Below are 144179 nucleotides of genomic sequence, written 5' to 3'. Positions count from 1 at the left end.
GGGTTAGGTTGATTGGCCATGCTAAATTGCCCCTATAGTGTCAAAGGGATTAGCAAGGTAAATATATGGGGTTATGGGGATAGGGCCTTGGTGGAACTGTTATTAGTGCAAACTCAGTGGCCGAATGGCCTCCTTCTGCACAGTAGTTATTCTATTCTATTCTCTCTCCTGATGCCAACACTTTGATTCAGTACTAAGTAGCAAAGGTCAGGTAGCTGATCCTGTAGCTACCACTCTCAAACTTGCAAGCTATAGAGTTATGTGTATTTATACCAGAGGGAACTGTTTGATATTACATAGGGGTACATCCTCTGTAGAGTGTCAAATGTATTTGAAAAATGCATCAGTGATCAGTCTAATGTTCTTCAGATTTTTTGACAACATGAGGATTACAAGATGAAGATTATTTCAAACAAAAGAGCCATTTCCAAACTTGTACAGATTCCTTTTATAATCCATGTGCTGAATCTTTTGAAGAGCACAAAGACATTAATGGCCAAATGACTATTTACTAATAATTACTATAAAGTTTTATATCAATTGCGGCTGGAATTTTACCATCCTGCCCATCACGGGAATCAGGGTGAGTAAGGAGTGAGCCATGGAAAGATCTGTTGACCTCAGGCAGGATTTTACAGTTTTAGGACTAACGACTAAAGTCCTTTCCATGTGTTTCGTTGGTTCTATTCAGGGACCACTCTTATCCCAGTGTCAAGAAGGCCATGCTGCTCCATGTCTAAGCTGAAACTCTAACTTAATATTTCAGTGCAATGTCAAAAGAATAAACAATAATCAGAGGTGTTGTGATTTGGACCAGGTGTTAATCCAAGACCCAATTTGCCTGTACAATCAACGTAAAATCTCCAATAAGGCAATATTTGAAAAAATATATATTAGTTTACATTTCTTTTTCAACCAACACTACCAAACCATTGAAACAAAATACTGCTGATGCCAGAAATCTGAAATAAAAATGGAAAATGCAAAAAGAACCAAACATTTGAACTGATCATTCACCTTATTTGTTGTCTGGATTCTTGCTGTACACATGCACGTTTACCCACATTGCATTAGTGCAATTCTGTGGGATACTCAGGAGATGTGATAGAAGTTTAAATGCAAGTTGTTTCTTTCTCCCTTACTATAATTTTTAAAAATTATCTTCTCATGTCTTCCATTCCACAGCTTTGTCTTTGCAAGTTGATTTTGCTGATTTATTTATTTGTTTTCTTTTAGACTTAAACGGATTTCTCATATTTCAACCAAAAACTGATTCTGAAAAACTGTTTCCTCCAAATATTTTTCCATAACAGCTCTTTTTTTTTATAGCTCTGCTCCGTCTAATACTTGAATGTTGGTCCCATGTCAGGGGAGGCTTTTCGAACATTTCCTTTTTATTCCTGGACCAGGCAGTGGAAAACCTTTTTATCAGCTAGACAATCTTTCTTTCACTTAACACTTGAACCTCTGCTAGCAAACTGTCTGGTCTCTCTCCATTTCATTACTGCTGTTCTGGTTATTATTCCTCTGGACTTTTACCTCTTGTTCCTATTAAATTGCAAGTAAATTACTTTTGTACTATGGTCCTTGGCTATTAATTTTTATTCCTTAATGCAAAATATATAAGCAATACTGTATTTTGTCATCACTAACTGTCCTTTGATTTCAGGATGGTGTCTACTCAGAGTCATAGGTTTCTGCTATGGGTCTTCATGTGACTGAACAGGATGATTCCTAACCCACAGATTCTTGGGCACATGAGGCAGGATTTCCTATGAAGTAGTGGGATTCAGAGAGTGGGATTTGCTTCCTTTCCTTCTCTGCCACCAGTCTGCCTCATCATTAAGATGTAATATAGCTTTATGGACAAGCCGTCATTATTTTGAATGGTCGGTAGCAAATTTCACCCAGTCATTAATGTTAAGGCTGGTGCACCTCAAGGAATAAGGTGAATGATCAAACAGCTCTATAGCCTGATGCATTGAGTTGCTTCTTGGCCTTTTGGCTAAGATCAAGTGTAGTACTGACATGCTGTACTTGGTTGAAGTCATTAGGTTACATTTCAGCTTCATTTGAAGCAATTTTTAAAATGGCATCTCAGCTTTCGGCTAAGATGCAAATGAGATCAAGCCTTGGAGGAGGAGCTATGTCTACTCCAATCAGCTTGGATCATGTAGATCAAGCCCAAGACAGGAGGGTAGAGCCCTGTCTTGTCAGCTTGGATCGGGAATGTCTCAACTTGTTGAGACTCTGAATTGGACTTGATTTGATTGAATTGGAATAAAAACAAGAAAAACAGACAGAAAGAATTCTCATTCATATTGGAACAGAAATAGTTTGCCCTGGACTGCTGATAGTGCTTAATGAAAACACCTAAAATTACATCCATTCTTCCTGTTTCAAATGCTGGATAACCTGTTCTGTATTTTCAGTTTTTAATTCAGGTTTCCAGCATTTGTGTTTTTTTCCCTTTGATCTCCAGCTATCGATGCTGCCTGTCTTATGCAGGATCTTATCACTTGAAGAACATCTGTAATGTTGGAAGGGCTTGACGCTTCAAGCACATCATCAGGCAAGAAAGAACAAAGACAGGAAAAAGTTGTGTTCATGTTTTAAATGAACTTGAAACATCTGAAATTCAAAGATAAAGGGCTGATGGTTTGTACTGTTGAGCATTTGACCTTTGAAGGACTAATCACAGCAATTTGTGTGCAAGATTGCATTTTTGTTCAGATACACAGAATAGTAACCAAACTGTAGTCATATTATTTTTCCAATCAAATTTTCTTATCTCCTGGACTACTGCAAACCAAGCCAAATACTGATTTTTTTTCTTTAGTTTTACAACTGCTTGCTTATTTAAAGCTTCCATTTAATAGCAAGCTTGCAAAATATTTCATTATTTTCTGTTTCCATCAGTGGACCTCAGTTAATGGTATTGAAAGAGACAAGGTAATGACTTTCCTCTTAATTTTTTAATCATCAGGATGTTTATGCAGATTTTGTTTCATGTTGCAAGACACATCAGGCCTGATTTTCATTTTATATTCATTCTAAGTATTGAATCTGGGCACAATTCAGAAACGACTTGGAAATCTGCTTCCAGGTGCCCCCATATGTACTCAGCCTGTAAAAAAAGTCACGAGTCCGATTCGCGCCATGGCAGGGCTTAGTATGGCCGAAACGATCGGAGCTCTGAACTGCGCATGCACAGTTAAAAAAAAATTTGAAAAAGCGCACCCATGTCAGATCGGAACCAAGCCACAGAAAGTGGATAAAGTGGCCCGGGAGTGATGGCCCCCACAGGCATCACTGTCTCCCTTATCTACCCATGCCCCCGCTACCCAGACCGAATGCAACCCCCTGCCCCCTTCTCCCCCATCGATCACCCGCAGAGTGGCAGTGGACCCCCCCCCGACCCCCTCCCCCCACCAGAGATACATCTTACCCACCTCCCTTCTCCCCCCTCCAAACCAGAGAATGATCTGGCCTCACTGCCCCCCTCCCCGAGAATAATCTGGCCTTACTCCCACCCCCCACCCCCTAGAATGATCTGGCCTCACTTCCCCACCCCAACTCCCCCCCCCCCCCCCCCCCCCACTACTACCACCAAGAGAATGATCTGGCCTCACTCCCCCCCTCCCCGAGAATGGTCTGGCCTTACTCCCGACCCCCACCCCTGAGAATGATCTGGCCTCCCTCTCCCACCCCCAGCCAGACAATGATCAGCCCCCCCCCCCAACAACCAGACAGCAATCAGGCTCCCCTCCTCCTCCGCCACACTGATCTGAGTCAGAGAGCTGTTGGAAGCTATAAACTCACCTCTTCAGTAGCTGGGGTGCCCGATTCAGACTTTAATTCAGCATGTCCATTTCGGCGTGATTCTGGATTAGTGAACGTGGTGGTAAAGGGGAAAATGCTGATAAAGTTGTGTGGGCAGTTCATTAATTCGATTGAAATGCATGCAAATACATTTAAATCACCGTTGTGCCCATTTCGGATGCAAATTGGATCGTAGCCATTCCCAGGTCTCGATAAAGTGGCCATCTGTGCGGACATGGGTGCAGATTGTGTTAATGGCCACACACCTGACTTTAAATCGGGCCCAAAGAGGCCGTAATTTGAATCTCACCGCCCTCCCCTCACTCCATGAGGCTGGTTGCTGAGCTCTATGGGCGCCATTTTGCAGGTGCCCCAATCTCCCAGTATACTATGTACAGAATGTACACAATATACTTGGGTCATCTCTCCCCCCAACCCTCCCCCTCCCCATCCAGGGACACTATCCTCTCCCCAGTCGCAGCACCCACCAATTGTGCCCCCCTCCCCCACAATTGTGCCCCAGGTGGTGGCCCCTGCCACCCTCACAATTGCTACCTCAGCCAATTGCGCCCAACCCCCCAATCGCCAACCCGGCCAGTCATCGCATCCTGTCCCCCCTACATCCCTCTGTCATGGCCCTGCACCCCACAGGACCTGACTGAAGGCTTCCCCCCCAAGGCCCCATCCTTCAAGCCCCAATCATCAGGCCATAATCACTTGGTCAGTGCCCATTTCGTACTGCAAGAGTGCCAGGTTGGCAGTGCCAGGGTGCCAGGCTGGTGGCTGTTGCTATTTCATATGGTCATAGTTATGATCTTAAAAGCAAGGAGCAAGAGAGCACCACTGTGGGTCAGACTCCCTGCATCTCCTGAGACCTGGAGGAAATGGTTCTCCATATCATAGCATCACATATGACTGAGGGGGTTGTACCTAGCATTCATGTTGATACATTCTTGTCTTATGCACCTTCTGAAATCCCACTTCATCCTCATCCTACTATCTGGTATGAAGTGCCAGCAACAGTTGGTGTAACCATGAACGTTTGTTTTCCAGTACACCCACACCACCCATCCATCTCCCTTTCATCGTTCTGACCATATCCTTCTGCATTTCTGTTTTGGTCACTCAAGATTTCTATCATTTTACTGATGATTGAGAGTAGACTAATGGGGTGATAATTGTCCAGATTGGATTTGTCCTGTCTTTTGTGGACAGGACACATTGGCAATTTTCCACATTCAATGCTGCACTGAAACAGCTTGGCTAGGGGCATGGCTAATTCAGCAGCACAAGTCTTCAGTGCTATTGCTGAAATATTGCCAAGATCCATAGTTTTCATGAAATTACGTGAAGTTAATCAAAATGACTGAAGACTAGTACCTGTGAGTTTAAGTCTTATTTTCTGCACTTTTATACATTTCTCCAAATCCACAAAGCTATGTGCTTTTTCTTGGTTATTGCTGTATCACATCATCCGGATGATTGAACTTCTTGTACATGGGTTTCATAACAAAAGAGAGAGAGGATACACAAGAGGAAACATCCCTAATATTCTGCCTCTAAATCCATACGGAAACACTATCATACAAAAACATGCCCATAGAGTAGCTGGTGATGTAAAAACAGGAGGACTGTTCCCAGTAAGAGTTCATACTAATTCTTTTGCTAATTTTTAATTACTTTTTCATCTTTCAATGGCTCCAATCTAATATTAACACTCTTCTCACTGAGGCATTTCTTGTAATGAAAGCTATACCTGAAAGATTCTCATAAATACTCAAGATTACGGGGATAGGGTCTAGGTAAGATGCTCTGTCAGAGAGTTGATGCAGACTTAATGAACAGCCTCCTTCTGCAATGGTGTCATTCTGTGAAGCATTAACTCTCCTTATTCTTAAGGAGTTGATAGTGTGGCAGCTATATTAATTGTAAATACGGGAAGTACACTGTTCCCAGGAACCTACCACTATCAGTCGTCAAAAAGATTTGTCTCAACTATAGAATGCTCCAACGACATACTATTTGTTGTCTCTTTTGATTCACGTCAAGCGTACACCACATTCTAGCCTCTGCAAAGGTGAATTTTCCATGCAGATTTTCCATTCTGTCGACACTGACTAGCCACTTCCTCTTTCAACTGTTGTTGCCACCAAAAACAAATTGAAATAATACTGCAATAATTGCATGCTCATTGAAGCTTAAAACATACATATAGGAGTACAATAGCAGAATGATAATGCTGTTGGAATAGTAATTCAAGATGAATTATCAGAAGGACATGAATCCAAATCCCATCATGGCAGCTGGGGGAATTTAGAACACATATTTCGTCAAATAAATCTGGAATAAAAAGCTAGTATCAGTAATCATAATGATCATAAGAAATGGGTAGATCATGAAGCTGTTGGATTGTCATAAAATTCCACTTGGTTCATAAATGTTCTTAAGGAAGAAACTTGCCTGGTCTGGCCTATATGTAAGTCCACACTCTCAGCAGTGCAGCTCTTAAGTCCCCTATGATATGACCTCCCAAGCCAATCAGGGCCTACACAGGGAGGGACAATAAAGTTACCTTTGCCAGAGCCATATACATCCTGTGAAATGAATGAAAAGAAAAATGCTATTTGTAACAATACAAAGTGGGTTCTTTCACAGTGGAAAAGGATCTTAATGGTTGTAGTGCAGACTTGCAGCGGACTGAAAAGCTTGAGCATGTAGATATTAAGAAAGAGGATGTGTTGGAGCATTTGAAAAGCATCAAGTTAGATAAGTCGCAGGGACCGGATGGGATATACCCCAAGCTACTGTGGGAGGCGAGGGAAGAGATTGCTGAACCTCTGGCGATGATCTTTGCATCATCAATGGAGACGGGAGAGGTTCCAGAGGATTGGAGGATTGGGGATGTGATTCTTTTATTCAAGAAAGGGAGAAGGGATAGCCCAGGAAATTATAGACCAGTGAGTCTAACCTCAGTGGTTGGTAAGTTGATGGAGAAGATCATAAGAGGCAGGATTTATGAACATTTGGAGAGGTATAGTATGATCAAGAATAGTCAGCATGGCTTTGTCAAAGGCAGATCATGCCTTACGAGCCTGATTGAATTTTTTGAGGATGTGTCTAAACACATTGATGAAGGAAGAGTAGTAGATGTAGTATATATGGACTTCAACAAGGTGTTTGATAAGGTGCCCCATGCAAGGCTTATTGAGAAAGTGAGGGGGCATGGGATCCAAGGGAACATTGCTTTGTGGGTTCAGAACTGGCTTGCCCGCAGAAGGCAAAGGTCGTTGTAGATGGGTTTTTTCCTGCATGGAGATCGGTCACCAGTGGAGTGTCCCAGGGATCTGTTCTGGGACCCTTGCTCTTTGTGATTTTTATAAACGACCTGGATGAGGGAGTAGAGGCATGGGTTGGTAAGTTTGCTGATAACACAAAGGTTGGAGGTGTTGTGGATAGTGTGGAGGGATGTCAGAAGTTGCAGCGAGACAGTGATAGGATGCAAGACTGGGCGGAGAGGTGGCAGATGGACTTCAACCCAGATAAGTGTGTGGTGATTCATTTTGGCAGGTCAAATAGGATGACAGAATATAATATTAAGGGTAAGACTCTTGGCAGTGTGAAAGATCAGAAGGATCTTGGGGTCTGGGTTCATAGGATGCTCAAAGCAGCTTCGCAGGTAGAGGCTGTGGTTAAGAAGGCGTATGGTGTACTGGAATTCATCAATCGAGGAGTTGAGTTTAGAAGTCGGGAGATAATGTTGCAGATATAAAAGACCCTGGTCAGACCCCACTTGGAGTACTGTGCTCAGTTCTGGTCACCTCATTACAGAAAGGATGTGGAAGCCACAGAAAGGATGCAGAGGAGAATTATAAGGATGTTGCCTGGATTGGGTGGCATGCCTTATGAGGATAGGTTGAGTGAGGTTGGTCTTTTCTCCTTGGAGAGATGAAGGTTGAGGGGTGACCTGGTAGAGGTATATGAGATGTTGAGAGGTATTGATTGAGTGGATTGTCAGAGGCTTTTTCCCAGGGCTGAAATGGTTGCCACAAGAGGACACAGTTTTAGGGTGCTGGGGAGTAGGTACAAAGGAGATATCAGGGGTACGTTTTTCACTCAGAGGGTGGTGGGTGCATGGAATCGGCTGCCGGCAGTGATGGTGGAGGTGGATTCGATAGGGTCTTTTAAGAGACTTCTGGATAATAACATGGAACTTAGTAAGATAGAGGGTTATAAGTAAGCCTAGTAGGTAGGGATATTTTCGGCGCAACTTGTGGGCTGAAGGGCCTGTTTGTGCTGTAGTTTTTCTATGTTTCTATGTTTCTACAAGTTCAATACTGAATTTAACAATGTTTGAATGATCAAACTGACGAAGTTGCCAAGTGAAATACATTCTCTTTCCTCCTTCTATTTTATGAAATATAATCAGCAGATTAAATATAGATAATCACACATTTCTTTCTAAATGTTGTGTAAATACAATTAAGAAGTTTTTACAGATTCAGGAAAAATGAGGAACAAAGTCCAATATTCTTGGCAGAGAATTATTACAGATTGATATAGGCAAACATGATCATTTTCATCTTGCACTCTGCATGGTGGATAGCTGTAAGATCAACTGTACCACAGGCACTGGTTTAGTAGTTTTTGAAAAAAAAGCTGGTAAATATTTTACTATCATTTGTATAAAAATAAAACTCAATAAAACCTCGTGGTGTTTACATTGTCTTCTGAAGATATATTAATCTCGCTCCATGGTTTTTCTATTATATCACAGAAACAATAACTAATGGCTATTAACTACTCACTGCAAAACTGTACAGTTGGGATCTCAGTTTTTTTAAAACTGGTTAATAAAAACATAAGCTACTTTCTCCCACGACCTTGGACTCCCCCCAACCCATGACACACATTGCTCCTCAGTTGGAGGTCAACCCTGCAACTTATTCCCAGGGCTGTGCACATGCTGTTCTTGAGCTGTCAACTTAGAAGTGAATTAAAAAAAATCTGGGTTTATCCACTGACTATCTTTCCATTCTTCCTTCTGGGAGAGCTCTTGACTGAGACGAGGATTTCAGTCTATGAAAATTGCACGAATCTGCTTCCATCCATTCCATGGTACAGCTTGTTATCATAGTGACTTGCTGAACCAACAGGTTCCATTGAAATACTTTAAACCTTTTCCCCGAATTCAGTGACACAGGCTCGGTGCAAGATTGAGTGGTGATGCCCCAGTACTTCATCTAATTAAATATTTTTCATCTGATTTCCTGGTCAATAGCTATCTGTAGGATTAGTTACTAAATGATAAAGGTTGAATTACTTTGGGGATTCTCCAAATTCTTTGCTGGAACATTGGCAGATGATCTATGAAAATCTTGGAGAAACAGTATAAGATGATCTACAGAGCAATTATGGAAATTCAATCACTAAAATGACTATAGATTTCTTGAGTGAAGGAATTGAGAGCCATATGTCTAAATTTGCTGACAGCACCAAGTTAGATGGGAAAATAAATGGGAGCAGAAAGTTGCAGTGGAGCATTGATAGATTGAGTGGAAAACTGAAGCAGATGTAGTTCAATGTGGGCAAGTGTCAGATCATCCGGTTTGGACTTAAGAAAGATAGATCAAAGAACTTTCTGAATGTTGGGAAACTAGGAACTGCAAAGGAACAGATATTTAAGAATGCAACTAGAGAAATCATTAAAACATTTGTGGCCTGGTACAAAACTAATCACAAAGGCTAATAGAATGTTATCCCTCACTTTAGGGAGGTTGGAATATAAAAGGGATGGAAGCTATTTTTTAGTTATACAAAGCTCTGGTTGTTGTTGGTATCCTTCCATCTACCAGAGATGATGAACACCCAGCAAACAATCCATTTAGATGGAGAGTTTTTTTGTGATGTATCTTTGTGGATGGCCTGTTCTTGAACAACAGAATCATAAAATACCTACAGTGCAGATGCAGGCCATTCAGCCCATCAGGTCTGCATCAACTCTGACAGTACATCTTACCCAGACCCTATCCCTGTAATCCCACATATTTACTCTGCTAATCACCCTAATATACATAACCTGGTGCACTATGGGGCAACTTAGCACAGCCAATCAACCTAACCCGCACATTATTGGACTGTGGGAGGAAACTGGAGCACTCAGAGGAAATCCACACAGATACAGGAAGAATGGGCCGACTCCACACGGTCACCCAAGGCTGGAATTGAGCTGTGAGGCAGCTGTGCTGTGCTAACCACTGTGCCACTAAGTCGCTGGAGGGGCAGAGACTGCAACAAGTAGGACTCATAAAGCTGCCACGTGACATTTGAGTGTTGCTTTTGACATTGCCAACTGTTGCTAAGCCACTGGCCATTGTAGTAGGACCCACCAAAACTGCCTCCATTTGAGTTGTGTCAATAGACTTGGAGCTCTGTCTTTGAAAGAGTGCTGCCTTTACGATTTTGCTTTGCCCATATGTGCCCATAATGTGCCACAGGCATTGACCATGAAAATTGTTGAGCTTCTTTTCCTGGTAGATGTAAGTCATTCATATTTCACAGTCACGCAGCAAGATGCTAAGAACACAGGCTTTGCAAACCATCAGCAGCTTAGTCCCAGGGGTAAGCTTGGTACCATTCCATGCTCATTTGCGGGTTGGCCAAAGAAGGTAGCTGCTTTCCTCATGTGTATACTGATAACCATTTCCAGTGGGGTGTTTTATTCTCTGATCAGGGGCTGAAATACAATATTTGTCCCCATGACTATGGATTTCTGAATGTTTATAGTCAGGGATAACAAATTACAGACATGGGAGAGAAGAAGCTTTGGTTAGACCCCATTTAAAGTGCTGCATTCAGTTCTGATCATCACTAGATCTTCATCTTTGAGGCAGATTGCAGCAGTTGGGAAATTGCCTGGTTGGCATACCCATCTCTGGAGAAAGTACTCATAAAAACAGGATTTCCATTGCAGGGATACAGATTCATGCTGCAGTGAGGCTAACCGACCCAGAAATTGTTTGGGAAAGCCAGAGGGCCTGCGAAGTACTTCATTGTTGTGTGACACTGTCCCAATCATAATAATAACATTGAGGCCCTCATGCCTTCAACATTCATACCCCTCCTCTCCCCATTTACTCTCATTGTTGCATCCATGCCACCTCATGCTTCAACCCCCATGGCTCCTCATGCACTCCCATGCCAAACCATGACTCCCTCCCACCCTCCTGTAGTGTTAAACAGCACTGTTAAAAATTAGAAATGTCAGGAATGGGATTGGGACTTATGGAATTGGGTTCCAGCTGTCATTTTCATCCCTCCATGGACACTCCCTGACTCCATGAAAATCCAACCCTTTCACAGTGGATGAGGATGACTGACTGAGCACCATGAGACCACAGATAAGCTGAAAACACACACTCTCACCCTATTATGCTCTAATGCTCATCTTTAATCATTACTCTTTTTTTACTCAGCAGGCTGTTTCTTTTCATATCTGTTTTTTTTTAAATTCCTGTTTAACATTGTGCCAAACTTATCTTTCTGAAATTTGCTCATCTAGCCCTTGGTTGAAAACAGTTTTGAAATGTGCTCCCCCATTCAAAGAGGTTGGACAAGCCTCAAGACAGTAACTATTTCCTCTGGCGAAGGTATCCTGAAGAATGAGAGACATAATCTTAAAATTAGAGCCTGGCTATTCAGGAATAATGCCAGGAAGCACATCTTCACACAAAGGCTGGTGGAAATCCTGCCACAGCAGATTGTGGAATTTGAATTCAATAAAAAAAATCACACAGTGCAAAAGAGGCCCTTCGGCCCATCAAGTCTGCACCAACACATTAGAAACACCTGAACTCTACCTAATCCCATCTGCCAACCCTCGGCCCATAGCCCTGAATGTTATGATGTGCCACGTGCTTATCCAGGATGTGAGGCAACCTGCCTTTACCACCATCCCAGGCAGTGCATTCCAGACCATTTTCTCACATCCCCCCTAAACCTCCTGCCCTGCACCTTGAACCTATGTTCCCAAGTGACTGACCCTTTAACTAAGGAAAACAGCTGCTCCTTATCCACTCTGTTCATGTCCCTCATAATTTTGTACACCTCAATCAGGTCACTTCTCAATCTTCTCTGTTCCAATGAAAACAACTGAAGCCTACACAACCACTCTTCATAATTTAAACATTCTGTCCCAGGCAGCATCCTGGTGAACCTTCTCTGCACCGAGGAGGCATTGGCCCATTGTTATTATCACTTGACTATTAATCTAGAAACTCAACTAACATTCTGGGGACTTAGATTCGAATCCTGCCACAGCAGATGGTGGAATTTGAATTCGATAAAAAGATCTGTAATTATGTATCTATGGATGATTGTGAAACCGTAGTCGATTGTCAGAAAAACCCATCTGGTTCACTAATGTCTTTTAGGGAAGGAAATCTGCCATCCTTACCTGGTCTGGTTACATGTGACTTCAGTGCCACAGCAATGTGGTTGACTCTCAACTGACCTAGGTAACTAAGGATGGGCAATAAATGCTGGCCCAGTCAATGACGCCCTCCCATGAATGAATTTAAAAAAAAACAAAGGCAGAAAGAATAAGACAAGATACAGAACAGTAATAGTCTAACTTAATGGCAGAAATGGCTTGAGAATCTGAATGGTCTAACCTTGTTCCTAAGTTTTTAATTCCATGTACTGTTTTAGGAAAAAGAGTAGGAGACAGCAATAAATTCCACAATAGTAATGAGAGAACGCCAAGAGAAAAGCTCAGCAATAGCGTGAGGGAAACATAGATGTGAAAGATTATTGTCCCATAAACAACTCAATTAACCGTAGACCACCATTCCCATTCCACTGCTTCATTCTGATTAGAAAATCTAGATCTTTTATTTGCATAAGTCATTATGATGGAAATCCCTTCTCTATATCGAGCAATCCTATCAATTCAAGCTGTGTCAATGCTTTGATGTATACATGTTACTCCGATCCCACATCAGCTTGACAGACCATGTGCCTGCCCCACAGTTTCACAGCAATTGAACGAAGAAACTGACTCAGTGAATAATTATTCAGTGACTTTTTTTTTGCTCGAGGAACAGTTAGAAAAAGTAGACAACTTTTCAGTTTTAACATTGTAAGAATTCAATGATGCATTTAATCATGCATTTGTGAACACAGAAATGTTTGCCAGAAAAGCAAGGTACTTGCCTTTTTAAACTACCACTTATCATAATTTAAAGACAAACCAAGATTAATAAAGAGACAGGGAAATAGTTAAAATGATTTAAAATTATAGCATTAAGACAAAGTATGGAAAAGAACAGTAAAAACATTTAAATACATATACATTCAATCCATTTTAGCTTCTTGGCAATATTAAAACAGCAATCCAAGCACTGATTTAAATTCACAACTATTATTATAAATAATCATCATTTACTAGCAAAAGCCTTGTTGGTAACTGAGCCATAATGTGCTGCTGTTTTTCTGCTTTATTTCAGCCACATACAGCAGACTGGAAATGCAACTGCCATTCACTGATAAAGGAAATGGGATGTTTAATCTATTTCCTTGGTTCTAAATCATAACCAAACACAAACATACTTTTCTCTAAATTTCTGTTCTCTTGAAGGCATGACTCACAATGAGAAATAGTTCCATGGGTGACAACAGTTGTGCGGTACCTCATTGAAGCAGCACTGTTTGTACATACACACTTGCACACGGAAACTGAGTACCATGTAACTGTTATTACAGTACGGAGGGAAATCATAGCTGATCGTGATTATATTCTCAACTGACTTCCACATGCATGCACTTTTCATCCAGGGCTACTGGATGATAATTATGACCAATTTCATCCCCCCTAACCCAGAGGCAGTGAGCACCCAAGGGAAGATTTCCCCTGTTCACTCTGAGTATGAAAGTCCTAAACTTATGTTTACAATTTTGCTGAAAATATCAAACAGAGGAAATAACCTCCTCCCAGCTGCTGTCCCAGTAAAACCAATGTGGTGTAGAATGGTAATTAAATCTAGAGTCTGTACAGCTAACTGTGACACCAAGTGGTATTTCAGCTTATGAGGCTGTTTGGTTAGTTGAAAATATTTGCACAATAGAGGGGGTTTTCTATGACCTTGACAACAATATCCTGCACATATCTGGAATTTTTTTTTATATGATTCATATTAGAAGTGATTAGATTATTTTTAAGTTGTAACATTACACACAACAGGACATTTTCAGTCGACATTTCAGTGACTGAAACACTTTTAAAGGTGTTAGGGAGTTGAACTCATTTGAAAGGCTTTAATATTAACCAGTCTAATTAGTAATTACAGTATGAAAATCTGCTGTATTTCCTTATCTGATATCACTGTATTAGGGTTATCTGTCATGAGTCTATTTCCCGTTACCCTTTCTCCTCCCAAGTTACTAAAATGTTCCATTCAAAATTGTCTTCTGGTTTGGAAACCACGTCAATGGTGCCTAATATCACAACAAACCAGTGGCAATTTCTACATACCAAGAGCTCACAGAGTGTTACTTCGTAAAGTATGTGCAAATTATCTCAAATTGGGAACTCAAAGAGGTGATCAATGTTTTCAGAATTTTAACAGTTTGCCCGCCACAGAATTATTCTTTCTTTTTCCCGAAGGAGACCAGGGGTGAGGTTTAGTGGGCCCGTCACCGCAAATGCAAATCCTGTAATGGTCACTAAATCTTGCAAGAGGGCCATAACGGGATTTGCGCTATGAGAATGAGATCTTCCCCATCCCCTCACTGGCAACATGATTAGGTTCGCCCCCAGAAAAGGGTGACTCAGAATTATTATTGGCTTTTGAAAACAAAAACAAGTCATGATAACCATGCTGGGGATGTGGTGGTGCGTGGAAGCAAAATGTTTGAGAACACCAAGGCAGGGCATTGCCCCCTGGCATCCTGCCAGTACCCCCAGCACTGCTGGGGACACTGAGGTGGGCACTGCTATGGTGTAACCCTCCTTTATGGGGGAGCTCCCGTTATGCGTGGGAGAGGGAGAGATATACACACCGATGAAGGAATGGGGGAAGAGTGCCATCTGATTTTTTTCTGGGGGGGAGGGATGTGGTTTCGCAGATCTTTAAAGATAGCACCCCAATCTCTGAGAAGCCAGACTTACTAGCTCTATCAGGCCTTATCCCACCAGACTGATGGCATAAACAATGCCCCTTTTTTATGACAATCAGATTTGGTCAGAAAACTTGGTTGTGTCTCTATAGAGAAACATGCTGGTTCTCAATCAGGGCCTGAAAATTTGCCATTTTTGGAAAATTCTTCCTCATGTCTTTGGTTTCTTGTATTTTCTCACTAAATAGTTATTTTGTTTCCTCCGTTTTTTCTGCAATCGCTCTCTGGTTTATTTCATTCTATCCTGTAAATACACTCTCCCTGGAGGGGATGCTAGAAAGCAGAGATAGTTAACTGCAAAGGACATTCCTCCAAATGTTACAGTATGGCAATGTTACTGGTGTGCAAAGTTTATACAAATCATAAGCAATCAATGCATTTCTACTCTAAGAATGACTCAAAATATGTATTATACCTTGGGTGCTCCTATAGACTCAATAAATGTAACCACATTAATACCTTTGATTGCTGCACAACAGAATGCACCAGACCACATAACAGATATCAACAGATGTACTGGAATTATGACTTTCCCAAACTGTTTGAATTTCCTTTTGAATTATTGAAAAAGGCCAATGGTTGGGTCCTGGAGGAGATCCATTTCTACACTTGTTACCTCTTGATTCAGTTTTGAATGGGAAAATGACCTTTCCTAAACTGAATCTGACAAGGCATCATGCTACAGGTCACTCCATGACAACATCCTGGACTCATCCTGCAGATTTGGCTTTCTCTTTTCAGAGGTAATGACTGGATATATCATGTAAAGGAGTTGCTGTCTCCTGGTGTGGGATAAAGAAAAGCATTTTCCCATAGGTAACTGTAATTAGGAGCGTGACACATGACTGGGCATTCCTCAAGCTTGTTTCGAGAGCCAGAGGATAAAAAGGTAGTAATTCTGCATTTTTAATTGTCCATCTATCAATTTCTGACCCAGTAATCCAACACACGTCATCTTCCTGAAGGAAGTTTTGTTTATTTCTGTTTTCCTTCCTCCGCTCCCAAGGCCACCACCACCTCCAATCGAAACTGCCCTATCTCACAGCTGAAAGTGTTCATTCAGTGGAGCCTATTGTTTGAGCATCTATGCTGTGATGATACTGTGTCTTTAAAAAATGTACTTAAGAAAGGTTCCTTTGCAGAATGTTTCTAGCAGACCCTGAAATTGACAGTACCGTGATATCTGTAACCAGAATTCTCCAATTGTTACTGAAGCAATTTAATTGATATCATGCTAATTCTAATCTGGACTAATGTAGTGATCTGGAGCATTATGGTTCTTTGTGATTGTTGAATGGAGCTTGACTTCGGGATGATTGATAGATCTGGTAATATACCTGGAGACCATTTTTTTCCACAGCACTGTCCAGTCTTTAGTTTCATTTTCTCAGTTGCTGCAAGAAACTTGTGGAAGAAGGCAGTGTCTCTCTTTCTCTTTCTGTCTAGAGGATTGCTGAAAGTTCCAGGACTGGGAGGCCTCAGAGAATTGATCCAACAATCAAAGGATCACAGGTGTTAAAAAGCTGAAAATCCGGCATCATGTGAGCATACTTGTTTTTATGCCAAGTCCAGAGAAGGGTGTATGTCTGAGAGATGATATTTGATTTGGAACAACATAAATAACTAGCTGTTAAGATTTATACTGTGTCGTGCTTACTTCTTGTAATTGGTAAAAGTTATGCTAATTCTTTTTATTATATTTTAACTGTGTTCTTAAATAAACTGAGGGTAGTTTGCTGGAGGTGAAGTGTAATATTGGAGCAAGGAAGATAGCAAAACATTTTCAGCATTGGTGGGGTAGGGCAGCAGGCTTATCTAAGGTACTTTAAATATTGCAAAGGAACATCAAGTCACAGAGAGAAGTTGGGTCTTCCAATATAACTTAGTCTAAAACAGTAATGTCTTCTTGATGTCAAGTGGAGTCCATGAATTTAAAGCTAAGGCTTTTTACAGTGTAGTCTCATGAAGAAATGTGGTGCAGATATCAGTGAAGTTCAGGAATTTGAAGGCAGAAATGTGAAAAAATCCACAGCCAAATATTTTCAAGATCTTAACCAAAGCTCACCAGATAGGTCACAAGGATATGCTTTCAGCCATCATACAGAGGAGCCTGCACACTTATGCATCTTCCAAAATGCACACCTAACCCATATGTGACTTTGTCTGGGTTTTTTGTCTTTTCACCCAGGTCAACTTTACAGTACATTTTGCGAGCTGCAATTAAGTGCATGAGGAGTATGGATGTAGAGGCGAGTTGGTTAGAAGACCTGCCTCAGTTTTTCAACAAAACGACTCAGCTCCCAGCTTCATTTAATCACCCTAAACCTCATCTCTCACCCCCTCAACCCTCATCCAGCATCCACTCTACTTCATATCCATACCCTGGGAAAGAGGGATGCAGACAGTTCTAGTCGCTGGTTTAAAGGAATGGTTAAAAAGTAGTTTGAACTCTCATCTTAAACAAAACTGCCTTTATTGATTTTGTAAGCTAGAACATCTGACCTTCCTGGTGAGCTCTGATTAAGATCTTGAATACCCACACCAAAAGCAAGACATTACCATTTCACTTGTGGAAAACAGCGTGCCACATGAAGGGCCAAGAAACATCATTAAATTTGAAGCAAGTTATCAGTGCTTTCTACAATTTTTTAAGGTTTGAAATGGAAGTGAAGAGCACCATCTGGTGGAAGGTGTTATAAACTATGCATGTTTTTGGCTGGTATTTTCATGAATACAACTTGGTGGAAATACAAATTAATAATAGTGAAACAACTTCAACCGACAGGGATATTAATACCTTCATACTGGACACAGCTCCCAAAGCTTACAAAAAACTTTACATGCTAGATACTGAGCTGGACTGTCCCAGCCCCACAAAGATGGCTGTGAAGACAAGTGCTGTGGACATTTTGGTGGAATTGCTTTGGGTCAGCTCCGTGACATGTTCTGTCTCTGTGCATTTTTTCCTGTGGCAGATTCTCAGTAGCAACAGTTTTCCATCTGGGAGTGGCAGGTAGACAAAAATACATAGTAGGGAAATCAGTCCCTATTGTGGTACTGGATTGAAACTTTCCTGATTGTGCAAGGGCCACTGCCATGTCAGGAGATGGTAGGAGGTGTGATCAGTATGTTCTCTGATGACATGAAAATTGATGGTGTATTAAAGAGTGAGAAAGAAAGTATTAGATTACAGGACAAAGAACAAAGAAAATTACAGCACAGGAACAGGCCCTTTGCCCCTCCAAGCCTGCACCGACCATGCTGCCACTGCAGGGACGTTAATAGGGTAGATAGGAAGGAACTTTTCTCCTGAAAAGAAGGTTCAATATCCAGGGAGCATTGCTTTAAATTAAGGGAATTTAAGGAGAACTAGCTGGCCCTTGTGGTGAAGGGATCAAGGGGTGTGGAGAGAAAGCGGGAATGAGATACTGAAAGATCAGCCATGATCATATTGAATGGTGATGCAGGCTCGAAGGGCCAAATGACCTATTCCTGCACCTATTTTCTATGTTTCTATGTTTAACATTGCTCACACTGTGAAGGGGGCAGTGAACGTACCCATAGGGCACACTGAATGAATTTCTCAACACTGGAACCTGGCCTCTAACTCAGATTGAATGGGCTCCTGGGACAAGCTTCTTAATTAGTTGTCTCCAGGAAAGTCACACCCAATGTACTAGGAATTGAGACTGACATCTGAATCGAAGCCACATTGCGATAATTCAGTTTTAATAAGATATGAAAAAGGGATTTCAATAGCACAGTCACACCAGCAAAACTGTACTGAAAAAGTTAACAGTTCTCTTCTAGTAATATGGACTCTCAGCACAAACCAATTGCATAAAGACAATCATAGAGATAGTGTTATAGAATAATAGAACATAGTACATAATACTGACATTTAACATCCAATTACCACCGAGAAATGAAGAAAATCATTCACAACACATTTTAGGGAAAACTAAAATTTCAGTATATTCATTATTACAGCAGAATAGGAGATTATTCGTGGGCTCTGTTTTATGATTGAATTTAACAAAACCAAAAGAAATTTATCTTGAGATACTGTTTATAGACAAGACTTCATATAAAGTAGCACTTTTGTGGTCTCAATAAATTGAGTTGCTGGATTATGACTTAGAGTTAATAGAACATCAAATTCCCTGTTAAGATTTAAAATATTCAGTTTACCACTGCCATGTAAGCCTTAAAATTACTATTTTCATAAGCATTATATCAGTTTTTTGCTTTTTAGAATGACAATGTATGCTATTTGATCTGCAGTTTTTTTTGTCAGATTATCAATATTGCAGGAATATAATGAAATGCTAGCATAATCATTTGGGCACCTCTTTAAAGTACAAAATAACCTCCTGAGGTTTTGAAGTAACACATATGGGCATAACAGAGTTTTTTTTTTACCCAATTTTCACTTAGAAGTGCAGTCCAAAAGACAATGAAATTTTATTCTACTAGTCATTTGTGGAATTGAGGAAATTAAGACCTTAAAGTATGGAAACATATGTGATTCTTCAAACAGAAAAAGAAATCGCTGAATGAATCAACACTGTGTCACCAACAATTTGGAAAGATGACCTTTTAAAAACAATTCACTAAGCTAAGTCAAGGATATTAATATGCAAGCATAAATAGTCACAAAAGAAAGCCACCTCTGTTAAACTTCTTACGGGCTATATTCAATAGCCCTTGAAATGGGCATATGAATTGAAATGTGTGGTTAACCTATGCTTGATGACAAAAAAAGCAGGTAACATGTCAACTTTGTGTTGCTGCTATTTTAAATGGTTTCAATGCCCAGCCAGTGAGAACAATGTTGTTGATTGACCAGATGCCTGAGCAGGGTTACACTACCTTGACTAGCTAGCAGCGGTTAAAGCTTACCTGGACCTCCTACATGAGAGGTATTTTGGAGCTGGAGCAGATGCTGGCAGTTGTGCAGGAAGTGAATTTGACCTTTGAAGCATTAAATAATGACAATTTGTGGGACAGAGTAGGTTCCAAGGCTTTCAGGTGCTGGAAGATTTGGTGAAGGAGGTGAAATGCAATAACAATATCTGGTACTTGCAGGCTCATCCAAACAACACTCAGAAGGCAGGGAGTCTTGTCTACCAAAGAGCATGGATGCAGTGCCACAAAAAGCCTAATAACCTCAAAAGAGTGGTCATGGGGAGAGAACAGGTTGTTAAATGCTAAGAACTATCAACAATGTTAGTTGCCTCAGACTAACAACAAATACCAACAATCTCTATCAAACAGTACCTGATAGTTATATGCTCCATCACATCCTCACACACTTAGTACTGTTTTATTCCTCTACCCACATCTCACAGTTTGCATACATTGGCAAGTGTTCAATTATGGCAGCCGCACCATTCAAAAAGATTGCATAACTCGCACTGACACATTTTCCTCTGTCTTGCAGGGTAAGATGGTGCACAGATGGCAGTAGGACCGAACTAACTGGAGGGGAACAGATGTTCCCAATGGAAAAGACACAGTTCACCAATAATGATACAGCCATTGCTGAAGCCATCACTAGCAGAGGAACTGAAAACATCAAAAATGATGGTATCCTTATACCCAATTCTCCCTCACACATCCAACATCCCATTCATTTCCCACTCTCTTCTGATTAACCAACAGCAATTAGTGTAACCATGCATCTCTTACTTTTCCCCTTCCCCATCCCATAACCAGACAACAACGTTGACAGTTCTTAGCATTTAACAACCTGTTCTCTCCCCATGACCATTCTTTTGAGGTTATTAGGCTTTTTGTGGCACTGCATCCATGCTCTTTGGTAGACAAGACTCCCTGCTTTCTGAGGTTGGGAATTGGTGTTGCAGTTATTGGGATCACGTTCGGATGACTCTTTATGGCTAGAAGGGAGCTGTCCAGGTTGCTTTCACTGTCCCTTTTCTAATTCCTCATGCTTCTGCCACTCATCTGCTTGTTGTATAGTTACCTGGCAATGGTTGTCACTTCTTGAAGATTAATTATGCAGCATACAGCTGACAATTACGAATCTTAACACATGCTCTGTCAAGTGCCTTCTCCAGAGCAGCCCAAGCAGCAGAACTATTTTCTTTTTTTATTCATTCCAGGAATGTGGGCTTCACTGGCTAGGCCAAAAGTTATTAGAACATAGAACATAGAACATTACAGCGCAGAACAGGCCCTTCGGCCCACGATGTTGCGCCGACCAGTTACAAAAACAATGACCCACTAGCCTATACCAATCCCTTTTCGTCCATAAACCTATCCAGAGATCTCTTAAACGCCCCCAAACTAGACGCATCTACAACTGCAGCAGGCAGGGCATTCCAATCCCTCACCACCCGCTGGGTAAAGAACCTACCCCTGACATCCGTCCTGTAGCTACCCCCCCTTAATTTAAAGTCATGCCCCCTCGTGCTAGCTTTCTCCATCCGAGGAAAAAGGCTATCACTATCCACCCTATCTAAACCCCTAATCATCTTATATGTTTCAATAAGATCCCCTCTTAGCCGCCTTCTTCCCAACGAAAACAACCCTAGATCCCTCAGTCTCTCCTCATAGGACCTCCCCACCATACCAGGCAACATCCTAGTAAACCTCCTCTGCACCCTCTCCAACGCCTCCACATCCTTCTTGTAATGCGGGGACCAGAACTGCACACAGTACTCCAAGTGCGGCCGCACTAGAGTAGTGTACAGTTGCAACATTACACTGCGACTCCTAAATTCAATCCCCCTACCAATAAACGCCAAGACACCGTACGCCTTCTTGACAACCTTATCTACTTGATTCCCAACTTTCAGGGATCTATGTACACACACACCTAGATCCCTCTGTTCATCCACACTATTCAAAGTCCTCCCGTTAGCCCTATACTCGACACATCTGTTGCTCCTACCAAAGTGAATTACCTCACACTTCTCCGCATTAAATTCCATCCGCCACCTCTCGGCCCAGCTCTGCAACCTATCTAAGTCTCCCTGCAGACTATGACACCCTTCCTCACAATCTACCACACCTCCAACTTTGGTGTCATCAGCAAATTTACTAATCCACCCAACTATACCCTCATCCAGATCATTAATAAAAATTACAAACAACAGTGGCCCCAAAACAGATCCCTGAGGCACACCACTCGTAACTGCACTCCATGATGAATATTTACCATCCACCACCACCCTCTGTCTCCTATCTGATAGCCAATTCCTGATCCAACTTCCTAGATTACCCACAATCCCATACATCTGCATTTTCTGCAGAAGCCTACCATGGTGAACCTTATCGAACGCCTTACTAAAATCCATGTATACCACGTCAACTGCCTTACCCCCATCCACCTCTTTGGTCACCTTCTCAAAAAACTCAATAAGGTTAGTAAGGCACGACCTACCTGCTACAAAACCATGCTGACTATTTCTAATCAATTCATTACACTCCAAATAACTATAAATCCTATCCCTAATAATTTTTTCTAAAACCTTGCCCACAACAGAAGTAAGACTCACCGGTCTATAATTCCCGGCAAAGTCTCTGTTCCCCTTCTTAAACAATGGGACAACATTCGCTATCCTCCAATCCTCCGGGACTACACCAGAGACCAATGACGACCTGAAGATCTGAGCCAGAGGCTCTGCAATCAATTGTCCATCCTTAATTACCCTTGAAAAGATGGACCAAATTGGACCTCATCTTCCGGCCTCTGTGTTGTCAAAGACTGGATGTCTGACCCAAGATACATGTGGGAAACCCACAGAAGTCCTGACCTACTTTACACTGCTGCAGTTGCCTGATATGTTTCAATTTCCAATGAGCAATTCCCCTTGTTCCTGGGACCCTTCACAAATGTCTCCAACTCTGAGCTAAATTTAAGACACAGAATTAAGGTGCGGGGAGGCAAGTACAGAAGTGATGTTAGGGGTAAGTTTTTCACTCAGAGGGTGGTGAGTGAATGGAATCGGCTGCCGTCAGTGGTGGTGGAGGCAAACTCGCTGGGGTCTTTTAAAAGACTTCTGGATGAGTATATGGGATTTAATGGGACTGGGGGTTATAGATAGGTCTATGGATTGGTAGGTATTGATGTGATCGGTGCAACTTGTGGGCCAAAGGGCCTGTTTGTGCTGTAGTGTTCTATGTTCTAAATTCAAAGACTTCAGATAATTCTGATTTACTTACCTTGACAGTTACCCAGGAAATGTTAGACAGAAAACAAAATCCTAGTCTAACGCCTGAATAACTACACGATTACTTGTACTGACCCCCAACTCCCGTATCAATTCCCCATATACCCCTGACATCCCGACTACACCACAACCCTCCAGTACCCTCCAATTACCTCCCCACACCCAGACTACTTGACCATCCCTCCTGAGCAACTGTACCCTAAACAGACTGGCTTATCATCACTGCCTAAACATCCTTCCCGACCATGATACCTGATAGTCACCCAAGTACGACCTAAATGCCCTGCCTACCCCCGTCAGCTGATCATCCCTCAACCATGCCACCCTCCTGATCACCTGACTACACCCATGACATCAATACCCCTCCCAACCCAACCATCCTGACTCATCTACTCATTCAATCGCTCACCATCTACCCACTCACCAACGTGCTTACTTTCTCACCTGCTATCCTAAATCACCTACCACCTCACCCACCTTACTCACCTACACACTTACCTCACATATCCTATTCACTTATGAATGAATATACAAGTATATAAATGTTCCACCACTCAATATGATCATGGCTGATCTGACTGGCCTCAACTCCACATTCCCTTCTACCATGAAACTTTTGTTAGTGAGGAATCTTATCTACCTTTGCCTTAAAAATATTTAATAACCATACCTTCACTGCTCTCTGGGGAAGAGTTCCAAACACCTGTGCCCCGCTGGGAGAAAATATTTCTCCTCACCTCCATCTTAATATGGAGATGCCAGTGTTGGACTGGGGTAGGCATGGTAAGAAGTCTCACAGCATCAGGTTAAAGGCCTTCATCAGGGGCAGTGCTACCAAATAAACCTGGTGGACTTTATCCTGGTGTTGTGAGACTTCTTATTCTGCCTCTCCATCTTAAATGACAGACACCTTACTATTAAACTGTGTCCTCCAGTTCTAGTGTCTCCCACAAGGGAAGATATCCTTTCAGCATCCCTGTCAAGTATTTTATATATTTATGTATTTCTTCTAAATTCTTATGGATATAGGCCCAGCCAGTCCGACTTTTCCTCATAAGATAACATCCATCCCAGGTATCAGTCTAGTGAACCTCGACCACCTACACACTCATTTACTCAGTCATCTGCCCACCCATTGAGTCATTCATCTATTTACTAATATTCACAATGAATATTTAATCTTAGGGCAGCTAGTGCCATAAAAAGGGACTTGTCTTGTCTTCTCCCTGACTCTACAATGCTCTGATGGAATTCTTGGAGGGATGCTGCACTCTGCATTTCTGGTAAAGCTGGGGCAAGAAAAGTGGAGCAGCATCTATGACGGTTAATTTCAAGCAGAGTGGCAATCCAATATGGCTACTCCTCAGATGATCCAGGCCATTGTTTCAACTGGCCAATGCTCTGATTAATCATATTTTTGTAGCTTTCATTATATGCACACCTGTGCATTTGTGTGAGAGTTGTACACTGGAGTCATTAGCCATGTCATCAACAGATAGGCCCTTGTTGTCAGTAATCACACTTTGCTTTGCTGTGGTGGTCCAAATGCAGCTGGTACAGCAGACTGCTGCAGAATGAAAGCACAATGCCTCTGCCAGGATACCAGGCACTGATCTAATGATTCTCTGCCTTTCGTCAAATATCAGTGGATGTTGAGAAAGTGGAATCCATTGGCTTTAGTATAGAACAGAGATGACACGTAGTGCCTGCAAAGTAACGTGCAACACGTTGGGAAAGCCTGCAATCCAAGGAAAGCAGCAGACATCCTCTGTGATAGAAAGCTAACTACAGCCCAGAAAGAACCAGATGCATCAACATTTATTGCCACAGTCACATTCACAACAGTGGCGATGCAATCTTTGCCCTGATCTGAATTTGCAGTTATGACTGCAGCAAATGGTATATTTCAGTGAGGACGACCTTCCTGAAGGGCAAACACTGCACATATTATTCCTTGTGAGTTTTAGGTAGGATAATTTGCTCCTTAAACGTCCTGGGCAAATATGGTCCCTTGAATAAAGTTAACCTCCCCATCCTCTTCCTCCCTCTTACAGCAGCTTGTCCTGTGCTGTTCATTCTCCAAGTCGTGCTGTAGTTCAAAGTAAATAGCTACCAATGCACCCAAGTCAGGCTTGAAGTCAACAAAATTTCCTTCAACGCCTGGCACACCACTCTCTGTGCACTTTGGCAACTTGAAAAAACTATGCAAAGCTCAAACACTTGAACAACAGCCACAGCAATGAATCTGTAAGCAATAGATGATCCCTTTAAACAGTGGCAGGGGAAGGTGGGAATGAGAGGCGCTTCCTGCTGCTGAACACATGTACAAGTTGATTGAATCATGATCTGCCTGTGCTGCATATTTCCAGTAGCCATTCACTGTACATACTTTCGTACTGTACATACTTTCTCACCATATGGCATTCAGTGTGCCTCACCCCAAAGTGTATGTGTTTACCATAGATGCCATGTCAGTCAACAACCAGCGTCTTAAGCATCCAAGCAACAGGCACCACTGATTCCCAATTTCACACCATTTACCCCTATTGATTCTTCATGAAAAATAGTGTGAAAAAGTTAACAACTACAGTGCTAAGATATCGTTACCAGAGAATAAATTATTTACGTAGCTGTGAGAAATTACATTTGAAAAGATATCATTTTGAAATTAATGAGTAGGTTATTATACGAAGCATTTATGAACATTTGTATACAGGAAGAATTCCAAATGGTGATCGATGAAGATAATGCAAATTTGAAGAACAAGGAAGGGCTTGTATTTATATAGCATTTTTTATAACTTGAGGGTGTTCCAAAGCACTTTCCAACCAATGATGTACTTCTGAACTACTGTTACTGTTGTAATATAGGAACTACAGCAGATAATTTGTACACAGCAGAAACAACAATGAATAAGTGATTATCTGATTTAGATTTGTCCATACGTTCAACGCATCTGGAGTTCATTCTTAGCATCTACCTTAAACATAGCTGACTCAGACCCAGGATTCTCTGGATCCACAATATATGTCAGTCTTCAGTCACTGGAATTTGAAGCCCAGTTAACAGACAGGACACCTACTTCTTGCATTACAAATTGCTGGAGGAAAGTAGTAGTCCCGTGTCCCACACTGTACGCACAGAGCTGGCATAGGAGAAAAAGATTGGCAAATATTTTTGGCCTTCAAAGGAAATTGAATAGTTGAAATTGAACCACTTCATTTGAATTGTATTTTGTGAAAATATTGATGTTTTAGTGCTCAGGATACAGCAAATTACAAAAGATGGAATAGATAATAGATAAGAGGGAACAAAAGTGTACATAATAGTATGATAATAGCAAAAATCTAAATCTAATGATGCGTTTTAAAGGGGGCAACTACTGTATCTATTCAAAGGCATCAAGTATTAGTGCCTGACGCACAAGTCTTCCCTGGTGGACTGTTGGTTCTTCGACTGGTTCTTCATCATCACTCTCAGCCTCTTGCTCTGCCATAGATTCTTCATTCTGTTCTTCTTCAATGGTGAGGCCTCTTTGGAGAGCAAAGTTGTGCAGGATACAACAGGCGATGATCATTCTTGAGACCTTGTGGGGACTGTACTGTAAGGCACCCCGTGAACGGTCTAGGCATCGAAAACGCTGCTTCAGAATCCCAATTGTACGTTCAACAGTAATCTGGGTTTTTGAATGTGCCTCATTGTATCTATGCTCTGCTTCTGTCCGCGGATGTCTCAAAGGCGTCATTAGCCATGGCTGGAGAGGGTACTCTTTGTCACCCAATAGCCAACCTTCCAAGCTTCCTTCCCCTTCAAATAATGCTGGAACTGAAGATTGCCTTAAAATAAAGGCACTTTGTGAGCTTCCTGGGAAGTGGGCATTGACCTGCATAATTCTGTGCTGGTGGTCGCAAACCAACTGTACATTGATGGAGTAAAAGCCCTTATGATTCATGTAGGCCATTGCGTCATGTACGGGTGCCCGAATGGCAACTCGCATGCAGCCAATGACTCCCTGTACTCTTGGGAAACCAGCAAACCTGTAGAAATGTGTTGCCCTTTGCTGTTGATGCTGTTGATCTATTGGAAAAGAAATGAAATTGTCAGCCCGGCAGAATAAGGCATCTGTCACCTCTGCGATGGATCTGTGTACAGCAAATTGGCTGACACTGCATATATTACCGGTGCTTGCCTGAAATGACCCTAAAGCATAGAAGTTCAGGGCTGTCGTAACTTTTACAGCTACTGGCAATGCTGTACTAATAGTAGATTGTGTTTGCAGGTCTCCATTCAATAGATGGCACAACTCTGTCACAGCTTCCCTGCTAAGCCTGAGCCTCTGAAGGCACTGGTCCTCAGTCATTCCCAGGTAGCTTTGTCTGGGACGATACACCCGATGTGTTGGGTACCGGCGGGATCTGACCGTCCGTCTTCTGTGCCATCTTACATCACGGGCTGCTCTCTCTTGCTCTTCCTGGTCCTCCTCAGCCAAGTGTAGTGCAAGTGATGCGCTGAATCCAATTCCCATGATCTCCAATACTATCAAAGTTTCCTTTCAACTCTCACTGATCAATTTTGACTAAACCAGAGTTGGCTGCAACAGTTAATGCTGAAGCAGCCATAAATTATCATTCCTAACACAGTGTATGCAAACTGAACACATTACAAAATGGTTCCCAGTTGAATTTAAGCAGTGATTATGCCAATATGAACAAGTTCAGTAAGATCAATGGAACAACTCAGTAATATAATGCAAATTAGGCACTTGCTGCCAGGAATAATCTTTTAACACATCTTTTAGCCAGGTAAAACAGGCACTCAACACCACTCCTGAAATTACTTGCTACTAACACATCAATAGTGCAGACATTAACAGGAGTGCCAACAGCAATCTCCATCCTATAATTTTACTCCAGTTTGAAAAGTTAGTGTATCCCTATATATGTGTGATCAAATTCCTGGACATGTAATTCTGATGCAATATATTTCTAAATGGAGAACTTTATAAAGCTTCACATTGTGTCCTGATTTTGCAAAGGTTTTGCAGACAGAAAATATACTATTTTAGTTTTTCCAGCCGTTTTTGTTGCATTTTTGTGGGTGTATACTATTCACAAGTGTATTAACATTTGAATCTGTGAAATACCACTTCACATGAGATCAAACAGGTATCTCGTATTGACATTAGTTTCTAACAAACTGCATAAATGCCGCACTCCACTGCCATTGAGTTCCATTCTGACATCGTAAGCCTTTTCTTTCTAATCAAGATAGATCTGTAAGATAAGAAATGAAGTTAACAGATTTTTGAATAGGTTTATTGTATCACAGGGCTATATTCCTGGACAGTTAGGCATCCAGATAATCAGGACATTCAATTAGTGCCAAATCCGTTTGATGATGTGAAGGATGATTTTAAATCCAACATTTCCAGGAGTTTTGTTTCCAACAGCAGGGCCTTTACCTCATAAGATTTCAGGAGTCCATGGCACATGTAGCTGATTTCATACAGGCTGTCGCTGATATGTTGTAAATTTCAGCAGACTGTTAGCCCTGCCAAGAGAAACAAAGAACGAGTGAAGAGGGCACTCAGTAGACTGCGTAGTTCCGCCATACTGTGTTAACTCAACATTATTATAATTAAGCAGTTCTTCCTTGAGATTTTCCATGCCTGGTTGATTCTCAGTAACTACAAAGCTGAGAAAATAAATATTTTTATTATGAGCTTCTATCTCACTGAGGAGGCTTCAGACCAATCCAAATCCAACAACCTGTCCTGAAAATTCTGTTCACATTTTGAATGTTGTGACAAAAAATACTCTAAGTAAAACAGCCCACATCATTCTAAAAGAAAAGTCATCCTATCTCCCAATGTTAACAGGTCCTTTAAAAAGCATATAGTTTGCATCTTTGCTAAAAATGAATATGTATTTCCTTGGGCTACGCCCTAACTATGTACCAACTTTCATTGAAATCTGCTCATTTGTTATTGCTATGCGCCAAATCTTCTGAGGAGTAGCAGTCAACATCGGACTGAAGTGACTTTTTTTACTTAGATAGAGATCTGCATTTCTGACCCAGACTTTTGAACCTAGCTGCCTCAGATATGTGGACTGTACCATTCTGGCATTCCTTCCTCATAATGCAGGATTATCAGTGGAAGCCAAGCCATGCCCACTTTTCAGATCATGATAGTTACACTGACCTTCAAGAGATTTATAACTCCCGCACTCAGGTTAAAACCCTTGCAACGGTCAAAATAGGGTCAGTTTGAACTCAACATGAAGCTCAAGTGATCCTGCTGAGTCCCTGATTTCCTCCTTATGTGGACCATATGCCACTCCCTTTCCCCTGGCAACAAACATTGCATGTCAAAAATGGGCGTGGATCCTCCATATCCAGGATCTTCCCAACATTTTTAAAGGTTCATGGAGTCTTATCAGCTACAGGAAATGCCAGCCCAGAGCATTAAAGAAAAAATCCTGCAACATCTCTACCCATTACTTCAGAACATGTTTTCAGCCTGTAACAGACTAAATATATATCACGTCCTAAATCCATATCTATATGTCTTTGTTCTTTGTTGAATAAAGAACTTGCCCATTTTTCTTTTGAAAACTGTAATGGACACTACATGCATAGTGCTGAGCAGCAATTCATCCATAAATTAAGACCACTTCGTAAAATTATGTTAAGTTTGCTTCTTTATTTTGGAATCATGGTACCTAATTATCTTTTGCTGATTCAGTAAAACATCTCTCGACGTTCATTGTTATTGTTACCTTTATGATTTCAGAATCTTAAATGCTGTTTAAGCTTTTATTTATGGTGAAAACAGATTAAACTTCCTTAACCTCTTTTCATACTTGAGTTATTTGGAACCCAACACATTCCTTTGTTGCTCTTCTATGAAACCTTTCGACTATTTTCAGGTTATTTATAATGATTAAAACTGGAGTCATTACTTACAGACCCCACATTACTGAATTTTTACTATTAGTTCTTTTGATTTCTACAGATTTACTTACATATACCAATATTGCTTGCCTTGAGGAAGACCGCCATACAATGTGATACCAGGAACCAGGGTGATATTTCAATCGGCCATAACATTTCAGAGATTCAGGATAATTGTCATCAACCTCAGTAGCATCAGGGGCAGTTCCATTTTAGCTCCATTATAAAGAATCCCAAATAAAAATGCCCAGAAAAACAGGGACTTAAAGAGTACATATCTTATTAGAATATTTTTGTTTTCTTTGAAGTGTAAAATTTCTTCTCTTTTCTAATGCTATCTCTGAAGACCTGCCACTTACATGTAAATTTCAGCTGCAATTGAAAGTTCAGTTGAGAGTTATTGCTGACAGCGCCTTGTCTACACTTCTACTGCAAGTAGATGACCTATTGTTCCACAGTAAGTGAGTGCTGCCTTCACATCAACCTACAATTAGTTCTGATACTGGCACCAATCCACTGCTTCCACAATCACGCTTGCCGATAAAAATGTTACTGATCAAAGAAAAGTGTTCCCTCCACTTTTCAGCCTAAGTACATCTGAGTATTGCAGCTCCCACTAATACGCCTACTGCTGTTATGTCTGGCTGACTCATCAACTTCACAAGAAACAAAATACTGTAGCTATTAGTTTGACTTTTGAAGCATTTGCTAAACATCTTGTTGAATCAGACAAAATAGAAAGCAAAAAAAAGGTAAATGCACAATTCATTCTAAGGCTACTTGAGTTTTTGAGGATAGAGTGACTATGGAAATGTATCTAGATAGACCCAAAGTAACTCTCGCAGTAAAACAGGTATATCACATACAAAGTGAATTCCCTGCGCCTTCTACTGGCTTAACTGTAGTCATCATCTTCAATATCAAGCTAAATCTGGGCATTAACAACTATCACTGCATAGACTGACAGACCAATTTGCAATGCTCTCAGTATACTCATACGTAGAATTACATAATGTACAGCACATAATCTGGCCATTCACCCCAACTATTCCATGCTGGCATATGTATTCCACTTATACTTCCTCTAATCCATCCCCATCCAATTCTGTCAGCATAATTCTCAGTTCCCTTCTCCCTCATATGCTTATCTATTTACCTTCACTTATCTATTGAATTTTGGGTTATATCTGATGCTCTAAAGTATACTGGAGCTAACTGGACAACATTGATCAATTGATCTGAGAGTTGCTAATGGGTCGAATTTTTTGGATGCTGGCCTTCTCACTTCTCTATCTACCTGAAGAGTTGGTGAGAAACATGTTTGCCAGTAACAGCAGCTCCACCTGCCATTTAATGTCCCACACTTTGGAGGAAGTCCACCTCAGAGAATTGGTCAACAGCTTTGGAGGCCCAGCAGTACCAGAGGCAGCAGTAGCCAGGCCAAAACTACAAGAAGGCCCCAGATTCTAAGTCCCAAGTCTCATGATGGGGGGACGACAGGGGGGGGGGCCCTGGAGGAGTGGTGGGGAAAAGGAGCTATGGGTCTAGATGGTGAGACCAGGGACATCTGCTGGAGACCTGGGTATAGAGAACCAACTGCTGTGGAAGGGAGGTCCTTAAGAATGAGGGGAGATCTCATTGAGATGTATAAGATGATGAATGGGATGGATAGGATAGAGGTGGAGAGACTCTTCCCGCTCAAAAAAGACAGTAGGACTAGGGGGCACAGCCTCAAGATAAAGGGGGGGCGGTTTAGAACAGAGTTGAGGAGGAACTTCTTCACTCAAAGGGTGGTGAATCTCTGGAATTCTCTGCCCGTTGAAGTGGTGGAGGCTGCCTCGCTAAATATTTTTAAGACGCGGGTTGATGGGCTTTTGATAAGAGAGGGGATTAAGGGTTATGGGGAGAGGGCGGGAAAGTGGAACTGAGCCACGACAGATCAGCCATGATCTTATTGAATGGCGGGGCAGGCTCGAAGGGCTAGATGGCCTACTCCTGCTCCTATTTCTTATGTTCTTATGTTAATGGAGGAGACCCATTTTCTCACCCAAGATCTGAGCATAATATCCTGCTGGGCTGCCCTCATATGCTGCCTCAAAATTGAGGCTGGGATGGTAAGTGGCCAGTTAAGGGCCTCAATTGGCCAAGGGTGGCAGACAGTCGTAGGTCTTGTGAAAGTCATGTTACCCCTTCCCCTCAGTGGCTAGCAAACCCACCAATGAGGGACCATACATTTCTGCCTTATATGTATATGCGGTGCTCAAGTGCCCATCTATCGTAAAAAGCAGTTTCATGCATTCACAGCTAACCATTTTAATCAGCCATTGTTATTATCATGTACACCAGGCTTAGAAACTACATCTTAATCTTCTAGACAATACTGTCTAAATTAGATCCACATTGAACCAGATCCAATATCACAAATGTGTAAATATCATTTACACAGTTCTGTATATTAACAAAGAACAAAGAACAAAACAGCCCGGGAAACAGGCCCTTTGGCCCAACGAGCCCACACCGCCATTTTAACACCACCAGTCCCCCCCCTCCACCCATGACCCTTATCTATTGTTTTATGGCCATCCACATTGACTTCTTTTAATTTACACTTGAGAATATGTTTTCCTGTATTTTATTTGTTGGCACTTAAATTTTCAGGGGTTTTATTTGTTTTACATTCTTCTAATATAAAGAGTGTAGGAAAGATTAGTGGAGTCCCCAGTAGGACTGGGCAGGGGAAGTAGAAGTTCCAGTCATTGGCATGGTCTGGGAAATACTGAGATATGACAGCAAACAGAGCTTTGAGCTGATGATCACCCCTAACCAGCCTTTCTCTCAAATAAAGGCAAAATACTGCAGATGCTGGAAATCTAAAACAGAAAATGCAAGATAAACTTATCAGGTCTGGCAGTATCTATAAAGAGAAACAGAGTTAAGGAGCAGGGGGAGGTGGCGATTCTCCCAAAAGTGCTGAATTGGTGGGAAAACTGTTCTAGATCGCGACTGTTCTGACAGTTCAGCTTCTCACCTGAATCTCCGCACTCTGTGCAATGAAGAGGGATGATGTGGCGATGTCGGCATTGGACTAGGATAAACACAGTAAGAAGCCTCACAACACCAGGTTAAAGTCCAACAGGTTTATTTGGTAGCAAAAGCCACTAACTTTCGGAGTGCTGCTCCTTCTTAATTACAAAATTATTTTGTAAATTGAGTTTGTGTCTTTACATGCCCTGTTTGTGAACAGAACTTCCACTTACCTGACGAAGGAGCAGCGCTCCAAAAGCTAGTGGCTTTTGCTACCAAATAAACCTGTTGGATTTTAACCTGGTGTTGTGAGACTTCTTACAATGAAGAGGGCTCAATCGTGAATATCAGTAAATGCTTGGGGTGGGGCCAAAGAGCCTGAAATCGGGGAGGGGGGGGCTGAACAGGAACCCGCGCAAATGCACATCACTGGGAAATCACAGAAAAGACTTCCCAGCATCCAGATCACTGCCATCCAAACCCCCACACACATCGTTGGCCTCATCGCTGTCCTCCACAATCCCCCCCATACACATCGCTGGCCTCATTGCTGGCGCCCACAAGCCCCCCACCAAAACATTGCTGGCCCCATCGCTGGCCCTCACAACCGCCCCCCGCCCCCCCCAACACATAACACTGGCCTCATTGCTGGCCCCTACAGCCACATCCCCCCCCCCCACCACAGAGACATCACTGGCCTCATTGCTGGCCCCCACAAGCCCCCCACAGAGGCATCGTTGGCCTCATTGCTGCCCCCACTCCCTACCCGCCCCCTCCACTCGTCTCTCCCCACATATAGACATGGCTGCCTGATCATCTAATGCCCATGGATCCGGATAATGCGGGAATGCAATTCCTCCATTCCTTGAACATACTGTCCGCACTGCTGCCCTGCAAAGAACTAATGTTGTGCTGATGTGCACAACCCCAGCTTGTGATCATTCCTTGTCTTGAATGGGAGCCTTGAGTATTGCACACTGCCTGGACACAGCAGCTTATCGATTAGAAGCCCTGAGTATTGCACCCCTCCATGGACACAGCAACTAATCAATTAGGAGCCCTTAGTATTGTGCCCCCCCCCCCCCCCCCGGACATACAGCCTATTGAATAGCAAATAGCACCCTGAGGGATGAATGACACTCAACTAAATACAGCCTTCAAAATCTTTCACAAATATTTGTTGTCAATGGGCCCTTGACTGGCCATACTCAATGCACTTGCACTCCCCTAATAAGCCAGAGCTGTAACATAAGCTGCAGGAATGGACACACAGCCAGTCATGCCACAAAGATGGCTGCTCACAAATTGGCTAACCGATTTATTTGATAATACTCACAAGCTTTCGAGGGGACTGCCTCTTCGTCAGGTGAATGGAGAGTTCTGGCCTCAGACAGAGCATATAAAGCACAGACAGTTTAGAGATTACTGATTAAAATGCAAATCCTTACACCTAACCTGCTGTTCAAGACCTGAAGTGGCTGACAATGTGAATGGAAGGAGCACTGATCACAGGTTACAGAGATGTGTATTGTCTCCAGACAGTACAGTAAGTGAGGTTTTGCAAACCCAGGCAAGTCACGGGGGTTACAGATAATGCGACATGAACCCAAGATCCCTGTTGAGACCGTCCTCATGTGTGCGGAACTTGGCTATCAGTCTCTGTTCAGCGACTCTGCGCTGTCGTGTGTCGTGAAGGCCGCCTTGGAGAATGCTTACCCGAAGGTCAGAGGCTGAATGCCCATGACCACTGAAGTGTTCGCCAACAGGAAGGGAACAGTCTTGCCTGGTGATTGTTGAGCGATGTTCATTCATCCGTTGTCGTAGCGTCTGCATGGTCTCCTCAATGTACCATGCTTCGGGACATCCTTTCTTGCAACGTATCAGGTAGACAATGTTGGCCAAGTTGCAAGAGTATTTACCATGTACCTGGTGGATGGTATTCTCACGTGTGATGATGGTATCCGTGTCGATGATCCGGCATGTCTTGCAGAGGTTGCTGTGGCAGGGTTGTGTGGAATTGTGGTCACTGTTCTCCTGAAGACTGGGTAGTTTGCTGCAAACAATGGTCTGTTTGAGGTTGTGTGGTTGTCTGAAGGCAAGAAGTGGGGGTGTGGGGATGGCCCTGGCGAGATGTTCGTCTTCGTCAATGATATGTTGAAGACTCCGGAGAAGATGTCGTAGCTTCTCCGCTCCGGGGAAGTACTGGACGACAAAGGGTACTCTGTCCACTGTGTCCCGTGTTTGCCTTCTGAGGAGATCGGTGCGGTTTTTCGCTGTGGCGCATCGGAACTGTCGATCTATGAGTCGAGCACCATATCCTGTTCTTATGAGGGCATCTTTCAGGGTCTGGAGGTGTCTGTCACGATCCTCCTCATCTGAGCAAATCCTGTGTATACGGAGGGCTTGTCCATAGGGAATGGCTTCTTTAACACGTCGCATGGGTTCATGTCGCATTATCTGTAACCCCCGTGACTTGCCTGGGTTTGCAAAACCTCACTTACTGTACTGTCTGGAGACAATACACATCTCTGTAACCTGTGATCAGTGCTCCTTCCACTCACATTATCAGCCACTTCAGGTCTTGAACAGCAGGTTAGGTGTAAGGATTCGCATTTTAATCAGTAATCTCTAAACTGTCTGTGCTTTATATGCTCTGTCTGAGGCCAGAGCTCTCCATTCACCTGACGAAGAGGCAGTCCCCTCGAAAGCTTGTGAGTATTATCAAATAAATCGGTTGGACTAAAACCTGGTGTTGTCAGATTTTTTACTGTGTTTACGCCAGTCCAACGCCGGCATTCCCACATCACAAATTGGCTCCCAGATTTTCGGAGGCAGACCAGGAGCACCTGCTAGATGCTGTGGAGGAGAGGTGTGATCATTTGTTCCCCGGCCAGGGCCCCAACCCAAGGGGTGCAGAAATGGTGAATGCCAGGAGCCTGACACCACACTTCTGTGAGCAGCAAAGATGAGTGAGCATCCCTCTTGGAACCTCACACATGTTTGGCATGGATCTCCAACACCTGAAGGCAATATAACAAGTGACCCTTCCCCCAGGAACAGAATCTAACCCCTTTCCCTTACCCCTCAATCAGCACCCTTCAGTGGTGACCGCTTTCTCCAAAACTGTCAGCACAATGTCCAAGATAGAGGCATGCACAGCGCACCACACATTGCAATATGTTAATGCTTGCTATCCACCTTATGTTCGCACAGGAAAAGAAAATCCATAATGCACAGGAGATGACACAGACTGGTGGTGCTGTGCCTGACCTGTGGCAGCTGACCAGCATGGAAGAGCATGCCACAGAGCTGGTAGGAGATGAAGGGCCATTCCGAATGGTCACCAACAGCCAGTTTGGAGTACAGCATACAAGTGAGCAGAGGTGCACCCTCAACCTTAGTCCGCCTCTAAGTAAGTGCGATGCTGCATGGAATGTTTTGCCTTCCTTCCCCTAATGTGTGTTATTTTTTCCAGCTCTGGACCCAGAGGAACCCAGCCCTTTGGGTGTTGCCGCCACTCCCGCTGCTCTGGAGCAAACTGCCCACAACTCCCAGGATGACTACTCAGAGGGAGGCACTGAGGAATCCTCCGAGGGCAGTACCACTGAAGCGTCACCGGCATGTACCACACAACACACTAATACAGAGACGATCACCATGGTGGGTGCTTTTAGTGTTGAGGCTTCTGAATCACGATCTGGTGAGCACATCACAGTCGTTGATGCAGATTGGGTGGAGGCGGGCGCATCCGAGGGCTCAGGCACACGGAGGTCTGCCGGAGGCTAGGATTCAGCTGTCCCAAAGCCATCTGCTGGACCTATGGGTTTGTTCGTCCCAAGGCTGGTGAAGATGCATGAAGAAATCCGGGGAGTTATGGAAGGGCTGTTAGCAACCGTGCTGCAACTGCAAGGCTGTTTAGGGGAGTCCAATAGAGTTCTGTTGGAGAAGGTGGTGCCGACACAGCGTGAGACCCAGACCAACATTGCAAAGGTGGCGACCGCAGTCGACAGTTTGGCAGAGGGGGTCTGTCCTCATGGAGCTTCTAGGCCATCCTGGAGGCCACGGGTGAGTATGTTTCCGGCATCCAGAAGGCACAGCGTTCGACGGCTATGGGTGTTGGGGGCTTGTGGAACATACTGCTGGCCATGGCTGGGACTCTTGCCGGCATTCTGGAGACGCAGCAGGCAGTGGCTGTGAGCCTCGAGAACTTAACCCAGGCTCAGAGGGCTACTGCCGAGGGGCTCCAGAGTCTGGCTTGCTCACAGAGTGCTGTAGCAGAGGGGCTCTGGAGCTTGGCTGAGTCTCAGAGGGCCAGGGCTGAGGGATCACACATCATGGGGCAGACATATTTATGCCTCCAGGACTGGCAGAGCCAGGTGATGCTGGAGCTTCTGGAGCTCAGTCCAGCTATCCAGGCAGCCCATGGTGTGTCCCCAGGGTTTCTGGGCACCCCAAGGGAGGAGGAAGGGCTTGAGCCTATGCCAGGCCACCCAGGAGATCCCGGACATCCAGAGACCTTCCAATTTCCCCCTTTCTCACACTGGGGCATCTCAGGGCCAGTGAGATAAACAGGTTGGCACCAAAACAGCGTCTACCACAAGTCGGCTGGGATCTCCAGGTCCCGGCCACCCAGGCAATGGGACGTGCATCACAGTTGGACACCTCCACTCTGATGTGATCTTGGGGTAGCATCTGGAAGAAGCAGTAGAGAGCACAGTTAGAAAGTTGTAGTTCACTAGACGGCACAGGTGAAGGTCAGCATTAGTCAGGGTTTGGTAATCATTTATGATTACCACAATAAACTGGTAATTGCACATCACGCCGTGACTAATGTGTCTCTGATTCTCTTCCCCATCAACCGCCCCCCCCACAACAGCTCAGTGTTCCTGACTTCCAAACATAGGGGTGCCTTGAAGACTCAGCCCATGTTTCAGAGTGCCTGCCCTACCTCCCCTAACATCCACCAGACCCTTGGTGTGTGCCCCCCTCCCCCAGCCTCTTTTGGCCAAAAAACATGTGTCTTCAACACTTGCAGCTATGTGGACCAGGGTGGCAGTGTGCATTCAGAGAACAGGTAGGAGTCAGACTTGAATTACACCAGGGGCAGGATCCCAGTGTGCACAACAGCAAGTTGTCATTATCCTCCAGCCTTCAACTAAGACTTGCAACCATTGCCTGCCCAGACACATAAATAGGGTCAGATGTTTCTGGGGGAAAGGGTGGTGGGATGACGGGAGCAGGGGAAGGGTGATGTTGTGGTTTGAGGCCTCCTCACTGCACAGCACCAGCTAGGGGAAGCGGGCTGCAATCAAGGTGTCCCTCGCTGCTCTTCCTTGCCGGACACCAGCCATTGCCGCCCGCTGTCTTTCCTCCAGCTCTTAATGTGGTCCCCCTCACTGCCACGGCTCCTCCTCCTGCTCCAGTTGGTCACCCTGCTGCTGGGCGATGTGGAAAGAACGCAGCAAATGGTAACGATGCATGAAGCACGCACAGAGTGATAGTGGAGGGTCGCCCAGAGAGTTACAAGCAGTGGAACTGCATCTTCAGCAGGCCGATGCACTGCTCTACGACGTACCAGGTGGCTGCATGGGCCTCGTTGTAGCGAGTCTTCACCTCGGTCTGGGGCCTCTGCACAGGCGTTATCAGCCGTGATCTTAGCGGGTAACCCTTGTCACCCAGTAGCTACCCTGGGAGTCTGGGCTGGACTTCAAAGAGCACAAGGCTGTCATATGCACTGCCTGAGCACAAAGCTGTCATGTGCACTCCCTGGGTGCATCGACCTTCATGATCTTGAGCCAATGGTCGCAGACGATTTGAACATTCAGGGAGCGGAACACCTTCCGGTTCACAAATCACTGCAGTGCTGCATGTGAGGCTCGCAAGGCGATGTGCGTGCCATCCACTGTGCCTGCACATTTGGGATCCCGGCATGGATGCGAATCAGAAAACCCAGGCCTCCTGCTGTGCACAGCTCGCATCAAAATTAATGAACTGCCCTGCCTGGGCATACAGGGCATTTGTGACCTGCTGCATACATCTGTGCATGGAGGCCTGGGCAATACCTGGTAGGTCGCCATTGGAGCCTGGAATGACTCGGAGGCATAGAAACTGAGGGCTGCGGTCACCTTCATGTCCACAGGGAGCAGGTGGCTGCCGCTTCCACAAAGGGCCAGGTGTGAAAGCACCTCACAAAGGTGTCATACTGTGGTCTTGGACAAGCACAGCCAGCGACGGCACATCTCCTCTGAGAGGTCCTTAAGGGAATTGTGGGGCCTGTACCTCCTTGGCATTGGCGTCCTCTGCCTTCTGTACACATTCTTGGGAGCCTGCTCACCCACCACTTGGCCCTCAGCAGCAGCTCCTTGCCCTTCTTCCTGAGGGACTGGTGGCAGCTGCTCTTGTAGTGCTCTCTCCATGCCCACCATCTTCTGAGGTGCGTCTCCTCCTCCTCCTTCGCCTCTGATATCACCAACATGGCCAGCTCCAGATCAAGCAAACCAAGAATCATCTGCACAGTGGGGTTTGGAAAGAGCATAGAATGACAGATTATTATGATTGACTGCATAGATCCAGCACCATCCCAATCCCTCACTTGGGCCAGCATCCCCACTTGTGGGAGTTGGCAACCCCACACAATCCATGGTGCAGGTGGGGGGGAGCGGCAGCTCTCGATGCTGCCTTTCACAGTCAGTTTCAGCGCTGCTTGGAGAGGGGGGGCTTTGGGGTGGTGGGGGAAGCAGAAGCCCTCGACACTGCCTCTCACAGACAGCTTCAGTACTGCTTGGAGGGGTGGTGGAGGGTAGCAGGACTCTCAGGCGGAACCTCAGCCAGGGGGCTATGAGGAAATGGAAACCCCCATTCCCCCAACAGATGTCATCTGTCAATAAGCCAAAACCTGAAGGCAGCAGGAGGCAGGCCACCAGCCATCTGCAGAGCCTACCTGCAACATCCCCTGCACTCCACCAATAGCACTTACTTCCTCACACTTGTTCAAGGCTGCCACACCAGGCTGCGATTTTTAAATACCTGTTCTAATTCACACCAAAATTACATCACATCAAAGAGCTGGGAGACACAGATGTAGGCGGAGATTGCCTTGTGGATTCTGATAATGGCATGTAAAGGTATGTAAACTCATGCTAAATAGCAGCCTGCCGATTTTCAGCGGGTTCCCTGCAATGCCATTTTTCTCCAGCTAGAAGATGCGCGCGGGTCATAAAAACTGTCGGGGAACTTGCGAAATGGCTGACAGCTTGACCCACCTGAAAAGTTGCAGGCCATAATGGGAGAATCGCAGCCAATGTTTTGAGTCCAAATTAGTCTTTTACTGAAGATCTGCTGAGTTTATCCAGCATTTTCTGATCTAATTTCAGTTTCTCTCTTCTCAAAAGGGATGCTTGCTTCACCTAGCATCACCTCCAGACAGCAGAGGATGTCAAGATTGACATTGCCATTAGCCAATCAGAACAACACGATTCTGAATACTTGAGTACTAAAAAGTTTCAGGCTCCAATTTCACCTTTGACCTCTCATCTCTTTGTGGAACAGGTTTGTCCGTTATCACTCCAGATCCCAGAAATTCTCCAGTCGTCAGACTAACTCACCCGTCCACGAGATTACCATGACATTTCCAGTGGAAGCTATACCAGAGAATGATCAGCAGTCTGAAAAGCCCGTACCTCCAATTACAGCAATGGTACAGCTGGTCAACACAGCAATCACCATGGACACATTGCAACTTCCAGCCAGAGTGCCATAGCCACAGGGGACTGGAGACTGGTAGCAGTCTCTCACTACCAACAACAAAACATAGAGGAAAGCATACCACTAAACCTTCTGCAACTTCCCCTTCACTTCGCATCCCACCCCCTTTAAACTTTGGCCTGTGGAAGTGGAGGGAGCATGGTCCCGCAGCACAGTTCTTGTCCATTACATACAATGGTGTCAGGCACCGGGAGCATTAGACTCCTACAATCCCAAACTTTGGGTGCAGTACTGATCAGCGTCGATGAAATGGCAGGAGTCAAACAGCACTGTGGTTTCCATAAAGACCAGCTCAGCATGGAGCTGGACAAACCAGTCTATCCCAGCAGAGTGGTGTTCAGCGCAATGAGTGGCGCAGCACTATGACAGGTAGGGAATGAATGTTGCACTCACCCTGAAGAATCTGATGAACTGATTCTGAGGCCTATGGTTTTGGTCTAAGGTTTGAAAATGTGTAAGATAAATTGTAGACTGTGGGGAATCGTGTTACATTTTAACTTTTTTTTAGCTTTTTTCTGTGAATGTTAACAACTAAATGTAACTATGTATCAGGCAGCTCAACTCCAATTCATCAAGGCACTACCAATGAACCACTGAACAGTTGTCACTCACGTTGCTTAGCTGAAACTGGCACTAGTTGTGTACAAAATACTGCAGAGACTGGGAACTTGTGCATTAACACATGTAGCTTCCAGCACATGCAAATATGCCACTGTGAGCCCAATGGTTGTCAGTACAAGACCTAGCACGCATGTTGTCCAATTGTAGAATCATAACTAATATTAGAGACTTCTGTGAACACAAGTTGGTTGGGTTACAGTCTGTACTTTGCCTGTAGCAAACAGTGGAAGGGAACTGCTGTTTGATACAATCCTCTAGTCTTTGGAACATATGGCCTACATACCTAGCACCACAACACTGAATTTATGTATTACATGTCTCATTTGCGTGACAGGTAGAATGTATTGTTGGCTTGATGACAGCATCCTGTTTGTAATGAATACCACTTGTGTTGCTATTGCAAAGCAGTAGTATGAAACAGCAAGTTTCACCAGTTACTCAAATTTGAAATACCTTGCCCCTCCAGGGTGATTGGAGATAGACTGGACACTTTTCAAATGATGAAGCAGGCTTAGGTCTGTTCATGGGTTTGCGTGTTATATAGCACAAAATTATCTGCTCAGTGTAATCATTATCTCACAGAATGTCTTTGATTTACCTTATTTCAGCATTAAGATGACATGGTGAGCAAATGGCTTGGGCCCTATGTACAAGGTTGCCAATAAGGCCAAATCAAGAATCTCAACACATGCACTGACCAGAGAAGTTGGCTTTGGTAGATGGTGGTAGAGAACCCACTGACAGATTTTTCAACTAAAAAGTTAAGGAAAGGGAGTTTATTTGACGGCTCAGTGATGAGTGCAGGATAGAGCCCATTAAGACATGCAAGCAAATTATTACATGCAGCTATGGATTTAAAGACAACTCGGAAGTATTGCAGACACTTTTCTTATGGAACCCAAAGTTGAGAGAACTGGGCCTAGAGGGGATCCTCTAGCAAAACCATTTATTTGATGTGGTTTGATGAATATAGATTTGTGCAATGGTAGTGGATCCAGACGATCAAGATAAAGTTTGGAAGTGCAAATGCCTATGGGCTTCCTTCAGTGGAATATTGAATAGATTAGCAATGTCAAGTGAGCATATGGACAAGCATTACTATTGATATGCAAATCCTGTATGGTCTCTGCAAATGTGAAGGAATCCTTCACTGCGTGCATGGGAAACCTGTTCATGACAGATTGTAACAATTCACCCAGCCATTTGGCAAATTTGTGTTGAGCAGAACCAGTCACAGGCAAGAGCATAAAGGGATATCACTTGTGCCTTTGAAAGCCCATATGTGGATGCAGCAAGCCGCAAGGATAAACTATCATGTCAATCATGCAGCAGCTCACTCTTACGCAAGTCTAACAAGCTTTTTTAGGCTTACTTTCAATCAAGGTCATGTTGAGCAGCAGATCCAATGGATACAAATTTGGACCCATCATCAAGGATGGCGCACATTTGGTTGATAGTCATGCTTGTTAAGGATGGTTGTTCCTGTCTCTTTGTCAGGTTTGCTACTGTGTACGTCTAGGTTGTCTTAAGACCTCGCAACCCTCCAACACATTTGGATTGCAAAATGAAAATCTGTTCGGAACCCTGCAAATGCATATTTATGATACTAATAATTGGAAATTTACAGAGAATTAATTTCCCAAACTATTAGAGGTCAATATTCAGATGTTTCTGTATTGCAAAGGGTTCCAATGCAGCAACCAAAGCAAGCTTTCACAATCCTTATGATAAAAGCAAAATACTTAGATGTTGGCATCTGAAACAAAAACAGAAAATGCTGGAAAATCTCAGCAGGTCTGACAGCATCAATGAAGAGAGGATAGAGACAACATTTCAAGCCTGGATTTCACCAGAGCTAAAGATAAAGAAAGTAGGACATGATTTAGTACTCACGTATTTAGTATTCAGAGGATGACCCTCTGCCACTTCTGCCAATTCCAGCAAGATGCCACCACCAAACCCCTCAGACCCCTATCAGTATTCCTCAGGGGCTGTTCCCTCAGGGACACCCTGGTCCACTCCTCCATCACACCCAACACTGCACCCACTGCCCACAGCATCTTCCCATGCAATTGTAAAAGGTGCAACACCTGCCCCTTTATCTCCTCCCTGCTCACAACCCCAGGAACCAAACACACTTTTCATTGAAGCAGTACTTCACATGCACCTCTTTTAATCGATCTATTGCATTTGCTGCTCCCAACGCAGTCCATTCTACATCAGAGCGACCAAAAGCAGACTGGGTAACTGCTTGTAGAACACCTTTGGTCCATCCACAGGCAGGATCTAGATCTTCCTGTCCTTGCCATGTCAACACACCATCCTGCTCTCAGGCCCACATGTCAATCCTTGGCTATTGCAATGTTCTAGTGAAACCCAACGCAAACTGGAGGAACAGTGTCTTATGTTCCGATTAGGCATTTTATAACCTTTCAAACCGAACGAGTTCAACAGCCGCAGAACGTGAACTCTCTTCTCCACGTCCACTCCATTTCCATTTGTTTCATTTTTTTATCTTACAAATCCATTACTTTATATTCTGGTATATATTTTAAATTTTAATTTCTTCCATCGCTCCATCTCGCTTTCCACCTTATCGCCCACCCCACCAACCATCTAAGGCCATCTGCCACATTCTTCAGGTTGTCCTTTAATAATCATAGAATCTCTCCAGTACAGAAGAACACTATTTGGCCCATCAAACCTGCACTGATGACAATCCCACCCAGGCCCAGTAACCCTTTGTATTTATCCTGTTTGTCCCACTAAGGGTCAACTTAGTATGGCCAATTAGCTAATCCACACATCTTTGGAGTGTGGGAGGAGATCAGAGCACCTGGAAGAAACCCACACAGACACAGGGAGAACATGCAAACTCCATACAGACTGTGACCTGAGGCTGGAATTGAACCCAGTTCCCTGGCACTGTGAGGCAGCTCCTTGGCACTGTGCACTTTTGTTCTGCCATTTACACATTTCAATTTTTTTAATGGACATTATTAGCACCCATCCTCGGCCTTTATAATCACCATTTACATTCGCTTTGTCCTTTTGTCTTTGGTATCTTGGCCATTTACACAACTCTCTGCTTCCCATCAACCCCACCCCTTATAGTATAAATCTTGTCCTATTTTCTTTGTCTTTAGCTCTGAAGAAGAGCCATCTTGATTGGCTACATTCTCTCTCCACAGATACTGTCAGACCTGCAGTGATTTTCCAGCATTTTTTGTTTTTCTTTCTCAACCCTTGCAAGATTACAGGCCACTTCTAGTATTTTATTCATCACTTCACTTATTCCTCAAACAGATGAGAGCAGCACTCTTGTTTAAGAAATCAGAAATCAGATTAGTATTAGTTGTTTTTCACCAGCATTTAAAGGAGCATATAACACAAAATACTTATAAAATAAACATCTTTCCTGGCACTTAAAATGCACATACAGTCTGCATACCCAAAGTGCATTGCCAGTTTGCACATGCTCAGTTTGGATGTGAAAACAAACCCTTGTTCACAATCAGATGCTTCAGATTTTTTACAGGAAATATTGCTGGTGCTATTTTCATCTGTATTTTTTTCAAGTAGCAGTTTACTGGTGAACTGATTGTTTAGCAGTCTTACCAGCATCACTAGAAGGATATTCTTCAGACCAGATACTATGTGGATTTATTCAATAAGCTCAGCTGTTCCCATCAGATGTAGCTCTCTAGCAGCAGCCTGTAGAAAACAACTTGTTTCAGTGATAGGTGTGGACCAGCACTGTTATTCTCCTCGATAACCTGTGGCCGTAAAGTGATTTATTCCCCAACATTTTTGTTTGACGACAGCTGTTATTTTATTTACTGCAATCCCCTGACTCTCTGCTTGAAGCACTGAGGATCACATTTTCTCGGTCCAATTCAAAATAATGAGATAGAAAATGGATTTTAGTTCTTCACCTGTTTTTGATCAGCACAAAGGTATGGTTATTTTTGATCTGAATTAAAATAATAATGATGTGCAATCTTATTCAGGTTTCTATTGAGATGTACAGAGTTCTAAACCATCAGTGCTCTTCAAATAAAAGTACATAGATTGGCAAGCTGGATCTTTAAAAAATATTACGCACATTGTTATTTCTCCATCTCTGATGAGTTGTTGAAATAGAAATACCAGATTTTCTACAATTTGTATTTGTTCAATATATTAAAATCTGGGCTTCAAATTCTAATAATAACCTGAATATCATACTTTATAGCAAGAGCCTGTTCTGGTGATTAAACAAGGACAAATATTTTAATTGCAATGGGGATACTGATTTCATTACCAACCTAATCTCATTACTGTATGAAAGTCTACATTTTAGACTCACAACTTTGTTGTGCATTTACCTACAAATATATCTACATTTAGTGAACTGACCCACTTTTAGAAAACCAGTCTGATAATTAGTAATCTGGGGCGTAGGATGGTGACATTGGAATTTACGCTATTTAGTCATTGCTGTTCTGCATTATCTCTTACAAATGGAAGATATATTTAAATATTTTTATCAATGTTAGTTTTGAGAAGATAGAAAAGGAAAAGTAAAGAATTAGCAATTGTGTGCTCATTGGTGGCGAATGTATTTGGACTGAAACCAAGATGGAAAAACTTAACAGGGTTTTTCAATTTTTTTCCAAGATTATAAATTCATATATTTTATAATTCTGCACATTTTACTATTTGGTGCTATTACACTTACAGAGATGTTAATACCCTTTAATACACAATGATATCCTCCTCAAGATAGGGGCTATGAGGAAAGGATTATTAATACTAGAAAAGGCACATTTTCTAATTCAGAGTTTCAATATTGGTATTGACCATTTCTAAGCCAGTTTTGTGCTACGAGTGACACATGTCATGTACAATACTTGAACTTACATACCAAAAGTAAGCAACCAGCATCAAATTCACTATATCAATCATCTCTCCAGCTTTTAGTCTTTTGGCTCCAAGTAATATCTGTAGCGTGGATTCATTCACACAGTTTCACATATTGGGCTGAATTCTCCAGGAGATCAGCTGCAGCCAGAAATCCCCATGGCTGATTAAATCAGGCGTTGGCCAAAAATCAGGATTCCAGCTCGACATGAAGACAATTGGGATTCACCTCACCCATCCTGCTGACCCCAATCAGGTTCCCAGAGTGGGTGGGAACCTGAATGTTATTCAAAAGCCCTGTTTTAAACCTCATTAGCAGGCTGGAAGTCCAATTCAATGCCCTCCTGTTATTCATCCACCTCGCCAATGGGAACTGCACTAGGTGGGTTTTGGTCTGGTGATAAACAGCACGAACCTGGCATGCTGGACCCCAAGAGAGAGCTATGTCTAGAGGTCATTTGCATCTCTGCCGCTGACATGCTGCAAAGGGAAGTTCCCCCAGGTGTCTTGTAGGGGTGGGTGGGCTTGGGCTGGGGGCAAGGAGTTGGTTTCCACACTGTACCTGGGATTCAAGTCCTGAGGCTGGACTTGTAGTCCTGGCAGACCTGAAGATTATTCTTGGCACTGTGATCTCAGGCAGCTCTGCGATTTTCATTCCTGCCTGTCCGCTGTAAAAATGTTGAAGTCGCTTGGTTACTTTAATCTCCATGCCCATTGGTCACCTGGCAAGCTTTTAAATCACAGCAGCACTCCACACTGCAGCAGGAATATCCCTTTTTCTCTGTCAGAAGCTGAAGGTGCGAGCAGACCCCTTTGAAGTCCTCTGACAGGGAGAAGATGTCAATTTCACTGGGATGGGTGGATTCCCTTCTCCATTGCATTTCACTCAGTCCCAATCTAATCACACAGCTTTTATTTAAAGTCTCCAACCCTTCCAAGAAAGCTCAAATACTTAGAAACCTCCTTTATTTCATGAAAATTGTTGATACCTTTCAATTTCGTAGTGCAGTGCTTTGGTGTAAGCTTTAATTGACAGCTTAATGGTTTTCTACTCAGTCTCCTGTCAGTTGTGTTTATTTACCTTTCCCTCCACAGTTGAATGCATCTGAAGAACCGCCCCCCCCCCCATTGTTCTTTACCACAATGTTTACAAAGATGTTAAGCCTGATTGACAGCTGTTGTTCCTTCAAAGGGAAAACGTGGTTCCCCTTCTTTGTAGACCGCTGTTAGCAGGGGGAGATACCATTTACGTTTTGCGGGGGAGGGACTTGTCCATGAATGCAGAGATCAGGTGGCCCTGCTGACATGAATCATGGAATGCATGAATCTGCATCCATCAGCAGGGAGAATCCTACCTGACAGATGCAGCCAGCACCAGTGGAAAACACTAGATCCCCCCATCAAATTGAGACTCAACGTTAGCATTGGTCACCCCCTTAGCTGGTAATGAGCCCTGTGCTGACACAGGCTGCCTATTTCTGAAATGGTCCATGTGTTTCTTGACTATTTTACCCTGCACTTGGACTTTACAAGACACAGGCCCTGTTTCCTCTGTTATAAACCGGGGTCTCATCAGAGGCCATTCCCAAAGTTCTTCACACGGACTGGGTCACCAGTTTTGAATGTTCTGTATGGCCTTGCAGAATCACAGGGGCAATTCTCCCAACCCGCTGCATTGCTAGAGCAGCGCAGCAGGTTGGGAGACTTTTGTGGGCTCTTCGCTGGGTCCTACAGCTTCTGCACATCTCTGGAGCCCGGATTCCCAGCATTGTCAGCTCTGCACTGATTCCTGGTGCAGAGCTGATTAAAATATTTAAATCGGCATTTTAATCTCGTTGGCGGGCCCAGGACTGAAGTCTCCAGGCCCACTGCTGTCACTCCTCCACACACACACACACACACCACCACACACACGTCAGCGCAGAGTCGCTGAGCAGAGACTGATAGGCAAGTTCCGCACATATAAGGACAGCCTCAACCGGGATCTGGAGTTCATGTCACACTACCTGTAACCCCCATGACTTGCCTGGGCTTGCAAAATCTCACTTAATGCTATCTGCACTCACATTGTCTGCATCTTTAAGACTTGAATAGCAAGTTAGCTGCAAAGACTCACATTCGAATCAGTATTCTGTAAACTGTGTATTTTTGTATGCCTTTCTCTGATCAGAACCTTCCACACACCTGATGAAGGAGCACCGTTTCCAAAAGCTTGTGAGATTACTGTCAAATAAACTGGTTGGACTTAAACCTGGTGTTGTGAGACTTCTTACTGTGTTTACCCCAGTCCAATGCCGGCATCTCTACATCGTCACCCCTCCCTGCCAGGAGTGGTCCACTATTGGGGAGCTAGCAGCCTGACCCCACTGGAGGGAAGGGGGACCATGGAGGCTCTCCAGGAGGTCAGAGGTAAAGGCGAGGCTGCTCCTGGGCATTGCCAGCCTGGCCAGCCCCTGGCACTGCCCAAGGGGCATCATGGCACTGCCACTGAGCAGTGCCAGAGGGGCGGGGCCTATGTGGAGGGAGATCAGAGGGGGTGGGGGGGTGTCTTGCTGCCACTCTGCACAGGGATCCATGCCAGAGGGAGAGAAGGGGCTGATCAGGGTTGGGAGATGTTAGTATTGCTGGGCAGTAGGGGGAGGTCAGGGAGATTGGGACTGCAGTGGGGATAGGGGGACATCAGGACTGGCTTGGAGACATCTGGGAAGCCAGTGATCAAGCGTTGGTGGGGTCGCATGGCCAGTGATGCAGTGTTGCTATGCTGGCCAGTAATCAGAAATGCTCCAATCTCGGCACTGACAGATCGATGCATGCACAGTGGCACACTCAGTGCTACGCTGCTGGCCTCTCCAGCGGGAATAGGTCCCGTCACCGGATTTTCATTGTGACTCTCGCTACGGCATTCTGCAATGCTCAGAGTGTGGGAAATTCATTTTGAAGACCCCACTGAACAAAAACAGGGGGTCTTACTCAAACTTTTACACAAATTCAGCACTTAGAATTTTTTGGGAGAATCCCGGACTTAGATTTTCTTCTGGGTCTCTTGTTGGGACTTCAGCCTCCCTGCCAAGTTTGGGAACAGTAAGCTTAATCTTAGAACATAGAACACTACAGCACAAACAGGCCCTTCGGCCCACAGGTTGCGCCGATCATACCCATATCTACCAGACTGTAGAACTATCTGTAACTCCCAATCCCATTAAATCCCATGTACTCACCCAGAAGTCTCTTAAAAGACCCCAGCGAGTTCACCTCTACCACCACCGATGGCAGCCGATTCCACTCATCACCCTCTGAATGAAAAACTTACCCCTGACATCTCCTCTGTACTTGCTTCCCAGCACCTTAAACCTGTGCCCTCTCGTAGCAACCATTTCAGCCCTGAGGAATAGCCTCCGAGAATCCCCCTATCTATTCCTCTCAACATTTTATAAACCTCTATCAGGTCGCCTCCCAACCTTCGTCTCTCCAGGGAGAAGAGACCTAGCTCCCTCAATCTATCTTCATAAGGCATGCCTCCCAATCCAGACAACATCCTTGTAAGTCTCCTCTGCACCCTCTCAATAGCTTCCACATCCTTCCTATAGTGAGGTGACCAGAACGGCGCACAGTACTCCAAGTGGGGTTTGACAAGGGTCTTATAAAGTTGCAGCATTATCTCCCTATGCCTAAACTCAATCCCTCGATTAATGAAGGCCAGTACACCATACGCTTTCTTGACCACATCCTCCATCTGCGAGGCCGATTTAAGAGTCCTATGGACCCGGACCCCAAGGTCCTTCTGCTCCTCAACACTGCTAAGACTCCTACCCTTGATATTGTACTCCTTCATCCCATTGGTCCTGCCAAAATGGACCACTACACATTTATCTGCGTTGAAGTCCATCTGCCACTTCTCCGCCTAGTCTTGCATCCTATCTATGTCACGCTGCAACTTCTGACATCCCTCCAGACTATCCACAACACAGCCAACCTTCAAATCATCGGCGAACTTACTAACACATCCCTCCACTTCCTCATCCAGGTCATTTATGAAAATGACAAACAGCAAGGGTCCTAGAATAGATCCCTGGGGCACTCCACTGGTGACCGACCTCCATGCAGAAAAAGACCCAACCACAACCACTTTCTGCCTTCTGCAGGCAAGCTAGTTCTGGATCCACAAGGCCACAGCCCCTTGGATCCCATGCCCTCTCACCTTCGCAAGAGGTCTTGTCCGAAGCCACTAGTTCAATTCTTGGCATTGTGTGAAGGGTAGTCCTTTGAATAAAAATCGCACCAGTTTGATCTCTATGGACGCTGCGAGTTGCTTCTTCATGCCCAGCTTCAAAGTTTGCACCATCCAGCCAGCCCATTCAATGACAGGTGATAGAGTGCAGTCCTAATGTTTGATTCCATTGGAAAGCTTGAAGGTCTGAAACCCGATGCTAGTAAAGGCAGTGCCATTATCAGAAATCAGAACTTCCGGTATCCCTTGCATATAGTGATTTTGTAGTAGTTTCTCAATGGTAACATGGGAACTGATGAAGTTTATAGGCTGTATCTCTAACCATTTGGAATGCACATTAACCATAATCAGGAACATGGAGCCCAAAAAGGGTCCGGCAAAGTCTACGTGCACTCGCACCCAGGGCCTATCAGGTCACTTCCATGGTTGTTGAGGGAGGAGTTTTTGATTCTCTTGGCATGACTCACAATGTCTAACCAAGTTAGTAATGTCTATATCAAGGCTGGGCCACTGTATGTAGCTCCTGGCTAGCGTTTTCTTCTTTGAAATCCCAGGATGGCTATGATGTAATTCCATAAGTATTGGATATCACCCTGGGCAACAGACAACCATGCAAAAGCCCCAGAGGATGATGCTAACTTGTCTTTCTTCATTCAGTAATGTTTCATTTCATCTGAGGGCTGTCCTCTGAATCACCCATGCAGTATTGTGTTATGAGGGTGCACTACTTTCTACCCGGCCTTAGCAGGTCACCTAGGAGAAAAGAATAGAAAGGGTCTAGGAGGCCTAGACCCTGTCACTCCATACGTGTTGTCTTCAGCCTTCCCTAAGATCTCATAGAACATAGAACCCTACAGTGCAGAAAGAGGCCCTTCGGTCCATCGAGTCTGCACCGAACATGATCCCACCCAGACCTAACCCCCACATCCCTACATATTATACCCATTAATTCCTCTAACCTATGCATCCCTGGACACTAAGGGGCAATTTCTTAGCATGGCCAATCAACCTAACCAGCACATCTTTGGACTGTGGGAGGAAACCAGAGTACCTGGAGGAAACCCACGCAGAGACAAGGAGAATGTGCAAACTCCACACAGACAGTGACCCGAGCCAGGAATCGAATCCAGGACCCTGGAGCTGTGAAGCAGCAGTGCTAACTACCGTGCTACCATGCCACCCATTATTATCTCATCCCACATTACTATTTTCCAGAATTCATCTGCTCCATTCATTGGATTTTGGCCAAAATCCTGAAATAAAAGCCATCATTAAAAAAAATTCCAGAATAATACAACACTTCGAAGAATATATGCAAAACTATTCAACCATGTGCATTGCTTTAATGCCATGTGCTTTTGCCAGTCCTAGTGCTCCTGCACAGTGCTTCTTCAGTAACCAGTCGAAGGCTGCTGACCTTTATTGGAAAAGACTGCAGATGACCTGGAAGAATGTGCTTGAGCAGCTATTGGCCTTCACGGTTTCGTTTTCGACTGCTCTGCCTTAGCATGGATGGTTACAGTTGGACTGGCAAACTGAGCAGCATCAGCAGGGCTACTGGCAGAATGGAATGTTGGGAATGCTGTCCTTCTGAGGGAGGTCTACAGGTATGTTCTCCATGGGGCCATAGATAATTCCCTAGGGCAGTGCTTCAGCAATCCTAGTAATTCCTGGAGCACAGATTGCTGAATCTGTATGCCATTGGTGTCTGCAGCAATGATGGCAGCAGTCTGAGCTGGCACGGCATCATGTTGCAACAAGCTTGGATCTCATGACCTCAGTTGACATCCAATTACAAGACTTAGACATTGGGTAGCTTCTCCCTGTTCTGCAATGGAACTCAATACACTACATCACAGCTGGGACCACATGACACTTTGAATTTTGTTTTTCAATTTTACACAAGGATCTAGAAGTGAGAAAAGTAGTAAAAAAATAGTTCTGGCCATTATATGTCAAGTGAACTGCTCACTGTTGTTAAGTGAAAACATTATACATGTGGTAGTAAACCATACAGGCCAGAAATTTCAATGTTGCGCTAAGTTACTTATTTCACCTGGTATTGCAGAAGGGTTCCTACAAATGGTTGTGACAGAGAAATATTGGTCAAGATTCATATTCATGATCAGTATCCAGTGATGCTTGCTGGAAATACTTTGCATGTAGAAACAACATAAAATATTATTAGGCTTACCTATGAAGTCCTGCATATTTGCCTTTGCCAATAAATATTGCCTACATTCGTACATGAACATTGGCTACTTGGAAAAGTGCTGGAGGGCTACTAGTAACTCTGGAACCTGTTCCTGCTGAATATCACTCTTGCAATGTATTGTCACGTTTTTTGGCACTGTGAGTGCTGTTTGCCTCCAAAGTGGCACCCATATTGCAAATACACACTGCTAATGCCGTCTTGGTGAGGGTATTAGCACAAATGCAGGGAGCAGAGAAGGCAGGTTGTGACATCACTCAGCATGTAATGCTAATTTAGTGTTAGCACTGTCATTTTAGAGTTTCATGCTCCAGCTAGCACTGACTCAATCACACAGCTGAACATGTGTCCAGCACTGGAAAGGATCCTCTTCAGTGTTATTTAAATGGATGATCAACTATTTTCTGGTTAGTTACTAATTCATTTCTAATGTTCCGATTACAGTAACGTTCAATGGTTTCCAGAGTTGTTTAAAGTTGTTGAAGTCCACAGGGAGTACAAGATTCAAAGGATGACTACAGGAATTTAAAAATAGGAGTAAGCCATTGCTGATCTGTACCTCAATTTCATTCAGTCATCTTAGCTCCATATTCCTTTATACTCTTCCCTAACAAAGCTCCAATTGTCCCAGCATTAAGAGTCTACAAGCAGAAAATCTAAGATTTCTGTTACATTTCATGTAGTTTTATATTGTAGCATTATGTATTAGTATATACATAATATTAAACAACCATAAACTGAAACTTGGCCATTATGGTGTTAAAACAAGCAGAATTTGATCTCACTCTTGTGTTAAAGAAATAAGAAAGAGAGTTGGTGAAAAGAATGAAATTCAATCTGGTGTGTACACTTATCAGGATTAATTTAAATTGGAACTCTGTGTATTGAAATATGTGATTAGATGCTCATATAATAAAGAAACATTCTGGCAACATTAGGGTTCAATGTAATACTTCATGATAAATTGCACATACTATAGATCTCAATGTACAGACAAAAGTATGGTGTAAAGATACAATGGTTCAGTGATTTGTTTTGAATAAGTATTTCTGTAAAACCTGCATTAAATGTTCTATTTAAATTATTGCCTTTTGATTTATGATCCTGTTTAAAAAGGTGACTCTGCAGAAGAAATCGACCTTACTGTGGTTTATCAGGCAGCATCCAATGGAGATGTCAACACCCTGACTGCAGCGATTCGTGAAGATCCCTCCATATTGGAATGTTGTGATAGTGAGGGTAAATGTGTTATCAATACTCCACCCATTTAAAATTAGATTAGATCATATAATCACAGAAAATATAAATTCTACACAAACAATTTTTGAAGTTCTTGCATTGGCTCATTGAGTCAACAGACCTATTGATGTGATATGGATTAACTCAGAGGTGTAGGCCCCTGATTTGGATCAAATTCTTCGCTGAATTAGCTGATGCCTCTGAGTGCTATAATTGCTCTTAGTGATTATGAGCTGAGGCAGCACTTCACATAGCTGAATAGCCTGTCAAAACATTAATAAAAATGGGAGTTTCCACTGAGATGCTGGAGACTTATTGGAACCCATAGAACTGTAGCCTATCAAGAAAATAATTAGGGAAATGATTCTATATCACTTTAAGCATTCAATGTTTATTAAAGATAAAGTTCATGCCTTGTCCATAAAGTTTATTTATGTTTGCCCTTCCATATTACTATTTGCATTTACATATCTCTATCCACTAGCTATGAAACAGATGTGCGTACAAAGAACAAAGAAAATTACAGCATAGGAACAGGCCATTCGGCCCTCCAAGCCTGCATCGACCATGCTGCCCAACTTAACTAAAATCACCTACCCTTCCAGGGGCCATATCCCTCTATTTCCAACCGATTTATGTATTTGTCAAGATGCCTCTTAAAAGTCACTACCGTATCCGCTTCCACTATCTCCCCCAGCAATGAGTTCCAGGCACCCACTACTCTCTGTGTAAATAATTTGCCTCATATACCTTTTTAAACCTTGCCCCTTGCACCTTAAACCTATACCCTCTAGCAATTGACTCTTACACCCTGGGAAAAAGCTTCTGACTATCCATTCTGTCCATGCCTCTCATAATCTTGTAGACTTCTATCAGGTCGCTCCTCAACCTCCATCGTTCCAGTGAGAACAAACCACGTTTCTCCAACCTCTCCTCATAGCTAATGCCCTCCATGCCAGGCAACACCCTGGTAAATCTTTTCTGTACCCTCTCCAAAACCTCCACATCCTTCTGGTAGCATGGCAACCAGAATTGAACACTATAATCCAAGTGCGGCCTAACTAAGTTCTATAAAGCTGCAACATGGCTTCCAATTTTTAAATTCAATATCCCAGCCGATGAAGGCAAGTATGCCGTATGCCTTCTTGACTATCTTCTCCACCTGCATTGCCACTTTCAGTGACCTGTGTATCTGTACGCCCAGATCCCTTTGCCTATCAATACTCTTAACGGTTCTGCCATTTACTATATATTTCCTATTTGCATTAGACATTCCAAAATGCATTACCTTACATTTGTCTGGATTAAACTCCATCTGCCATCTCTCCACTCAAGTCTCCAACTGATCTATATCCTGCTGTATCCTCTGATGGTCCTCATCGCTATCTGCAAATTCACCAACCTTCTTGTCGTCTGCAAACTTACTAATCAAACCAGTTATGTTTTCCTCCAAATCATTTATATATATATTACAAACAGCAAAGGTCCCAGCACTGATTCCTGAGGAATGCCATCTGTCACAGCCCTCCATTAAGAAATGCACCCTTCCATTGCTACCCTCTGTCCTCTTTGACCGAGCCAGTTTTGTATCCACCTTGCCAGCTCACCTCTGATCCCATGCATCTTCACCTTCTGCACTAGTCTGCCATGAGGGACCTTGTCAAAGACCTTACTGAAGTCCACGTAGACAACATCCACTGCCCTACCCTCATCAATCATCTTTGCACTTTCTCAAAAAATGCAATCAAATTCGTGACACACAACCTCCCCTTCACAAAACCATGTTGCCTTTCACTAATACGTCCACTTATTTCCAAGCGGGAATAAAGACTGTCTCGAAGAATCCTCTCAATAATTTCCCTACCACTGACGTAAGGCTCACCGGCCTGTAATTACGTGGATTATTTTTGCTACCCTTCTTAAACAAAGGATCAATATTGGCTATTCTCCACTCCTCTGAGACCTCCCCTGTAGCCAGTGAGGATACAAAAACTTCTCTCAAGGCCCCAACAATTTCCTCCCTTGCCTCTCTCAGTGTTCTGGAGTATATCCCATCAGGCCCTGGGGACTTATCTATCTTAATGTTTCTCAAGAACCCCAATACCTCCTCTTTTTGATCTCAACATGACTCAAACTATCTTCCCAGACTCATCATCTTTCAAGTCCTTCTCTTTGGTGAGTATTGACACGAAGTACTCATTTAATACCTCACATTTCCTCTGGCTGCATGCACAGATTCCCTCCCTTGTCCTTGAGTGGGCCAACCTTCTCCCTGGGTATCCTCTTGCTCTATGTATAAAAAGCTTTGGGATTTTCCTTAATCCTGCTGGCCAATCCTTTTTCGTGACCCCTCTTAGCCCTCCCTACTCCTTGCTTAAGTTTCTTTCTACTTTCCTTGCATTCCACACTTGCTTCTTGTGTTCCCATCTTCCTAGCTTTGACAAATGCTTCCTTTTTGTCTTTGACTAGGCTCACAAAATCTCTCGTTATCCAAGGTTCCCAAAACTTGAGGGGATTAAGGGTTATGGGGAGAGGGCGGGAATGTGGAACTGAGCTATGACAGATCAGCCATGATCTTATTGAATGGCGGGGCAGGCTCGAAGGGCGAGATGGCCTATTCCTGCTCCTATTTCTTATGTTCTTATGTTCTTAAACTTGCCATACTTATCCTTCATCCTTACAGGAATGTGCTGGTCCTGAATCCCTATCAACTTACACTTGAAAGCCTTCCACATGCCAGATGTTGATTTGCCCTCAAACATCTACCCCCAATCTACATTCTTCAGTTCCTGCCAAACATTGTTGTAATTAGCCTTCCCCCAGTTAGCACCTTAACTTGAGGACTACACTTACCTTTATCCATCAGTACCTTAAAGCTTATTGAATTGTGGTTACTCTTCCTGAACGGCTTCCCTGCTGAAACATCGACTACCTGGATGGCTCATTCCCCACTACCAGGTCCAGTATGGCCCCTTCCCTAGTTGGACATACTGTTTCAAGAAGCTTCCTGGACGTGCCTTACAACCTCCGCCCCCTCCACGCCCCTAGCACTAAGTGATTCCCAATCAATATAGGGGAAGTTAAAATCTCGCACCACAACAACCCAGTTACTTTTACACCTTGCCAAAATCTGCCTACATATCTATTCCTCAATCTCCTACTGGCAGTTGGGTGGCCTATAATAAACCCCCACCATTGTGACTACACACTTCCTCTTCCTGAGCTACCTTTATTGCCTCGCTGTATGACCCCTCCGAGGTGTTCTCACGGAGTACTTAACCAGTAGTGCAACTCCCCCACCATTTTCATATGCCTCTCTATCTTGCCTGAAACATCTGTATCCTGGAATGTTAAGCTGCCAACCCTGTCCTCCCCTTAACCAAGTCTCTGTAACGGCAACAAAATCATAGTTCTAGTGATAATCCAAGCTCTATGTTCATCTATGTAACTGAATAGTTGAATATTAATCTGTTTAGCAATGAACTGGTCTTCCTAATATTTTTGTTCTGTTTTCATTGTTAGTATTTCAAAGAGATAGTAATCTCAGGCATGGCATGTCTGTGTCTAAACAGAATTTACACAAAAATATGAAATAAGTTTATTTTACAGACTATTTTAACTCCAAGCTAACTGCAGAAAATTTGGATTTCTTAATAGGAGCTTCAAGACCAGAAATTTGGAGATGACACCATATCAAATTATAGATAATGGAGTTTTGAGAGAAAATTTAAAATTGCAGATGAAAGAAAATATTGAGATAATCATTTTAAAAATATTTCAGGGTCCACTCCATTGATGCATGCCATATCTGGTCGCCAGCTCGATACAGTGAAACTGCTCCTTAAGATGGGGGCTTCCATCAATACTGAAGATGCCTCTGGAAGAACTGCGCTATCTCTAGCCACCTACTTGGTATAGATTTCCTGTATTTTATTTACCTTAATCCCAGTTTACAATGATTATTTATATCATAGTTTCTTATATATTGATTAAAATTAGTAGGCATTTCAAAATTTGTCATTCATATTTGTGTCTGCATGTTAATGTGTGTGGTGTGTGTTAAGTTTTTTTAGAGGGCCACATTTTGCTGGATGCTATGGCCCATTTATTTGGATTTATTTATGTATATTTATATATATATTTTAAATTTCTCATCAAGTTGCTGGAAGTGCAAACTTACAAGGAGACAGAGCGCCAGAGGGCATCTGGGACAATAGTGAACAATAGGACAAACATTGCTTAATTAATGAGATTGAAAGATTGAGAAATAAATGGAGGAATGACCAAGAAGAAGACAATTAGAGCAGATAGGTTTAACATCAAGTCAGGCACAAAAGAAAGAAGAGGGAAATAAAGAAAAATTATAGTACAGAAAAGAACTTGACATTTTTAACATTTCCTAAAACATTTCACAATGTATTTTAAATAGATAGTATTCCCTAAGAAGGCAGACAGCTGACCTACATAAATAAAAGACCAATTAAGAGTCATCTTATGGTGCTTTTGGCACTTTACTGATGGTGGGGCAACACCTTGCCACATCGCTCCCAGTTAAATGGAGGCAACCCTCCTGGAGCATTCTGGGGCTAACGGTCCATGGACTAAGGAGGGGCTACAGGCAGAGAATGCAGCACATGTGGCCCCAGTGGCCTCCTTAGAGGGATTTTCCCTCAGACTCTTGCCCAGTGAAATTTTCATTTTTTAATTTCAACTTAACTCTCAGCGGCTTCAGCTTCTCCTCATATCTCAGTGGCAACTACCTCTCCTGCTGAGACTTCAGAGCTGCCTGCCGTGTGATTGTGCCAGCAGCATCAGGGGTCTATCTGCTGCCCTTAATTGGACAGTGGACCTAATGGTGGCCAATCAGGAGGCTACCTCTGGTAAAACTGCCAAGTAAGCTGTTGACAAATGCAGGGTCAGGATCCATTTTTAAATCTAACATTAAGATCCCAAGGCCCTCCCGTAAAACTCAGCCTGCTATTTACTTTCCAGGTGAGAGATTGATTGGCTCTTGTGAATTTAGTAGGAGAATAATTGGCCCGATTTTACCATTGCATTGCACCCGTTTTCGGGTGTGAAAACGTGGTAAAGTTGGGTGTGAGGCCATTAACGCGATCCACGCCCGTGTCCACGCAGATTGTCACTTTACCGAAACCTGGGAATGGCGGCGCTTGCATGCATTTAAATTGAATTAATGAACTGCCTTCCCAACTTTATCAGCATTTCCCCCTTTGCCACTGTGTTTGCCTATCCGGAACCGCGCCGTGATGGACCTGTTAAATAAAAGTCTGAATCGGGCGCTCCAGCTGCTAAAGGGACGCATTCAGTCTCTTCAGAAGGTCAGGGGGCATGGAGTTGGGGGTAGGGTGTTAGCGTGGATAGAGGATTGGCTGTCAAATAGGAGGCAGAGAGTGGGGGTCAACGGGTGCTATTCGGATTGGCGGTTGGTGACTAGTGGAGTGCCCCAAGGGTCGGTACTGGGGCCTCAGCTATTCACCATTTATATAGATGATCTGGAGGAGGGAACCGAGTGTATGGTGTCAAAATTTGCTGATGACACCAAGATTGGTGGAACGGCAAATTGTGCGGAGGGTGTGGAGAGTCTGCAGAAGGATCTAGATAGGCTGGGCGAATGGGCCAGGAAATGGCAAATGGAATTTAATGTTGGCAAATGTGAGATTGTCCGCTTTGGTAGGAATAATGGTAGGAAGGACTATTACTTACGTGGCGAAAAACTGCAGGATGCGACGGTGCAGAGGGACCTCGGGGTCCTTGTGCATGAGTCGCAAAAACCCAGCCTGCAGGTGCAGCAGGTGGTCAGGAAGGCGAATGGGATGCTGACCTTCATAGCGAGAGGGATTGAATATAAAAGTAGGGAGGTCTTGCTGCAGCTGTATAGGGCACTGGTGAGGCTGCAGCTGGAGTACTGTGTGCAGTTTTGGTCGCCGCACTTATGCATGGATATTTTGGCCTTGGAGGGAGTGCAGAGGAGGTTTACTAGGCTGATTCCGGAGTTGAGGGGGTTGAACTATGAGGAGAGGCTGAATAAACTAGGCTTGTACTCGTTAGAGTTTAGAAGAATGAGGGGAGATCTCATTGAGACGTATAAGATGTTGAATGGGATGGATAGGATAGAGGCAGAGAGGCTCTTCCCGCTCAGAAAGGACAGTAGGACTAGAGGGCACAGCCTCAGGATAAAGGGAGGGCGGTTTAGAACGGAGTTGAGGAGGAACTTCTTCACTCAAAGGGTGGTGAATCTCTGGAATTCTCTGCCCGTTGAAGTGGTGGAGGCTGCCTCGCTCAATATTTTTAAGACACGGGTTGATAGGTTTTTGATAGGCAAGGGGATTAAGGGTTATGGGGGGAGGGCGGGAATGTGGAACTGAGCCACGACAGATCAGCCATGATCTTATTGAATGGTGGGGCAGGCTTGAGGGGCTAGATTGCCTACTCCTGCTCCTATTTCTTAGTTCTTACGTTCTTATGTTATGTTCAATGGCTCCCTGACTCAGATTGGTGGTGGGGAGGTGGCGGGAGATGGGTTAGATCATTCCCTGTTTGGGGGGGAAGGGGAGTGAGGCCAGATCGTTGTCTGGTTGGGAGGAAGGGGAGGATGCAGGTCAGACGTATCTCTGGTGGGGCCAGTCGTTGTCTGGGCGGAGAGGGCTGATCATTGTCTGGGCGGAGAAGGCTGATCGTTATCTGGTGGTTGGAGGGGAGGGAGGAGGTGGGTCAGGTGCTCCTCCTTGGTGGGGGGAAGTGAGGCCAGACCACTCTCTGGTGGGGGTGGGGGGGCAGGGCTTAGTTCATTGTCTGGGGGAGGAGGGAGGCAAGTAAGATTATCTCTGGTTGTGGGGGGGAGGGTGATGGATCTCTGGTTGGGAGGAGGAGGCAGGTGGATCTCTGCTGAGAGGGGCGGGAGGATCCACTGCCACTCTGCGGGCAATCGGTCTGGGAAGTGGGGGGGTGAATAAGGGGGAACAGCGATGTCTGTGGGTAGTGGGGTGGGTGGATAAGGGTCACTGATGTCTGTGGGAGCTATTGCTCCTACTTTTCGCTCCAGGATGGCTTTATTCGCTTTCTGCAGCCCAAGAGCAACCTGACATGGGTGCGCTTTTTCAAACTTTTTTTTAACTACACATGCACCATTCAGAGTTCCGATAGTTTCGGGCATGCTGAGTCCTGCCCACATCGCAAATGGGACTCGCGATGTTATTTTCAGGCTGAGTGCGTATGGGGGCACCTGAAAGCAGATTTCTAAGTCAGATCTGCATTATGCCCAGATTCGGCACTTAGAATGAAAATGGTAAAATCAGGCCCAATACGTCAATGTGGCAACTTCATGAAAATCACAGGAAGATTATGGTGACATCTGTTTTCATGAAGCTAATATGGAACTGTGCAAAACATCCAGCTATTTCTGACAATTCACAATTCATGGAATATCTTTTCCTCACTACAAGTTGCTGGCTGACTTGTACCTTAATGATATTCAGATGCAGTTAATTTTTCAGCAAAATCGGGGCCAATGTTTTTCATGTATTTCCTGCCCACAAAACTTAGTTACTGTTGCTATACGTGTTTGACACCCTTGTGTCCATTACTTCCATTATAAATTCAATTGTAAGGAGAATAGATAAGCATTTCTGTGGCTGCAAATGAGGCTCCAGGATGGTATGTTGCCTCCCTGGCGCTTGGATCAATGATGTCCCGGAGCGTCTGCAGGATATTCTGAAGTGGGAAGGTGAACAGCCAGTGGTCATAGTATGCATTGGTACGAACAACATAGGTTCTAAAAAAAGGATGAGATGCTAAAAGCAGAATATAGGGAGCTAGGAAGCAAGCTGAAAAGTAAGACCTCAAAGGTAGTGACCTGAGGATTACTACCTCTGTCACATGCTAGTCAGAGTAGAAACAGCAGAATACATAGGATATACGTGGCTGCAAAAGATGGTGTGAGGGGGAGGGTTTCAGATTCCTAGGGCATTGGCACCAGTTCTGGGGGACGTGGGACCTGTACAAACTGGATGGGTTATACCTGGGCAGGATTGGGGCTGATGTCCTGGTTTGAGGCGGGGGGTTGGCGGGGGGCGATATTTTACTGCAATTGTATAGGCGAGACTACATCTGAAATATTGTGTGCAGTTTTGGTGTCCTTATCTGAGGAAGGATGTCCTTGCTATGGAAGGTGTACAGCGAAGGTTTAGCAGGCTGATTCCTCAGATGACAGTTCTGTCCTATGAGCACAGACTGAGTCAGTTAGGATTATATTCACTGGATTTTAGAAGATTTCGAGGGGATCTCATAGAAACTTATAAAATTCTAACAGGGTTAGACAGGGTAGATTCTGAAAGAATGTTCCAAATGGTGGGTGAGTCGAGAAGTGGGATCATAGTTGAGGATAATGGGTAAACCTTTTAGAACTGAGGTGAGGAGAAATTTCTTCATTCAGAGGGTGGTGAATGTGTGGAATTCATTACCACAGAATGTAGTTGAGGCCAGAACTTTGTCTAATTTCAAGAAGAAATTAGATATAACTCTTGGGATTAAAGCGATCAAGAGATATTTGTAGAAGGGTGGTTCAGGATATTGAATTTAATGATCAGCCATGATCAAAATGAATGGCAGAACAGGCCCGAAGGACCTACTCCTGCTTTTAGTTTCTCTGCTTCTGTGTAAATCCCTTTACCTATTTTTATAATGGAAGTTGCAATATAAACTTGTCAGTTTTGTGTCTTCCATATCTTCAGTTGGTACTTCAGAGAAATGCCTACGCAGCAACCAATTCTACATCACTGCTTCTCCAATTATAGTGCTCTTTGCTATTTTATTGTAAACCATAAAATAAAATTATAGTAGTATAAAAAAGAACAGAATGTGTGACTTCAGAGTAGGAATTGAATAATGTCTTCATATCTGGTATAATATTCCCACAAGTCTAAGGTTACAAGTCAAGACTCCTCATGCAGAATTTAATGCTCCTCCAGAGGCAGGCTTGGAGGTTGGCAGGGGACATATAATTGGGTGGGAAGCTGCAGTATGGTGATCCCATTGCCATGCCACTCCCCTCACTCATTGAGTCGAGAAAAGGAAGGGCCTAGAATGGTCTTTCAGCCTGGAAGTCAATTAAGCTCCTCAACTGGCCATTTAAGGAGCCTAAATTCACCACTGCTAGTATTCAACCAGCAATGGGGGGAATCCACGCTATGTCAGCAGCCTACAAGGCAAACCCTGGCGGGTATGCTCTGTCCAACTCCCAGACTGGCTGAAGCTATTCATGAAGGCCTGTCTTCTCAACCTTACCCCTCATTTGACATGTTGCGATCCTCAGATTAAATCGCCACCAGTCAGCTCTCCCCCTCAAAGGGGGCAGTAGTCTTTAATCACCTGGGACCAAGGTGAATTTTTCGGTGGAGCTCGTGCAGAAAAGGTTCCAACTTCTAATTGGTTTGCAGCATTTGTGAGACGGGGAATTTCCTGAGAATGATGAAAACACCAACCAGGAAGTCGATAAGTCTGTTTGGGGGACTGAGACTGGCCAACGGGGGAGGGGGGGTGGGTTTGGCACCAGCACTCCAGTGATTGGATAAATCAACCACAGCAGGATTAAATTCTGCCCCTTGTGTTCAACTACAGGAGATCAACTAGCCATAAAAATACATTATCTGAATAGATTTTAGATTTCAGTCCAACTGATGAACATAACAACAATGAAATGGGAGAACTGAGTTCCAGTTTGTGAGGCACTGGCACCAGTACTGCGGAAAGTAATTGCTGTACTGTTGGAATGATCGAAACCTGAACCATACTGGTGCTAACAACTGGGGAAATTATTGGAGAGGATTCTTCGAGTTATGATTTACTCCCACTTGGAAATAAGTGGACATATTAGCGAGCAGCAACATAGTTTTGTGAAGGGGAGGTTGTGTCTCACTAACTTGATCAAGTTTTTGGAGGGAGTGACAAAGATGATTGTTGAAGGTAGGGCAATGGATATTGTCTACATGGACTTCAGTAAGGCCTTTGACAAGGTCCCTCATGGCAGACTGGTGCAGAAGGTGAAGTCGTATGGGATCAGAGGTGAGCTGGCAAGATGGAAACAGAACTGGTTTGGTCATAGAAGACAGAGAGTAGTGGTGGAAGAATGTGTTTCTGAATGGAAGACTGACAAGTGGCGTTCCTCAGGGATCAGTTCTGGGACTTTGCTGTTTGTAATATATATAAATGATTTGGAGGAAAATGTAACGGGTTTCATTATTAAGTTTGCAGATGACACAAAGGTTGGTGGATTTGCAGATAGCGATGAGGACCATCAGAGGATACAGCAGGATATAGATCAGTTGGAGACTTGGGCAGAGAGATGGTAGATGGAGTTTAATCTAGACAAATGTGAGGTAATGCATTTTCAAAGGTCTAATACAGATAGGAAATATACAGTTAATGGCAGAACCCTAAAGAGTATTGATAGACAGAGGGATATGGATATACAGGTACACAGGTCACTGAAAGTGGCAACGCAGGTGGAGAAGATAGTCAAGAAGGCAAATGGCATGCTTGCCTTCATCGGCTGGGACACTGAGTTTAAAAATTGGCAAGTCATATTGCAGCTTTATAAAACCTTAGTTAGGCCACACTTGGAATATAGTATTCAATTCTGGTCGCCACATTACCAGAAAGATGTGGGGGCTTTGGAAAGGGGACAGAAAAGATTTACCAGGATGTTGCCTGGTATGGAGGGCATTAGCTACGTGAAGAGGTTGGAGAAATTTGGTTTGTTCTCACTGGAACGACGGAGGTTGAGGGGTGACCTGATAGAAGCCTACAAGATTAAGGGGCATGGACAGAATGGCTAGTCAGAAGCTTTTCCCCAGGTGGAAAAGTCAATTACTAGGGGGCATAGGTTTAAGGTCCAAAGGGCAAGGTTTAAAGGAGATGTACGAAGTCTTTTACACAGAGGGTGATGGGTGCTTGGAACTCGCTTCCGGGGGAGATAGTGGAAGCAGATATGATAGTGAGTTTTAAGGGGCATTGGGACAAATACATAAATAAGATAGGCCTCCGGAAGAATAAAGGGTTTTAGTTCAGTCTGACAGCACAGTCGGTGCAGGCGTGGAGGGCCGAAGGGCTGTTCCTGTGCTGTAATTTTCTTTGTTCTTTAATAGAGGTATACAAATCATTAGGGTTCTAACCAGAACAAATGGAGAAAAACTATTCCCATTGGTGAAAGAATTGAAAACAAGAAGTACAGATGTGAAGTATCTGATAAAAGAAGTAATGGTGACATGAGGAAAGTCTTTTTCACCGCAATGAGCTTGAGGGTGTTTTGAATGCACAATCCATTCGGGCATTCACAAGGGAATTGGATCATTATCTGAAAAGCAAAATTTTGCAAAGTTACAGGGAAAAGGCAGGAAGGTGGCAGTTATTTAGAGGACCAGAACAGACAACTAGATCCAATTTTGAATTGTAACTATTCCATGATTCTAAGGCTTTACAGGGGAGATGGTGAGAGGCTGGTTCACCTGATTGGAGAGTTTAGAACCAGGGCAAGGAATTGGCCGTTTAGGTCTGAGATGAAGAGAAATTTCTTAACGGAGGGTTTGAAGTTTTGGAATTCTCTAGCCCAGAGAGCTATGGATGCTCAGTCAATGAGTATATTCAAGGCAGAAATGAACAGATCTCGGACACTAAGGGAGGTGAAAGTGGAGTTGATGTACAAATTTATCCATTGTCTTACTGAATTGGAGAGCAGGATCAAGGGGTCAAATAGTCCACTGTTTTATTGGTTTCTGTCAGTCATGACCCATGAGAATGTCAAATCAGAGATAATCCTTTCCTCAAGAAAACACTGGGAATTTTACTCTCTTTTCAGCATTATTGAATGACAGGCTCGCACTCATTTTAAAAAATATACTAGTTCTCAAAGACTGACATTAATTGGAGAAAGCAAATTGACAAATACTTTCATTTTCAGGGTTGGCTGGATGGTTGTGTAACACTCCTACGAAATGGTGCCAAGCAAAATATCCCTGATAAAAATGGAAGATTACCTCTTCATGCAGCTACTGCTGAAGACAATGCCAGGTAAAGATGTGTTTCTGTTTAAAAAAAAATAGAAGGGACTTATCATACGACTTTGTTATTTTAACAGCACCCATTTCAGGAATGGAAAAATATTGCTATTTTTTCCTTTAGTCATTAGTTAGATAAATATTTGTTTTAATGTCAATGTGTAAGGTAGCTCTAGGGAATTTCACAAATAACAAAGTTTAATAGTTATTATTTGAAATGGCATTGGTGATGACATTAATTTATCAGAAACATGAATATTGCTGAATATAGAGACATATTCAATTTCTGTACGACCAAATGACTATTTATCAGAAACACTTGGTGCAGAATTTTACACTGAGGCTGGAGGGTGGGTAAATTGTATGGATGAGACTTCCCCGGGATCCTGTCGGCACAATTTGATGCAATTTCACAGTTGGGCCGGCAAGGCTTCAAGTCTAAAATCTGCCCTTTCACCAACTAAGTCTTTTAATTGTCACTTAAGGGCCATTTTCCACCTAGCCTTAATTTATAGGCTGCCGGGAGTGGGTGTGAATATGGTGGGAAACAGAGAAATAAATATTTCTCCATTTTCGGGCAGGAAGGGTAGAAGGTCTTTCAGGGTGCCCCTCTCTTCAGGACCTTTGAGCTCCAGCCTTCCTTCCCTCCCTCCCTCTCCCCCAACCTATCCTCAATGCTGTAATTGTGCAGTCCTCCCCCACCCCCCGCACCCCGCGCACCGGGGCAACAGCTACCCACCCATGCTTCTGGATCCCTTGGACTTAAGGACAGTCGTAGATTTAGTTCCAGGCAGAATGCTGCTGTACCTCTTCTGACCACTGTGGCACTGTGCCTGAACATTGGCCAACAGCTCTAGACTTCCACCCACTGACAATCAATGCTCAAGTAAGCATCGACCGCTCGCCATCCTTAAACTCTGTCCTTGAAATATTTTTTTTCATAATAATAATACTGATATTCTGCAGCTGATATGCCATTTACTGGATATGTGATCTCCACAAATCCACTGATCTTCTCTGAGAGTCTGGGGAGATCCCAACATACTTATTCCTGGTTGATATCCTTGTGCCACTACTCCTATCTGGTGTAGACAAAGGCTCTTCTCTTAAAAGGACCCATAGAATATTTAATGTGAGGCTAGAAGCTGGGGCACCCAGATTTCATTGTAATTTTCAACTCTTCTAGTATATTCAAAGAACAAAGAACAAAAATAGCCCAGGAAACAGGGCCTTCGGCCCAACGAGCCCGCGCCGCCATTTTAACATTACCAGTACCCCCCTCCACCCATGACCCTTATCTATTGTTTATGGCATTCCACATTGAGGGAAACTAATTTAGGGACAATTTATTACCTCCAATCAGCCTAATAGCACATCTTTGGGGTGTGGGAGGAAACCGGAGCACCCGGAGAAAACCACGCAAGCACGGGGAGAATGCGCAAACTCCCACAGACACTGGCCCAAATCCATGTGTCTGCACAGCAAACAGTGATAGTCACTGAGCTGTCGTGTTGCCCAGCATCTGGTCCAGTTTAAGCACACACAAACGACATGAAGTGCTAGGCTACTCTCGAACATCCAAGAGCAGCCCAAGTATGACCCATCGCGTGTATGCCCCTCGTTGGACAACAAGGCGGACCAACTTAAAACCTGTGAATTAAAAGAGAAAAACATTATTATCATACCACATCCTTTTACATTACCAGGGACGTCCCAATGCTAATGGACCTTATTTTAAACGATCTCCTATATCCTCCCATTTCCAACCCACTCATGTGCCTGTCTAAGTTACTCTTAAACAACTCCAGCGTGCCTGCCTCCACCACCTTACTTGGCAGAGCATTCCATACCCCCACTTCCCTCTGTGTGAAAAACCTCCCTCTAATATCTGTGTTATACCTCTCCCACCTCACCTTAAGCCCGTGGCCCCTTGAACTGTGTGTCTCTAACATAGGAAATAGCTTACCTCTGTTTACTCTATCTATACCCTTCATAATCTTATATACCTCTATTCGATCCCCCCTCAGTCACCGTCTTTCAAGGGAAAACAGCCCCAATTTGCTCAATCTTTCCTCATAACCCAGTCCTTCCATACCAGGCAACATCCTGGTAAACTTCCTCTGCACTGTCTCCAGAGTCTCCACGTCCTTCCACCAGTAAGGCGACCAGAACTGGACGCAGTACTCTAAATGCGGCCTAACCAACGTTCTACACAACTGCAACATTAGACTCCAGCTTTTATATTCTATACCCCTTCCTATAAAGGTTGACATACCATAGGCTTTCTTCACAACCTTTTCCACTTGTACTGCCACCTTCAAAGACTTGTGCACTTGCACCCCCAGGTCTCATTGCGTTTCTATACTCTTTATAGGCTTACCCTTTATCATATAACTCCCCCCTATTATTCCGGCCAAAATGCATCACTTCACATGCTACGTATCCCTAATCAGATCGCAACGCTCTAAGTGCTCATACATCCTATCCCTAAGAATCCTCTCCATCAACTTGCCTACCACTGACATCAAACTCACCAGCCTATAGTTACCAGGGTTATCCCTCCTACCCTTTTTAAACAATGATACCACATTCGCTATCCTCCAGTCCTCTGGGACCTCACCTGTGTCCAAAGAAGAGACAAAGATTTGCGTCAGAGGCCCAGCAATTTCATCTCTCGCCTCCCTAAGCAGCCTAGGATAAATGCCATCAGGCCCCGGAGATTTATCAGTTTTAATGCTACCTAAAAGCCCTAACACTTCTTCGCTCGTGATCGATAGTTCCTTCAATTGGTCTAAAGCTCCCTCGAAGACTGTACCAGACATCAAGCCCCTCTCCTTCGTAAATACCAACACAAAGTATTCATTCAGGATCTCCCCCATTCCCTCGGACTCTAAGCACAATTCCCCTCCTCTGTCCCTGAGGGGACCGATTTTTCCCCTAGCCGCTCTTTTGTTCCTAACATAGGAGTAAAACGCCTTTGGATTTTCTTTAATCCTACCTGCCAAAACCATTTCATGCCCCCTTTTTGCCCTCCTAACTCACCTTTTGAGATCCCTCCTACTCTTTCTGTACTCCTCCAACGCTCTCTCTGTTCCCAGTTGCTTAGACCTAACATACGCCTCTCGTTTCTTCCTGACCAGGTCCTCAATATCTCTAGTAATCCACAGCTCTCTAATCCTACCTTTCCCATCCTTCCTCCTAACTGGCACATGCCTTTCCCACACCCATTTCAGTTTTCCCTTGAAAGACTCCCACATACCTAATGTGGACTTGTCCTCCAACAGCCTATCCCAGTCTGTATCCCTAAGCTCCTGCCTAATCCGGCTGTATCTAGCCTTCCCCCAATTTAGCACCCTCCCCTTAAGACAGCACTCATCTTTTTCCATTAGTATCCTAAAGTAGACAGAGTTGTGGTCACTATTAGCCACATGTTCACCTACTGCAACCTCAACCACCTGACCCGGCTCATTGCCCAGAACTAAATCCAGTATAGCCCCCTCTCTAGTCGGGCTATCTACATACTGCTCCAAGGACCCTTCCAATACACATCTTACGAATTCCAACTGGAGTTACAGCAGAAGTGCACTGTGGAACGATTACAAACCTTTAGGCTGCATAAATGTAATGTGTCAGTGGTTTGCACGGTCTCTAACTGCAGTAATGCCATCTTATTTGCATAGCTAAAGCTATTTCCGCAACACAATTTAAGTAGCATTCAAAGTTTACTGCTGACGATTTTCAGAAAAAGGGTGTTGTAATCATTTTTTCCACTGAAAGGGAAAAATTAAATATTTACTGTGTATCAACCAATCACACATGAGCGGATGAATTCTGCTCGCAGACTCACTTCGTGATGCAAATAACCACAACTAAACAAATCAATAGTTTGCTAAGGCTTTTTTTCTCTTGGAACAAACCACCTAATAGTTTGTTCTAATTAAGTGGATTTTGAAGTGGCTGTTTTCATTATTGACATTTGCATGAATACTGTTTTCAGTAGACATTCAACACAAAATTAATTAAAATGTTTCTTAAATCTCAACATATTCTCAATGGAATTTTTATAGAATTGGAAAGACATCCAGTGACAGTTTTTTGAACCTGTATTAATATCTGTAAAGATGCATTATCCAAATAAAATCTCAAACAATACCACTTGCATTTATAAAAAATTTATAAAATTTTTTTTGAACCTGTATTAATATCTGTAAAGATGCATTATCCAAATAAAATCTCAAACAATACCACTTGCATTTATAAAATAGCAATTTTTGAGTGGGAAGCGATTGTGGGTGAAGTCAATTTCAAAGGAGCCATTAAACTAATATAATCCTGATCCATCATTCTGCTGATTCACAGGAAATCCGACAGATTAGCCCCTGGACTAGTCTTGAATCCTGATAAGTACTAAGAAAGAGTACTGCCCTCAATATCAAATTGTGTTATTTCAGAAACCTCCCAGCCAGGACCAGCAGTGATAATGATCTGTTGGATTCTCTATCCAGCTGAGGAACAGTGGAGGATTTTTAAGGAGATCTTTTTCAGTACTCAGCAGAAATATATTCCGATGGTAAAGAAGGACTGTAAGAAAAGGGATAACCAGCCATGGTTATCGAAGGAAATAAAGGAGAGTATTAAATTAAAAGCTGATGCGTTCAGAGCAGCTAAAAATAGTGGGCAATTAGAAGATTGGGAAAGATTTAAAAAACAACAAAGAATGACTAAGAAAGCGATAAAGGAAAGATAGAGTATGAAGCTAAACTAGCTCTAAATATAAAAAATGATAGTAAAAGTTTTTACAAATACATAAAGAAGAAGAGACTGGCTGGAGTGAATGTTGGACCCTTGGAGGATGAGAGGGGGGATTTAGCGGTGGGTAACGAGGAAATGGCTGAGACTTTAAATAAGTTTTTTGTGTCGGTCTTCACAGAGGAGGACACAAATAGCTTGCCGAATATTAAAGATAGAAGGATGGTAGGAGATGAGGTCCTTAATGCAATTACTGTCACTTGATAGACTAATGGGACTGAAGGTAGACAAGTCCCTGGAACCGGATGGACTGCATCCCAGGGTTCTGAAAGAAATGGCAGAAGTAATAGCGGATGCCTTAGTAATTATTTATCAAAACTCGCTGGGCTCTAGGGAAGTGCCGGAAGATTGGAAAACAGCTAACGTTATGCCGCTGTTTAAAAAAGGTAGCAGACAAAAGGCAGGGGATTATAGGCCAGTTAGCTTAACGTCCGCAGTTGGAAAAATGCTAGAATCCGTCATCAAAGAAGAAGTCGCAAGACACCTAGAAAAGAATGGGTTGATCAAGCAGACGCAGCTCAGATTCGTGAAGGGGAAGTCATGTTTAACGAATTTATTGGATTTCTATGAAGATATGACTAGTGTGGTAGACAGAGGGGAATCAGTGGATGTGGTGTTTTTGGATTTCCAGAAGGCATTCGATAAGGTACCTCACAAAAGGTTGCTGCAGAAGGTTAGGATGCACGGAGTTGGGGGTAAGGTGTTAGTGTGGATTGAAGATTGTTTATCTAACAGGAAGCAGAGAGTTGGAATCAATGGGCGCTTTTCTGGTTGGCAGTTGGTGACTAGTAGAGTGCCACAGGGATCGGTGCTGGGGCCTCAATTATTTACCATTTACATAGACGATCTGGAGGGGGGGGCTGAATGTAGGGTAACAAAATTTGCTGATGACACAAAGATGAGTTGAAAAGCAAATTGCATGGAGGGCGCGGGAAGTCTGCAGAGAGATCTGGATAGGCTGTGTGAGTGGGCGAGGACCTGGCAGATGGAGTATAACATTAGCAAATGTGAGGTTATCCACTTTGGGAGAAATAATAGTAGGAGGGATTATTATTTAAAGGGTGAAAAGCTGCAGCATGCTATAGTGCAGCGGGATCTGGGGGTCCTTGTGCACAAATCGCAAAAACCCAGTCTGCAGGTGCAGCAGGTGATCAAGAAGGCGAATGGAATATTGGCCTTCATAGCGAGGGGCATAGAATATAAAAGCATGGAGGTCTTGCTGCAACTGTACAGGGCACTGGGTGAGGCTGCAACTGCGTGCAGTTTTGGTCCCCGTATTTGAGAAAGGATATATTAGCCTTGGAGGGAGTACAGAGAAGGTTCACCAGGCTGATACCAGAGATGAGGGGGTTAGCATATGAAGAGAGATTGAATAGACTGGGTCTGTACTCATTAGAGTTTAGAAGGCTGAGGGGGGATCTTACAGAGACTTACAAGATAATGAAGGAACTAGATAGGGTAGAGGTAGAGAGATTCTTCCAGCTTAGAAAGGATAGTAGAACTAGAGAGCACAGCCTCAAAATAAGGGAGGGTGCAGTTTAGAACAGAGTTGAGGAGGAACTTCTTCACACAAAGGGTGGTGAATCTCTGGAATTCTCTGCCCATTGAAGTGGTGGAGGCTACGTTGTTGAATATATTTAAGTCATGGGTAGATAGATTTCTGATAGACAAGGGAATTAAGAGTTATGGGGAGAAAGCAGGAAAATGGAACTGATTCACTTCAGATCAGCCATGATCTTATTGAATGGCGGGGCAGGCTTGAAGGGCTAGATGGCCTACTCTTGCTCCCATTTCTTATGTTCTTATGTTCTATGGAGTTGCTTACTGATAACCATGTAGCTGAAGATGACATAAAATTAGAAGTCACCAAAATGACAATGGGAAGTCTTCCATAAGATGGAATATTTTTTGGCAATTTTTACATCTTTGCTTGTAGAGCTATTTTTTCTTTCACCCAATCTTTTCTATGGGTTCGTCAAAAAAGTAGGCAAAAATTGTATGAGGAAGGGGAAATACGCTTCCCTTAATCTAAAGCAAGTTGCATTTTTTTATATTAATTCGTGAGACGTGGGCGTCGTTGGCTCACCAGCATTTATTACCCATCACTAGTTGCCCAAGGGCAGTTGAGAGTCAACCATATTGCTGTGGCTCTAGAGTCACATGTAGATCAGACCAGGTAATGACAGCAGATTTCCTTTCTGTAAGTACATTAGTGAACCAGGTGGCTTTTTCCTACAATCGACAATGGTTTCATGGCGATCAATGGATTCTCAATTTCAGATTGTTATTGAATTCAAATTTCACCATCTGCCATGGAGGGATTCAAACTTTGGTCCCCAAAACATTTGCTGAGTTTCCGAATTAATAGTCTAGCAGTAATACTGCCAGGTCATCACCTCCCCTCCAATTGCTAATTCCATTAACAAAAACCAAAATAACAGAAAATGCACATGCGCATAACTTTTGGCAAGTCACCAAAATATACAACATACTAAATACTTCCATTTAAACTTTTGTTTATATAATATTCAATTTAAGTTTGTAGAATATCATCATTTTAAAGCTTGAATATTAACCTTGTAGGTGATAGTTTGGTTCAGATAAATTCAACATAAGAATTACATTGAATTTATAGCACAGTGCAGTTCTGACTTTATATGCGATGCAAGTATTCTCCATCTTAATAATCATGTCAACTGCTACATCCCACCCGTAGCTCTTACGCTTCCATTCCCTTTGCCCTCATGTACTCCTCCCTTAAATGCATCAATGCCACCAGGTATCGGCAAGTTCTACATTTTCCTCACCCGTTTGCAAAAAGTATCTTCTGTTATCTTCTGTTTTAAGTTTTGTATCCATCAATAAGATCATGGCTGATCTGAAGTGGCTCAGTTCCACTTTCCCGCTTTCTCCCCATAACCCTTAATTCCCTTGTCTGTCAAAAACCTATCTACCCGTGTCTTAAATATATTTAGCAAGGTAGCCTCCACCACTTCAACAAGCAGAGAATTCCAGAGATTCACCACCCTTTGAGTGAAGAAGTTCCTCCTCAACTCCGTTCTAAACTGCACCCCCCCTCATCTTGAGGCTGTGCCCTCTAGTCCTGCTATCCTTTCTGAGCGGGAAGAATCTCTGTACCTCTACCCTATCCATCCCTTTCATTACCTTATACGTCTCTATAAGATCCCCCCTCATCCTTCTAAACTCCAACGAGTACAGACCCAGTCTACTTAGTCTCTCTTCATAGTCCAACCCCCTCATCTCTGGTATCAGCCTAGTGAACCTCCACTGCACTCCCTCCAAGGCCAAAATATCCTTGCGCAAGTGCGGCGACCAAAACTGCACACAGTACTCCAGCTGCAGCCTCACCAGTACCCTGTACAGTTGTAGCAAGACCTCCCTGCTTTTATATTCTATCCCCCTCACTATAAAGGCCAACATCCCATTCACCTTCTTGATCACCTGCTGCACCTGCAGACTGGGTTTTCGCGACTCATGCACAAGGACCCCCAGGTCCCTCTGCACCGTAGTATGCTGCAGCTTTTCACCCTTCAAATAGTAATCCCTCCTACTATTATTTCTGCCAAAGCAGATAACGTCACACTTGCTAACATTGTACTCCATCTGCCAGGTCCTCACCTACTCGCTCAGCTTATCCAGATCCCTCTGCAGACTTTCCACACCCTCCGCACAATTTGCTTTTCCACTCATCTTTGTGTCATCAGCAAATTTCGTTACCCTACACTCAGCCCCCTCCTCCAGATCATCTATATAAATGGTAAATAGCTGAGGCCCCAGCACCGATCCCTGCGGCACTCCACTAGTCACCAACCGCCAATCAGAATAGCACCCATTGATACCAACTCTCTGCCTCCTATTAGACAACCAATCCTCTATCCACGCTAACACCTTACCCCCAACTCCATGCCCCCTAACCTTCTGAAGCAACCTTTTGTGCGGTACCTTATCAAACGCCTTTTGAAAATCGAGAAACACAACATCCACCTGTTCCCCACTGTCTACCGCACTAGTCACATCCTCATAGAAATCCAATAAATTCGTCAAACACGACTTCCCCTTAACGAATCCGTGCTGCGTCTGCTCAATCAAACCATTCTTTTCTAGGTGCCTCGCTATTTCTTCTTTGATGACGGATTCAAGCATTTTTCCAACTACAGACGTTAAACTAACCGGCCTATAATTCCCTGCCTTTTGCCTGCTACCTTTTTTAAACATGATAACTCAGCCTCCCAAGGAGCATAGGCAAGAGTTGCCAGAGGCAGCTTATAGCTGGGGATATTATATCCTTTTAATAGAGATCCTGCGGAGTGGGTAGCTATGAGCCTCTGGCAATAGACTAGCAACCTGTTCCAGGAAATTTGCTGGAAACAGATGAAAATCTGCCTTGGCAAGAGCACAACAACAATCCTAGGTTTTTTTATACTCTTTATTCCAATTCAATCCAATCAAATCCAATTCAGAGTCCCAACAAGTTGGACTCTGTCTGAGGCCAGAACTCTCTATTCACCTGACGAAGGGACTAACCCCGAAAGCTAGTGAGTGTACTATTAAATAAATCGGTCGGACTTAAACCTGGTGTTGTCAGACTTTTTACTGTAAAAAAGAGGTAAACAGCCATGGATATCTAAGGGAATAAAGGGGGGTATCCAAAGTGGCAAAGGTTGGTAGGAAGCTAGAGGATTGGGAAATCGTTAAAGGTTGACAGAAAACCATGAAAAAAGCTATAAAGAAAAATAGGATCAATTATGACAGTAAACTAGCTCAGAATATAAAAACAGATAGCAAAAGTTTCTACAAATATATAAAATGAAAAACAGTTAAAGTAAACATCCTTTAGAGGATGAGAAGGGGAATGTAATAACTGGAAATGAGAAAATCACTGAGGTATTGAACAGATATTTCGTGTCGTTCTTCACAGTGGAAGACACAAATAACATGCCAAAAATTGAATAACAAGAACACTGTGGCAGGTGAGGACCTAAAAACTATCATTATCATGAAAGACGTAATGTTGGGCAATCTAATAGGGCTAAAGATAGACAAGTCTCCTGGCCCTGATGGAATGCATCCCTGGGTACTAAAAGAGATGGTGGGGGAAATAGCAAATGTACTAATGGCAATTTACCATTCCTGCAGGTTAGAAAACAGCAAATATGATACCACTGTTTAAAAAAGGAGGTAGACAAAAGGCAGGTAACTCTTGGCCAGTTAGCTTAACTTCTATAGTACGGAAAATGCTTGAATCTATTATCAAGGAAGAAATAGCAAGACATCTGAACATAAATTGTCCCATTGGTAAGATGCAGCATTGTTTCACGAAGGGAAGGTCATGTTTGACTAATTTGGTGGAATTCTTTTAGAACATTACATGCGCAGTAGACAACGGAGAACCTGTGGATGTGGTGTATCTGGATTTCCAGAAGGCATTTGACAAGATGCCGCACCAAAGACTGCTACGTAATATAGAGGTGCACAGTATTACAGGTAATGTATAAGCATGGATAGAGGATTGGTTAACTAACAGAAAGCAAAGAGTGGGGCTAAATGGGTGTTTTCCTGATTGGCGAACAGTGACTAGTGGTGTCCCTCAGGGATCAGTGTTGGGACCACAATTGTTTACAATTTACATAGATGACTTGGAGTTGAGGACTGAGTGTAATGTGTCAAAATTCACAGATGATACTAACATGAGCAGCAAAGCAAAGTGTGCAGAGGATACTGAAATTTTGCAAAGGGATATAGATAGTCTAAGTGAGTGGGCAAGGATCTGGCAGATGGAGTACGATGTTGATAAATGTGAGGTCATCCATTTTAGTAAGAATAACAGCAAAATGCACTCTGTTTAAGTGATAAAAAATTGCAGCATGCTGCTGTGCAGAGGGACCTGGGTCTGCTTGTGCAGGAATCTCAAGGAGTTGGTTTGCAGGTGCAGCATGTAATTAAGAATGGAATTTTGACCTTTATTTCTAGAGGCATGGAGTTTAAAAAAAGTGAGGTTATGTTGCAGCTGTATAAGGTGCTGGTGAGGCCACACCTGGAGTACTATGTACAGTTTTGGTCTCCTAACTTGAGAAAGGATATACTGGTACTGAAGGGGATACAGAGGAGATTCACTAAGTTGATTCCAACGTTTAGTGGGTTGGCTTATGAGGAGACTGAGTAGACTGGGACTATACTCATTGGAATTCAGAAGAATGAGGGAAGATCTTATAGAAACATATGAGATTGTAAAGGGAATAGATAAGATAGAAGCAGGAAAGTTGTTTCCAGTGGCGGGGAGGTAAAACTAGAACGAGGGGGCACAGCCTCAAAGTAAGGGGAAGCAGATTTAGGACTAAGTTGAGGAGGAACTTCTTCACATAAAGGGTTGTGAATCTTTGGAATTCCCTACCCAGTGAAGCAGTTGAGGCTGCCTCATTGAATGTTTTTAAGGCAAAGGTAGATAAATTTTTGAACAGTAAAGGAATGAAGGGTTATGGTGAGCAGGCGGTTAAGTGGAGCTGAGTCTACAAAAAGATCAGCCATGATCTTTTTGAATGGCGGAGCAGGCTCGACGGGCCAGATGGCCTACTCCTGCTCCTAGTTCTTCTGTTCTTAATCATTTGGTTTTTGAGCACTTGATTTTATTAGTGGTAACAAAAAAAGCATCAAATCACAGCATTGCTGCAATAATGACAAAAATACTCCTGTAATACAGTTCAAGCTAATAATCAGGCATTTAACCAACAAAGAAGTTGACAAAAAAAGCAAAAAAATTTGGAAATACAGAGGTCAGTCAGCATCAGGAGAAAGAAAAGGCTAATTACTTCAGATATATTCTGTCGCAGATGCTGGAAAGTTTTAAATCCAGCTATGCCCAGCGGCAATTCTGGGGGAACGTGGCTAAAAGGAAGTTGACCAGGTGCTGGATATTAAGTCTTCATTGTTATGAAAAAGGATAAGCAAAGTTTTGTTAGGAAGGCACAACCCCCAGGTCTGAGAAGGATACAATAAGCATGATATGTTGTGAAAAAGTGAATGTGATGTCAGTGCCTCACAGATCCTAACAAAAGAAGCAGAAAAACATGCTTTATTTAAAGAAAAGGACAATAATAAGGCATAATAGCAAGTGGTAGTCAAACATGTAAAAAAAAGTCACTGCACTGACAGAGGATGTTATTAAGTGTAGTTATAATGAAAACGGCAGGCTTACACAGATTACACCCATGCAATGATGACAGAAGAGGATGTTCTGCCTGAAATAATTTCCATGGGCCTTAGCATGTCATTGTAATTCTTGCTATTATGTTTAAAAACTAAATATGCAAATGATAGAAAGTCAAAACATAGAGTAGGCAAACCTCAATGCTGAAACTGCTCACTTTTACTGTAAAGAGTAGCATTTATGGGGTGAGAAATTGAGCTTGTAATGTCACTATCTTGGGTGCTATGCGTGCCTTTAGAGTTCCAAAATGATATCCATGACATGGGTGCCCACACGGGGTGAATCATGACAGACACTATCTTGGTACAAGCTTTAGTTTTCAAGCAGTGAACATCAACCAGAAGTATGCAGAGAAGAAAGAAGATGGCATTAACCACTGATTTGATGCTTGTCCCATTTGGAGCTCACCACACACTCTTAAGATGCTTAATTGAACATGCATTCGGCAGCAGGAAGGAAAACCAACCAACACTATTTAAAGGGGCTACCGACTACTTTCTAGTTAGTTGCTGATTGATTTCATCCGGATGTAACTATGATTCTACAAATGGTTGGCTTTTAACTGTTTCAAGTTTCAGAGATCTAAAGGAATGGTTTGCTGGTATTGAAGGACTTTATTCTGATTTCAAAGGCTGGAGTTTTTGGGGGGTAAGGGGGAGAATTGCTCGCCAACTTCCCCAGCCCCCACCCTTCCACCCCACCCTCATTTAAAAAGCCTGCCCTGCAGCTTTAACATCCTGGGGGCAGTCTAAATAGGGTGAAAGTCTACCCCAGACGAGCTGGTGGGGATATTCACAGACATCTTTAATCTCTCCTTACACCTATCAGAGGTCTTTATCTGCTTCAAGAAGATGACCATCGTCCCAGTCCCAAAGAAAAGCCAGGCAGCGTGCCTTAATGACTATCACCCAGTGATGCTGACATCCATCATTATGAAGTGCTTCAAAAGGTTAGTCATGTCATGGATCAATTCTGGCCTCCCAGATTACCTGGATCCACTACAATTCACCTATTGCCATAACAGCTCCACAGCAGATGCCATCTCCCTGGCCCTACACTCAATCCTGGAACACATGAATAATAAAGACACCAATGTCAGACTCCTATTTATTCAGTTCAGCTCAGCCATCAACACCATTATTCCTACAAACGCATCTGCAAATTCCATGGCCTAGGGCTTGGCTCCTCCCTCTGCAACTGGATCCTAGACTTCCTAACCCAAAGTAAGGACAGGCAAGAACATCTCCTCCATGATTATCCTCAAAACTGGTGCCCCCAAGGCTGCGTCCTCAGCCCCTTACTACATTCCTTATACATCGATGACTATGTGGCCAAATTCCCCTCCAACTTGATTTTCAAGTTTGGTGATGACACCTCTATCATGGGTCAGATCTCAAATAATGATGAGATGGATTATAGGAAAGAATTAGAGAACCTGGTGAATTCTCAACCTGGTGAATGTCAGTAAAATGAAGGAGATAGTCATTGACTTCAGGAAGTGTAGTAGAGGACAATGCCTGTCTACGTCAACGGGGGTGAAGTGGAAATGGTCGAAAGCTTCAAGTCTCTAGGTGTCCAGAACACCAACAACTTGCTCTGGTCCCTGCATGCCAACACTAATAGTTAAGAATGCCCATCAACATCTCTACTTTCTCTGGGGGCTAAGAAAATTCAGCATATCCACTATGACTTGCACCAGCTTTTACAGATACACCATAGAAAGCATTCTTTCTGATTGTATCACAGCTTGGCATGGATCCTGCTCTGTCCAAGATCATAAAAACTACAAAGGGTTGTGAACAAAGCGCAGTCCATCATGCAAACCAGCCTCTCATCAACTGACTCTGCCTAAACTTCCCGCTGCCTTGGAAAAGCAGCCAGCATAATCAAGGACCCCACACACCCTGGACATTCTCTCTTCTACCTTCTTCCATCAAGAAAAAGGTGTAAAAGTCTGAGGTCAAGTACCAACAGATTCAAGAACAGCTTCATCCCTGCTGCCATCAGATCTTTGAATGGACCTACCTACATTAAGCCAATCTTTCTCTACACCCTAGCCTTGACTGTAGCACTACATTCTGCACTCTCTCCTTTCCTTCTCGTGAATGGTTTGCAGACCTAACTCAGGTCTGAGTAACTCCCCTGACTATATCACCTTGGTCGTTGAGATTATAACGTGATATAACAAAAATATGAATTTCAAGAGCAGACCTAGACATAAAGGGTTGATTTTTTTTGCAATTGTGGCCAACTAGATATGGGAAGCACACTGTCACCAGTGAAACCACTCTGAAGACAACTGGACCAGAAAATCCAGTGACATTGAAACGATGTTTCCAAAGAAAAAGAGCGGAATCTTGCACTCTGCACAGAGGCCTGGCTGGAGTGAGAAAAACAGCATGTAGCTCTCTGCTGGGACTAGAAAAGTGGCATGTAGTTCTCCAGCTGGGGCAAGAAAAGCGGTATGTAACTCTCCAGCTGGGGTGAGAAAAGCAGCATGTAGTTATCCAGTGGGGGATAGAAAAGCAGCGTACAGCTATCCATCTGGGATGAGAAAAGAAGCATGTAGCTGTCCAACTGGGACTAGAAAAGCAGCGTGCAGCTATCCCGCTAGGACTAGAAAAGCAGCATGTAGAACTCCAGCTGGGACTAGAAAAGCAGCATCTAGCTCTCCAGCTGCGGCAAGAAAAGCAGCATGTAGCACTCCAGTTGGGACTAGCAAAACAGCATGGAGCTATCCAGCTGGGGCAAGAAAAGCGGCGTGTAGCTCTCCAGCTGGGACAAGAAACGTGGCGTGTAGCTCTCCAGCTGGGGTGAGAAAAGTGGCATGTAAATCTCCAGAGGGACAGTAAAGTTTTCTCACAGAGTGCCGAAGAATCTGGGGATATAGTTTCTGTCATCACTCTGGCGGGGCAGGATCTGAGAGAACCGGCAAACATCCGCTCCACAGAGACACCCCTATCTGTGTTAAAAAGAAATGTCCCTGCTGCACCCTCGCAAGCAAAGAGGCAACCCACGCTCCCCCCCCCCCCAACCCCCACACATGTACATATTAGCAGGCTGGCACTGCCAATGTGCTGGGACATTGTCAGTCATATCCCTCTTCCCCCGGAGGCTATACTTTGCACACCGGCTTGTTCCCCATGACCGCTTCCCATTTTTCAATTGCTATTGGAAACCTTGTCAACGTGTGGGAAATCCCTTACCTGGGAGGAAAATATGGTGCAAAAGTCCCTTAAACACATTTAGATAAGGTTCCCACCCCATGTTACATCACCAGGAAGTGGTGGGGAAAATCATAAAATGAGATCTCATTGGTGGAATGACTCCACTCATTGCAGGCCAGGAGCTCTGCATTATTCCTCTGGAGTCTTTGTAACTGCAGCTTCTACTGGACAAGCTCACAAATGTGAGCTAACAGATCCCATGACATGTGAAGGGACTCCGGTGTTGCCTTCTTCTCATTTCCAAACAAAAGCACACCGACAAAACACCCAAAACAGTGCTCGCCATTGAAATAGTTCATGTTTGCCAGACTCTTGACCTGATAAGAGGTCCCTCTGCCTCTTGCTGCTCAGGATCTTGCTTTTCATGGCCCTCTGTCAACTGGAGACAGGTTTTCCATCTCCTTATCTGGATGAAAGGCATCGCCAATGCGGAGTTGTCTGCAGCCTGTGTTATGGATAGGAAGGAGACAGTTCGAACAGCACTGTTTTCCTTTTGCCATCTGACCATAACGAGAAGGTGTTTTAAATTAGTTTTTTTTAAGAGTGAGCAATAATGCATTTTCAAAATCTCTTGCCTTTTGTGGGATCCAATTTCATTAATAATCACACAGCAAACTTCAGGGAGGATTAACTCAAAAGGTTAGTTCATTTTTACCCTTTCAAAACACACATAAACGAGTGTTTGAAACTTCCACTCCATATCCAAACAATAAAGGGAGTGATAGAGGGAAGGAGGTTTACAATGACCACAGACAAACTGAATGTTGGTTCACGTGAGTTCCAGAATCCCAAGTCAGAGTCCAATGAGGAAGTCTTCCTTGTCCAGTGATGAAGGCATTCAATGGTTGGCTAGCTAGAGACTGCTGCTGTAAGATCTAGTTTTCAGGTGGTATTGATGTCACAAGATAAAGTAGGCATGCAGAGATGATATCAGTTCTATAGGTGAGGAACAAAATACTCCAGTACAATCAAGTTAAATGGGGCTGGTGTTCCAATCTAGCCGGATCTTACATCTATGTGGTTTGCCTGTTGGATGTTAAACAACGGATTGGCTACACTGTTCAGAAAGATAACATTAAACTGATCAAAAGGCCAGAGTCATTGCTCATGTCACCTACTTCTCCATAGAGACTTCAACAAAGTATGTTTATGCAGCATCTGGAATTTGGCTTTGTTTTCAGGACTGATAATGTCTCAGACATTATGAGTTGAAAGGGGCATCATTTGTATTGAGGGTCTGGTGTTTGGGAAAGTCTCAACAAACGCATGGACTCAACTAGCAGAGTGTATTATTAAATGCAAGTAGAACTCTTGTAGCTCCTTTTTCAATTGGTCTGTACAATTCCGGGTGGTCTGTTCGAAGCTCCTTGGGCATAATGAGGTATGGCATTCCCAAAATTAAGAGAATTCTTTTGTTTTTGAGACAACTGAGGATAATTTACAGTCAGAGCATCAACCATCCTGATTGTCTTTAAATTGCAACAAGAATATAGTTTTAAAATATTTACAGCTGGGTTTCTGTTCTGTTGGAGGAACCTGCATTATCAATGCCTCAGTGGGTATGCGAATGAATTGAAGTGATAGATTTAATAAGCATATCTTTTACAGGTTTCCCTCCATCTCAAAGCCAGCAAACAAGTCATCTACCTGGCCTCTGTCTAAGTATGGCATCCCCACCCTATCCCTTCAGATAAAGGGCATCCTCAAATACCAGAGAGGGATGTTCCTCTCTTTCCTACATTTATATGAATGGCAGCAATATTTTATGATCAGGGTGATGAGAGACAAGTGCAGGAAGTGTCAAGCTGACACGTTTTTGCTTGCCTCCACTACCCTTGGAACTCTATAGAGAGATAATTGCTTTGACAGCATAGAAAATCAACCACACAAATCCTTGTCAGCTCAGACCATTCAGCTGGGAGGATGGAGGTTTGGAGTTGTGAGCTCACTGCCCTCCACCAGCTGTGGAGGTATCCACCTCCCTCCCTCCCTTTATCTCTGCTTGTGACTGCAGCGGATGACAAAGGGCACAGAATGAATGGCAGCTCTATATCTTGCTGGGATCTTGGGTTTATGAGACCCATGAGTCGGGACCAAACCTACTGCTGTGTGGGCATCACCATAGAATGAAGATCACAACTGAGCATTGTCATCATTGAGTTTCCTCATGATTACTAGGGTGTCCTGTTTGTTGGCCTTCTGTGCTGACCTTGAACTCCACCGACCCAAAAAGATCCTTCTCTCATTTTAAGGCATTGGAGCTTTATGTTGAATGGAAAGATGGAGTGTGTAACTTTCCAGACGTGCTCCACCAGCTTCTACCTTCCCCCTGTTTGCTTGAGTATGTGGACATTAAGAAAGAGGATGTGTTGGAGCTTTTGAAAAGCATTAAGTTAGATAAGTCACCGGGACCAGATGGGATATACCCCAGGTTACTGTGGGAGGCGAGGGAAGAGATTGCAGAGCCTCTGGCAATGATCTTTGCGTCATCGATGGAAATGGAAAAGGTTCTGGAAGATTGGAGGATTGCAGATGTGGTTCCTCTATTCAAGAAAGGGAGTAGAGATAGCCCAGGAAATTATCGACCGGTGAGTCTAACCTCAGTGGTTGATAAGTTGATGGAGAAGATCCTGAGAGACAGGATTAATGAACATTTAGAAAAGTATGATCAAAAGTAGTCAGCACGGCTTTGTCAAAGGCAGATCGTGCCTTATGAGCCTGGTTGAGTTTTTTGAAGATGTGACTAAACACATCGATGAAGGAAGAGCAGTAGATGTGGTATATATGGACTTCAGCAAGGCGTTCAATGAGGTCCCCATGCAAGGCTTATTGAAAAAGGGAGGGGGAATGGGATCCAAGGAGACATTGCTTTGTGGATCCAGAACTAGTTTGCCCGCAGAAGGCAAAGAGTGGTTGTAGGTCTTTTTCTGCATTGAGGTCGGTTACGAGTGGAGTACGCCAGGGATCTGTTCTGGGACTCTTGCTGTTTGTGATTTTTATAAATGACCTGGATGAGGAAGTGGAGAGATGTGTTGGTAAGTTTGCTGATGACATGAAGGTTGGAGGTGTTGTGGATAGTGTGGAGGGATGTCAGAAGTTGCAGCGAGACATAGGAAGCAAGACTGGGCGGAGAAGTGGCAGATGGACTTCAACCCAGATAAGTGTGTGGTGGTTCATTTTGGCAGGTCAAATGGGATGAAGGAATATAATATTAAGGGTAAGACTCTTAGTAGTGTGGAAAATCAGAAGGATCTTGGGGTCCGGGTTCATAAGATGCTCAAATCAGTTTCGCAGGTAGAGGATGCGGTTAAGAAGGTGTATGGTGTTCTGGCCTTCACCAATCGAGGAATTGAGTTTAGGAGTCAGGAAATAATGCTGCAGTTGTATAAGACCCTGGTCTGACCCCACTTGGAGTACCGTGCTCAGTTCTGGTCGCCTCATTACAGGAAAGATGTGGAAGCCATTGAAAGGGTGCTGAGGAGACTTACAAGGATGTTGCCTGGATTGGGTGGCATGCCTTATGAGGATAGGTTGAGAGAGCTTGGTCTTTTCTCCTTGGAGAGAAGAAAGATGAGAGGTGACCTGATAGAGGTGTATAAGATGTTGAGAGGTATTAATCGGGTGGATTCTCAGAGGCTTTTCCCAGGACTGAAATGGCTGCCACAAGAGGACACAGGTTTAGGGTGTTGGGGAATAGGTACAGAGGAGATGTTAGGGGTAAGTTTTTCTCTCAGAGGGTGGTGGGTACGCGGAATTGGCTGCCGGCGGTGGTGGTGGAGGTGGATTCGATAGGGTCTTCTAAGAGACTTCTGGATAAGTACATGGGACTTAGTAGGATTGAGGGTTATAGGTAAGCCTGCTAGGTAGAGACGTTCGGCGCAACTTGTGGGCTGAAGGGCCTGTTTGCACTGTAGATTTTCTACGTTCTATGTTCTGTCACCCACCATCACCTCTGACCCATCCAATATCACCGTTAACCTCCTTTCTGTCAACCTTGAACTTCCCCCCATTACCTGGACCCCATAACTATCCAATCACATGCCATTCCTCACCTCAGAGACAACACCCATTACCATCCCCTGAGGCGGCAGCGGCAGTGGCATAGTATTATTATCACTGGACTAGTAATACACAGACCCAGAGTAATGCTCTGGGTACCCGAATTCAAATCCCACCATGGCAGATGGCGAAATTTGTATTCAATAAAAATGTGGAATTAAAAATCTAAATGATGACCGTGAAACTATTGTTGATTGTCATAAAAACCCATCTGGATAACTAACATTCCTTTAGGGAAGGAAATCTGCTGTCCTTACCTGGTTTGGTCCACATGTGACTCCAGAGCCACAGCAATGAGTTGACTCTTAAAATGTCCTCAGATGGGCAATAAATGCTGGCACAGCCAACGATGCCCAAAAAATGCCCATTTGGCTCCTCTTATCTGAGCCAACTTTTTTGTCTCTTGCCATGACCCACCCAATGATACCTTCACCTACCAGGCTCACATCCTGAACCTACCACCCTACTGCTTCCCACTTCTCCTTCTGACTGTGACTGTTCCATCACACCATCAATACCCTGAGTTCATCCTCAAGGTCCCCAGCATTGATTCACCCTCTGAGCTGCTCACCCACTTCATCATTCACCATCCTTAGACAACCTCCCACACCGCCGCATCACCCTCCCCCCAAGTTTGGAACAAAATTCCAAACTGATTTTCTAACAGCAAGAAATAGATTTTTGCAATCATTCCAAATATTGTGCAGCCACCATGATTCTCACCATTGGTGGAAGCAGAAAATTCTACCCAATATTGCATCTGTATTGGGTAGAATATAAGAGAAGGTCGATTATAAGAGAAGTGGCTAAAATAGGCCCTCTTCTTCTCACGTCTTGAGCAGGTAGCATCATCTTTGTTCTAGTCTTGTAGTGGGTCAGCGGTACTACAGGAGAAACTTGGCTGCTTTCTTGATGGCAGCCAAAATTAAGCAGTTATTTAAATATATGGCCAGCAACTTTTAGCAAGGAAAATGAATACCATGTGAATTGGTACAAGTTCCTGGATGATGGCAATGCTCTGCCATTAGTTTTATGAAGATGGCATCTCTGCTTACTCTCCCTTTGGATTTCTAAAGTGCTGCATTTGCACATTAGTTCACCATTAATCTTGTCATAGAAAGATAAATTAACTTTCACAACACAAACACAAATATCCTTTTAACAATGTGATAATAGTTAATGTCTATCAATCAATCTAATAAAATAAGCTGATGTCTTCAGGTTGTGAAATGTTTTGGGACATTGTTAAAATGTCAATTTTTTCCATTTTTATCCTTTTACATCATTGCTTTTTTCCAGTTTTTTGTTTTTAATCTTTCTTTCTCTTTCTGTATCAAATTTGACATTGAATGTAACCACATTAATTCACCTTTCTTCTGAGTCCTCTGTTTATTTCTCAATTCTTTAGGCTAATTGATTTAGAAGATACATTCTCCTGTTGTTCACTAGATGTTGTCCTCACTGTGCTATGAGTAACACTGTGGATTTTTTTTTTCAATTACCAATGTGCAAAATTAGCAAATAAAGAGTGGGTGGGTAATTCCAGTATTCATCGAGGCAATTATGAAGAAGCTGTAAATTAACCCTTCTTCCTTTAACCATGAAGAATACTGCATTTATAATCCACAAATTAACAGATATATCTGCTGTAAAATTGTTCTTTATTGTAATGTTGTCCTAAAAACTGTTTTTCATTTACTCCAGACTGTTAGTTATATTGTTGCAGCAAACCACTATGTGTGAGATAAATCATCAAGACAATGAGGTAAGTGAAAAAATGATTTATTTTTAACCTGTTGATTACATTGTTCAAAAAATCCTTTCAGAACTAACCACATAACAATGTTAGGACCATAATTTCTGTGTAGGTTTTCTAATCTCCTACTGTAACTTAGGCAGATGTTCTCACAATAGAGAAAGGGCATAAATGGCTGACAATGTTGATCTCTCTCCTAAATTAAGTCAAGAGATTGGGAGACCCTGCTGAAACTCACAACCTACATTTCCTATGTGTAAACTTTCATAACAAAATACATAAGCAGGTAAGAAGGTACAGGAGTGAAAAATATCATTTTGGCCCATCTCTATCGTCCCAGAATTTGAAAATGTGATATACTATACACTACTACAATCCTCAATTCACCCTGAAAATACCTTTTCTCCCAGAATTCTTGCAAACTAACATCACTTCTCCAATCTCCCTACTCTCTCCAAAGTACCCGAACATGTTGTCAACTCCCAAATCATTTTCCTTCTTTCCTGGAACCCTATGTTTGAACTGCCCTAATTAGGTTTCTTCCCATCACAGTACTGAAACAACTCTTCCCAATCACAAATTTTATCCTATGTGACTGTGACAAAGCCTCTGCATTTTGGCCTGGAGTGTCTCTCACCAAGCAGTCCAATCTTTCTTTAATCAGGTCATCTTTTAACTGTTTGGATAGACCTGCTCCTGCAAACTGTGTTACTGCCATCATGTACTATTCAATAGTCTTGTTTTCATTCTGAACTCTAGTGTTGAATACATACCATTCACATGCAACATTTACTTGGGGTTCAAAATGTCTGTTCAGAATTTCTGCCATCTGTTGCCTTTGCTTGTGTGTTCGATTAAGGATAGTATACACTTAATAGCAGTCCCTTCCCAGCTGTGTTAGTCACGTAGCTACTCTTAACAGTTCAGGTTTGTTAATATCTATTGTAATCTCATAGTTTTGCCATTGTAAGTGGAAAAACTGCAAGTTTTGCCATACATCACTGTTCATTTCAACCGGAGATGGGAGCAGAAAATTTACTGCCGCTATTGTTACTCACTCAGTAATTACTTGCAGCCTTTGTGTTCAATTTGTTTTTTCATGTCTGCTTTTCCTTAGCTGTCTGCAGATTGGAACAGAGTTAGCAATATTATGGAGGTAGAAGTAAGCAGTTTGGGCGATGAATCTGATATGTGATCTGAAACTCATCTATCAAGATATTAAGGTTGTGAAGGGTATGAATAAAATTTAGAAGCTGGCAGGAAGGGATGGAGTCAGTGGTTGGGGAACAGAGTTTATGGTGAGGACTGAACACAATGGGCTTAATTTTATCACCATGGTCAGAGACCCGACAATGGACTGGAATGTTGGGAGCTTGGCCATCTGCCCCCAGGAACTGCTGACCCATTAGAGGGCGGACAGCTCAGCAGCACCACTGTTAAGACTTTCAATGGATAAAATGAACACCATGGAAGCATGACACCATCTGAACCAGGTAAATGGGGTCTGGCCTCCAGGCCTTCTCAGGCAGGCCTTGGCAAGGATAATGTGTCAGTTGAGAAGAGTGGGGAGCACTATTGTGGCTGGATGGTAATGTTTATCTAGTGGCTTTTGCGTGGGCCATGGAGTTCCTCAATAGCAGCCATCACCTTGAGCCTGCAAGGAAGCCACCAGACGGTATCGCCAGGCAGAGGAGCGTTCATCTCCTCTGTGCCAAATGTGGCAAAAAGAAGCCTGGAATTGGCCACCTAAGGGGGTCAATTCGCCTCTGAGTGGCAGGATGGAATGCATCCGAGGGTCCTGAAAGAAATGGCGGGGGTGATAGTGGATGCCTTGGTGGTTATTTTCCAGACGTCACTGGATTCCGGGGAAGTGCCGGAAGATTGGAAAACGGCTAATGTTACGCCGTTGTTTAAGAAGGGTGACAGGCAAAAGGTGGGGAATTATAGGCCTGTTAGTTTAACGTCTGTTGTAGGTAAAATGTTAGAATCCGTCATCAAGGAGGAAATAGCGAGGCATCTTGAGGGGAACTGCTTGATAGAGCAGACGCAGCACGATTTCGTTAAAGGGAAGTCGTGTCTGACAAATTTACTGGAGTTCTATGAGGATGTGTCTAGGGCGGTGGATAGAGGAGAGCCGGTGGATGTGGTCTTTCTTGATTTTCAGAAGGCGTTTGACAAGGTACCTCACAAGAGGTTATTGCAGAAGGTCGGGGGCATGGAGTTGGGGGTAGGGTGTTAGCGTGGATAGAGGACTGGTTGTCAAATAGGAGGCAGAGAGTGGGGGTCAATGGGTGCTATTCGGATTGGCGGATGGTGACTAGTGGAGTGCCCCAGGGGTCGGTGCTGGGGCCTCAGCTATTTACCATTTATATAGATGATCTGGAGGAGGGAACCGAGTGTAGGGTGTCGAAATTTGCTGATGACACCAAAATTGGTGGAAAGACAAATTGTACGGAGGGTGGGGAGAGTCTACAGAAGGATCTAGATAGGCTGGGCGAATGGGCCAGGAAATGGCAAATGGAATTTAATGTTGGCAAGTGCGAGGTGGTCCACTTTGGTAGGAATAATGGTAGGAAGGATTATTACTTACGTGGAGAAAAACTGCAGCAGGCGATGGTGCAGAGGGACCTCGGGGTCCTTGTGCATGAGTCGCAAAAACCCAGCTTGCAGGTGCAGCAGGTGGTCAGGAAGGCGAATGGGATGCTGGCCTTCATCGCGATGGGGATTGAATATAAAAGTAGGGAGGTCTTGCTGCGGCTGTACAGGGCATTGGTGAGGCCGCAGCTGGAGTACTGTGTGTAGTTTTGGGCGCTGTACTTACGCAAGGATATTTTGGCCTTGGAGGGAGTGCAGAGGAGGTTTACTAGGCTGATGCCGGAGTTGAGGGGGTTGAGCTATGAGGAGAGGCTGAATAAACTAGGCTTGTACTCGTTAGAGTTTAAAAGAATGAGGGGAGATCTCATTGAGACGTATAAGATGATGAATGGGATGGATAGGATAGAGGTGGAGAGACTCTTCCCACTCAGAAAGGATAGCAGGACTAGGGGGCACAACCTCAAGATAAAGGGGGGGCGGTTTAGAACGGAGTTGAGGAGGAACTTCTTCACTCAAAGGGTGGTGAATCTCTGGAATTCTCTGCCCATTGAAGTGGTGGAGGCTACCTCGCTAAATATTTTTAAGACGCGGGTTGATGGGTTTTTGATAAGAGAGGGGATTAAGGGTTATGGGGAGAAGGCGGGAATGTGGAACTGAGCCACGACAGATCAGCCACGATCTTATTGAATGGCGGGGCAGGCTCGAAGGGCTAGTTGGCCTACTCCTGCTCCTATTTCTTATGTTCTTATGGATCATTCTTTACCTTCCCCGTTGTTTTCAATGGCTCAGCAGAAAAAATATGAGCATTCCATTCCTGCCTCCTCTCATCATTTTATATGTCCCTCCACCCCCAGTTCATCCCTTGAAAGCCGGGAAAATCCAGTGAATGGCGACAATCTTTGCGGTATTTATTTAGAGCAAATTTATGCTAATCCAGTATTGGATGTAGGACAAGTAGTGTAACAAGTCAAAGACATTAAAGTAGCTAAGACAGATTGTGATGAAATAGAGCTGAATATTATTAGCATGCATGTGGTACATGGGATCATGTTTTTGGAAGGTGTCACTAAGGGCTAGCATTATGTGAAAAGTAGGAGGTTTGAAGGAAAAATCCGAGAGAGATTCCAGAATTAAAGCAGCAGAAGCAGGAAGAAGACAGAAAAGCTTTCCGAGTGCAGCCTCTGGTGGGAAGATCCAAGTGTCAATGTAAACTTCTTTAATTTTACTTTCAAGTTCATAATACTAATTGATCCTTTACAGTTATATAACATGAACAAACCAGTTATTGTTTATTTTAGGACAAATTTAGGAGAAGAAAAAAATGTTTCAAAGCACAAGCTAGTAAAAATGCTTGTCCCAAGTTTTTAAAACTTGTTTCTTTATCCTTCAGGGTATGACCCCGCTTCATTGGGCTGCTTTTCACAATCGGCCACAGCATGTTCAGGCCTTACTACAGAAAGGAGCTGACCCAACATTGGTTGACAAAGACTTTAAAACAGCTCTTCACTGGGCAGTGCAGGTAAGATTATTTTCTAACTGAAATCCTGATGCTTAAAACAACTGGAGTAAATTAACTGCACAATGTGGAACCAAAACATAAAAACCAGGAATATCTTTGGTTCAATTTCTGGAATATTCTCAGCTGTTCTGAGGTGGTATACAGTTGTTACAAAACTATTAGACCTCTGTCTTCTGGCTAGATATGTCAGAGACGACAATCAGGAATGTTTTTTTCTATCAGCTAACATGTAAAACATTGATGGGCTTTACTAACTGGAGCTGGGGTAAAAGATTAAATTATGCACATTGATTGAGGAGATAAGTATGAATTATAGCTGTACTCATAAATAGAGCAGGACTCATAAAGGAAAGTAATACATATTTAACATTAGTAAATAAATTTCTAACAACAAATACAATGCGCTTTAGCAAAATATATTCCCTTGTAATGGATAAACTATTTATAATTATCTCGTACTGCTGTACAATCACACAGTAATACAGGCTTTACAACAAATCTCCAATTATTCCAAGAGGGGAAGCTAAGCTTTTGGATTACATATTTTGTCTCTCTAGCACAATTACAAGTCTCTTCTTTTGTACCAAGAAAGCTAAATTAATTTGATCAAGATTTTTTTCAGCAATACTAGCTAATACAGGCAACCAGATACATTTCAGTTAATTACCTACCAACCAAATACACTCAAGTGAGTACTCCTGTTTCATAGGAGTTCTGCAAATTAAGTAGCTCTTACAAATCTTCTTAGCCTAGCCTAGGAATTGCTGGAGTAGAGTACATTTCTGTCTTCACCACCTAAGCAGTAGTCTAGTAATTGATGTGATTTTTGTAATCTGGCAGATCACATGCCAGTTCTAACCCTGTAGGTCATGTGCCCTATAAGATATCACATTGGATTTTCAGGCTTTTGAAAATGATATAAAGGTCAGGTTGATTCTGTTTTAACAGTGTACAATTTTCCCTTTGTGGGGGAGGCGTTCACGAACCACGTATGGGTCACAGGGATGTTGAAAATAGGTTGCCAAGTTTCTTGTTTTAAAAAAACATTCTCCCAAAAAAATCTAAATGCTGAATTTGTGTAAAAACTGGAGTAAATCTTGCTGTTTTTTTCGGCAGGATTTTCAAAATGAATCTCCCACACTCCATGCATCACAGAATACCCTAGCGTGAATCATGCTGAAAAGTGGTGGGTGGGTCCTATTCTCGCTGGAGAGGCCGGCAGCATAGCGCTGAGAGGGCCACTGCACATGCGCCAATCTGTCAGTGCTGAGATCAGTGCATTCTGCAGTAACCCTGCATTGCCGGCCTCCAATCGCTGGCCAGCCCCACGACCCTGCATCATTGGCTATGCAACTGTCCCCCCACAACCAAATCACTGGCCTCTGGCTGACCTCAATCTCTGCCCCTGGCAGTCCCAACCCCCACCCTCCCACATCCTCATTCCTACAGGCAGTGCCCAGGGACAGCCCCTCTTACCCCTGCCCTCCTGCGGGACCTCCATGACCCCCCTTCACTCCAGCAGGGTCGGGCTGTCAGCTCCCCACTAGTGGGTGGACACTAGCAGGCCCAGAGACTTCAGTTCCAGGCCCACTAATGAAATGTAAATGATCACTCGCATAACTTATTCAGTTCCACGCCGATGCTGGAAATCTGGCCAGCGGAAACACACGGAGGCTGTGGCACTCAGCCGGAAGCCCATTAGTTAAAGTTTTTTTTTAATCACAAGTAAGACTTATAGTAACACTGCAATGAAGTTACTTTGAAATTCTTCTAGTCACCACAGTCTGGCACCTGTTTGCGTCAATGCATATAGCTAGCACATCTTTCAGTATGTGGGAGGAAATCTGAGCACCCAGAGGAAACTCATGCAGACGTGGGGAGAAAGTGCAAACTCCACCCAAGCCGGGAATCGAACCCGGATCCCTGGCACTGTGAAGCAGCAGTGCTAACCACTGTGCGTTAAGCAGCCTCCACTTAAATATCCTGGCCAGCTGTGCTCTGGGATAATCACCCCCAGGATGTTCTGTGATTCTGTTTAAAGCATAGTGAGATGTATTCAAAACATCACTAGATGTCTTCAAAACATAGCGAGATGTTCTGTGATTCTGTTCAAAAGAGAAGCAGGGTGTTGTGTTTCTTGCACACAATTTGTAGAGGACGCACGACAATGAGAATCTCTCGACTCAGACAATGATATAGCCAGCATAAGAAGGAAAATCAATATTGCCTGATAGAATTCAAGTTATGTGCACTTCATGAAAGGAAAAGGTGAGAAGGTGTATAATCCTGTTTGGATTGTGACTGGAACAGCAGTACTGCAGCTTGCCTGGTCAGTGAGTGATGAGGGGTGGTCATTCTGTAAAATTGAGTTGCTGGAAAAAAGTTTGAAAACATTAGCTTAATACATTCAAATGACCTCATGTCTTCTATTTTAATCAGGGTGACCAACTGTACCGGAATCTATGTCCTGCAATTGATGTGGTTGTCCTGTATCCAGGGTTGCAGCTGGGATGCAATTCGTTCCATATTTCAACCCTTTTAAATTCCAGTTATTGGCCACTTATGGGCCTTGTCCCACCCAGCCTGAAATTTCAGGCTGGCAGGAGCATTTCTCAGGCATGGAAGAAGGCCAAAATGATTGGGCTCAGGCTTCCATCAAAAGACCCCTTCTAATTTTGGCCCCACTCTATCTTGCTGTCCACTCCCAGGACTTAGATTCTGTTATCTTCATGCATTTCCTCTTCTGTCCACTGCTGCTCTTGTCACTGCAGGGACTGGTGAGCTGCCAACTAATCAGATTGGCTGGCAGCTCTCAAAGCTGGGAATTTCTCTCGGATCAGGGTTCCACCTAAAGCCAACTGACACTTATTTAAACATGAAATGGTTGCTGGGTAGACCTTTGGCACAAATGGAAACCCGGCTGTCTGAAATACACTGACCCATTTGTCTTCCGTGAGAAATACAAAACTTAATCAATGATAATCAAGTGGGATGGGGAACATTTAAACGGGAAGGGCACAAATATTTTAGCTGGGAGGTTAGCTGGAGTGTTTCGGCAGGGTTTAAACTAATATGGAGGGGGGGTGGGGAGGAGACAGCTCAGTAGGCACTGAGATTGGGAGTGAGTTGGGTGACAGGGTAAGTCTAGATGAGAGGAAAATCTCCCAGGAGAAGGAGGATCCGAGTGGGCCTGTAGGTCTTTAGTGCTTCTGTTTTAATGCGAGGAGTGTGGCGGGTAAAGCGGATGAACTTAGGGCCTTAATGTTCGCGAGGAATTTAGATGTGGTGGCAGTGACGGAGACGAGGTTAAAGGAAGGGCAGGACTGGCAGCAAAATATTCCTGGGTATAAGTGTTTTAGGCACGACAGGGGAAGATTGAAAAGAAGAGGGGGAGTGGCGCTATTAGTTAAGGAGCACATCACAGCGGTGCAGAGGGAGGATAATATAGAGGGGTTAGGAATTGAGTCTCTGTGGGTGGAGTTGAGGAATAGGAAGGGAGCGATTACTATGCTAGGGGTGTACTACAGAACGCCCGACAGCCCGCGGGCAGTGGAAGAGGGTATATGTAGAGACATTTTGGATAACTGTAGGAAGATCAGGGTTGTTGTAGTGGGAGATTTTAATCTCCCTGGGGTGGATTGGAAGGTGTCTAGAGCTGGGGGTTCGGACGGGAAGGAATTCGTAAGATATGTATTGGAAGGGTTCTTGGAGCAGTAAGTAGATAGCCCGACTAGAGAGGGGGCTATACTGGATTTAGCTCTGGGCAATGAGCCGTGTCAGATTCCAGTAGGTGAACATGTGGCTAATAGTGACCACAACTCTGTCTACTTTAGGATACCAATGGAAAAGGATGAGTGCTGTCCTAAAGGGAGGGTGCTAAATTGGGGGAAGGCTAGATACAGCCGGATTAGGCAGGAGCTTAGGGATACAGACCGGGAGAGGCTGTTGGAGGGCAAGTCCACGTTAGGCATGCGGGAGTCTTTCAAGGGAAAACTGAAATGGGTGCAGGAAAGACATGTGCCGGTTAAGAGGGAGGATGGGAAAGGTAGGATTAGAGAGGCATGGATTACTAGAGATATTGAGGACTTGGTCAGGAAGAAACGAGAGGCATATGTTAGGTCTAAGCAACTGGGAACAGAGAGACCAGTGGAGGAGTACAGAGAGAGTAGGAGGGATCTCAAAAGGGGAGTTAGGAGGGCAAAAAGGGGGCATGAAATGGTTTTGGCAGGTAGGATTAAGGAAAATCCAAAGGCGTTTTACTCCTATGTTAGGAACAAAAGGGTGGCTAGGGGAAAAATCGGTCCCCTCAGGGACAGAGGAGGGGAATTGTGCTTAGAGTCCGAGGGAATGGGGGAGATCCTGAATGAATACTTTGCGTCAGTATTCACAAAGGAGAGGGGCTTGATGTCTGGTACAGTCTTCGAGGGAGCTGTAGACCAGTTGAAGGAACTATCCATTACGAGGGAGGAAGTGATAGGGCTTTTAGGTAGCATTAAAACTGATAAATCTCCGGGGCCTGATGGCATTTATCCTAGGCTGCTTAGGGAGGCGAGAGATGAAATTGCTGGGCCTCTGATGCGAATCTTTGTCTCTTGGACACAGGTGAGGTCCCAGAGGACTGGAGGATAGCGAACGTGGTACTGTTGTTTAAAAAGGGTAGGAGGGATAACCCTGGTAACTATAGGCCGGTGAGTTTGACATCAGTGATAGGCAAGTTGATGGAGAGGATTCTTAGGGATAGGATGTATGAGCACTTAGAGCGTTGCGATCTGATTAGGGATACGCAGCATGGCTTTGTAAAAGGGAAGTCTTGCCTTACGAATCTGGTAGAATTTTTTGAGGAGGTGACAAAAACGGTCGACGAAGGACAAGCCATTGATGTCGTCCATATGGATTTCAGTAAGGTGTTTGACAAACTCCCTCAGGGTAGCTTGGTTGAAAAGATAAAGGCTCATGAGATACAAGGCCAGGTATCTAGGTGGGTTGAGAACTGGCTTGCTAAGAGGAGACAGAGAGTAGTAGTGGAAGGGTCCTTTTCTAGCTGGAGGTCTGTCACTAGTGGTGTGTCGCAGGGCTCAGTACTGGGACCTCTTCTTTTTGTAGTATATATAAATGACTTGGAAGAGGGAGTAAGTGCTGTGATCAGCAAATTTGCAGATGACACTAAGATGGCTGGATTGGCGGGCAGTGAGGAGCAGTGTCTGGCAATACAACGGGATATAGATAGGCTGGTATATTGGGCAGATATGTGGCAAATAGAGTTTAATCCAGATAAATGTGAGGTGATGCATTTTGGCCAGAATAATGTAGGGGGGAGTTGTATGATAAAGGGTAAGCCTATAAAGAGTATAGAAACGCAGTGGGACCTGGGGGTGCGAGTGTACAAGTCTTTGAAGGTGGCAGTACAAGTGAAGAAGGTTGTGAAGAAAGCTTAAGATATGTTAGCCTTTGTAGGAAGGGGTATAGAGTATAAGAGCTGGAGTCTAATGTTGCAGTTGTATAGAACGTTGGTTAGGCCGCATTTGGAGTACTGCGTCCAGTTCTGGTTGCCTTACTACCGGAAGGATGTGGAGACTCTGGAGACAGTGCAGCGGAGGTTTACCAGGATGTTGTCTGGTATGGAAGGAATTGGTTATGAGGAAAGATTGAGTAAATTGGGGCTGTTTTCCCTTGAAAGACAGCGACTGAGGGGGGATCTAATAGAGGTATATAAGGTTATGAAGGGTATAGATAGAGTAAACAGTGGTAAGCTATTTCCTATGTTAGAAACGCACAGTACGAGGGGCCACGGGCTTAGGGTGACGGGTATTAGAGGGAGGTTTTTCACACAGAGGGTAGTGGGGGTATGGAATGCTCTGCCAAGCAAGGTGGTGGAGGCAGGCACGCTGGAGTTGTTTAAGAGTTACTTAGACAGGCAAATGAGTGGGTTGGAAATGGGAGGATATAGGAGATTGTTTTAAATAAGGTTCATTAGCATTGGGACGTCCCTGGTAATGTATTAGGATGTGGAATGATACTAATGTTTTTCTCTTTTAATTCACAAGTTTTAAGTTGGTCCGCCTTGTTGTCCAACGAGGGGCATACACGCGATGGGTCATACAAGGGCTGCTCTTGGATGTTTGAGAGTAGCCTAGTACTTCATGTCGTTAGTGTACGCTTAAACTGGACCAGATGCTGGGCAACACGACAGCTCAGTGACTATCACTGTCTGCTGTGCAGACACATAGATGTGGGCCAGTGTCTGTGGGAGCTTGCGCATTCTCCCCAGGCTTGCGTGGTTTTCTCCGGGTGCTCCGGTTTCCTCCCACGCCCCAAAGATGTACTATTAGGCTGATTGGAGGTAATAAATTGTCCCTAAATTAGTTTTCCCTCAATGTGGAATGCCATAAGCATAGATAAGGGTCATGGGTGGAGGGGGGGACTGGTAATGTTAAAATGGCGGTGCGGGCTCGTTGGGCTGAAGGGCCTGTTTCCCAGGCTGTTTTTGTTCTTTGTTTATAACTAACTAGATAATTTTTATGTCTTGTGAAAATTAATCCTTTTGTCATATAAATAAAGAAAGAACTTGCACTTCTGTAGCATCTTTTACAATGTCTGAAAACACTGCAAAGACAATTAATTACTTTTGAAGTGTGACCCCTGCTACAAAGTAAGGAAACTGCTTGAATATAGTGGATAATGAACCGCAATGCTTAACAGCGATTGACTATGAAATTTACTGGCAGGGTAACATTATAGATGACAAGCAAGCCCTCACTGTGCCAGACTGCCTCTTTGTCTGAACCTTACTCGGAAACAAAGGCTTATGAGATTGCTGAATTATCAATGATACTGAACAATTGAGTCAAGGCAAGCAGGAATGTGAGAGAGCACAGGTGCTGTCAGAGGTGAAGAAGGATGTGGATGATCAGGATTGAACATCACACCACTCTTTTCCTGTTAAGTAGCCAAGCTCTTTACAGCAATGCAGCCATTATAGGATCTGTGACAGACTGCTACTCCCCCCACCACGCACCCTTCAAGGACATTAACTTGAGACTCCAACCCAGTCCCTGTCAATGATTTGCAACTAGTCCCTTGTTCTGAAAAGCTTCCATCCTCATGATCCCTCCTGCCCAAATCATGAGCCAATAACCCTCAGGATCCGTGGCAGCAATATAAATGTGTTTGAGAAAGGCTATATGGCCCTTATTCTGGGTTTTCCAGTGACTCAAGTGAGTGGAGCCTCATTGAGGGACCCATGTGCCTTCTTGTTGGGGCTGTGACAGATGCTTGTGTGGTGGAGATGTTAACTCTGTCCAGGCATGTGGCTCTTTTTTAAGATACTGAAGTGAAGCCACAGCCTTAAGATGAATTTTATTAAGAGTGCACCTTTGTTGGAAGCTTGGAAGCCAAGAAAAAATAGCCAATTTTAAAATAAAAATTGTATTAGAAAGCAGTTATCACTCTAGAAAGGCTCAGAGATAAAGAAAAACATGTGGTGTACAAAAGATGGGACAAGAGAGAATAGGTGTGGTGTAAAGGGGAAGCACTTGAGACTTAATGGAGCATTAACTGGTTATTTCAACAATGAAGTGTTTGATGTATCATAGAATTCCTACAGTATAGAAAGTCATTCAGCCCATTGAGCCTGCACCAACCACAATCCCACCCAGGCCCTCTCCCCATAACCCCATGCATTTATGCTAGCTGTTCCCCCTGACACTAAGGGGCAATTTAGCATGGCCAATCCACTGAACCCGGACATCTTTGGACTGTGGGAGGAAACCAGAGCACCCAGAGGAAACCCACGCAGACACAGAGAATATGCAAACTCCACAATGTGACCCAAACCAGGAATCGAACCCAGGTCCCTGGCGCTGTGAAGCAGCAGTTCTAATCACTGTGTCATCGTGCCGCCCCATGATGTTACTTGGGTTGTCTGTCACAAAAGCTTTTCGCGGTTGATGGACCATTTGTTCCTTGTGTAAACAAACCTCGCTCATCCACTCCTTGATCTGCTCTGAAGCTGTCAATCTAAGGCGTTCAAAGATGTCTGCCAAAAGCTAATGCTCAGTCCAAACAAAAAGGGGGATCTCTTCAGTGAAACTGACAGCTCCTATCAATCAAAGGAGTTCAAAGAGGTCTGCTAACAACTGGGGCTCTTAAAATCAAGGTAATCCCACATTTTGAATGGGGTGCTGATACAACTAAGAAGGTTTCCAGATGTTCTTGGGGAATAAATTTCTAAGTGAACAGGGGACCTCAAAGTTCCTACATGAAACAGATATGAATCAACACTATTTCTGGTACTATGCCTGAAAGTAACTCTACAGGATTATTTACCACACTTTAATAGCAACTTGGACAAGTCTAGACACAGAACTTCCATCCCTAGGGAGATCCCACCAACATCAACATCTTCCCCACAGCGTGAGCCCCCCTGCCACCAGGTTATGTGAAATACCCTCCTCTGCATCACAGGAGAAAGTTTAAAAGGTTACTTACGTCCTTGCTCCCTCTCAGAGTGCACAACGCCCGGTTCCCAATTTTCAGGTTGTGCACTAAATGGCGGCTGTGTTACTTCCTGTTGGGGGGACCGGGCATCCCAGGAGGTCATTGAATTGGGTTTTCAGCCCAATAATTGTACTTAAGTTATTTGGTCCTTGTCCATTCTGGCTGAGATTTGTCCAGGTGCAGTGAGCCAGGAGACTCACAATTGGCTTGATGTCTGGCTACAGTCCTGATTTAGCCCTCTCACCCAGTTTAACAAGTCATCGGGATTCCCAGATGGGGTTAGCAGCCCTAAAGAATTGACCCCAAAGTCTTTGCATTGTAATAATGAAAGATATTTTACAGATAAGCTAACAATGCTTCTGAATAACTTCAGCTGAGCATTAAACTTGATACATTTAATTATTTTTCGATGCTACCATAGTAAACCAAGTTCAGCTCAAACAGAGGATTGTTACGATTTTGAACATTGAAGACGATCATCCTTGTCAAATCATGAAGTATATTTTACTCATTAATTTGTTCTTCTTGCCAGAGTGGAAATAGAGCCATGACTTCTATTATTCTGGATCATCATCTGAGCCCATCTATAATAAACTATGATGATGAAAATGGAAAGACAAGTGTGCATATAGCAGCAGCAGCTGGATACAGTGATATCATCTATGATCTAGCAAGAATTCCAGAATGCAACCTGCAACCACTTGATGTGGACGACAGGTACTACATGCGTATCTACTCCAAAGTGATTCAGTATCTTCCATTCCTGTTATGTATTTAATTTAAATTTTACCAGTACAACACACACTTAATATATACTTGTGACCCACAAGGTCCATCTATCCTGAATTTCTTTTGAGCACACTAATATTGTCCCCATTGTCACCAGATATCGGCTATCTAGATTCATCTAGGACTTAAAGTAACCTGTAATATAAAATGTTTGATGAATAACAACATGTGATAACAGCATGTTAAAAAGCTTCTTCAAAGCAGAGGTGAAAACATTAAGCTCAGAGAATCCATATCAGCTCTGTGCAAGAGCAACTCAGCCAGTCCCACTATTCCCAAAGCCCTGCAACTCTTTTCTTTTCAGATAATTATCCTATTTCTTTTTGAAAGCCACGATTGAACCTGTCTCCACCACACTCTCAGCCAGTGCATTCCAGATCCTAACCACACAATGTAATAATAAAGATTTGTCTTTTATCACCTGTTTTTCAATCTCCTCTGGTCTTGATCCTTCCACCAATAGGAATACTTTCTCGTTATCTACTCTGTCTAGATCCCTTATGATTGTGAACACTTCTAACAAATCTCCTCTTTACATTGTCTTCTCTAAGCAGAACAATCCCACTTTCCCTAATTTATCCAAATAACTGAAGTTTCTCATTCTGGAACTCTTCTTGAGTATCTTTTCTGCATCCTAACTGCTTTGCTTCCTGAAGTGTGGTGCCCACAATTGAACACACTACCTCAGCTCTGGCCAATGTCTTATAAAGATTCAGCACAATCCACTTGTTGTTGTACTCTATGTCTTGCTTTATAATCCCGTATGGAGATTTTTCTTTTATTCATTCGTGGGACAGGGGCATCACTGGTTAGCCAGCACTTATTGCCCATCGCTAATTGCCCTTGAGAAGGTGGTGGTGAGCTACCTTCTTGAATCGCTGCAGTCCATGTCTTATGGGTTGACCCACAATGTCATTAGGGAGGGAATTCCAGGATTTTGACCCAGTGACTGTGAACAAACGGCGATATATTTCCAAGTCAGGACTGTGAGTGGCTTGGAGGGGAACTTGCAGCTGGTGTGTTCCCATTTATCTGCTGCCCTTGTCCTTCTAGATGGAAGTGGTCATGGGTTTGGAAGATGCTGTCTAGGGATCTTTGGTGAATTGCTGCAGTGCATCTTGTAGATAGTACACATTGCTGCTACTGAGCATTAGTGGTGGAGGGATTGAATGTTGTAAATGTGGTGCCAATCAAGTGGGCTGCTTAATCCTGGATGGTGTCAAGCTTCTTGGATGTTGTTGGAGCTGCACCTATCCAGGCAAGTGGAGAGTATTCCATCACACTCCTGACTTTTGCCTTATAGATGGTGAATAGGCTCTAGGAAATCAGGAGGTGAGTTACTCGCCGCAGTATCCTAACCTCTGACCTGCTCTTGTAGCCCTGTATTCATGTAGTGAGTCCAATTGAGTTTCTGGTCATTGGTAACCCCAAGGATGTTGACAGTGGGGGATTCAGTAATGGTTACACCATTGAATATTAAAGGGCAATGCAATGATCATTGCCTGGAATTTGTGTGGCACGAATGTTATTTGCTACTTTTCAGCACAAACCTGGATATTGTCCAAATCTTGTTGCATTTGAACATGGACTGTTTCAGTATCTGAGGAGTCGTGAGTTGTGCTGAACATTGTGTAATCATCGCGAACAGCCCCACTTCTGAGTTTATGATGGAGGGAAGGTCATTGATGAAGCAGCTGAAGATCGTCGGGCCTAGGACCAACAATTTTCTGCAGTGATGTTGTGGAGCTCCTGCAGTGATGTTGTGGAGCTCCTGCAGTGATGTTGTGGAGCTGAGATGACTGCCCCTCCAGAGCCACAACCATATTCCGATGTGCCAGGTATGCCTCCAACTAGCAGAGAACTTGCCCCCTGAGACCCACTGATTCCAGTTTCGCTGGGGTTCTTGGTGCATACTCGGTCGAATGTGGCCTTGATGTCAAGGGCTATCACTTTCACCTCACCTCTGGAATTCAGCTCTTTTGTCATTGTTTGAACCGAGACTGTAATAAGGTCAGGCACTGAGTGATCCTGGTGAAACCCAAACTGGGCAGCACTGAGCAGGTTATTGCTGAGCAGGTGCTGCTTGATAGCAATGTTGATGACCCCTTCCATCACTTTACTGATGATTGAGAGTAGACTGATTGAGCAGTAATTGGCCAGGTTGGATTTGTCCTGCTTTTTGTGTATAGGACATACCAGGACAATTTTCCACATTGTTGGGTAGATGCCAGCATTGTAACTGTACCAGAAGAGCTTGGCTAGGGGAGCGGCAAGATCTGGAGTCTTCAGTACTATTGCCGGAATATCATCACTGAATATTGCCTTTTAAGTATCAAGTGCCTCCAAGTGCCTCTTAATATCCCTTGGAGTGAATCAAATTGGCTGGAGACTGGTATCTGAGATGCTGGAGACCACTGGAGGAGGCTGAGATTCCATATGCTTTATTAGCCATTTGCTCAACTTGCCCTGCCACCTTTAATGATTTCTGCATGTATACACCCAAGTCCTTCTGCTCCTCAGAATTCCAATAAAATTACATTCTATACTTTATATTGTCTTTCCTTGTTCTTCCTATCAAAATGTATTACTGCGTTAAATTCCATCTGGCATGTATCCACGCATTTTACCAGCCTGCCAATGTCTTCGAGACATCTATTACTATTCTCCTCACAAAAACAATAATCCAGGGTCAGGGTTATCTGCAAATTTTGAAATTGTACTCTGCATGCCTACTTTTCTGTCACTCAGCCAAGTTCATATCTATATTGCTAATGTCTCTTTTATTTCATGGGCTTCAACTTTGCTGATAAGCATGTTATGTAGCACTTTATCAAATGCTTTTATAAGTCCATGTACATGACATCAATTGTGTTACCCTCATCAACACTGCCTTGTTAGCTGATCAAAAAACTCAATCAAATTGTTTAAGCACAATTTGATCTTCACAAATCTGTGCAGGTTTTTATTTAAATCTTCAACCGTTACAACCAGATGAGAAGGGATGAATTGACTCCCCTCGATTCAACCTTCTCAGTTGGTCACAACAAAGGTTCAAGTTGATCTTTCAGTCGGATATGTTGTTTCCAAATCAGAATGTATTTAATTATTTAAGTGGTGAGCAATCAGGAACTCATCAAACAAGGTTTCTTGAGGCAAAGAGGAAATTCATTAACCATTAACCCCATGAAAATAATAAAAACTCAACATCACGCATTTGGTGCTCAAGCAGTCACACACGCAGCATGCACAGATGGCAAGGTGGTACAGTGGTTAGTACCACTGCCTCACTGCTCCAAGGACCCAGGTTCGATTACCAATTTGGATTCCTGTCTGTGTGGAGTTTGAACATTCTCCCCGTGTCTGCACGGGGTTTCTCCAGGTGCTCCAGTTTTCCTTCCACAGTCTGAAAGACATGCTGGTTGGGTGCACTGGCCATGCTAAATTCTCCCTCCATAAACAGGCACCAGAGTGTGGCAACTAGAGAAATCTCATTGTAGTGTTAATGTAAGCCTAAAATAAAAGCAAAATACTGCAGTTGTTGGATTCTAAATCAAAAACAGAAAATGCTGGAAAATCTCAACAAGTCTGACAGCATCTGTGGGGAGCAAAATAGAGCCAACATTTCATGTCTAGATGACCCTTTCTCAGAGCTAAGAGCAAAGTGTGCCGGCAGAGAATTAGACTATGAGGGTGGGGTGGGAGGGGGGAGAATGGCGGCTTGAACAAAGGGAATGTAAATGAGGATTCAGGAGGCTGAGAAGATGCTCAGAGTATCCATTAAGTGACAGAATGCGTGAATGATAGAACAGAGGTATAGATGGTTAAGGGATTGCCTGGGGATTATGGTAGTTGCCCTTGAGGCACGAAGGAGACCTGGAATGGAGAAGTGGAAAAATGAAAGTGGGGAAAAAGGATGATAAAATGGATGAATGGGATGAAGCAAAATGAAATAAAATAAATGGAAATGGAGTGAAGATGGAGGAACACGTTCATGCCCTGAAGTTGTTGAACTCAATGTTCAGTCCAGAAGGCTGCAAGGTACCCATTCAGAAGATGAGATGCTGTTCCTCCAGTTTGTGTTGGAGCATTACAAAAGGCCAAGGACAGACATGTGGTCCACTGGGAGCAGGGTGGTTTGTTAAAGTGGCAAATGACAGGAAGGTCTGGGTCCTGCTTACAAACTAACCATAGGTGTTCAGCAAAGCAGTCATCCAGTCTGCATTTGCTCTCTCTGATTTACAGCAGACTGCATTGGGAACAGCAAATAAATAGACCAGATTGAAGGAGGTGCACATAAAGCCACACAACAAGAACCAGGATAGGGTCCCACCTGTCCTCACTTTTCATCCCGCCAGCCTGCATTCAAAGGACTATCCTCGACCATTTTCGCCAACTCCAGCATGATGCCACTATTCAATACATCTCTCACCCCTTCACCCTCACCCCCCACCCTCCCGGTCAGCAGCATTCTGCAGGGACCATTCTCTCTGGGACACCCTGGTCCACTCCTCCATCACACTCAACACCTCATCTGCTGCCCTTGGCATCTTCCTATGCAATTGAAGAAGATGCAGTACCTGCCTCTTTGCCTCCTCCCTGCTCATCATGGGGAGGATGGAATACCAACAGGAAAATCAAAAAAAGAAATTAAGATTCTGCAAGGACAGAAAGAACTTTCAACCAGGTGATCTGGTTCACGTGAGAAATTGTAGAGATGGTCCCAGTTAAGTCTCTGGGATCGTAATGGAGAAAATGTGATCTTACAAGGTCAAAGTCCAGGGTAAAACCTTAAGCACTTGGACCATCTTAGAGCCAGGGAGGCTATGCCCAAGCAGGCCTCACTACAGGCTATGAAGATGGCTGCTGACAGTGACAGCCCTCAGTTTGAAGTTGTCTCTGCCTTAGTCCCTCTGGACAGTGAAGTCATGGACTCAGAAATGGAGGCTGAAGAAGTGATTTTCCAAGCTGAAAGGAACCTAAGGAGGAACTTGCATCTGTAACCCTGTGATGCTCCCTCCAGAAATGAAGCTCCCCTGTTCTGTTTACACTGCCTGACCTAGTCCCGCCTTTGACAGACATCAGACCAACCGCTAAGCAACAGAAAGGAGCTTCCCATAGTGGAAGTGCTGGCAGAGACATGGACCTAAGGGGGGGAGGGAAGTTATGATGGCCTTGAAGGATCATCAATAGATCTCCCTGTGAGTTTTGTGGAATACGAGCCTTCTTATTGCGCGGAGGGTGTGGAGGGTCTGCAGAAGGATCTAGATAGGCTGGGCGAATGGGCCAGGAAATGGCAAATGGAATTTAATGTTGGCAAGTGCGAGGTGGTCCACTTTGGTAGGAATAATGGTAGGAAGGACTATTTCTTACGTGGAGAAAAACTGCAGCAGGCGATGGTGCAGAGGGACCTCGGGGTCCTTGTGCATGAGTTGCAAAAACCCAGCCTGCAGGTGCAGCAGGTGGTCGGGAAGGCTAATGGGATGCTGGCCTTCATAGCGAGGGGGATTGAATATAAAATTAGGGAGGTCTTGCTGCGGCTGTATAGGGCATTGGTGAGGCCGCAGCTGGAGTACTGTGTGCAGTTTTGGTCGCCGCACTTACGCAAGGATATTTTGGCCTTGGAGGGAGTACAGAGGAGGTTTACTAGGCTGATACTGGAGTTGAGGGGGTTGAGCTATGAGGAGAGGCTGAATAAACTAGGCTTGTACTCGTTAGAGTTTAAAAGAATGAGGGGAGATCTCATTGAGACGTATAAGATGATGAATGGGATGGATAGGATAGAGGTGGAGAGACTCTTCCCGCTCAGAAAGGACAGTAGGACTAGGGGGCACAGCCTCAAGATAAAGGGGGGGCGGTTTAGAACAGAGTTGAGGAGGAACTTCTTCACTCAAAGGATGGTGAATCTCTGGAATTCTCTGCCCGTTGAGGTGGTGGAGGCTGCCTCGCTAAATATTTTTAAGACGCGGGTTGATGGGTTTTTGATAAGCGAGGGGATTAAGGGTTATGGGGAGAGGGCGGGAATGTGGAACTGAGCCACGACAGATCAGCCGTGATCTTATTGAATGGTGGGGCAGGCTCGAAGGGCTAGATGGCCTACTCCTGCTCCTATTTCTTATGTTCTAATGTTCTTATTGAGTGAGCGGAAGATCGCCCAATGAGAAGCTGTCAGTGAGGATTTTTAAACCTGTTGCTCAATCTGTACTGATGTTGTAGGTCCTGAGTACAGACTGCCTAGCTGTAGGTCACACATCCCTTCCCTTTAGTGATCAATAAAGGGTGTTTGATGAAGGGAAACTGGCATTTAACTGAATTACTGCAGGAGCAATTATTTCAGTATTGAGTATTTTGTATTTTAATGTCTCTTCCTTTCTGGGTGTCAAGCTGGGGGTTTGGTGAGTGAGGGAGTTCAGTGCAGATGGTTCTCCTTTCCTTTTTATACCTTTTTCAGTCTCTTACTTTGCTATAGGAAAATACACAAATTGGTGGGTAACTGGTATGTTATTCTACTGTAATATTCTGATTGTAATCATTCTTATGGCAGGTCAACCTTGCAAAGTGGAATGTATATCCTGCTGTATGTGGGAAGTCATGGATGCATCATGTGTCCGAGATGAACACATCTGCAGAACATGTCACTGGCTGCTGAAGCTTGAGATCTAGGTTTTGGAACTTGAGCAGTGGCTGGATTCATTGTGGTACATTTGGGACATGATCATCCCACATGTTAGGAGTATACAGACAGAAAAAAATTGGGTGACTACCAGGCAGTCTAAGAGAACTCATGGAAATGTACCATTACTTTTTCTGAAATATCCCTGTTTCCAACGTTACAACAATGACAAAAAGCACCTCAAAAGCTCACTGGTAAGAAAATTTCATCCAAGCTTACCCAGTCACCCAAAGCCAGAATTGAACCTGGATCTCTGGCGCTATGTGGCAGCAGTTCTAGCCACTGTGCCACCGGCTACCACAGTACCGCCCCCAGCAATTAGCCAGGTACATCCATCATCCAGGTTTGGTCAGAATGAGTCTTGACTTTAAAATTGGCTGAACCTCCACATTCCTGGACTCACCATTAATTCTGAAATTTGCATCAACATGTCAAAATATCTGAAATCTGCAGTATTGCATCTGCAGGGGCCTTCAATTCCCAGTTCAAGGCTAGGAAAATTATGCCTTTGAAAACTAATTTAGGCTAACACTTTTGGACAGATAATTCCACTATCAGAGACCATTAATAGCACCCTCCCATGTGTGGTGGCTGCCAGCTTCATGAAGGCAGCCTCCCTGTAGCAGCCAGGAGAAAAACTGGCACCAGAGGTCCTCTCACCGAAAGCGTGTGGATTGGGTGAGAAATGCAACCCTGGGACCCCAATCATTTTCCTGGAGGAATTTCCCCTCAATCGGCCTTTTGCCCTCAGCCATCCAGAATTTTAATGGATACGTAAGTCTCCAAAGTCTTTGAACTGCCTCAGCAGAGCCCACTTCTCCCAGTTGGGTTTCAGAGCTGCCAGTTTTTTAATGGGGCTAGCAGCATCAGGAGTCCACATGCCATCCTTTATTGATGGCAAGTCTAGAAACGTGTAATTAGGAGGCTGCATCTGGTAAAAACATCCACCGAAGGCTACTGCTAGTGAGAAAGGTTTTGGGATTGCTCATTTGGTCCGAACATCAGGGTGTGAAGCCCACCATACAATTTAGCCCTCAGTACTGAGGGATACTGCACCATGGGATGCCATCTTTTGGTCTTACATTTGTGCCCTGAACATTTAAAGCAATTTAAAAAGGAAGGATTACAGATATATTGCATTGCCATACAAGTCTTCCAGCTTCAAGACCTGATACCATAAGTTTCCAAGAGTTTGTTGGCAATGACTCAAATTTCCAATTGCTCCTCATAACTAGGAACAAATTTATATGTCATACTGAAAGCTTTATTTCTCACCTTAATTCTTCCATGGAATGTTTCCCATTTAACTTTTCCACTGTATTTCACAGAGGTTTGTGTTCATAAGTTATTGCTATGCAATGTACTACATACCAGCAAAACATTTACTAGTGCTGTTCAAATGTAACAACTGTTGGCTTTTTCAATGTGTTTCCTTATTTTTCCCTAGGACACCACTTCACTGGGCTGCTGCAGCAGGGAAAGCAGATTGTGTACAATCTTTGATGCAGCTGGGAGTGGACAGCAGTCCAAGGGACATCAATGAAAACACTCCTTTGACATATGCAATGTACTGTGGGCACACAGCATGTATCAAGCTGTTCTCACAGGAAAATAGGTGGGTTGCATATAAACCTTTCAATTAATACAAGAAAAGAATGTTGGATAAATATAACACTAATACACCAGTTATAGTACAATGTACGTTCAAATAGATGCCTTCATACTTTCTGTTGCTTATCAAGCCCAGAGATTCTAGTGCCAGTTAGTTGCGTAAGTTTATTAAGTACTTGCAGTGCACTACATTTTAGTGTCAAATACTACCTGATCAATTTACCACTCTACTCTGGCATTAGGACTTAACCCATTTCCCACATCTGCTTCGTGTAGTACAAATTAGTAAAGATGGTTTTGTCCTGTAATTACATCTGAAAGGAACTGGATTGAGCCTTTCTTCAACACTGAAGACATCTATAACATAAAAACATACAAAATAGGAGCAAAAAATAGACCATTCTGCCCCTTGACTCTGCTCTGCCATTCAATAAGATCCTGGTTGATCTCACAGAGTTATTATCATAGAGTCATAGGGCGAGATTGTTCGCTGGAGCGAGCGGAGTGAAGGTTGCACAGAGTAAAGGTAAGCGATTACCTTTGTAAAGATTTTCGCAGGCTTTGTAACGGTATTTCTGCTTTAAAAAGTTAGACAGGAAGTGGGCCGCGGGGCTTTGTGGGAAGGGATTTTTTTTACCGTGCAAAGTTTAAAAGGAGGATTGCTGTAGACAGCGGGCAGCGTCGAGAGCAGGCAGTGGAGTGAGAGGGAAGCAGAGTGAGCTGTAAGGGCTTTGGATCACAGGGCTTTGGAGAAAAGGGCAAGGTAAGTTTAAATTCTTAACTGTGTTTAGAAATCACTAAGAGACTGTGATGGAGGGGCATGTGATGTGCTGTTTCTGTATGATGTGGGAGCTGGTGGACCCCAAGGTCCTTCCCATGTCAGCAGTAAGTGATGGTTGCTTGAAGAGCTCCAGCTCAAAGTAGGCAAGCTGAACTCTGAGCTTTAGACACTGAGGCTCATCAGGGAGAGGGAGTGTAAACTGGATAATGGGGTACAAGAGAGATTCACACCCCGTAGACTGGCTAACTCTGAGGGTCAGGAACAAGATGGTGCTGCTGAGGGGAGTAATGGTGGGAGGAAGGGGGGGGGTGGGGAGGAAGGGTGAGAGGAAGGAGGGGGGAGTGGGGAGGAAGGGTGAGAGGAAGGAGGGGGAGTGGGGAGGAAGGAGGGGGGAGTGGGGAGGAAGGGTGAGAGGAAGAAGGGGGGAGTGGGGAGGAAGGAGGGAGGAGTAGGGAGGAAGGGTGAAAGGAAGGAGGGGGGAGTGGGGAGGAAGGAGGGGGGGACCCAAAGGCCTCAGCCTCTCAATCTGCACAACAGGTTTGAGGTTCTTGCTCCCAGTGTGGACAAGAATGAGGGCTGTAAGGTTGACAAGCAAACTGCCCACGGTACAGTGGCGCAGAAACAGGACAAAGAGGAATAAGTAAAGAGGAATGTAGTGGTAATTGGGGATAGTGTAGTTAGGGGTATAGACACTGTCTTTTGTCACAATGATAAAGAATACAGAAGGGTGTGTTGTCTGCCTGGTGCTCAGGTCCAGGATGTATCATCTGGGCTGCAGAGGAACCTGGAGTGGGAGGGTGAGAATCCGGTCGTTGTGGTACATGTGGGTGCCAACGACATAGGCAAAATGGGAACTAAGGATCTGCAGAGGGAGTATGCAAAGCTGGGAATCAAATTAAAAAGCAGAACCGACAAGGTGGTTATCTCTGGATTACTGCCTGAACCACATGCAGATGGGCGTAGGGTAAATAGGATTAAAGAGATGAATGGGTGGCTCAGGGATTGGTGTGGGAGGAATGGGTTTGAATTTATGGGGCACCAGTATTGGGGCAGATGGGACCTGTTCAGATGGGATGGTCTTCGTCTGAACCGTGCTGGGACCAGAGTCCTGGTGAATCGTTTAACTAGGACTGCAGATAGGGCTTTAAACTAATTGGGGCGGGGGGAGGGGGGTGCAGGGGTGGGAGAAATTACAATATCTAAAGTAAAAGAGAGGGTACGGGTGCAGGAAAATGTTGAGGATGTCCCAATAATAAAGGGAGTAGGGGGCATGAGAAAGGTTGGTAGCGTTCCTTCAAATAAGGTCCAGATAAAGGCTGGGATAAAGACACTTTACCTGAATGCACGAAGCATTCGGAACAAAGTGAATGAGCTGGTGGCGCAGATCAGCACAAATGGATATGATCTGGTGGCCATTACGGAAACGTGGTTGCAGGGTGACAGGGACTGGGAGCTGAATGTCCAGGGGTACCAAGTGTTTAGGAAGGATAGATGGGAGGAAAAGGGGGGTGGGGTAGCTCTGCTGATTAAGAATAATATCAGGGCGGTAGTAAGGGAAAATATAGGCTCCAAAGAGCAAAGCGTGGAATCGTTGTGGGTGGAGATAAGGGGAGGAAGGCGCTGGTGGGTGTGGTCTATAGGCCCCCAAATAATAACTTAGAGGTGGGGCGGGCTATAAACAAGCAAATAAATGATGCATGCAGAAATGGAGCGGCGATAATTATGGGGGATTTCAATCTGCATATTGATTGGTTGACCCAAGTCGGACGCGGTGGGCTTGAGGAAGAGTTCTTGGAATGCTGTCGGGATAGTTTCCTTGAACAGTGTGTGACGGAACCAACGAGAGAGCGAGCTATCTTAGATCTGGTGTTGTGTAATGAGGCAAGAAGAATTAGGGATCTTATTGTGAGGGATCCTCTTGGGACGAGCTATCATTGTATGGTTGAGTTTTTGATGCAGATGGAGGATGAGAAAGTAGGGTCCCGAACCTGTGTCCTCTGTTTGAACAGAGGGGAGTACAATAGGATGAGAGAGGAATTGGCAAATGTAGATTGGGGGCGCAGATTGGTTGGTAGGTTGGCTGACGAACAGTGGAGAATCTTTAAGGAGATCTTTTTCGGTGCTCAGCAAAAATATATTCCGATGGTAAAGAAGTAATGTAGGAGAAGGGATAACCAGCCGTGGTTATTGAAGGAAATAAAGGAGAGTATTAACTTAAAAGCTGATGCGTTCAGAGTGGCTAAAAGTAGTGGGCAATTAGAAGATTGGGAAAGGTTTAAAAATCAACAAAGAATGACTAAGAAGTTGATAAAGACTATGAAGCTAAACTAGCACTAAATATAAAAATGGACAGGAAGAGTTTTTACAAATATATAAAGAAGGGGAGGCTGGCTAGAGTGAATGTTGGACCCGTAGAGGATGAGGGGGGGATTTAGTGGTGGGAGATGAGGAAATGGCTGAGGCCTTAAATAAGTTTTTTGCCTCGGTCTTCATGGAGGAGGATGCGAATAGTTTGCCGGATACTAAAGACAGAAGGATGGTAGGAGTTAAGGGCCTGAATGCGATTACTGTCACTAGAGAGGTAGTGCTTGATAGACTAACAGGACTGATGGTGGACAAGTCCCCAGGACCGGATGGAATGCATCCCAGGGTTCTCAAGGAAATGGCAGAGGTGATAGTGGATGCCTTAGTGATTATTTACCAAAATTCGCTGGATTCCGGGGAAGTGCCAGAAGATTGGAAAACGGCTAATGTTACGCCACTGTTTAAAAAAGGTAGCAGACAAAAGGCAGGGAATTATAGGCCAGTTAGTTTAACATCTGTAGTTGGAAAAATGCTTGAATCCATCATCAAAGAAGAAATAGCGAGGCACCTGGAAAGGAATGGTTTGATAGAGCAGACGCAGCATGGATTCGTTAAAGGGAAGTCGTGTTTGACGAATTTATTGGATTTCTACGAGAATGTGACTAGTGCAGTAGACAGAGGGGAACCGGTGGATGTGGTGTTTCTAGATTTTCAAAAGGCCTTTGATAAGGTGCCTCACAAAAGGTTGCTTCAGAAGGTTAGGGTGCACGGAGTTGGGGGTAAGGTGTTAGCATGGATAGAGGATTGGTTGTCTAATAGGAGGCAGAGAGTTGGTATCAATGGGTGCTATTCTGATTGGCGGTTGGTGACTAGTGGAGTGCCGCAGGGATCAGTGCTGGGGCCTCAGCTATTTACCATTTATATAGATGATCTGGAGGAGGGGGCTAAGTGTAGGGTGACGAAATTTGCTGATGACACGAAGTTGAGTAGAAAAGCAAATTGTGCGGAGGGTGTGGAAAGTCTGCAGAGGGATCTGGATAGGCTGAGCGAGTGGGCAAGGACCTGGCAGATGGAGTACAATGTTAGCAAGTGTGAGGTTATCCACTTTGGCAGAAATAATAGTAGGAGGGATTACTATTTAAAGGGCAAAAAGCTGCAGCATGCTACGGTGCAGAGGGACCTGGGGGTCCTTGTGCATGAGTCGCAAAAACCCAGTCTGCAGGTGCAGCAGGTGATCAAGAAGGCGAATGGGATGTTGGCCTCTTTAGCAAGGGGGATAGAATATAAAAGCAGGGAGGTCTTGCTGCAACTGTACAGGGCACTGGTGAGGCCGCAGCTGGAGTACTGTGTGCAGTTTTGGTCGCCGCATTTGCACAAGGATATGTTGGCCTTGGAGGGAGTGCAGAGGAGGTTCACTAGGCTGATACCGGAGATGAGGGGGTTGGACTATGAAGAGAGACTAAATAGACTGGGTCTGTAATCGTTGGAGTTTAGAAGGATGAGGGGGGATCTTGTAGAGACATATAAGATAATGAAAGGGGTGGATAGGGTAGAGGTAGAGAGATTCCTCCTGCTTAGAAAGGATAGCAGGACTAGAGGGCACAGCCTCAAGATAAGGGGGGTGCAGTTTAGATCAGAGTTGAGGAGGAACTTCTTCATTCAAAGGGTGGTGAATCTCTGGAATTCTCTGCCCGTTGAAGTGGTGGAGGCTACCTCGCTAAATATATTTAAGTCACGGATAGATAGGTTTTTGACAGACAAGGGAATTAAGTGTTATGGGGAGAGAGTGGGAAAGTGGAAGTGATCCACTTCAGATCAGCCATGATCTTATTGAAAGACGGGGCAGGTCCGAAGGGCTAGATGGCATACTCCTGCTCCTATTTCTTATGTTCTTATTATGTTCTTATGAGATCCTCCAGCCGTTCACACCCATGGGATTTTCCAATCCCGCAAACAGCACACCCCACCATGGGTTTCCTGGTGGCCTGGGGTGGATTCCATGGGAAATCCCACTGAAAGCAGCATGACTGGAAGATTCTACCATTAGCCAACTGTAGGCTGCATCCTGTCGCCAAGAAACTTTCAGCAGGGAGGTCAAAGAACCTCACCCATAGAGTTTTACAACATAAAAAGAGGCTCTACAGCCCATTATATCTATGACTGCCATCAAACATGTCATTTTCCCACACTTGCTCCATAGCCTTGTATGCTATGACGATTCAAGTGTTCATCTAAATGTTTCTTAAATGTTGTACAGGTTCCCGCCTCTAAAACCTTTTCAGGCAGTGAGTTCCAAATCCCCACCATCCTTATTCCCTCAAATCCCTTCTAAATTTCCTGCTCCTTAACTTAAATCTATGCCCCCTAGTTACTGACCTCTCCACTAGGGGAAATTTTCTTCCTATCCACCCTATCTATGCCCTTCTTAATTTTAAACACCTCAATGAAGTCTCCTTTCAGTCTTCTCTGCTCTAAGAAATCAACCCCAATCTATTAAGCCTGTCTTCATAGCTAAAATGCTCCAGCCCAGGGAAAATCCTGGCGAATCTCTCTGCACCCTTTCTCGTGCAATCACAACCTTCCTGTAATGTGACAACCAGAACTACACACAGTGTTCTAGCTGTAGTCTAATAAGCATTTTATAGAGCTCCATCATGACTTCCCTACTCTTATATTTTGTGTCTCAGCTAATAAAGACAAGTATCCCATATACTTCGTAACCATTTTATTTACCTGTCCTGCTGTCTTCTGGCAGGGATCTTTAAACATGCACCCAAAGTCCCTCTGGTTCTCTGCACTTCCAAGCATCCTACCATTCATTGTATATTCCCTTGCCCTCCCAAAATGCATTATTGCAACTTTTCAGGATTAAATTCCATTTGCCTCTGTTGACATCTGACCAGCCTATCTGTCTCATCCTGTAATCTAAGACTTCCCTCCTCACTAATTACTACACCACCAATTTTCATGTCATCTGCAAACTTACTGATAGTACCCTCCACATTTACATCTAGATCATTAACGTATACCACAAACAGTAAGGAATCAATCCCTGCAGTACACTGAATACAGGGGCTTCCAGTCACAAGAACAACATTTGACCATTATTGTCTGCCTCCAGTCACTAAGCCAATTTTGGATCCAATTTGCCAAATTGCCCTGGGTGTCATAGACTCTTAGCTCCTTGATCAGTCTCCTGTGTGGGACCTTGTTAAAAGGCTTATTGATTTCCATGTAGACTACATCAAATACACTGCCCTCATCTACATACTTGGATCAACTGCTGGAAAAATTCAATCAAATTTGTTAGACATGGTCTCCCTTTAACAAAGCTTTATCAGTATTTAAAAACTCTGCGAACAGTCTGGACGAGTACACCACTACAATAAATGACTTCATTAGCAAGTGTGTAGAAGACTGTATGCCAAAAAAGGAAATCCGCATGTTTCCCAACCATAAACCATGGCTGAACAGGGATATCCACTGCTTGCTAAAGTCTAGGTCTCAGGTGTTCAAGTCAGGAAATCCTGACCTATACAAGAAAGCCAAATACGATCTAAGGAGATCCATTAAAGATGCCAAAAGACAGTACCAGATCAATCTAGAGTCCCAGGCTAGCCACACGGACCCCCGCCAACTACGGCAAAGTCTGCATGACGTAACAGGCTTCAAGATGAAGGCATGTAAAATCACCAGATCCAATGCACCCCTCCCTGATGAGCTCAATGCATTCTATGCCCATTTAGAGCAAAAAGTCAGCGAGAGCACGCCCTCCACTGCAGAAGCCTCAGATGAACCTATATCCAAGGTCACCATTGCAGACATCAGAGCGGCCTTTCCAAAGGTCAACCCATGGAAAGCGACTGGCCCAGATGAGGTACCCAGATGAGCACTCAGAACTTCTGTGGACCAGCTGACGGGGATATTCACAGACATCTTCAACCTCTCTTTACAACAATCTGAGGTCCTTACCTACTTCAATTCGATGATTATTATCCCGGTACCAAAGGAAAGCCAGCATGCCTTAATGACTATTGTTCAGCGGCTCCGACATCCATCATTATGAAGTGTTTTGAAAGGTTAGTCATGGCATGAATCACCTATTGCTGCAACAGGTCCACAGCAAACGCCATCTCCCTGGCCCTGCAGGATTTGGAACACCTAGATAACAAAGACACCTATGTCAGACTCCTATTTATTGACTACAGCTCAGCCTTCCAAGAAACTCTGTGGCCTGGGGCTCAGCTTCTCCCTCTGCAACTGGATCTTGAATTTCCTAACCCACAGACTGCAATCAGTAAGCATTGGCAACAATAGCTCTTCCATGACCATCCTCCACGCCGGTGCCCCACAAAGCTGTGTTCTCAGCCCTTTACTATATTCCTTATAAACCTACGACTGTGTGGCCAAATTTCCCTCCAACTTGATTTTCAAGTTTGCTGATGACACCAACATAGTGGACCGGATCTCAAACAGTGACGAGACACAGTACAGGAAAGAGATAGAGAATCTGGTGAACTGGTGCAACGACAATAATCTCACTCTCAATGTCAACAAAGCAAAGAAGATAGTCATCAACTTCAGGAAATATCGTGGAGGATTTGTCTCTGTCTACATCAAAGGGGACAAAGTAGAAATGGTCGCGAGCTTCAGGTTTTTAGCTGTCCAGTTCACCAACAACTTATCCTGGTTCCCCGCCATGCTGACACTATAGTTAAGAAAATCCACCAATGACTCTACTTTTTTGGAAGACTTAGGAAATTTGGCATGTATGTTGCGACTCTCACCAACTTTTACAGATGCACCATAGAAAGCATTCTTTCTGGTTGTATCACTGCTTGGTATGGCTCCTGCCCTGTCCAAGAAATGACAAAGGATCGTGAACAAAGCCCAGTCCATCACTCAAACCAACCTCGCACCCACTGACACTGTCTACAATTCCCGTTGCCTCGGAAAAGGAGCTAGCATAATTAAGGACCCCACACACCCTGGACGTACTCTCTTCCATCTTCTTCTGTTGGAAAAAAGATACAAAAGTCTAAGGTCACGTACCAACAGACTCAAGAACAGCTTCTTCCCCACCATCAGACTTGATTTGATTTGATATATTATCACATGTATTAACATACAGTGAAAAGTATTGTTTCTTGTGCACTACACCAACAATGTTCATAGAGAAAGAAACGAGAGAGTGCAGAATGCAATGTTACAGTCATAGCTAGGGTGCAGAGAAAGACCATCTTAACGCAAGGTAAGTCCATTCAAAAGTCTGACAGCAGCAGGGAAGAAGCTGTTCTTGAGTCAGTTGGTATCTGACCTCAGACTTTTATATCTTTTTCCCGACGAAAGAAGTTGAAGAGAGAATGTCTGGGGTCATGGGGTCCTTAATTATGCTGGCTGCTTTGCCGAGGCAGCAGGAAGTGTAGACAGAGAAAATGGATGGGAAGCTGGTTTGCGTGATGGATTGGGCTACACTCATGATCTTTTGTAGTTCCTTGCGGTCTTGGGCAAAACAGGAGCCATACCAAGCTGTGATACGACCAGAAAGAAAGCTTTCTATGGTGCATCTGTAAAAGTTGATGAGAGTTGTAGCTGGCATGCCAAATTTCCTTAGTCTTCTAAGAAAATAGAGGCATCGATGGGCTTTCTTAACTTTCTTAACTCCACCTTTTGGATGGACCTGCCTTGCATTAAGTTGATCTTTGTTTGCACCCTAGCTATAACTATAGCAGTGCTTTCTGCACTGTCTCCTTTCCTTCTGTATGAATGGTATGCTTTGTCTGTATAGTGTGCAAGAAACAACACTTTTCACTGTATAGTAATACGTGTCAACAATAAATCAAATCAAACCATGCTGACTGTCCTTGACTAATCCTTGCCTCTCATCAGAATATTTTCCAATAATTTCCCTACCACTGACATTAGACTCACTGACCTGTTTGTGTTTTGATTTCCAGAGTCTCATCTACCCCAATAATTTTTGATTCCCTAGCTTGACAAGAATCCGTGCCTTAAAAATATTCAGTGACCCTGCTTCCACACCCACCTTAGGCAGAGAGTTTGAAAGTTGTCCTTATCTTATTCTATAAGGGCCACACCTAATTTTAAAACTGTTCTCTCTAGTTATGAATTCACCCACGAGAGGAAACAGCCTTACCACATCCACCTTGTCAAAACCTTTCAGGATGCTACATACTTCAAGCAAACCAACCACGCACTTCTAAATGCCAACCCAGACTTTCCAACCTATCCCAATAAGATAACTCACTCATTCCAGGTTTGCAATCTCATTAAGCTTCTCTGAGCTTCGTCCAATGCATTCACATCCTTCCTTAAACATGAAGACCAAAACTGCACAAAGTATTCAAGATAGTCTCACCACTGTCCTGTACAACTGAATTATAACATCCTTGCTTTTATGTCCAATTCCTCTCATAATATAGGGTAGGATTTCATTAACCTCCTTGATTATATGCAGCATCTGCAAACTAATTTTTTGTGCCTTATGCACCTAGATTGCTGTACTGTAGAGATTCTATGATTCTATTCTATGATCTCTCTGCACCTCAGAATTCTGTAGTTGTTTTCAGTTTAAGTAATACTCTGCTTATTTATTTTTCTTCAGAAAGTGAACAACTTCACCTTTTCCCATATTATACTTCTTCTGCCAGAAAAACTGCAGAGGCCAGTGATAGCTTAGGGGAGGCAGTAACAAATCTCTGTTCTGTGCTATTGCACAGAATAGAGAGATCTGGGCATACACAATGGCGCTCTCTGCTGTGATCTGCCTGCTTTTGGGTAAGCTTAGGCCCAAAACCCCTCGCCCTGTTGGTGGGAAATGGATCTTCCATCATTTTTTTGTCAGAGTGTGGTAAGATTGGATTTTTAACTGATCCAAAAAAATTAGCACAATTCTTTCCAGTTTTCACACTCTTTCAACACTTTGAATAGATGGCCCCCATTATGTCTCCTTCACAACACGCTCCTACCTATCTGTCTGTCATCTGCAAATTCAAGTACCATGCCATCATTCCCCTCATCTAAGTCATTGAAGCTATTCTTTGAGATAGCTTTCTAAGAAAACTTGCGCAGTTGTAAGAGCCTATTAACAAAAATTAGGGAAAGTAAGCTTATTTTAAAGCACAATCAATATACTAAGAACAAGTTAAGTTGCATGAGAAATGACATTATCCACCCACTTCCATTCATGTACTTTTCAAGGTCTGAATTACAAGCCTATTCACTGAAGAGTACATAATACTGTTTGGAGGATGTTGTGATCCTTCAGACAAAACATTTTGTTTTATATAGATGCTATTTTTCCAAAAAATTATTTAAGTATATTTCTCGGACTGGTTAAAGGTTTATGGTGGAATTTCCTAGGGGGCAGTAGGACCTTTGTTCTTCCCCAATACATACTAATCACTTAAGCTGGAGTGTACAGGGCACAATTTAAAGATTTGGGGAAGATACAATGTCCAATTCAAGTAACAATTAAGCGACACATCAGGATGCCAGTTCTCAGCTAGGATGCCAGACCATACCTCAAAATTGCGTAGTTGCTCACCTTATCAAGAAGGATGAATCGAGCCCTAAAATACCCAGTGTGATGCTCATTCATCCAATAGACTGAAAATGGCAATGCAGATAGCATCAGTCCAAACTGAGAAACAAAAGTATAGACAAATGTCAGCACTATGGCTTGGCATATTAAATGTTTCTTTCTCTTAAATGGTATTTGCCAATATCTATAAATAAGGAATGTAAAGTGAAAATTTTACTTTTATAAAGAAAAACGTACAATTCGTAATAATTACAAATAACAGGCCAATGAAATAAGGAACTGAAGTCAGTTAAGAAAACTATAAAATGTAGTTGATGTCTTTAGTTGATGTCTTTTTGGTCTATGGACCAACCTATACAATGCTCGTCGAATGACAAATTGCTGTAAACCTATAAAAATCTATGGCTATTTCATGCTTTAAATATTAACCACTAGTGAGAAATGTCATAAAATCAGTTTGTAAATTCTAGAAAGTTTGAATATTTTATTTTTGTTGAAAACAGACCTGACTCTGTTAGACAGCAATCTTCTCAAACCAGCAAGAAGAAAGAGGGACGGTTCAGTGTACTGAACCAGATATTCTCCTGTAAAAAGAAAAAGGATGAGAAAAAGAACACTCGGAAAATTAAAAACAAGGAAAAATGTCTAAGAGATGAAACTTCTGAAGTTGATGATATTATAACAAGCTTTGATTGCATAATGGATTCCAACAATAGTGATGTCCTGGAGGGATGGACGGAAGAGAACAAACTTAGGAAAACAGCTGCAGAGCTAGCAACTTGGAAACAGCAGTCATCAGACAAAAAACAAAAAGTATATAAAAGTCTTCCTCCAATACGGACACAGAGCCTCCCACCACTAACTCTTAGTAATCCTCTGTTTTTAAATTCTCCTTGCACAGTTCAGAGCATAGTCAGTAAGTCTAGTGCACAGCACTTTGCGCACAGGTCTCAAAAAAGCCGCAGTGAACATGATTTGTTTGAGAACAGGACCAGCCCTCAACAACTTTTGGATGCTCCGTGGACCAAAGACACCAATCACATTTTGCCCCATAAAGCATGGACTGATCCTCCTTCATCAAAGCTGCTAGAGGTTTTCCTGCAAGAAAGGGTCAAACACATAGAACTCTCACAACATCCTCAACTTCCCTGCTTGTACAACAAAACTCAAGGTAACTTTTTAAAATGTTATACTGTAATGCTTACGCTTACATAATGTCTTATGTAACAATACTTTGAGCAATATATTACTTTAAGTACAATGACTGATCGTATTTAGGAAAAGCTGCATTACTATTTTAAATACAGGGAGCTAAATTCATTATAAGCAAGGAAGAAGCAATCCTAGAACCTTCGTAATTGGGAGTCAACAGTAGCAGACAAAAAATTATTTTATCTCAGGGCGTTGTGCAATTTATAAATTCTCTGCCTCAGAAGGCAGTGGAAATGGGGTCACTGAATATTTTTAAGGCAGGGGTAGATAGGTTCTTGCTAGGCAAGGGAATCAAAGTTATTGGGAATAGATGGGAAATGTGGAACACAAATAGATCAGCCATGATCTTATTGAATGGCTGTTTCAGGAGACCAAATTATCTACTTCCACCCTATTTCATATGCTCGTACGTGCAAATGATGATTTAAGAAACAAATGAACTGAGTTAAGAGAAGAACAGAGGTGAGTAAAGTCCAAGGTAGAAATAGGAAGAAACACACAGATTTACAATACCGAAGGAGGCTATTGATCCATTGTGTCCAAAAGAGTTATTCAATCTAATCCCACCTTACAGCTCTTGGTCCATAGCCCAGTCAATTAGAGCTCTTCAAGTGCTTATCCAAGTGGTTTATAAACATGATGAAGTTTCTGCCTCTACCACCTCTTCAAATAATGAGTTGAGAGCACCAGAATCATCTGGGTGAAAACAATTTTCTTCAATTCCTGTCGCCAATTACTTTAAATCTATGACCATTTGGTTATAGATATTTTTCCTAAGGGAAACAGGTATTTCCGATCCACTATATCCGGGTTCCTCAAAATTTTTTACATCTCAATAAATGTCCTCTGAGCCTCCTCTGTTCTAGAGGAAACAACCCAAGCCTATCCAACAATTCCTGTGGTTAAATGTTTCCACTCTATCTGACAGCATCATCATAAACATTTGAGATTGATGTGCTCAATTCATTACCTATGATCACACACAAGCTGAATGCAGCAAGTACAGAATTGCTTTCAGTGCTGGTACAGGGCAGGGTTTGCAACTGGCTTGACAAAGCAATATGCATTGCCTTCAACCTTGCAGCTACTAATAATGCAGACCTTGTCCTGCTCTGAGGATGCAGTTGTGGGAGCAGCAGGTAGCATATTAAAATGGGGAAATCCTTCCCTAAATGTAGATATTTCACAGATATTTTCATTGTTGAGATGAGAATAGTTCCCTGAATACCTTGGGGGTGATATGGCTTTTCGCTGAGAGCAACACCCAGAAGAAATCAACCTGCAAATAATTTAAAATGGGCAATGATCGGACATAATGCTGCTAAAGGGTCCTATCAGTTCCTACAGTTTTAACCACATACTGCATTCATGCTATATTTAGCAGGAAATGTTTTGTATACATTTGCACAATACACTTTACTTAACACACATCTGCCACCATTCAATAACCTAGGAAATGAATCACTTGAAATTATGCTCTCATGCTCCACTTTCCTCTTAGATTTGACAACAAACACAGGAGTACACATGCACATTGCATTTGAATGAGTATTGAGAGTATGTGATGTCATATTTTAAAAAAATTGTCCATTAAATAAATAAATATGGCATTTCATGATAGATAACATGATAATTTTTAATTTTTTGAAAAGATTTATGAATCCCTAGGTTTATAAGGAAGGGTAGAAGTGTCCAAAAGCAAAACAGCAATAATACCTTTGTGCAGTCATCGGCATGAATGTGGATGGGATGGGTTTTCACCCACTTAATTGACCCTGCAGTGACCCCACCAAGTTTCAGGTGCAATGCAATTTGAACATTGTGGATGAGTTCCCAGCATTGTCAACATCTCTGTTTGGAAGCTTCTTTGAGGCAAAAAGATACTGCTGAAGAACTGAAACACCTTCTCCAGCTGAATGGACTAGGCATCTGATAGATAGCAGCATCCTTCCCATCAAATGCTGCACAGGTGGCAGAGAGAAGGCAGGGACAGGTTGTTGTTGTTGCATTTTCATAACAGATGTAGTTTGAGCAGATCTAATTCAGCATTTAGCTATCAAAAGATGAGCACCAGGTTAGACTAAACTAGATAAAAGCAAAATATTGCAGATGCTGGAATCTGAAACAAAAACAGACCAAACAAGTACCTGTAGGAATGCAATTTATATTCCAGCCATGCAGGCAGTACTGGGAGAAGTGCAAGGTTAGACTGCAGAAGTCACACATTTGTGCCATGTGGAACCAATGAGGAAAGTTTTGATTAAAATTATAGTATCACTAAAGTTATAGGCAGTGTTTTTGGTAAGGCTTAGGAGAAGGAACTTGTATTTATACTCCAATGCTTAAATACCTTTGTGATAAAAACTAACTTTCCATTACCCTTCCTAATATCTTATTGCACCTACATGTTAACCTTCAGTGACTTATGGACAAGGACACCCAGGTCTCTTTGTACATCTACATTTTCTAATTTCTTAACATTTACGAAATACTCTGCACATGTGTTCCTTCTACCAAAATGGATTTCGTCACATTTTTCCACATGATATTCCATCTGCTATGTTCTTGCCCACTCGCTAACCCTATCCAAATCCTTCTGTGCCACTTTACATCTTCCTCAAAACACACATTCCTGCCTAGCCTTGTATCATCTGCGAACTTAGAAATATTAGTCCTCACTTCCAAATCATTGATACATATTGGGAAAAGTTGATGCTCGAGTACTGATCCCTAGCATTGTGGTAGCCCACTAGCCACAGCCTGTCAACATGAGAATGACCCATTTATTCCTTCTCTGTATTCTGCTTGTTAGCAAATCCTTAATTTATGCCAGTATATTGCCTCTGGTCCCATGTACTTTTATTTTGCTAATCAAACTCCTTCTGAAAATCCAAACATACCTCATCCATCAACTCTCCTTTATTTCCCCCAGTCCTTGGATTTCTACATCTGGGATATTTTCTCTATCTTCCTTAGTGAAAACAACCACAAGTAATCATTTAGCTCTTCTGCCATTTCTCTATTCCTCCTTATGAATTCTCCTGATTCTGCCATTAATAGACCCATTTTTGCTTAAGCCAAATGCTTTCTTTTTACTTACTTTTAGAAGCTTTTGCAGTCCATTTTTACATTTTTTGCTGGATTGCATTCATATTCTATTCTCCCTATATCAGTTTCTAGGTTTTCTTTCACTGTATTCCAAAAACCTCCCAATCCTCAGGTTTACTACTATTTCTGATAACTTTATAAGCCTTTTCTTTTAATCTTATACAGTCCTTAACTTTCTTTGGCTGCCACAGTTGACTGGCTAATTTTGTGTTTACGTATTTCCAAAGAACGTATTGGTGCTATAAGTTATGTAATACATCTGTTCAATGTTAACCCCCAGGATGTTGATGTGGCAAATTGTGCGGAGGGTGTGGAGAGTCTGCAGAAGGATCTAGATAGGCTGGGCGAATGGGCCAGGAAATGGCAAATGGAATTTAATGTTGGCAAGTGTGAGGTGGTCCACTTTGGTAGGAAGAATGGTAGGAAGGACTATTACTTACGTGGCGAAAAACTGCAGCAGGCGACGGTGCAGAGGGACCTCGGGGTCCTTGTGCATGAGTCGCAAAAACCCAGCTTGCAGGTGCAGCAGGTGGTCAGGAAGGCGAATGGGATGCTGGCCTTCATAGCGAGGGGGATTGAATATAAAAGTAGGGAGGTCTTGCTGCAGCTGTATAGGGCATTGGTGAGGCCGCAGCTGGAGTACTGTGTGCAGTTTTGGGCGCCGCACCTGCGCAAGGATATTTTGGCCCTGGAGGGAGTGCAGAGGAGGTTTACTAGGCTGATACAGGAGTTGAGGGGATTGAGCTATGAGGAGAGGCTGAATAAACTAGGCTTGTACTCGTTAGAGTTTAGAAGAATGAGGGGAGATCTCATTGAGACGTATAAGATGATGAATGGGATGGATAGGATAGAGGTGGAGAGACTCTTCCCGCTCAAAAAAGACAGTAGGACTAGGGGGCACAGCCTCAAGATAAAGGGGAGGCGGTTTAGAACGGAGTTGAGGAGGAACTTCTTCACTCAAAGGGTGGTGAATCTCTGGAATTCTCTGCCCGTTGAAGTGGTGGAGGCTGCCTCGCTAAATATTTTTAAGAAGCGGGTTGATGGGTTCTTGATAAGAGAGGGGATTAAGGGTTATGGGGAGAGGGCGGGAAAGTGGAACTGAGCCACAACAGATCAGCCATGATCTTATTGAATGGCGGGGCAGGCTCGAAGGGCTAGATGGCCTACTCCTGCTCCTATTTCTTATGTTCTTATGTTCTTATTGAATGTCAAGAAGTGATGGTTAAATTCTCTTTCTTGTGGGAGATGGTCATTGCCTGGCACATGTGTGGCATGGATGCTATTTTTCACTTATCAGCCCAAGCCTGGAATGTTGTCCAGGTTTAACTGCCTATGAGCACAAATTCACAAAGTTGTGCAGCATACAAAACTGAAAGCCATGACATGGAGAAGTCCCAAATGTGAACATTTCCTTTACCTTGACAGCAACTCTCATCTGAGGCTGATATCAATGTGGATAACCAACTTCATGTCCAATCCTTGAGTGCCACCTTCTGACACCCAAGGATGAGAGTCTTTGACAACAACAACATTCATGCTGACACCAAGATCCTCCTGTACAAGGCAGGCATCTTCCTAACTCTTCTATATGTCTCAGAAACTTGGACCACACACAGATGCCACTTCAAGGCCCTGGAGAGGTACCATTAATGCTCTTTGAGATGAATTCTCCGTATCAGCTGGGAGGACTGACATACTAACATCAGCATCCTTGAAGGAGCTAACAATACCAGCACCGAGACCAATGATTATCCAAAACCAACTCCGCTGGGCTGGCAACGTGCTTAGGATGTCAGAGTCCCAACTGCCAAAGGAAATGTTCCTCATCCAGCTCAAGGAAAGCTCCTGAGTAACAGGAGGATAGAGGAAGGACTTCAATGACAGCCTGAAGGCTTACCTCAAGAAATGCAACATAGACATCAATGCCTGGGAGACCCTTGCTCAGAAGGGACTACTTGGAGAAATCTCCTAACTGAAAGGACACAATTCTTTGAGGACACTCAGTGGCAGAGGAGGTCTGGAAAAGGAGCCTGAGAAAGGAATACCAATACTAGCGATCTGGAATCCAAGGACTAAATCCACCTCCCAGAACTACCTGTGTGTAGTTGAAGAATCATCAGGTTCATCAGTCACACAAGGACCCACAGAGCCTATGACCAGTAACACACAGTTTGTTAGATGAACAATCATGCTCGTTAGTGAGTGATCACCAAAAAGAAGAACATTGAAATGGATAGAAAACTTGTTGGCAGATTGAAAACAAAGAGTAGAGATAAATGGGCCATTTTCCGAATGGCAGGCAGTGGCTACTGGGGTATCACAGGGAACAGGGCTAGGATCTTAGCTATTCACAATGTACATTAATTAAATAAGGGAACTAAATGTAATATCTCCAAAATCACAGATGACAGAAAGCTGTGTAAGAAGGTGAACTGTGAGGAGGGTGCAGAGATGCTTCAAAGTGATTTGGACAAGCTGAGTGAGTGGGCAAACGTATGGCAGATGCAATATAATGTGGATAAATGTCCGGGCATTCACTTCAGTAACAAAATCAGGAAAGCAGATTATTATCTGAATGGCTATAATCTAATTATTATCTAGTAGCCCTTCAGTCCAATTTGTCCGTGCCACCCCTATTTTTAATCCCTAAGATGGTCCCAATTGCCTGACTTTGGCCCATATCCCTCTGTACCCACGTAACTGTCTAAACACTTTTTAAAAGACAAAATTTACCAGCCTCTACTACTACTTCTGGCAGCTTGTCCCAGACACTCACCACCCTCTGTGTGAAAAAATTGCCCCTCTGAACCCTTTTGTATCTCTCCCCTCTCACCTTAAACATATACCCTCTAGTTTTAGACTCCCCTACTTTTGGGAAAAGCTATTGATTATCTGGCTGATCTATGCTCCTCATTATTTTATAGATCTCTATAAGATCACGTCTCAGCCTTCTATGCTCCAGAGAAAAATGTCGCAGTCTATCCAGCCTCTCCTTATAACTCAAATCATCAAATCCCAGTAGCATCCTGGTAAATCTTTTCTGCACTCTTTCTAGTTTAATAATATCCTTTCTATAATAGGGTGACCAGAACTGTATTCCCAGTGTGGCCTTACCAATGTCTTATACAACTTCAACAATACATCCCAACTTCTGTATTCAATGTTCTAACCAATGAAACCAATGAAATTCTGGATGCCTTCTTCACCACTCTGTCCACCTGTGACTTCACTTTCAAAGAGCTATGAACCTGTACCCAGGAATCTCTTTGTTCTATAACTCTCCCCAATGCCCTATCATTACTGAGTAAGTCCTGCCCTGGCTCAATCTACCAAAATGCATCACCTCACACTTACCTAAATTAAACTCCATCTGCCATTCGTCAGCCCACTGGCCCAATTGCTCAAGATCCCATTGCAATCTAAGATACTTTCTTGGTGTCATCTACAAACATGCCTCCTAAATCTCATCCAAATCATTAATATAAATGACAAATAACAGTGGACTCAGCACCGACCCTGAGGCACAACGCTGGTCACAGATCTCCAGTTTGAAAAACAACCCTCTACAACCACCTTCTTCTTCTGTCATCAAGCCAATTTCATATCCATTTGGCTACCTCACCCTGGATCCTGTGAGATTTAATTTTATATAACAACTTACCATGTGATACCTTGTCAAGGGCCTTACTAAAATCCCTGTAGACAATATCAACTGCACTGCCCCCATCTACCTTCTTGGTTACTCCTTCAAAAAACTCAATCAAATTTGTGAGACATGGTTTTCCACTCACAAAGCCATGTTGACTGTCCCTAATCATACCTTGCATCTCTAAATGCCTGTGGATCCTGTCTCTCAAAATACTTTCCAACAACTTAGCCACCAAAGATGTGAGGCTCACTGGCCTGTAGTTCCCAGGCTTTTCCCTACAGCCCTTCTTAAACAAAGGCACAACATTTGCCACCTCCAATCTTCAGGCAATTCACCTATCAGTTATTCAAATATCTCTGCTAGGAGACCTGCAATTTCCTTCCTAGCCTCCCACAACATCCTGGGATACACTTCATCAAGTCCCAGGGATTTATCTACCTTGATTTGGCGTTTATTGGTAGGGGGATTGAATTTAGGAGTCGCAGTGTAATGTTGCAACTGTACACTACTCTAGTGCGGCCGCACTTGGAGTACTGTGTGCAGTTCTGGTCCCCGCATTACAAGAAGGATGTGGAGGCGTTGGAGAGGGTGCAGAGGAGGTTTACTAGGATGTTGCCTGGTATGGTGGGGAGGTCCTATGAGGAGAGACTGAGGGATTTAGGGTTGTTTTCGTTGGAAAGAAGGCGGCTAAGAGGGGATCTTATTGAAACATATAAGATGATTAGAGGTTTAGATAGGGTGGATAGTGATAGCCTTTTTCCTCGGATGGAGAAAGCTAGCACGAGGGGGCATGGCTTTAAATTAAGGGGGGGTAGCTACAGGACGGATGTCAGGGGTAGGTTCTTTACCCAGCGGGTGGTGAGGGATTGGAATGCCCTGCCTGCTGCAGTTGTAAATGCGTCTAGTTTGGGGGCGTTTAAGAGATCTCTGGATAGGTTTATGGACGAAAAGGGATTGGTATAGGCTAGTGGGTCATTGTTTTTGTAACTGGTCGGCGCAACATCGTGGGCCGAAGGGCCTGTTCTGCGCTGTAATGTTCTATGTTCTATGTTCTATGTTGATGCGCTTTAAGACTTCCAGCACCTCCTTCTCTTTTTATGTACACTCAAGACTTCACTATTTATTTTCCCAAGTTCCCTAACATCCATGCTTCTCTCAATAATGAATACCGATGAGAAATTTTCATTTAGGGTCTCACCCATCTCTTGTGGATCTGCAGATAGAAAACCTTATTAATCCTTTAAAGGTACTATTCTCTCCCTAGTTACTCTTTTGTCCTTTATGTATTTGTAGAAGCTCCTTGCCCTTTATGTATTTGTAGAAGCTCCTTGGGGATTCTCCTTTGCCTTATCTGCCGAAACAATCTCATGTCTCCTTTTTGCCCTCCTGATTTCTCTCTTAACTCTACTCCTACACCCTCTATACTCTTGAAGGGATCCACTTGATCCCAGCTGCCTCTGCATGTCATGTGCCTCCTTCTTCTTCTTCTTGATCAAGGCCTCAATATCCCGAGTCATCCAGGATTCCCTATTTCTACCGGCCTTGCCCTTTACTCTAAGAACAGGTATTTTGTGTCATTCACAGTTCAAAATTGATGACAGGAAGGCTATGGCAGGTGAGAACCTAGAAACTATCATTATCACGAAAGAGGTAGTGCTGGGCAAGTTAATGGGACTAAAGGTAGACAAGTCTCCTGGTCCTGATGGAATGCATCCCAGGGTACTAAAAGACACAGCGGGAGAAATAGCAAATGCACTTGTAGTAATTTACCAAAATTAGCTGCACTCTGGGGTGGTTCCCGCAGATTGGAAAACAGCAAATGTGACACCACTGTTTAAAAAAGAAGATAGACAAAAGACAGGGAACTATAGGCCAGTTAGCTTAACTTCTGTAGTAGGGAAAATGCTTGAATCTATCATCAAGGAAGAAATAGCGAGACATCTGAACATAAATTGTCCCATTGGTAAGACGCAGCATGAGTTCATGAAGTGAAGGTCATGTTTGATTAATTTGGTGGAATTCTTTGAGAACATTACATGTGCAGTGGACAATGGGGAACCTGTGGATGTGGTGTATCTGGATTTCCAGAAGGCATTTGACAAAGTGCCACACCAAAGACTGCTACATAAGATAAAGGTGCACGGTGTAACGGGTAATGTATTAGCATGGATAGAGGATTGGTTAACTGACAGAAAACAAAGAGTGGGGGTAAATGGGTGTTTTTCTTGTTGGCGATCAGTGACTAATGGTGTGTCTCAGGGATCACTGTCGGGATTGCAATTGTTTACAATTTCATAGACGATTTGGAGCTGGGGACCAAGTGTAGTGTGTCAAAGTTCGCAGATGACACTAAGATGGGTGGCAGAGTAAAGTGTGCAGAAGATGCTGAAAGTTTGCAAAGGAATATAGATAGTCTAAGTGAGTGGGCGAGGGATTGGCAGATGGAGTACAATGGTGGTAAATGTGAGATCATCCATTTTGGAGGAATAACAGCAAAATGGACTATTATTTAAATGGTAAAAAATTGCAGCATGCTGCTGTGCAGAGGGACCTTGTTGTTCTTGTGCAGGAATCTCAAAGAGTTGGTTTGCAGGTGCAGCAGGTAATTAAAAAGGCAAATAGAATGTTGTCCTTTATTGCTAGAGGGATGGAGTTTAAAAACAGCGAGGTTATGTTGCAGCTCTATAAGGTGCTGGTGAGGCCACATTTGGAGTACTGTGTACAGTTTTAGTCTCCTTACTTGAGAAAGTATATATATGCACTGGAGAGGGTGCAGAGGAGATTCACTAGGTTGATTCCGGAGTTGAGAGAGTTGGCTTATGAGGATAGACTGAGTAGACTGGGGCCATACTCATTGGAATTCAGAAGAATGAGGGGAGATCTTATAGAAACATATAAGATTATGAAGGAAATAGACAAGATAGAAGCAGGGAAGTTGTTTTCACTGGCGGGTGAAACTAGAGCATTGCCTCAAAATAAGAGGATGCAGATTTAAGACTGAGTTGAGGAGGAACTTCTTTACGCAAAGGGTTGTGAATCTGTGGAATTTCCTGCCCAGTGAAGCAGTTGAGGCTGCCTCATTTAATGTTTTTAAGCAAGAATAGATAAATTTTTCAACAGCAAAGGAATCAAAGGTTGTGGTGAGCGGGAGGGTAAGTGGAGTTGAGTCCACAAAAAGATCAGCCATGATTTTATTGAATGGCTGAGCAGGCTCGAAGGGCCAGATGGTCTACTCCTGCTCCTAGTTCTTATGTTCTTACTTGTCTAGTACTAGGATTACTGACACTGCTGTTACTATTTAATGTGCTCTCTTTAACTTCTGTGCTGTCTTCAACCTTCTCTTCTGTCTCGCTGTTGCTTTGAGTCCCACACCCCTGCCGAACTAGTTTAAACCCTTCCGAGTGGCTCTAGCAAATGTCCCTGCCAGGATATTGGCTCCCCCTCCAATTCAGGTTTAACCTATCCCTCTGGAACAGGTCACCCCTTCCCCTGAAGTGATCCCAATAATCCACAAATCTAAATCCCTGCCTCCTGCACGAGCTCTCAAGCCACATATTAATCTTCCTATTCCTACTCTCACTACCAAGTGGCACCAGTAGTAGTCCAGAAACTATTACCTTCGAGGTCCTGCACTTTAGCCTTCTGCCCAACTCTCTATATTCGCACTTCAGGACCTCATCCCTTTTCCTACTTACGTCGTTGGTACCAATATATACTGACTGCTAACTGTCCCCCTTAAGAATGTCTTGTAACCACTCAGAGACATCCTGGACCCTGGCACCAGGGAGGCAACACACCATCCTGGAGTCTCAATGATCCGAGTAGAGGAGCAGGGGTGTCTTGCTGCAATTATACAGGACCATGGTACGCCACATCTAGAATATTGTATGTAGTTTTGGTCTCCTTATCTGAGCTCTTACTATAAAAGGAATGCAACAAAAGGTTTATCAGACTGATTTCTGGAATGATGGGACTGACGAGGAGAGATTGAGTCGGTTAGGATTATATTCACTGGATTACAGAAGAATGAGGAGGGATCTCTGTAATGTCCTAACCAGGTTAGGGGTCATGGGTTTTAACAGAAAAAAAACATGGTTTGCACATACAGATTCAAACAACACAACAGTTCCTATTCAAGAGCTGCTCTCTCTGCACTGCAGCATACAAAACTGAAAGTAAAACAGCACAACCCTAATGATGGCACCAAATCATGCAATCAACTCTTAAAGCAACCAGCACCTTTTTTAAATATAAAACATCCCTCCCTCTTCTGTTAACATGACAGCAAATTACAATGATGTTATACACAGGATCAATAATACTCCAGGCACAGTATTTTGCATCATTTAATCATTATACATAGTCAACAAGAAAGTTGATCAGGATGTCTATCCCTCTTTGATTTAACATTCAGTTATTCATTATCCAGACATTAGAAGTTATTCAGTGTACAGAATAAGAGACCATTTCCAAAATGATCTGCACCCTACAATCAATCAAGGAAAATTGCTTATATTTTATAATTGTGCACATCAGGCTGCTCTTTGTTAGATGCTCCTCCATTCTCTAGGTACAGGTTACTGTAGGGATATTGTTTAGGAACCACAGGCTGATATGAAGAAAGTACCTCCCCAACAAAGGACATGAATAGCATCAAACCTACAAAGCCAATCAAGATTTTGACTATAGTATTCCAGTCCACAGGATTTTAGATGTGTCCACATGATTCCAAATTGACATGTCAAAATCCCAATATATCGGTTCACCCCAGCTTCATTGCAGGTCAGGCTTTGCCCAGGTGTACCACGGATTTCACTGTTGGTGCAGCTGGTTCTGTAGTTTTGAGTAGTCACTGAATCCCATTCCATCATTAGAATACAGCTCAACATCTTCCATCCTCATATTATACTTTTTTGCTACTATCTCTATTTCCTCTGTTATTTTGGGAAATGGACCTGGCAATATGTCCCTAGGAATACCAAAGGTGGCCCTGAAACAGGTCAAAATCCCCACCAGCTGCAGGCTCCTCCTTAAGCCTCTGCTCAAAGAGCGAAGCCAGCACTCACACAGCACCATGTCCCTTCGCCCCACTTAACAACGTCTTTTCTTCTTTGAACCACAGAATCTCTACAGTGCAGAAAGAGACCTTTCAACCAATCGAGTCTGAACTGATTCTTTGAAAGAGTATCTTACCCAGGCCCACCCCTTCCCCTTACTCCCGTAACTCCCACATTTACCATGTCTAATCCACCTAACCTACACATCTTTGGACACTAAGGAGCAAGTTAGCATGAGAAATCCACCTAATCTACACATCTTTGGATTGTGGGAGGAAACATGAGCACCCAGAGGAAACCCACACAGACACGGGGAGAATGTGCAAACTCCACACAGATAATCACCCAAGACCAATATCAAACTTGGGTCACTAGTGCTGTGAGGCAGCAGTGCTAACCATTGTGCCACTTCGGTTGTGTACAACATTGTGGAATTTGGCTATAGAAATATTATTTGGAACTTCAGTAGACATTTCTTCTCTCGGAACTAATTCTGTATCTTTCTTACTTCATGCATTAGCATAGACACAATCATCAAGCAATTCAGATTGAACTAAGGCTTCTGTAGCAGTAATCACAACACTAGGGATGAAAGACATTGGTTCTAGAGATGATTCTGAGAAATCATTTCAGGATGGCAACAATTATTCAGTGTGGCATCACCAAACTAGTTAATCTTCAGTTTGAACCATGTAAGAAATTTGACCTTTTTTCCTAAAACTAAGACTGGTATCCATTTCTTCTCACTCATGGCATAATTACATGCTAATACTTGATCTCCTTGTTGAAATGACCATTGTTTTGTCCTCACTTATCATCTAGCAACTTGAGATTATTGCTTAATCTCTGCTATCTCTGAAGTTTCTAGAGGTAATGACAAATCAAATGTAGTTCTTAACTTTCTTTTTAAGTGTAGTAATGCAGGTCAATTTTGGGTAGTCATGTGAATAGTGTTTATATAAGATGTAAAAAGCTAGTCACATGATGTGATAATGAATCTTGCTCTTTGAAAGCTTTTAAAGAATGTTTCAATGATTATACGAATCTTTCAGCTGATCTATTGGTTGATGGATGATAAGGTGCAGATTTTATATGTCGAATACCATTTACTTTGAGATAATTTTCAAATTCATGTGAAGTAAACTGTGAACCATTATCACTAACAATCTGTTCCTGTTTACCAAATCTTTCAAAATTTTCAAGTTTTTTCAGTGGTTTGTTCAGATGTAGCAGATATCATGATAACTTCTGGCTACTTTGCATGTACGTCAATTATAACTAACAACAGGTAGCCCTCAAACTAACCAGCAAAAGTTACATGTTGCCATGGCATTTTAGGCCAATCCCAAGGATGTAAAGGAGACAACAGTGGTATATTTCTTATTCATGGACAGGATTGACACTGTCCCACTTTTTCTTCAATCTGAGTATCTAGGCTGGCCACCAAAAATAATGTGTTAATTCCTTTATCCGGACTGTACCAGGATGACACTCAGGTAGTTGTTCAAGAACTCTTCTACAAAGATTAAGAGAAAAGATCACTCAGCTTCTCCATAATAGACACGCACCTTGGAAGGTCAACTGAAGCTTTCTTGATACATATGATTTCAAATCAGGATGCATTCCAGCTATTGTTCCTTTCAATACATTGAATTCCTTTCGTCACTTTACCCATCATGGATTCATTTCTGTTATGTTTCTGAACTTGAGAAACTGTCACAGGCAAATGATCTTTCAGCGAGAAAGAAAGACTGTTAGTAAAACTAGTTTGTGATATCTGCTCGATAGGTAAAGGTAAGCGTGATGATGCATCAGTATTAGCATGGCACTCTGATTGATGATACATTATGTCATATGAACGCGCAGATAAGATTAATGACCATCTTTGCAACTGACTAGCAAGTAACAACAGTTTTCCTTAATATTGCACAAAAATAGTAGTCAACGTTCAATAATGTGAAATAACAACCATATAAATGATGCAACTTTTGTATACTGAAAATTATACTCAATTCTTCTTTTTCTAGCATGGTTCGATTCAGCACTAGCCAAAAAGATACTGGTAATTTTTCTCCTGAAGGAATAATATCTGAACCACTGCCCCTACTCCATTAGGTGAAGCATGCAAGCAAGCAATAGTTGTAGCTTCGGATCAAAATGAACCAATAGTCCAGACTTTTGCAAAGCATGTTTGACATTCTTGTATGCTTTCTCATAGTCTGTTGTTGAGCCCTATGACTGTTTCACACATCGTAAATTATACAATGGCTTCAATAATGTAGTTAAGTTAGGAACAAATTTGCCATAATAATTTACAAATCCTAAAAAGGACCTCAATTGCATCTCATTCGTTGGACATGGTACTCCTAAAAGTACCCAGAGGGTGGTGAGGGATTGGAATGCCCTGCCTGCTGCAGTTGTAAATGCGCCTAGTTTGGGGGCGTTTAAGAGATCCGTGGATAGGTTTATGGATGGAAAGGGATTGGTTTAGGTTATAGGGTCATTGTTTTTTAACTGGTCGGCGCAACATCGTGGGCCAAAGGGCCTGTTCTGCGCTGTAATGTTCTATGTTCTATGTAAAATAGTATCCATCTTTTTAGATGTTTGACTGATGTCTGGAAAAAGTCACACTTTTCTTTCTTGATCCATTGACCATAGCTTGAAGACATTCAAATGTTGCTTCTAAATTATTCAAGTGCTCTTGTAATTAGACTATCATCCAGGTAACATTGTACACCAGAGAGACCACTTAAAATCTGATCCATCAATCTTTGGAAGAGGGCCGATGCAGATGTTATTCCAAAAGGCAATCTTTTATAACAAAAAAATCCTTATGAGTAATAATGGTAATCAATGATTGTAATTCCGCAACTACATTCATATGTAAACATGCCTGTGAAAGATCAATCTCGCTGAATTTCTGCCCACCTGATAACCCAGTATTTAAGCAGAATGTGCAGTAGGTCTGTTTTGGCATCAACCAATCTGTTGAGAGCACTCCAGTTAAGCTTTATCTCTCCACCCATGATCATTCAAATAGAACTGGTAAATCACCACAGACCACATAGAGAGGCAACTCTGCTGTTTGTCCAGTCAACTCTACATTGACTATGATGTAATCTTTTATGGGAACGATCCCTTCTGTGTATGTTCTCAAAATCAGATCAGCTGGTTGCAAAAGAAAATGCTTCATCTTTTGTTGATCTATAGTCTCAGGAATCAAAGGTACAGCAGCATCAGTATCAAACATCATACTGATATGTTATCCACTTAATTTCAGAATCACCCAGAATCAAAGTGATTCACCCTGTATGAATATGGTGTTCAATCAGCACTCTTAATCATATTTCTGGACATTGTCTTTTCCACAGTCATAAATCTTTTCTTCCATGTTGCAATTTTTTTTTGTAGAAGGTAACTAGTTCTCCTTCTTGAAGGTACCCAGATTCTTCTTCTGAATGTTCTTCTCAAGGTCAAACCCAACAAGCTTTTGCAATGTGACCCATTTTACCATAATTCTTGCATTGGTTATCCTTGCTCCAGCATTCACTTGCTGAATGGCCCATTTTGGCACATTTGTGATATTTTCAATTTGATTTATTACAGTCACATGTAGTAACATACAGTGAAAAGTATTATTTCTTGCACGCTATACAAACAAAGCATACCTGTTACAAGTTGAAATTTTCCAATTGTGATAGCAGCGGTAAGAAAAGATTTTGAGGAAGCAATTAAAATACACAGTAATTTAAATGGGAACTTTTGCTGTATTCCTTTAAATAATTGTACGGTTTACTATGTTGTATACTCATAGTTCTTTCCATGTGTAATCTGCTTTTGTTAAGTCTTCTGTCTCATGAGAACAGGTTGGATACATCTCTGCAATGCGCTGGAGAAAGAATTTTCAGAACAGATATGCACTCACTCACTTAGTACACATGATCACTCACTCAATTAATGGGTACATGCCACAAGAATTGGAAATCAATGATGAATTTTCACATGAACCTTTCCTGATATTAGTATTGAGGTGATTAGACATGTTAGTCACAAAGTTTTTAAAATTAGCTTACATTCTAACTTGGACAATTCATTGTTCCCAAATCAATGTCATTGAGTAGCTTGATTTGTCTGCTCCTAGTGGCATAGAAGTGAATATAACTTTAAAAAATTCTAAATGAAAATGGATACTTGTCAGTATGACAATATTGAGAATATACACCGATCTACATCCTTGTTATACATTATATATCCCCTTTTCTCTGTAGAAGTAAATGTGCAGCAAGAAGTCCTTGAGAAAATAAAAATACAAGATTCAATCCCAGCACGGTCCTTCCTAGCTCCAATTGCTGACTATTGCGCTCGTAAATGTAAGTGATTATTTATAAAGTTGTTGCTGCAAATTATCTTAGTAAAGTCTAATCATATCTGATAAGTTCTGTCTGACTCTTGTTTTACATTTTCGTGTCAACATTTCTCTGTTCCATAATTCCAACTGTAACGTTAGCATGCACACAAAATGTGATTTCTCATTTCACACTCGTTCTTTTTTATTAAGCTACTGAAAAGAATAACGTCACTCCACTTGTAATAATTGGTATTAATAGATAAATGATGATTTGGTATTTTTAGTATTAATATATGGAAACCGTATCACAATTGTTGTTACACTTGTAATGAGGAAATTCCATATTTGGAGTATATTTTTGTTCTCATTCAGGTTAAGGATATTAGTATCAAAGAACAAAATACTTTCCAATTCCACTCCCTCCCAGGTTAGATGTGAAAAAATCAGCTACAGTGTAAACATCCCTTCATTAATAGGCCACTTATGGGTCACCCTGTTCTCCAGCTATCCTCTCATTACATTTTTCACAAGTCAGGAGTGGACAGGCAGGCTGCCCACTAGATTTTGTATGCCCCCACCTTCAAACCCACCAGCGGGGGGCATAAAATCCAGCCCATTAAATCATAAAGTGGTTATAGCACACAAAGAGGTCATTTGGCTTGTGATCCTGCCAGCATTTGCAACAGAAACTCAGATAGACCCACTCTTCTTTAAAAATTAATTTATGGGATATTGTTGTTGCTGGCTAGGCCATTATTTATTGCCCAACCTTAGTTGCCCTTGAGAGGTTGGTGGTGAGCTGCCTTTTTGAACTGCTGCAGTCCATATGATGTAGTACATCCACAGTGCTGTTAAGAATGGAGTTGACTTTGACTCAGTGACAGTGAAGGAACGGCGAAACATTTCCAAATCAGGATGGTGAGTGCTTGATGAGGAATTTCCATGTTCCCATGTGTTTACTCTTTTACTTCTTGATGATAGTAGTCATGGATTTGTAAAGTGCTGTCTAAGCATCTTAGTGAGTTCCTTGATGACTTCCTGCCATTTCCCCATAATCCAGCAAGGAATCTTTAAAATTATGAATGGGTTAGACAGGAATGATGTGGAAAAAATGTTTCCACTTGTGGAAAGATCCAAGATTAGAGGCCATAAATGCAAGATAGTTCCTGATAAATCCAATAGAAAAATAAGGAGAAATTTATTTGCTGAACAACTTCTTATTAGTCACACCAGTGGGATCTGCTTGTCCCACCAATGGTGCAACCCCGCCGCAGATTTCCCAGTGGCATGGGGGTGGATTCAATAGGAAATGCCATTGACTGAGAATCTTGCCCTGGATGTTTTGAAAAGGAAACTAGACAAGGAAAGGGATTAGAAAGGTATGCTGAAAAGCTTAAATGAGGAAGTTGTGAAGGAAGGAGCTTCCAAAGGAACATAAACATCAGCACAGACTAGTTGATCAAAATGGCAGGTTCCATTATGCATATTTTATACATATGTCTAATGTGATCCATCCTAACTTTAGATTCTAAAGCTTATAAGAGCTTCTGCCTTTATTTCCCACAGCAATCACTCTTGTGATCACTTTGAGATTGCTACTTAAAGGTGGCACGGTGACACAATGGTTAGCACTGCTACCTTACAGCACCAGGGACTGGGTTCGATTCTGACATGGGGTTACTGTCTGTGTAGAGTTTGCACTGTGTCTGCATGGGTTTCCTCCATGGGGTTTCTTCCCACAGTCTAAAGATGTGCATGTTAGATGAATTGGATGTGCCTATTGCCCCTTAGTGCACAAGTTTGTAGATTATGTGAATAAGCCATGGTAAACATGTGGGGTTATGGGGTTAGGGTGGAGGCATGGGCCTTCAGGGAGTTGGTGCAGACTCTATGGGCTGAATGGCCTCCTTCTGCACTATAGGGATTCTATAGTTTAAGGTGATTCAAATAGGAGATCTTGGCCGGAATTCTCCGACCTCATCCATAGCTGGGAGTCTCCAGTTCCACTGCAATGAATGAAGTTTAGGCTGAGTGCCAAATTCTCTGTTCTCGTTTGCAGTGGTAATGGGGCAAATGAGATCAAAGAGTCTGACCAAACTTGTTTTACACTGGTCCCTTACACCTAGTAGAGAGAAGACCTACATCCCATTAGTCTGGGTGGATTCAGAGTAACAGAATCTATTGCCCAATCACCAAGGAGACTTCACCAAATCGTACTCGTCATTTTTGTAACATTCAAATTTCTAATGTTGAAAGTGAAGCTCATTAAGATTTTCAGAGAAGTGAATTGTTTATAAGCTATATTCAATGTTGTTAATTATTCTGACTCGAAATTCCAAACTTTTGCAAAATTATATTTTATCTTTTATATTTTAGTTTTTTTTGGCTTATATTTTCATTTCAACTCAAAAGTTTAATACCATACATTTAAATGGAGTGTCAAACTCCAGTTTATCACAAAATAAACAGGCAAATCTTTTTTAAGAGGCTGAATCAATATTATAAATCTAAATAAAAATACATAATTAATATCTGCAAATAATCTACCATTTTCTGCTTATTGGCTGGATCAAATACAGTATTTATGTATTCACTGAATGTTTTTTCATCATTTTCATTCACTGCACAAAATTTCATATAATAGTGGTAATCTAATAATTGCAGGAAAAAGCAAGTTTGTGACCTTATTGTCATGTTTGACCCTAAGATGAGCTTCTGGCCACATAAACACACTATCACTTGGACCACTTAATTTTACCTCCATAATGTTAGCAACTTCAGCCCTGTCTCAGATATCTACTGCTTAAATCCTCACCTATATCCATATTACCTCGAAACTTGGACATTCCAATGGACTCCTGGCTGACCTCCCACATTCTACTCTCCTTAAACTTGAGGTTATCCAAATTTCATCTATCAACTCTGTGCTAACTGACCTAGACTGGCTTCAGGATAAGCAATGCATTGATCTTTCCAAAATCAACCATGGTGTCACCCTCCCCGCCTCTGATCTCCTCTAGCCCCACACTCCTTTGAAATGTCTACACTTCTCTCAGTCTGGCCTCTTGAGCATCCCTGATTTTAATCACTTCATCAATGTAGCTGTGCCTTTACCTCTGAAATTTGCTTCTTGAATGCCACTGTCTCTCCACCTCTCCTTCGTCCTTTAAGACATTCTGACCTGAATTTTACACTCCCTCTCCCAGTGGGCTTTGAGGCAAAGGGGCAGCATGAAATTGCATGGACAGAATTCCCTCCAGGATTCCACACCACAATCTGGAAGTAATTTTATGGTGGGCCAGGCAGGACTTTGGAGAGAAAGCGCAACTTTGTCTCAATTAAGGCCTGAAATGGCCAATTCAGGTTAGGTGGAGGACACCTCCATTGGAGCTCCCTTCTTACTGGGGTACCCTCCCCTCAAGGAACTGAAACCCCCAACTGCACTTCCCCCACCTCAGCCTGTCCCCCAATCAACCCCCCTTGCAACACCTCTCACAGGAGTCCCCTACACTCCCCTTCCAGGGGCCGCTGCAAGACTTTCATCCGTGAGGATGGAATGCCTGCCTTTTGTCAGTCAATGCTTGTTAGAGTATAAAATGGCAGTGTAAAGTGGGCCTGTTGGAATTGGTGGGGATGTGATGCCCCAGTCATCCTAAAATTTCATCCACCCTAATATGTCCTTGTGTCACTCCATGTCAAGTTTTGATTTACAATGCTCCTTGAAATGACTTGGAACATATTACTACTTTAAAAATGTGATATAAAAACAAGTTGTTGTTGTTGTTGATAAGCACTGGTGCTTTTGTGCAGTTGACACTAACTTGTCTTTGGAAGAATAGAGAACATAAGAAATAGAAGCAGAAACAGGCCATTCAGCCCCTTGAGCCTGCTCCCCCTTTCAGTAAATTATGGCTGATCTGACTGTAACCAGAACTGCACTTTCCTGCCTCCCCCATGACCCTTGATTCCCTTGTCAAACAAAAGTCCACCTACTGCCTAACTCAGCTTTGAACAGATTCAATGACCCACTGCTTGCTGGAGCAGAGAATTCCAAACACTAACGGTAGCACAGTGGTTAGCAGTGCTGCTTCACAGCTCCAGGGACCTGGATTTGATTCCCAGCTTGGGTCACTGTCTGTGTGTCTTCCGGGTGCTCTGGCTTCCTCCCACAATCCAAAGATGTGCAGGTTAGGTTGATTGGCCGTGCTAAAAAAATGCCCATTAGTGTTGTGGGATGCATAGGTTAGAGGGATTAGTGGGTAAACATGTAGGGATATGGGAGTAGGGCCAGGGTGGGATAGTGATCAGTGCAGACTTGTTGGGCCAAATGGCCTCTTTCTGCACTGTAAGGTTTCTATGATTCACTAACTATTCTAAAATAAGAATCTTTCTAATCTACATTCTAAATAGGAGACTCATTATTTTTGAACTGTGCCCTTAGTTCCAGATTTCCCTTCCTTGGCACAGGAAACATCCTCTCAGCGTCTACCCTGTCATGCCCCATCAAAATCATACACATTTCAATGAGATCACCTCTCATTTTTCTAAACTCCAATGAGTATTGGCTTTTTTTTTCTTTTAAGACAAATCCCTCATCCAAGGAATCAGTCTAATGAATGTTTTCTGACCTGCTTCCAATGCAAATACATCCATTCTTAAGTAAGGTGACAAAAACTGTACACAGTACTTTAGGTATGGTTTCATCAATAATTTATACAGTTGTAGCAAGGCTTCCCTACTTTTACACTCCAGTGGCAGATGTTATGGCCTAGTTTGTCCCGAAACCATGAAATTCCACTTAATGGACCTTTCCATTGTCTGTCCTCACCCACTCTGATTTCTGCACAGGTGGGCAGTAAAATTGAGGCCCACTTCCCTTGCAATAAATGCTAACATCATATTTGCTTTCCTAATTATTTGCTGTACCTGCATGTTGACTTTTTGTGATTCATATACAAGTACACCCAGATTATTCTGTATATGCAGTATTCTTTCTCCATTTAAATGACATTCTGTTTTTCAATTCTTCCTGCCAAAGAGGAATTTTACCACAATATACCCTATCTGCAAATTTTTTGCCCACTCACTTAACCTATCCTTTTGCAGACTTTCTACATCCTCCATATAACTTGTTTTCTTACCTATCTTCATATTGTCAGCAAATTTGGCTACAGTAGGTCCCTTCATCGAAGTAATTAATGTAGACTGTAAAAAGCTGAAGCCCCAGCACTGGTCCCTTTGGCAATCCAGCAGTTACAGTTTGCCATCCTAAAAATGACCCATTTATCTTGACTCTCTGTTCCCATTTGTTAGCCAGTCCTCTATCCATGCTAATATATCACTCCCAACACCATAATCTTACCTTCTATGTGGCACCTTGTCAAATACCTTTTGGAATTCCGAATATACTACATTTACTGGTTTCACTTTATCTACCCTGCTTGTTCATATCTTGTATTATCTACAATTCTGTTTTAATTATCACTTGCCTGAAATTACCAGCATCAGGAGAAATAGGTTTTTTAAAATAAAGTTGAAACTTTGAAATATAACTCGGTTAAAAATTAAATTATTTCTCTTGACTGTAGGTAATCTGCCATCCGACAGCATGTCTCAGAATATGAAAAAGTTCAAATCTCTTCCTCAGACTTCTGTAAGGACTGCTGCATTGAATCTCCCGCCACCACGTCCATCCAGATTGCAAAGGGAAAAGATTAGCCAAAACCAATTCTTTCTGCCAGTTATGTCAGGTGACTCACTGAGAACCAATCGTGTACTCCCTGCAATCCCATCTCAGAGGAAATGTACTCATCCAGAAGGCTTATCCAAATGTGTTACCAAACCACAGCACAACAGCCAATAAATATAGGAATGTATATAAAAAATGCATATTTCTCCCTTTTTACAACAATTTATGAAACTGAGTAAATATTCAGATTGCTTTCTTTAGCAACTTTTGCCTTTCATTTTCAAACAAGGCAGTAAGTTTTTTAATGCATTTTGTATTTTGAGACTGCAGAGCTTATTTTGTTAAAATGCAATAAGTTCTTGTGGAAGCGTCATTTGCATGCCAAACATAATCAGTCTATATTCAAAATAGTATATTTGTGCTATATGTATCTTTAAACTATTATTTTTCTTTATTTAGGTTTTTCAGGTGCCAATGTTTCAAAACATGGAAAGCATTTGTTTGAAACTGTAGTTCATGGCTGCTCTTTTCTAAAGCATTGATTAAAAGTAGTTGAGAATGCTTGCATTTTTAGAAGAGGAGAAAATGCTACAAGTACACAGCATATCTGCATGAGGCAGATGGATTAACATTTCAGGTGTTAAGAGTTCCAACTAAAATATTGTATTTCATTTCAAATGATGATCTGTTGACTACCAATGTTTTATGTGATATATTGATGCTACAACAGGGTGAATTAAAAGAGGATGTGATAACTCGTCACATGCTGAATTTGTGAAAATCCACAAAAAGACTTTCCCATCAATGTGTAATTGAGTTATCCGAGAAAAGGAAAGTCTCAGATTTGATCTATGCTCTCTGTTGAATAATCAAGCCAATGACAACTGATACATCAGTAGCAGTGTTACAATTATCCTCAATGACCTGTGCCAAGGAAGGGAAAACCAGCCACTATTATGTCTCCTGATCACTGTTCAGCAATTATTGAAAAATGTATGTGTGAAGACATGAGGTGAAATCAGAAACAGGATTGATTGTACCGCCTCTCCATGACCAAAAGCTTATCAAAAACATAAGATTGGAAGATGGTGTAAAGTTAGAATGATAGACTTTAAACCCGTCAAAGTGCTCTGTTACCACCCTGACAAATTTTTCTGAGGTCAATCTAATTACTGTAATTTTATTGTGCTCCCAGTGGGATTCTCTCCTACCAAAGGCCACTTTGGGAACTGGATGAAGAAAAATGCTCACTGTGAATCTTGGATATCCACAGCAGCAAAGCAGGTTGCGTATACAACAAAAGAGGAGAATTAAACTGATACAAAGTTGAAGTGTATAAAAGTCTATCTGTGCAAATAGAAAAATTAGATACCAAAACAAAAATACTCTCCAAGCATTTCCCCACCCCTGCCTTCCCAGAATTGGCAAAGGCCAGTACAAATTTTCCTTCAGTTCTCCAGGGTGCATATGCAAAGAATAGCCACTTCATCATTGCATCAATGGC

The 144179-nt window shown here is 43.1% G+C and overlaps 1 protein-coding gene, 1 non-coding gene and 2 pseudogenes across 2 annotated transcripts; 2 read left to right on the top strand and 2 right to left on the bottom strand.

Moving 5' to 3' along the window:
- Positions 1-1985: 1985 nt before the first annotated feature.
- LOC145351116 (U2 spliceosomal RNA) lies at positions 1986-2182 on the top strand. The gene has a single exon (XR_013888326.1). It is a non-coding gene; the product is annotated as a U2 spliceosomal RNA (small nuclear RNA).
- A 12278-nt stretch (positions 2183-14460) lies between these two features.
- On the bottom strand, positions 14461-15898 carry LOC145349483 (protein FAM210A-like; annotated as a pseudogene).
- Positions 15899-45435: 29537 nt separating this feature from the next.
- Positions 45436-142849, top strand: ankrd55 (ankyrin repeat domain 55). The gene is made up of 11 exons (XM_080186126.1): positions 45436-45511; positions 54014-54136; positions 57918-58048; positions 66111-66220; positions 87232-87292; positions 91269-91397; positions 100426-100610; positions 108800-108967; positions 120116-120783; positions 136907-137008; positions 142575-142849. The coding sequence occupies exons 1-11, from the start codon at positions 45472-45474 to the stop codon at positions 142847-142849; spliced, it is 1992 nt and encodes a 663-aa protein (XP_080042252.1). The 5' UTR covers positions 45436-45471.
- On the bottom strand, positions 132092-132657 carry LOC145348345 (NADH dehydrogenase [ubiquinone] 1 beta subcomplex subunit 8, mitochondrial pseudogene; annotated as a pseudogene).
- Positions 142850-144179: the final 1330 nt, after the last annotated feature.

Source organism: Carcharhinus amblyrhynchos, chromosome 1, assembly GCF_965287045.1.
Source record: "Carcharhinus amblyrhynchos chromosome 1, sCarAmb.v2.hapA, whole genome shotgun sequence".
NCBI lineage: Eukaryota > Metazoa > Chordata > Chondrichthyes > Carcharhiniformes > Carcharhinidae > Carcharhinus > Carcharhinus amblyrhynchos.
Note: the sequence above shows the minus strand (reverse complement) of the source record. Positions and strands in the feature narration are given on the sequence as shown.

Excerpts from the sequence above, each read along its gene's own strand:
- ankrd55 (XM_080186126.1), top strand. The coding sequence starts at position 45,472 with ATGGATTTTAGTTCTTCACCTGTTTTTGATCAGCACAAAG. Across the intron at positions 58,049-66,110 it reads TATCTCTAGCCACCTACTTG|GGTTGGCTGGATGGTTGTGT; the intron begins GTATAGATTTCC and ends TTTCATTTTCAG. Across the intron at positions 87,293-91,268 it reads TAAATCATCAAGACAATGAG|GGTATGACCCCGCTTCATTG; the intron begins GTAAGTGAAAAA and ends TTTATCCTTCAG.